Source organism: Nerophis lumbriciformis, linkage group LG01 (genome assembly GCF_033978685.3).
Source record: "Nerophis lumbriciformis linkage group LG01, RoL_Nlum_v2.1, whole genome shotgun sequence".
Classification (NCBI taxonomy): Eukaryota; Metazoa; Chordata; class Actinopteri; order Syngnathiformes; family Syngnathidae; genus Nerophis; species Nerophis lumbriciformis.
Window position 1 is genome coordinate 23,590,001 of NC_084548.2, and position 117,500 is coordinate 23,707,500.

At 40.6% G+C, this 117,500-nt stretch overlaps 7 protein-coding genes across 12 annotated transcripts in view; 3 read left to right on the top strand and 4 right to left on the bottom strand.

The window, feature by feature from the left end:
* The window catches only part of LOC133617607 (sodium/potassium-transporting ATPase subunit beta-233-like), an 18,069-nt gene extending 6,401 nt beyond the window's left edge, over positions 1-11,668 (bottom strand). Inside the window, exons 1-4 of the mRNA XM_061977689.1 lie at positions 11,465-11,668; positions 5,097-5,225; positions 4,599-4,754; positions 2,946-3,127 (exon numbers count right to left, since the gene is read on the bottom strand). Coding sequence (XP_061833673.1) covers positions 2,946-3,127; positions 4,599-4,754; positions 5,097-5,225; positions 11,465-11,555 — 558 coding nt within the window. The 5' untranslated portion in view covers positions 11,556-11,668. The remainder of the gene's footprint in view (positions 1-2,945; positions 3,128-4,598; positions 4,755-5,096; positions 5,226-11,464) is intronic.
* A 13,935-nt stretch (positions 11,669-25,603) lies between these two features.
* LOC133613206 (uncharacterized) lies at positions 25,604-28,862 on the bottom strand. The gene is made up of 2 exons (XM_061970605.1): positions 28,730-28,862; positions 25,604-26,748 (listed from the first exon to the last, which is right to left on the bottom strand). The coding sequence occupies exon 2, from the start codon at positions 26,526-26,528 to the stop codon at positions 25,794-25,796; it is 735 nt and encodes a 244-aa protein (XP_061826589.1). The 5' UTR covers positions 26,529-26,748; positions 28,730-28,862; the 3' UTR covers positions 25,604-25,793.
* A 23,355-nt stretch (positions 28,863-52,217) lies between these two features.
* Positions 52,218-62,892, top strand: LOC133617600 (DDRGK domain-containing protein 1-like). The gene is made up of 8 exons (XM_061977677.1): positions 52,218-52,438; positions 56,223-56,375; positions 57,277-57,413; positions 57,676-57,777; positions 57,865-57,987; positions 59,646-59,684; positions 59,759-59,864; positions 62,376-62,892. The coding sequence occupies exons 1-8, from the start codon at positions 52,351-52,353 to the stop codon at positions 62,534-62,536; spliced, it is 909 nt and encodes a 302-aa protein (XP_061833661.1). The 5' UTR covers positions 52,218-52,350; the 3' UTR covers positions 62,537-62,892.
* Positions 62,893-62,990: 98 nt separating this feature from the next.
* On the bottom strand, positions 62,991-82,843 carry cars2 (cysteinyl-tRNA synthetase 2, mitochondrial). 2 transcript variants are annotated; one of them, XM_061977515.2, is made up of 15 exons: positions 82,388-82,843; positions 82,247-82,297; positions 82,059-82,176; positions 74,275-74,346; positions 74,086-74,191; positions 73,919-73,999; positions 67,367-67,496; positions 67,156-67,289; positions 66,951-67,018; positions 64,111-64,177; positions 63,892-64,030; positions 63,690-63,813; positions 63,495-63,593; positions 63,194-63,397; positions 62,991-63,125 (listed from the first exon to the last, which is right to left on the bottom strand). In XM_061977515.2, the coding sequence occupies exons 1-15, from the start codon at positions 82,591-82,593 to the stop codon at positions 63,039-63,041; spliced, it is 1,686 nt and encodes a 561-aa protein (XP_061833499.1). In that variant the 5' UTR covers positions 82,594-82,843; the 3' UTR covers positions 62,991-63,038. The 2 variants fall into 2 exon arrangements, with proteins under 2 accessions (XP_061833499.1, XP_061833508.1); XM_061977524.2 differs by having other exon boundaries at positions 82,059-82,148; positions 82,388-82,466.
* Positions 68,881-105,059, top strand: atg3 (autophagy related 3). 2 transcript variants are annotated; one of them, XM_061977579.1, is made up of 12 exons: positions 83,157-83,368; positions 83,724-83,765; positions 83,859-83,908; positions 88,698-88,768; positions 92,488-92,595; positions 96,548-96,600; positions 96,686-96,767; positions 99,439-99,473; positions 99,544-99,696; positions 99,896-100,023; positions 103,655-103,723; positions 103,851-105,059. In XM_061977579.1, the coding sequence occupies exons 1-12, from the start codon at positions 83,297-83,299 to the stop codon at positions 103,930-103,932; spliced, it is 945 nt and encodes a 314-aa protein (XP_061833563.1). In that variant the 5' UTR covers positions 83,157-83,296; the 3' UTR covers positions 103,933-105,059. The 2 variants fall into 2 exon arrangements, with proteins under 2 accessions (XP_061833571.1, XP_061833563.1); XM_061977587.1 differs by lacking the exons at positions 83,157-83,368; positions 83,724-83,765; positions 83,859-83,908; positions 88,698-88,768 and adding an exon at positions 68,881-68,965.
* Positions 105,060-105,198: 139 nt separating this feature from the next.
* Positions 105,199-109,525, top strand: slc19a2 (solute carrier family 19 member 2). The gene is made up of 6 exons (XM_061977539.1): positions 105,199-105,473; positions 106,650-107,198; positions 107,278-107,524; positions 107,607-107,799; positions 108,169-108,310; positions 108,519-109,525. Exons 1-6 carry the CDS (start codon positions 105,351-105,353, stop codon positions 108,651-108,653), a joined length of 1,389 nt encoding a protein of 462 aa, XP_061833523.1. The 5' UTR covers positions 105,199-105,350; the 3' UTR covers positions 108,654-109,525.
* Positions 109,526-113,278: 3,753 nt separating this feature from the next.
* arl6ip6 (ADP-ribosylation factor-like 6 interacting protein 6) overlaps positions 113,279-117,500 on the bottom strand; it is a 9,541-nt gene continuing 5,319 nt past the window's right edge. For 2 of the 4 annotated variants that reach the window (XM_061977663.1, XM_061977647.1), the window contains exons 2-4: positions 114,880-114,933; positions 114,685-114,811; positions 113,279-114,618 (exon numbers count right to left, since the gene is read on the bottom strand). In XM_061977663.1, the coding sequence (XP_061833647.1) occupies positions 114,525-114,618; positions 114,685-114,811; positions 114,880-114,933 (275 nt within the window). In that variant the 3' untranslated portion in view covers positions 113,279-114,524. Of the gene's footprint in view, positions 114,619-114,684; positions 114,815-114,879; positions 114,934-117,500 lie in introns of all 4 variants that reach the window. The other 2 variants (XM_061977657.1, XM_061977639.1) reach the window with 1 other exon arrangement.

Genomic DNA, 117,500 nt, shown 5'->3' on the forward strand with positions numbered 1-117,500 from the left:
ATCCAGATCCAGTTTAAAAAAAAACTCCGGTCCGTGTTTTCCAACGCACCGATTTAAATAATACATTCCACTTTTCTGCTGCTCCGTAATTTCCGTTTCGCATTTTCCAGCACACCTTCAACACATCCACAGGTCTGTGAATTCTCACGCAGCTGCTTTTAGCTGCTGGCATTACACGACAGGCTCTTCTCACTCTTTCCTGTGTGTCCCTCTCACAGACAGCAAGCGCACCTTCTTACACACGTCACATACTGTCACGTCATACGTCACATACGTATACGTCCTCCCCGAGCAGAGAGGTAGCAGCATGGCTAACGTTAGCTGTGATGCTAGCGCAGCCGTGCGAGCAACGCTCCCTCTAAGGTGCTCGCCTGTGCAATTGCGCACTGTTTAAGCGTCCTCTGCGCATAGCAAATCTATGCCACGCACAAAATCAAATAAAAAAATAAGCGCATAACAATTTTCGACACACGGACACGACAGAGAAAACAGTTTTCGTCATCATTGTTCAAATATTGTGACGTCTGTCGAGACGCTTATCTCCATTCGGTGCCACACGTCCACACCATCAAAATGCCGAGGCAAAAATTTCCAGATCAACACCGTATGAAAAAATGTGTGATTCTTTTAGTTGTGATTTCCTTCTCTGCATGAAAGTTCAAAAGAAGCATATATTAATGCAGTATGAAGAAGAATGTTTTAATGTAGACATGCAAGCCTTGAAAGAAAATTTTGAACATCAAGACTACATTTCCTGCAAATGGGTGCATTTCTACCCTATATTTTAACTTTAGATTTATTCTCATATCAAACTCTTTTGGCTACATCCGGCGCCCCCCTCCACACCCTGGATTATAAATAATGTAAATAATTCAATGTGATTATCTTGTGTGATGACTGTATTATGATGATAGTATATATCTGTATCATGAATCAAGTTGAAAAACTTATTCGGGTGTTACCATTTAGTGGTCAATTGTACGGAATATGTACTTCACTGTGGAACCTACTAATAAAAGTCTCAATCAATCAATCAAAACACATAGAATCATCATACTGCTGTGATTATATGCATCAAGTGTTCATTCAAGGCTAAGGCAAAATATCGAGATATATATTGTGTATCGCCTTAAAATATCGCAATATTAAAAAAAGGCCATATCGCCCAGCCCTAGTTCAATGATGCCATTTCTGTTTGTCATGTATAATTTTGTCTATTTTGTGTTTATCCTTGAATAAACAGGTCAGTTTCTTGTTACCAACCATTGTGTAACTCCCCTAATTCAGATGGCTAGTTGTTATCAAGAGTACTAAAACCCTTTTCAACATGATTCTGACAACTAAGTAAGCTAAATAACTTTAAACTTTAATACATGCTCGGATAGGCCAGTATCGGTATCGGTCAGTATCGGTATCGGATCGGAAATGCAAAAACAATATCGGTATCGGATCGGAAGTGCAAAAACCTGGATCAGGACATCCCTAGTATGTATGTATGTATACATACTGTACATACATACATACATACATACCAGTGACGTGCGGTGAGGTTCATGGCTGGTGAGGCACTGACTTCATCACAGTCAGATTTACAAACATATGAACCCTAAAGAGTATCTTATTCACTATTTGATTGGCAGCAGTTAACGGGTTATGTTTAAAAGCTCATACCAGCAATCTTCCCTGCTTGGCACTCAGCATCAAGGGTTGGAATTGGGGGTTAAATCACCAAAAATGATTCCCGTGCGCGGCGCCGCTGCTGGCCACTGCTGGCCACTGCTGGCCACTGCTGGCCACTGCTCCCCTCACCTCCCAGGGGGTGATCAAGGGGATGGGTCAAATGCAGAGGACACATTTCACCACACCTAGTGTGTGTGACAATCATTGGTACTTTAACTTTACACATACAAACTGTAGCACACAAAAAAAGCACATTTAATAAAAAAAAAAAAACAACGTTATTATGGTCTTACCTTTACTTATAAATTAAGTCCATGCGCCGCTCCTTCTGACCAGAAGCATCGATAACTTTTTTATAGAAGTCTTATCTTTCTTCAGTTTTAAAAGTATCTCTGTCTCGATGGAGATCTTCCTTTAATTATTACTCCTGCTTCGATTGAAAGTCCAGTTTAGAAAACTGTTTTATTTTAGATACTGTCCTCCATGTTAAAAGTCCAGGCGAGAGGAATAAATAAACGATCGCTAACTGTTGCTGCTTGTTGTCACTTCTTCTGCAGCCAAGTGGTCGCAGAAATTATCTCTGGGGTCCCTAGCGCCCTCTACCACCATGAGGCAGGATTACTGCGAGCCTCAGCCAGTGCGTCTTTGCAGCCGTTTTATGATTGCTCAGCACAAGAAATACGTTACACACATACAGTTGTTGACAAAATACACATTATATAAAATAAAATACATTATATACCTCAGCTAACTAAACTATGGAAATGTATAATATAATTCATATAGCAATATGGTCTCACTGCACAGCAGGCCAGCAGTTAGCCGAGTCATTGCGCAATCCATGGTGAGGCTCAACTGGCTGCTAATCACCTCAAGTCTCTTCTCAGTATTTGAACGGCAAATGTGAAAATTCAGCGATTTTGAATAAAAATAATCTAAAACTGGTGAAGTTAAATGGAAAATAACTTTATAGTATAATCACTGGATACATATAACAATTAAATTTTTTTCTTCTTTCCATGATGGCACGTGAGGCCCTGCCTCACCTGCCTCCCCTGACAGCACGTCAATGATACATACATACATATAACAGCAATCAGTCCGCTAGTCTATTAAATTGCGATTATCAATAACAATTTTTTGATCATTTTAATTTAAAACAGCTAACTGTCTGGAGTTCTACGGCGGTTATCAGTAATACCATTTATCATTGCATCCTTTGTCAGTGCATGCATCATCTCAAAAACAAAAACATGATCGCTCACCCTTGGATAGAAGTTAACGATCCGATTGAGCTTCACAATCAGGCAAGGTTTGCCCTCCTTGAAGCCAAAGTATTCGTCCTTGCCGGAGCATTCCCCGAGGAGGTCCTTTGAGAAGCGGCACGCCCTTCTTACACCTGTGTCGCTCTCCAAGTCGCCTCGGTTCTTGAACGCTGCCGGCTCAGCTAAAGATGTGACAAGCATAGTCAACAAGGTCCTAGCCCAGGGCACAATAGAGCATATAGAGCAGGGGTCTCAAACTCTCAGCCCGCGGGCTAACTGCAGCCCAATAGACAATATTTTGTGGCCCCCACCTTAATATGAAAGTTTAGTGTTAGTGCGGCCCACAAGTTTTAAATGAATGGCACTGCACTGTGTTGTGTGTGAAGCTTAACGAACCTACCAATCACGGTGGGTCATATGGCTCTTGAGGGCAGGACATCGACCGGGCTTGATGCAAGCAGAGAAACATTTCTCAATGATTAAAAGTTACAGCAGCGTTGGAATGGAGTTTTCTCTTCCATGCGTGGCTGGCTGCCTCGTTTCTATTGGGCACACGCGGATATTTGTCCCAGTGCACTGCGTTCACAACACTTCCCAAAAATATGTTTTAGAATTTTCTGCCCAGCGGGATATTATACCTATATACATCTCTCTCTGACAAAATGAATCAAAATGATGTAGCCTAATATAGTCTGTAGTCACATAGTGACACCATTCCGTCGCCAATAACAGTCCTCGATAACCCGGATCAATTATAGGGTCTTATCGTTATTTGTGGGTCATTATTTTGTTTTTGGATTGCGTTATTTGCATTGTCTCACACGATGAACACTCCATATATAGTTCTATTTGATGTCATTTTTTGTTTTTGTTTCTAGGACTACGTTTACAACAACAACAGCAGCACCGTCTTATTTACGCTTCTTTTCCCAACAGCACAGTGGATAACACTCCGCGAGCAGTCGCTTTTTTGTACTAGCTATCACTGTACTTTGTACCAGCTAGAAATGCCATGGCGTTTATGTCATCATGAAAGACATGAATATCAAGCGCAAAAACAAAGGAAAAAGTATAAGAATGACGCACATTGTGGAAATGACGTTCTTTGTTCATCGAGGTGTACTCTGTGCGTCGGCTAAACACAGCAGTGACACTAAGTGGAATTAAAATATATTCCACAACCCCAAACATGTATTTATTTATTTTATTATAAATTATTTTAATTTATTTTGTGGTAAAAATAAAAATAAAGACATTTGAAAAGGTTGGAACTTTTTTTGTGAAATACCTGATGTGGCCCAACCTGCCCCAGACTCGGGCTAATTTGAGTTTGAGACCCCCGGTATAGAGGAACTTGGACAAATATAAACAAATTTGTTGACCCTTGCATTAACATTTCAACCTCCAAAAGTCCAGCGTCCATTGCACTTGGCACTTGTATTTTACGTAACAGGGATATTGTTTCTGAAAGGTTTAACTCCAGACAATAAATGTCCACTACAGAGAATGCTGGTTCTCAAAATAGTAATAATAGAGAAGGAAGAAGTCCTGCCCCCAGAGCCTTAGCTTTCTAGAAATGTGTCCCCTAGAACAATTTTGATGAATAGCCCTTTCCTAGCTTGGCATTTGTCTTATGTGCATGTGTGTACGTACTGCCGCAGTCTTCAAACTTCATCTGGTCGCTCTGGTTTTCGTCGTCATACTTAGCCAGGAAGTTCTTCAGGGCCGTGGTGTAAGAGAGGTAGGTTTCCAACTTTCCGGGGTTAAAGGTAACTTCGGATTTGTCAGATCGCGGAGTGTGCGAGAGACCTACACACACATGAAAATACACATTTATTAGCAAAAAATATTGTTATTCTTGTCATGAACAACTTGCAACTCTATGTACCTCCTTCTGACTTGTTTAATTTGTTAAGTGCTAAATCAGCTCTTTGGTGAGAGGGTGGCACACTAACTTTCCTCGGCCTACTTCATCTGTCATGCAACTATCTTTTTACACACTCCCACATAACATGACCTTGTTATTAATGACCTAACTGCACATCCATTACTCTGAGTGAAAAACATCTGATTCTGATCTGTTGTGATTCAGAGAAAACATGCAAAAGCTAGCGGTCCTGAACACATAGAATGCGGTTGCTCAGCACTTACCTGGAGGTGCGACCCGGTCTTGCCATGTGGGCTTGTAGTTGCTCAGTGTGAGTAACATGGCCTGGATAGTGCCAATGAAGATGCCAGCCAAGCAGCCATAGAAGACGATGTAGAAGAGCGTGATCTTGACTGCAGGAAGAGATGGGGCAGCGAGGTTAGACTTTTTGCAATTTCTTTCAAATTCTACAGCAGCTCATTTTGGCAGAAAACTAGTTTGGTCGGATTTAATTTTATTCTCTGCTGCAAGATGCAAGAAGTAATTAGAACTGTACATCATTGGTACCATTGCTGCAGAGATGTGCGGTCAGGGGTTATCATGATGAAAAATAAATGAATAATAAAAACATTAAATCCATATTAACATTTGTCCATTAAACTGTTCTAAATGCATTTGCTGTATGATTACAATATATATTTTTTTACATTTTATTAAAGAGGTCAGATGTTTTTTTTCCGACATTTAAAAGCCTTTCTTGTGGTCTACAGAATATGTAATGGTGTTTTTTTGGGGGTAAAAATATTCCATAGATTGTTATACACAACTGTTTTAACGCCGCTTTCTGACCGTCTCATAAGGATGCACCGTTTTGTGGGCGGTCTTATTTACATGCCTCCACTTTGACTTTTCTCTTGTCATCCATGTTGTAGTTTCTAGCGCTTCCATAGCGAGTCTATTGACAGATATGTCCGAACCATAGGTTACTTAAAAAGCAATAGCGGACGAAGCACTTGCATGTGCGAGCCAGTCTGACCCACAGCAAGTGGATAGAGAAAAAGAAGCTACAACGTCAGACTACAATAGCAGACTCACGCAAGGCACTTCGGAAAATGTTTACCATATACAGTAGAGAGATTTCCGCTGACGTCATAGCGGGAAAACCATCACAAATTGAACAAATTCCAAACGGCTCGTTTGGCAAAAGATCCTAAATACACAAAAACAGGTACTAATGGGTAAGAAAAGGTTTGGCAAAATAGGTCCCATTTAAGTAAAAATACTTAAATTTGCACATTTCCTGATCAACTGCACGGCAGAAACCTGATTTGAGGTTACATGGGTCTGCCGCCAATAGGCTTTCCTGTCTGCTTAGTCCACAAGCAAACTTAGCTGTTTAAGTGCCCTGTGCTTAGTTTTGAGTGCACATGAGGAATATTTCTCAGATTTAGTGCGCAAGCAAGCTAGAGTGCATGAGTACTTAGCTAAGGCTGAAGCTGAAGGTGTGGCTGACTGGCTGTTTGGTTTGTGAGCTGTCGCCAAGATAATGTTTGCATACATATTTTAACACTATTCCTTTCTACTAGGGTTGTACGGTATACCGGTACTAGCATAGTATCGCAGTACTAATGAATCAAAAACGGTTCTATACTCTGTTTGAAAAGTACCGGTTCCCAATTTTTTTTATTTTTTATTTTTTTAACGGACATGACGGTGCTCCGTCCCGTGATGACATTGCTGGGTTTACGATCAAGGAAGCGTGTTCGGCAGCGCACAATCACAGAGTACTTACAAGCAGATACAGTGTGTAGACAGAAAAGGGAGAATGGACGCATTTTGGCCTAAAAACTGACGATAAAGGTGAAGCTATAACACTGAAACTCCCTCAGGAAGGCGTGCTTTAAGACATGGCTAGCTAGCTAGCAGCGAACATCCATCTGCAGTCGGCAGTGTTGTAGTTACTTCTAAATCGCTAATCCTCGTCTCCATGGCGACAAATAAAGTCAGTTTCTTACAAGTATCATTCCTGCAGGACGAGGAATAGGTAAACATGCTTCACTACACACCATAGGAGGATACAACTGCTCACCGGCATCACCGCAAACAAAAGCTATCACGCCTGAATGTAAACAAATGCCATGGGTGGATCTACACCTGACATCCACTGTAATGATAAGTACAATAGCGTATCTAGTCGATACTACAATGATTACATCTATATTTTAATGTCACAAAATCTTTTTTCCTTTAAAAAAATTCATACTACGTTTATAAACTCAGTAAATATGTCCCTGGACACATGAGAACTTTAAATATGACCATTGTATGATCCTATAACTACTTGGTACCTAAATTTGTTTGTATCATCCAAAACTAATGTAAAGTATCCAAACAACAGAAGAATAAGTGATTATTACATTTTAACAGAATTGTAGATAGAACATGTTGAAACAAAAAATAAGCAGATATTAACAGTAAATGAATATAGGCTCCAGCACCCCCCCGCGACCCCAAAAGGAACACGTGGTAGAAAATGGATGGATGGATGGATTAATAACACATTTTTACAGCTTGTCCTTTATAATTTTGACAAAATAATAGAATGAGAAATTACACAATATGTTACTGCATACATCAGCAGACAAATTAGGAGCCGTTGTTTGCTTTTATTTAAGGCTAAAATTGTTCTTCGATTGCAATAACAAACATATGTTTGATGTACCATAAGATTTTTTTGTTCAAATAAAGCCAATAATGCCATTTTTTATGGTCGGTCCCCTTTATTTAGAAAAGTATTGAAAAACATTTTGGTACCGCTACCAAAATATTGATATCTGGACAACCCTACTTTCTACACCGTAGAATCGACAGACTGCGTAATGCATTTAATGTAAGTGGGACATAATTATTGCTAATCAGACCACAAATACAGAAAAAGCATACCAAGATGCGCTATAGTACTCTGAGTCGTACGTAGGGCTGCGCGATATACTAGTATTAAGTATAATACCGGTATACTTTTAAAAGTGTTATATATTTGAGACAATACCACTATCTTTGGATGTGCCTTTGTTACAGCTGCTCTTCTCTGCACCTGACGGGCGAAGCACAGGGCATCCTCTTTGGCTCCCTTCCCAAACTAAAAATACCACGGTATCAGTTTTGGTCAATATCATCCTGCCCTTGGCGTACGTGAGCTTGCAGATGCATATAGCTACTTTCTATTATCAGATGTGAAACCAACATTTTTTTATTTATTTAACAAGTCAGATGCAAATACATTTTTAATGCTCTGCTGAATGCTGGTTGTCAATATGGAGGATTGTTGATTGATCAAAAAAACTTTTCCAAACTTGGCACTCAAGACAAAACAGAAGGTGATCATATTTTTACAACAAACTAGGTTTTCCTGGAAAAGGATATACACATGTACAGTAGAAAAGGGTGTGACCCCATAATGTATTTAATTTCAACTTAAGTAAATAAATGGGACAAAGAAGTATTTAATAACATTTTTATGAAAGTGAATGATTCCCTTTTTCTTGTTAATCAGACCACAACCCGTATTTACATTGATTAGAGCAGTGTTTCTCAAATATAGGGCAGGGACGCATTTTGGGCTGAGAGCGCCTCCTAGAGGGCAGTCAAAAAAAAATCTGTTCCTCAGGTGTGTCACTGTTTTATTTATTTATTTATTTAATTTAGCCTTTTTTAACCAGGTAATGTAATTACTTGAGTACGGGCCGCAGCGGTACTCAGCTGTACTACACTTTTCCACCACTTTTGGCCTAAATGACAATATTAAACAGACAAAAGAAGTCTGGAGCTAAATTCATAGAGAAGTTTCTTGAGCGCAAAAATTATGACTTAAGTGTGGAAGATGTATTTTCATTTGCACTTTAGTTTTACTGGCATAAATGTGTTTTTTCATGTACGATGTATTTTTGTTATTTTTGTTTTGTGATGTGTAATGTCTATTGTTTAAATGTACGGCAGTGAAAATGAATTTCCCCACGGGGACCAATAAATCTATCTAATCTAAATCTGACAGTTTAGTTAAGAAACATATTCATTATTAATTTAGTTTATTTTAGCACAACATAATTGCATGTAAATGTATTTTTTGTCAGTTATTTGAGTCCCTTCTTGTGCAGTATATGTGATTATTATTTATTATTGTAATCAGCTTTACCTACGCTTAAGGTTTGTGTGTTAAATAAATAATCTTTGTGATTAACACATGCATATCACATATCATTTGACAAGGTTGTAAACTGTAAGTAGGTTAGATATAATTATTGAATATGGTGAAAATCAAGAGTAAGATTACTAATTAAGTGTTAATATTTGAGTGTGCCCCGGGTCTCTCTGTAGTAGAAAAGTTGAGCCCCGAGGTCAAAAAGGTTAAGAACCTCTGGATTAAAGTATATGAATTTAAATGATAAAAAAGCTACACAAAAAAAATACAGTCATCAATGCCTCACCTGCCATAAATACAAACTGACAAAATAAAAAATAGGGATTCAATTCTTCTTGGTACCTCATATCAACCCAGTCCAGCTCTTTAATTAGTCACGGTACTTGACATATTAAAGAGTCATATTCATGCTCTATGACACACCACACAGACCCCCGTTTCAACTCAGTGCAGAAGTGCAGACTTCAAAATGCAATTGGGATATCAGCCAAATAAAACCTGATTTCGGAGCAATGATATCCGCCATGATTGCGTCGTCGCGTATGTGGATCGCTTGTATGCGGTTTTGGTGCATACAAGCTATTCACCTTAAAAATAGTTGATCTTGCTTGAGTTGCTCTTCTATTTTCCCGGTACAAGCTCACATGTTTTTGTTTTAATGTAGTGCATTAATAAATGTACAAAAAAATGTTTTTTTTTTGTACATGTATTAAAAAAAAGTTTTTTTGAACATGTATTAATGCACTACATTAAAACAAAAACATGTGAGCTTGTACCGGGAAAATAGAAGAGCAAATCAAGCAATTTTTAAGGTGAATAATAAAAGATAAAACAAAAAACTCAAACAAGAGCATACTGTCCCATCCTGAACGCCATTGGTTTAATGCTGGCCAGGCTGAACACTCCTTTGAGGACAACTATGACAGTGGTGCCCACTGTTAGTGCAATTCAACTGTGAAATCTGAGTATTAAAACAGGTATTGTAATGCAAACCAGGAGGGGGCTATGATTCTAATTGACTCAAAGCATGTGGACACTGTAGTGCAGTAGGTAAACGTGCTGGGGAAAATATATATGTATATATAATTTATCGAGATGTAAAATGAACGAAATCTGGAGGTCACACTGCCGCTATAGAGAGCTACATGCACTGTGCAGTCATTAAAGCTGCAGGAAGCAATGTCAAAGAGGGCAAGGCAGTCAGACTCCATTAATAAATCACACATTACTCCTTAGATTACTGATCAAGCTTTCACAATGATAAGACTAAAACAACCTCAGATATTCATTTAAAAAATATGTATATATTACCATGCATGGCCATTTTCAGCATTACACCATTGTAGTAAAGTAGGATCTTATCATATTTACTTTCAAGTAGCAGTTCAGTTTGTTGGATAACATTAGTGCTCAAGTGTATCTATTGGTGCAGTGTGTACTATAGCAGTGGTCCCCAACCACTGTTCCAGGGCTTGGGACCAGTACCAGTCGGTGACGCATTTGCTACCGGACCGCAGAGAAACATTACATAATTTATAAACAACTGCCTTAACTTTCGCCTGTCCCACTAAACACACCAATAATCAATAAAACTCCTCATAGGAAGTTGCCATTTGTTATAACTTAATGAACATATAAAATATAAATGTGACAGATTGTGTCTGCATCTCATTGCAAAGAAACCAGCCCAGGGCTCCCACTAATTCAGTGTTATAGTGAGTTGTATTTTTCAAGCACTTATTTTTTGCAGTACCGGTATTTATTTGGCACAGGTGCAGCCGGTCCCTGGAAATAATGCCTACAATAAACCGGTACGTGGTGCAAAAAAAGGTTGGAGACCACTGCACTATATATAGTACATCCTCACAGGTAAGGTTTGGGAAAAATTTTATTTGTGTTTTCCCCTGGTGTGTGCCCGTCTTAAAAGGATGCATCAGCGTTTTCATACGACCACAGAAAGTCAAACATGAGCGACACAGATATATGGATACATATGTATGGATAAAGATATATCAAATGGATACAGATGTGTGCAAACGGATCTATGCGGCGCATGGTTTGTGACATTGGAGAGAAACTGCAAGGACATGCGCACTAGCGCCACGCAAGAAACGCTAGAAGGTCGAAGGCGGTTTATCAGCTGTATTGTGGAGAATACACTGACATATGATAAGAGGAACCCGACACGGATCGATAGTCCCCCTCCCCTCTCTAATTCCATGCATGGCCACGCCACCTTGACTCACCTTGGACTGTGATGCATTTTTAACCCGTACATAACCCGATACACGTAAAGTAACCGTAATATGGAGTTTTATTTGAACCAAAATGCCTACATAAAGGCGACGTGCTGGCAACGCCGCATGGTACGTGAACGCAGCACAGTCAAATCAAACAGGTGTCAAGAAGCACGAGGCGAACGGCGGGACGCGAGCACGCGCGTGCCATACTTACACCAACTGCCCCCGGTTCGACCGAGCAGCTCTCCTTTCTCCGAATCCCACAGAAACTTCTTCCAACCGCCGTCGTCGCTCTTTGGAGGCATTTCAACTTATTTTCCTGCTCAGCCGACACCTTTCGGTAGTTAATTCAACGGAACCCTTCCGTGTTGTTGACCAACTGGAGCAGTAGCGCAGGTACCCAGCGCGAATTGTTGAAAAGCGTCCCAATATAAACTATTTCCTCGAAGCTCCGCCCCCCTGAAAATTCCAAGGTTTACCTAGTCGAGAAGGCGGAGCAGCGTGCGCCAATCAGCATGCGCAGAAGCCGTGCGTAAAAGTGACGTCACAATTTCAAGACAACCCAAGTTTTGGTTAAAGAGGAACTGCACTTTTTGGGGGGAATTTTGCAGGTCATTCACAATCCTTACGTAAGACAAGAACACATGTTTTTTTTTCATGCATTCTAACTCATAAATAAACACTGGCAAATGTCAGCTAGCAATGGCGCCTAGGGCGCTCTAAAAACACCTCAATCAAGGTATACAACTTTATGGAAGTTTAGCTTATATACTGTATATATAAAACCTCAAAGGGGACTGCACTTTTTTGGGGGAATTTTGCCCATTGTTCCCAATCATTATGAAAAACATGAGGACGAATGGTTTTGTTTTAATGCTTTCTAAATATTAAATAAAGGTAAATAAAAGTCATCTTACAGCGGAGCCAATGGGAGGTTCTCTATTCTGCTCATAAAATCCAATAAATAACCATTCAAAAAGCACCAAAAATACACCATTTACATTTTGTGACTTGGATATTAACCATGAGGATTCTAGCGGGAACTCTCGTTCAACCCTTTTTCGATTACGCATGCACCTCTTGGTACCCTAGCAAACCGCAATAAAAGTACACCTCCAGGCAACTTCAACCCTAAACTAACACCCTCCCTGGATTGTAAATAATCAAATGTAAATAATCAAATGTAGATACTTTTTCTTATGCTTTCTGATCTCTCTCTCTCTCTCTCTCGCTATGTCCACTAATTGCTGTACATATCCTACCAAGTCAGACCTACACTGTTTCAATGTCCATTTCTCTGTTCTCAATTGTTGATGACTGAAGTGATGATAACAACCAAACCTAACCACTCCCGCCCCCTCCACATCCCACACCCCGGATTGTAAATAATGTAAATAATTCAATGTATATACTCTGATGATTATCTTGTGTGATGACTGTATTATGATGATAGTATATATCTAATAGTATATATCTGTATCATGAATCAATTTAAGTGGACCCCGACTTAAACAAGTTGAAAAACTTATTCGGGTGTTACCATTTGGTGGTCAATTGTACGGAATATGTACTTCACTGTGCAATCTACTAATAAAAGTTTCAATCAAACAATCAATCAACCACATATTAGTGATATTGTTATTATAAGCGTTAACGCAGACAGACTATTTATAGCGGTGACGTGGTCACTATCTGTGCCTATGTTTACATCATCGAGTGGTCTTCCCTGCTTCCCTGCACCTTGGAAGTTTATTGTAGATCATAAACCATGCCTCTCACCTGGAAAGTAGATGGCTGAGGATGTGATCCGACAAGTTGGGACACTTTCACAGCCATTTAAATGAGAATATATGAACATCGTAGCAGTCAGCATCCTAATGACAGAAGACCTTGTACAATAAGTGATGTTTTATTATGAAGTCTGCAGTGATGAAAAAAACCCCATCATGATGCGTTTTTAAAATGAATACTCTTAAAACGACCAAAATACGTAAATATTAAATGTTATTGTAAACGTGCCCGTCACTACATTACATATATACTTACTTCATGTCTATTAAACCTTTATGGAGGTGTTTGGATATTTTTTATGGGCTTTATATGCAGAATTGAGCAGTTCCCATAGGCTCCATTGTAAGCGGACTTTTGATTTATTTAATACTTAGAATGCAAAAAACACCCAAAAACAATAGGCAAAATTCCCCCAAAAATGCAGTTCTCCTTCACTGGAAGTGGTTGGATGTTTTTATAAAATGTTTAGCATCTTTAATCCAAAGGGCACAGACTGACATTGGTTATTGAGGTAATTTCTATTCTGAATAGGCTTTTGTTTAGGTTTAGTAGAAGCACCAGATTGGTAGGTTTACATAACAGTTGAGAGGGGACAGCAGTCTTCCTGAGGTGCTTTTTAAAAAATCTATAATAATGCAATTTCTGATGCCTAAACGCTATTGGATTCTGTGGATCTCCTTTAAGAACAAGAAATCAGAGAGACAGAGTGAGAGATAATTACTTCAACAACATTACCCCTATTTATGCGACAAGTTATTAACACACAGTTATTAACACCAAGGTTTATTGTTGTTCCCATTGGGTTAAGTTTTTTCTTGTCCTGATGTGGAATCACATGGAAAAAGATAAGACCTTCTGGAGGAAAGTTCTGTGGTCAGATGAAACGAAAATTGAGCTGTTTGGCCACAATATCCAGCAATATGTTTGTAGGAAAAAAGGTGAGGACTTTAATCCCAGGAACACCATTCATACCGTCAAGCATGGTGGTGGGAGTATTATGCTCTGGGCCTGTTTTGCTGCCAATAGAACTGGTGCTTTACGGAGAGTAAATGGGACAATGAAAAAGGAGTATTACCTCCAAATTCTTCAAGACAACCTAAAATCATCAGCCCGGAGGTTGGGTCTTGGGCGCAGTTGGGTGTTCCAACAGGACAATGACCACAAACACACGTCAAAAGTGGTAAAGGAATGGCTAAATCAGGCTAGAATTAAGGTTTTAGAATGGCCTTCCCAAAGTCCTGACTTAAACGTGTGGACAATGCTGAAGAAACAAGTCCATGTCAGAAAACCAACAAATTTAGCTGAACTGCACCAATTTTGTCAAGAGGAGTGGTCGAAAATTCAACCAGAAGCTTGCCAGAAGCTTGTGGATGGCTACCAAAAGTGCCTTATTGCAGTGAAACTTGCCATGGGACATGTAACCAAATATTAACATTGCTGTATGTATACTTTTGACCCAGCAGATTTGGTCACATTTTCAGTAGACCCATAATAAATTCATAAAAGAAACAAACTTCATGAAGGTTTTTTGTGACCAACAAGTATGTGTTCCAATCACTCTATCACAAAAAAATAAGAGTTGTAGAAATTATTGGAAACTCAAGACAGCCATGACATTATGCTCTTTACAACGGGACAGCGTGGCGCAGTTGGGAGAGTGGCCGTGCCAGCAACCTGAGGGTTACTGGTTCAATGCCCACCTTCTACCAACATCGTCACAATCCCTGTGTCCTTGAGCAAGACATTTCACCCTTGCTCCTGATGGGTCGTGGTTTGGGCCTTGCATGGCAGGTCCTGCCATCAGTGTGTGAATGTGGAAATAGTGTCAAAGCGCTTTGAGTACCTTGAAGGTAGAAAAGCGCTATACAAGTATAACCCATTTAACCCATACAAGTATGTAAACTTTTGACCACGACTGTACATATATATACAGTATATGGGAATAAGCGGTAGAAAATGGATGGATGGATATATCCATCCATTTTCTATTGTTTCTCCCTCTCGGGGTCGCGGCGGTGGTTGGAGCCTTTCCCAGCTGCATTTGGGTGGAAGCCGGGGTAAACCCTAGAAAAGTCGCCACCTCATCGCAATACATATATGTATATATATATATGTATATGTATATGTATATGTATATGTATATGTATATGTATATATACATATATATATATATATATATATATATATATATATATATATATATATATAATACATATATGTATGTATAGACGCTGTAAGTATAGTAAAATGTACTGTAGTAACAGGCATATTCATGATGACATGTAATATGTACGTCTTTTCTTATTTAATTTAAGCATACTTAGGTGTATTCTTTTTACAAACGAATCACAACCTTAGCTATTTCCTTCAACAACAACTACTACTGTCATGGGAGACTTCATGAGAGACAACAAACATAATAAAACACACACTTACTGTACAGTGTTTTCTCTCACTGGGATGGTGACTGATGGAATGTTTAATATATTCCCGTTTAGATGAAGAAATAATCCTAATCCTCACAAAGTGTTAAATAAGAAGATGGATTTGTCTTTTTGTGTCTTTCTCGCCATCTACAAGGCTAAATTGGCTGTCAAAGTTGACAAACTTCTCGGTTTATGGTCACAATCTTCTACTATCCAGGTGAGAGGCATGCTTTATAATCTGGAATTATTTTTCACCAGCTCACAGGTGATCCAGCAGCTCACCAGCTAATGATGTCAATACAGAGGTATAAACTAGTTACCTCTCTGTGATCAATGCCCCACTAAAAGTAGGTCCTTAACGTTAGTGCTTATAATAAAATATTGCTAATACTTGGTTAATATTCAGGTCAGGAAATGTAAAAATGTTATATTGTTGGAACTTTTTAGAGGGTTTTTAGTGGGTTTAGGTGCAATAGACGCAATGATATCATGGCTCCCTTTAGCTCAATTGTTGGCTGATTTATTTACTTTTATTTCCGAGTTAGAATGCTTAAAAAAGACTAATGTGTTATTGTGTCTCATAAGGATTGTGAATAACATGGAAAAATCGTCCAAAAAGGCAGTTAGATAACCAATCATATAGGATCATTGGATCACAAATGCCATAAGAAATCATCATGCAGTCACTAACACAGAGATATATATACAACTTTGTTTTAACATTACATTCTTGTGTGGTTAAAACACACTGATGTATGATGTGTGTGTGCCGGTTCACTCATGTGTGAAATGGCTCAGCAATGCTGAACCTTTTGTTTAAATGTAAACATGGATCCACAAGGAGGCCATGAGGGTTCTGACCCTTAAATATCACCTCAAGGACAAGAACACATGTTTTGTCTTTGCACACCACAAGCTCTGGGATAAATTTAAATAATGTCTCATTCTGAATAGACATTTATCATCATCTAGTAGCAGGTCAACAATGGGTACAAGGTACATTTTGAGGACATCACCTTGATTTTGGATGAGACTGAACTGGCTAAACTCAGAGGATAGAGCTCTGAAACTACAAACGTATAAATACCCGTACATTGAAAATGCCATTTAAAATAAGGCCCTAGTTTTTACGCCAATGTGTAGCTTTCATTTTCAGTCGCTATTTTAAAAGAGTTGCATGTGCAAACGGAAACTTTATGAACAATCTCGGCACACAAGACCGCAGGAAACACCAGAAATGATGTAATACACAATCCAAGCAAGTAGGTGGTTATGTCATTTCGTCACAAAATAAAGCACACATTGGTAGAGACTAAGGTGTAACTGTACGCCATAATCACTGTTCGGATTTTTATCTCGGCTATGTTTTGGTTCTGTTAGTTTTTGGTACAGTAAAGAAACAAAATGCAAAACAAAGCATTTACTGCTTTAATTAATTTTTTAAATGGAACATTAGACATACTGCCTTCTGCTGGCAGTTCATTCTCCATTATTTAAATTCTAAAATCAATAAATATATATTAAATAATATATACTGTAATAGTTTACAACAGGGGTGTCTAAACTTTTTCCACATAGGGCCGCATACGAAAAAATTTAAGTCTGCCCTGTGATGAGGTGGCGATTTGTCCAGGGTGTACCCTGCCTTCCGCCCGATTGAGATAGGCTCCAACACCCCCCGCGACCCCAAAAGGGATAAACGGTAGAAAATGGATGGATGAATGGAGGCCACTACAATACATTTTGTGCAAACAAGATGCTAAAAAATTTAGGTCATTATACGCTAAGCTATCTGAACAAAACACGGGCAGATTTATGTCATTGGTGTAATGATATAAATGAGTAAATTCATGTCTAATAATTAATTTTTTATGATTACATCCTTTTGGGATTATGCAGAAGGCCAATAAAAAAACAATGGTGCCATTGCCGCTCTTTGGACAGCCCTGATTTACAACCTGTCATTTTAGAAAAATGTAACAATGAAGACGAGTGTAACATAACTGTTTGAACAATTTTAATGATTACTTTATTTTTAGTAAGGTAACATTTTCAATGGACTGAAGTGTAGCATTAATTGTTGCAGTTGGAGCCCTGTTTCCTATTTCTACTGAACAATGGCGGCACACTGCTGTCTTATGATGACAGTGAATAAGACTCTTATCCACCTGTTTTTGTCTGAACGAGAGACTGTAACAATGTAAGAGGGTGTGACGAGTACACACTACACACGGAACGTGAGGCACACTTCCTGTCCCTCACCTAAAGTGTACCGTGTGGAAGATCAGTATGCCTCTGTGCCGAACTGAAGCTTCCGTTCAGAAAAATCATATTACAAATACATGTATCGTTATCGTTACTTGGAGACACTTCTTTGCGTGCATGTTACTAGAGTGAATATAAACAGTGACAGAATCGCCTCTGGACTGCCCTCCCTCATGTTTTGTTTGGCTCATCCAATACTGGTAAAAAGTAAGTAAGAAACTATTGATAATGTCATAAATCCAAACTCTGATGAGCACATGCAGGCAGTACTCTGTAGTTTACCATTGGAGTCTTCTCAAAGCACACATGCACAACTGGTTGAAAATTAGGCTATGCCCACACAAACACGGATATTTTAAAAACACATATTTTAATGTGCGTTCTGGCCTTTTCTCTACTACATGCATACATATGTTTTTATTAGAGATGTCCGATAATATCGGCAGGCCGATATTATTGGCCGATAAATGCTTTAAAATGTAATATAGGAAATTATCGGTATCGTTTTTTATTTTATTTTATTTTTTTATTGAATCAACATAAAAAACACAAGATACACTTACAATTAGTACACCAACCCAAAAAACCTCCCTCCCCAATTTACACTCATTCACACTCATTCACACAAAATGGTTGTTTCTTTCTGTTATTAATATTCTGGTTCCTACATTATATATCAATATATATCAATACAGTCTGCAAGGGATACAGTCCGTAAGCACACATGATTGTGCGTGCTGCTGGTCCACTAATAGTACTAACTTTCAACAGTTAATTTGACTCATTTTCATTAATTACTAGTTTCTATGTAACTGTTTTTATATTGTTTTACTTTCTTTTTTATTTAAGAAAAATCTTTTTAATTTATTAATCTTATTTTATCTTATTTTATTTTTTAAAAAGGACCTTATCTTCACCATACCTGGTTGTCCAAATTAGGCATAATGTGTTAATACCACGACTGTATATATCGGTATCGGTTGATATCGGTATCGGTTGATATCGGTATCGGTAATTAAGAGTTGGACAATATCGGAATATCGGATATCGGCAAAGAGCCATTATCGGACATCCCTAGTTTTTACCATTAGAAAACTTCAGTCAGGGTGTGGATTTTCAAAAACTTTGGCTTTAATGTTTGTGTCTGTTTTTGAGAAACAGTTATTTTGTAATCAGACAGACAAAATGCAACAAAATGTTTTCACCCGAAAAGGTTATGAAAACACAAACAAAAATATGATCAACACAGTAACAGGGCCTTACACATTTGGTGGCTAGACACAGAAGAAACTTAACTGTATAATAAGGCCAAAAGTATCCTAATTTATCATTTCCACAACAATCCGGTGTACTTGTGCAAGCTAAATCCAGAATTCATGGGCACCTGCAATGATGACCCCACAACTACCTGCTTTTGCCAGCTTGTGTACATAATAAACATGTATTTTGTGATGTGTGTATGCAAGCAAGGTGAAAGTGACTTTTCTCTCCTGTGAAGGCCTCAACGTCTCATATTACACAAATTATTCATAGTTGCACTTCATCTGTGGTGAAAATGCAATTTTAAATACTTTTATTAAAAGATAAAGATGCAGTGAATGAACCCTAAATCCTACTAACTTGGTGGGGGAGTGCAGTAAAACCTGCATGGTTTGTCAGCAAAGATGTGGGAGTTAGGCCACACTTCCACAGGTATTTTAAGAAAGACTGTCACCACCTGAAAACAAAAAACAGGCTTTAAATGCAAAACAACGGAGTGTATTTAAAGAGTAATTCCTAACTATGGGCCATTTCAGACAATCGGAAGCCTAAAGAAAATCCTTTCCAGAAAAGGTATGATCAAAAAACCATGTGGGTCATTCAACTGTTGATTGTCAAACTTTAGACCATACATGTGTCTTCTTAAACAATGGGACATTGCGGGCACTGCCGGTTCTGGGAGCTGAAGGGAGAGCTGGAGAGACTGAAGGCCCAAGGGACAGATCACCAGCAACTAAGGACTCTAGTCAATCTTAGGGACTTCATTGAAGTACAAAGTAGGCCATGTCAATATGTCTTGCAAGTATGAAAACACTGATTTGTTGGAAGTCTTGCACTCCCCTAACATCATTGACCAGTTCCTCCTTAATATGGGCTGGTTATTTGAGCTGGTATCTTGTTTTTCTTACATTTCCAAATTATTGTTCCAAGTGGTCTCTTTTTCACCAAGATTCTTGCTAGTGGTCTTGTAGGCTAGCCCATTCCAGTCATATGCAGGCAATCATGTCCATTATGTCTTTTGACAGCTCTTTGTTATAACCCATTCTGATGAAGAGATAACAAATTAACTTTATTAACGTTTTTTTTTCAATATATTTTTTGAACATTCTCTCTCTCTCTGTTAGAGAGACATATAACTAACATTTAATTTTAATTTATTTTTGTTGTTTATGGCACAGGGGTGACCAGTCAAGTTGTTCCTATGCCTTTTGGATGGTTGTTCACTTGAGCAAAATGTGTGCTTGTGATTTTTTGACATGTAGTAGTAAACACAGTTGTTGGGAAGTTGCAGTCTGTTCGGATGACCATCAAATGTGTCATCAAGCGATGCAAAACAGACGTTTGCAAGTGGTGCTGTGGAAAGTTACTGTGATCTGCACCTGTCAGAATCAGAATCAGAAATACGTTATTATCAGAAATACTTTATTAATCCCTGAGGGGAAATTAAAATGTCAGAGATTGTCTGGAAGAAGGAGGTGGACTAAGAAGTTATTTGCTGAAATAAAAGTATGTGGTGTAGGTTTACCTCTTTAGCCCATAAAAACCCAGAACCATTTCTGCTTATCAAAACATGATGGAGGATATTCGACAGGGAAGGTAGTACACACAGAACACATCCAAGATTTTTTTTTGTAAATTTTTTTTTTTGTAAAATACCACTAATTATTTGTTAAAGATGTGTAATGGTACATATACAGTATGTTACATCCATCCATTCATTTACTTCCATTTATTTTGGTCAAAGTCGCCGAGAAACCCGTAGGAACCTCACTTCAGCTGCTTGTATCTACAATTTTGCTCTTTCAGTCACCAACCAAAGCTTGTGACCATTAGTGTGGGTAGGTGTGGTCTATAACACATGCCAAAGACTCCACGAAAGTGTAACGAGACGACTGCAGTTTGCAATGGCCTCTGGCATGGGCGGCTGCTGTTTCATGGGCTTCACAAAATACATGTTTATTCATACTTGCCAACCTTGAGACCTCCGAATTCGGGAGATTGGGTACACAGTACACAGTAATGAAAACACAGTTGTTCTACTAACTGTACTGTACTTGCTGCTTACTTAGAAAAAAAAATAACACTTACCTTTCACTATTTGAGTAGCCTTTGTTCTGCCATTTGAGTACTGGCGAGCGATCTCTGAATCTGGGAACATGTCCTTCACAGATTTGTTGAAAACATCCGCAAATGAGAACGGTATGTTGCTTGCAAGGAGGCCCATAATACTGCATTGCCGCTGCCTTGTGCTTCTCTGACCATTCATGAGTGACTATATCCATTCGGTCACCGTGTTATGGGTTATAGATAAACCTATGGATAACGGAGACCTATATAATAGTCTCCTTTTTAGGTGAGAGGACGCTAAAGGCAGTGCCTTAAAGGCACGCCCCCAATATTGTTTGTCCAGCTGGAAATTTTGGACATTACTACTTGCCGTAGTTTTGAAGCAATGCATGATGGGAATCCGGATGTTGTGTGTCAGTGTATTAACGTGCCGGCTGGTATAAACACACGCTGAGAAATAGCTCCGTGCCTGCCTACTTTATGGGTTATAGATAAACCTATGGATAACGGAGACATATATAATAGTCTCCTTTTCAAGTGAGAGACGACGCTAAAGGCAGTGCCTTTAAGGCACGCCCCCAATATAGTTGTCCGGCTGGAAATCGGGAGAAATTCGGGAGAAGCACTGAAATTCGGGAGTCTCCCGGGAAATTCGGGAAGGTTGGCAAGTATGTGTTTATTATGTACATAAGCTGTTTTTTGCTCTTCTGCTATTGCGGCTGTGAAAGTGCTTGACCTTATATGCAGCGGGACCTACTTTTTAAATTTTAACATGTCAGACAATCACCGTCATTTATTCGTGACAGACAAAATTGTAATCGTACTTAAAATTGTATTAATTTTGCAACCCTAGTTGTAAGGCTCCCTGCTGGTGAGGCACGACTCCTTTTGAGTTTTTTTTAAAACTTACATTGTTTGTATTTTAATACAGGTATCTCATTGGAAAATATCAAAAAATAGTAAGAATAAAAAACTTGACATTATTTTTTGGTTTTCAAATCATTCTTAGTCCAATATCTTTTTTAAATATAAAACTGAAAACCATTTATGGTCTTACCTTTATCTCAGTTTCATTGTAGTTTCACTTTGCCTCTCTGTAGAAGGATAGGAGTGATAAGCCAATGCCAGCTCATAGTGGGCCAGAGGATTGTGCGGCACTGTGACAATTTTTTAAAGTTTTTTGTCCGATTAGCAAAAATAATGATGTCACACTTACATTAAATACATTTAAGGGGCTGTGGAAAATCATGGTGTATAATAAATGTTTCTACAAACATTATATTGGTGACATGCTGACAAACAGAACCAGGAATGGGCCATTCAACCCGGTTGTGGATGGGGCGTGGTCCACGCATTTTCTGCAGGAAGGGCAGGTGCAGGAGCCGGCTATGAAGCAGATGACGGGTGAGTGGATACCTCAGCTGGAACGAGTTATCTAATCACCTGTCTCTTTATTAGCAGCGTTGGAGACCATGAGGGGAAGATCGGGGAGCCGAAAGGCTGACGCAGCAGGCATGCAGAGAAAGAGAGAGGAAGAAAAACAAAAAATAAAACGACTTTTCAAACCTGGAATCCGGGCTTTGGCCGTGGTCTGTCGGTCCCAAACGAACCCAACTACGCAGAATTGTTACATTTGGCACCCAATTTAGTAGGACCGAAAAAGGATGTCAGCCCCAACCCCCCTGGAGGCGCTTGGACGAGTCCTGACAGAAGTGTCAGCAGCGACCCAGCAGCGGAGGGAAACGGGCCGCCAGCAGACCCAAATTCTGCAGGTGCTGGTGAGCAGGACAGGAGGGGCTTCAAGAGCGGGGACAACCGCCTCCATGCGGCGCATGGCGGAGGCCGAAGATCCTCAAGCATTGCTTGATGTCTTTGAGGCCCCGGCAGCAGAGTGGGGCGTGAAGCTGCTGCCGCTCCTGGCGGGGGAGGCGCAGCGGGCGGCGCTTAGTCTCCCGGCGTCCGCCTGGGTGCACTTCCCCAGCCTTCGCCGCGCAATATTGGACCGGTTCGGCAGCCACTCCGAGGACCACCGACGCCGATTCCGAGCCCTGCGGCTAGGACCCGAAGACCGCCCGTTCGCACTGGCGCAACAACTCCGAGACGTGGCAACCAACCACAAGAGGCGGATAGTAAAATGTTTGAGCTGATCCTGCTCGAACAATTTTTGGACTCCATCCCGACAAGAACCGCCGCGTGGGTCTGCTACCACCGTCCGCGGGACCTGATGGCCGCAGTGACCCTGGCCGAGGACCATCTGGCGTCCACCAGGAGGCGAACCCAAGACCGGCCGAAAGACCCACCCCAGCACCAAGACCGGCCGAAAGGCCCACCCCAGCACCACGAAGACGGCTCGCGCAACCGGAGGAGGCACCCCTGGAGCCAAAACCCCACCCGGCCTGAGACTGGCGGTGGAGGCATGTGGAGGGGGCGTGGTCCACGCGTCTCCTCCGGGAAAGGCATGTGCAGGAGCCGGCTATGAAGCAGATGACAGGTGAGTGGATACCTCAGCTGGAACGAGTTATCTAATCACCTGTCTCTATTAGCAGCGTTGGAGACCATGAGGGGAAGATCGGGGAGCCGAAAGGCTGACGCAGCAGGCGTGCAGAGAAGGAGAGAGGAAGAAAAACAAAAAATAAAATGACTTTTCAAACCCGGAATTCGGGCTTTGGCCGTGGTCTGTCGGTCCCAAACGAACCCAACTACGCAGAACTGTTACACCGGTTTATCAAGCATTGCGCGTACGGAGGCCAGACTTGACGAGAGCAACCGTTTATTTGACCAGGACATAACCAAATTATCAACTCATACTAAATGCTTTTATAACACAGTCCAAAAGACAAAAATATTATACATATATTTTTTTCATGAAAGGATACTGATTCACTGACCGCATTTCACTCACTGGGATAGTCACATGACCCACCCCAAAATGTTTTGTATACAATTAATGAGTGAAAGTAAAAGGCGTGTTTCTTCAACGAACAAGAACATATTTTTGTATTCTAATAAAATAGGTATGTATAAAAGTGTATCATGTATTATTACAAATTAGGATGACTTTTGTTTTATGATATAGTATGATTTAGCTGTACACTCTAATTAGTGCTTCTATAGCGAGTTGCCATGCAACTACTTCCTTTGAGTCATGACAAAGTTAAATAGTGACACCATGCAGGGTCCAATAGGTTAATTAGTAATTAACTGAGAACTGATAGTTCTGACCTCCATTTCTCTTCATATTGTATTTAAATGTTGCGCTAATTAGCAATAAGTCCCAAATTGGTACAATACCAAACTTGACGTGTACACGTCAAGTGGCAATTTAGTTTTAACACAGATTTAGCATTCACAAATGTTGGTTGTTCTTCTGTCACAAGCCAAGGCCACCACATTATGCTAGAGGTCAATTATTGACAGGATCATTATGGTAAGTTTAAATGTCCCCTCTCAAAGAAACTTGGTTAATGTGTAGACTTTAAAACAATGTTTGGCTACGTGTAACTTCTTCGACCAAACAAAAAGTGTCAAAAGTGTAAAACAAACATGAATAGCAATAGAGCTTCCAGTTTTTTGATTGATAAAAGAAGAAAAAAAATGATAGCATTGATTCAAAGGTGAAAGGTCAAAGCTGCAACTTCCTGTTTGCTAATATTACTACGAAAATTGCAGCATGTTGAGATTTTGTAATCAACATTTATTGCAATGCTAATGCCTTAGACCAAAGATGGAGTGATTTCCTATGAATTAAAAAAAGTGTGGGGAAAATGAAGTGTTATATTTTTTCTACTCTTGTGCTTTCGCCGATAGGTAAGGGTGCAAAGTGTGACCCAAGTGTTGCAGGTCGATTTTTATTGGCCCATTTGACATTGGCAGATTGAAAAATTATACAAAATATCACACTAAAAATAATTACTAGAACATAACTAGAATTACTATCTAGTTCAGCTGGGGGTTTGACACCAACTTGGTGGCTTTTAGGCTTTGTCTTTTCAACTATATTAACAGAGAATGAGAACAATGATAACAGCTAGCATGCTAGGAACCTGCGTAAATACATTGTGATAACATGGGAACAGGTACAGATTGTTTTAATATTAATTAATGTTTATTTATATAGCCGTTAATCACAAATGCCTTGAAGGACTTCACAAACCATAACAACATTTTCGGATCTAATCCCATCTTTGGGCAAGAAAAAAACTCAACCCATGAGAACAAAGAAAAGCCTTGGGAGGGACCGCAGATGTGGGGACCCGCTCAGGTGACCGGTGCAAAGGATGCTGATTGGGTACGGTTAATGATGTGAGAATCGAGTCCATAGTGAGGTCAGCGGGGGGATCTTCTTGCATGTAGGCAAGTCAGAGCGCCGAGACATCACCGACTAATGCATAGACTTAGACTTAGACTTCCTTTTTATTGTCTTTCAAATTTGAACTTTACAGTACAGATAAGAACGAAATATCGTTACATAAGCTCATGGTAGTGCAGGATAAAAAAGCAATACGGTGCATATATAAATAAATAAATATATATAAATAATATATAAATAATATATAAATATATATATAAAATAAATAAATATATATAAATATGTATAAATAAATAAATAGATTACTGTACAGATAATATATTGCACTTTTTCACATGCGTCCACATTTATGGATGTATGTTATAGTGTATTTTTTATTCCAGCGAGTTAATCCATTTTTGGGGGGAGTTGAGGGGATAATTTAATTATGATGCGTTCAGGAGTCTTACGACTTGAGGTAATAAGCTGTTACAGAACCTGGAGGTTCTACTTCGGAGGCTGCGGAACTTCTTTCTAGAGTCCAACAGTGAAAACAGTCCTTGGTGGGGGTGGGAGGAGTCTTTGCAGATTTTCTGAGCCCTGGTCAGGCAGCGGCTTTTTGCGATCTCCTGGATAGGAGGAAGAGGAGTCCTGATGATCTTTTCCGCCGTCCTCACCACTCTCTGGAGGGACTTCCCGTCTGAGGCATTGCAGGCTCCAGTCCAGACAGAGATGCTGTTGGTCAGCAGGCTCTCTATAGTGCCTCTATAGAATGTGGTGAGAATGGGGGGAGGGAGCTGTGCTCTTTTCATCCGACGCAAAAAGTGCATGCGCTGCTGAGCTCTTTTTACAAGAGCTCCGGTGTGTAGGGACCAGGTTATATTGTCAGTTATCTGCACCCCCAGGAACTTGGTGCTGCTTACTATCTTTACCGCTGTGCCGTTGATGAAGAGTGGAGCGTGGCTGGACTTGTGCTTCCTGAAGTCAACGATAATCTCCTTGGTCTTGTTGACATTCAGGACCAGTTTGTTGGTTCTGCACCAGTCAACCAGATGTTTCACCTCCTCCCTGTAGTCCATGTCATTGTTGTCACGGATGAGACCCACTACTGTCGTGTCGTCCGCATACTTCACAATGTGGTTGGTAGTGGACCTGGCGCAGCAGTCATGAGTCATAGGCATAGAGTAGTGGTCCACACCTGGTCCCAACTTCAACTTCCAATGTCAGAGTCCAATCCATAGGGAGGTCAGCAGGGGGATCCTCTTGTATGTAGACATGCTGGCAGTGCAGAAACTACACCAACTGATGCATAGAGGAGTGGTCCACCCCTGGTCCCGACTTGGAACAGCGAGCGTCTCCTCCGCGGAAACTGATCCGTGGTCACCTGATAAACTCTCCACGCTGGAGAGGGGGGAAGAGCAGAAAAGAGAGGCAGAAGATCAACTGGTCTTAAAAAAGAGCTCTCTTTAAAGGCTAGGGTGTATAAAAGAGTTTGAAGATGGGACTTAAATGCTTCGACTGAGGTAGCATCTCTAACTGTTATTGGTAGGGCATTCCAGAGTACTGGAGCCCAAATACAAAAACGCTTTATAGCCCAGACTTTTTTGGGGCTTTGGAATCACTATTAAGCCGGCGTTCTTAGAACACAGATTTATGGCCCGGGACATTTGATACAATACAATCAGCAAGATAGGATGGAGCTAGACCAGAGGCCACATTGGCTTTTGAAATTTGACAGACGGGCTGGGCAAGCACATGATGCATTTCAAAGCATATCATATCTGTTGGAACTAAGAGTAGGCTTCTCAAACATGGGCTATTTTAATCATAATACATCTATTTTCATCCATATTACGTAAGAACATCAAAGAAACATACAAATGGTATTAAAGGGTTAACACTTCTTTTTTAGGGGCAGCAGTGTTGTTGATCACCCTTTTTTGCTGGTGCGTTGAAATCTAGTATCAGTTTTGTTGTGGCAATTCTCAAAACAGATCTTTGCTCAATTCTGTTTTAATATTTTGCGGGCCAGATTAAAGGGACCAACGGGCCGTAGTTTGCCCACCCCCTGAGCTAGACTATTTAGTATTTTATACGTAAGTAGTAAAACCATTAAGTCACATCTTAAGTGCACAGGATGCCAGTCCAGGTGAGCCAGTATAGGCGTAATATGATCAAACGTTCTTGTCCCTGTCAAAAGTCTAGCAGCCCTATTTTGTATCAACTGTAATTGTCTAATGCTGGACATTTGGAGACCCAAAAATAATATGTTACAGTAATTGAGACGAGACGTAACGAACGCATGAATAATGATCTCAGTGTCGCTGGTGGACAAAATGAGACAGATTTGAGCGATATTACGAAAATGAAAGAAGGCTGTTTTTAGTAACAATCTTAATGTGTGACTCAAATGAGAGAGTTGGGTCGAAGATAATATTGAGATTATTTACCGAGTCGCTTTGTATAATTGTTTGGTTGTCAAATGTTTTAAGGTGGTATTATTAAATAAGTGCTGATGTCTAGCAGGGCTGATAACCAACGATTACATTTTTGTAGCGTTAAGATGCAAAACGTTGATGGACATCCATTGTTTATTTTATTAAGACACGCCTCCAGGTGACTACAATCTGGCGTGTTGGTCAGCTTAAGGGGCATGTAAAGTTGGGTGTCATCAACATAACAGTGAAAGCTAACACTGTATTTACGTATGATGTCGGCAACATATAGATGCTGAAGAGTGCAGGGACAAGAACCGAACCCTATGGAACTCCGCACGTTTCCTTAACATACTCCAAGGTCACCTTGTTATGAGAGATGCACTGCATCCCTTCAGTAAGAAAAGGCTAAGTCTGACATACCAATACTTGTTTTGATACATTCTAATAAAAAGCAGCACTGAGATCAAGAAGCAACAACATATTGTAGGTCCCCTACATCCTTTAGCTTGCCTCTGTAAAAAAAGTTTGGACCACCATTGTATAATTGTAGCAAAAGTGAGACACGATCGATACTGAATGCTAAATAAACAAAAGTTAATTAAACTATAGCAAAGATTAGTGACAAGCTAGGAAGCCTATTAACATATGGTATAAAGGAAACTCAACTTTAAGTGATTATTTTATAAATAACCAGGTTCAACATATGGAAATTATGTTTCATGCTTTTCGGTCTTTGTCCAATGAAAGAAAATGAAATGTTGCTGTGGTAATCATAATAGCAAGCAGCGTAACAAACACCTCCTTCATTAAACATTCATAGTTCCTCTCTGGTTGGAGGTACTTGCGTTTCAGAGCTCTTTCAGTCCTGACTGGTTGCCTTACTGATGGTGAAATTGACGCTCTTGTGAAACGTTTGGTTACAAATTAATCCACATGTCACTCACATTTAGCTGCCAGCTACACCAGTCCAAAGTTTAGTCCTCAATCCTTCCAATATTTCATGTGATGGTTAATATTTGAGCAAGACAGATGAGCTCAATTCGCTGATACAGACTGTGGCACTTTAAAAAAGACACATTGTCTGTGACAACTGTTGCAAAACTTAGAAGCAAAGAGGAAACAACCTCCTGTAGGAAACGGTTCAGCATTTTTGGGAAACCGCTTGGCAGATCTCATACAACTGTGCTCTTTTTTTTTTGTGGTTCAGAGCAACAAGCACATAAAATGACTGGAGTATGCATGTCCGAAGTGCGACCTTTTAGCACCTCGATTTTTTTACTTGCCCGTGCAAATATCCTGTACAAAAAAATCAAACATGAAAATGATTACTACCACATTGAGAAAAAGTAAAAATATGGAATGTTTGAACAACGCTGGTGGCAGGGGCACATTTATTTCCAAACGTATAGGGGGGCACTCCTGGGTGAGTTTTGGGAGTAACCTGAATATATATATTTTCCTATTTGAAAACTTTTTGTGCATGTTAAAGCCCTCAAAAATGCAAGGAAGCAGATGGAATAATTAGAAAAACAGCCAGTAGTAATGCATTGCTCTGGCCCAAAAATATATTTACGACTCATATCCAATATTCCCTCTAAGGTGCGCACCTGTGCAATTACGCAATGCTCAAGCGTCCTCTGCGCACGGAAAATCTATGCCACGCACAAAATAAAATAAAAAAATAAGCGCATAACAATTTTCGACACGACACGGACACAACAGAGAAAACCGTTTTCGTCATCATTGTTCAAATATTGTAACGTCTGTCGAGACGCTTTCCAGGTCGTTACACTATGATTTACCAATCAAATGTGTGCTTATTCTAGTGTCATTTTTTAGGAATCTTAATTTATAAATATTAATCATGAAATGCTGTTAGTATATTAAATAAATACTAATAAAAATATATTTTTTACAGACAGGAAGTTGCAGGAATGTACACATGATACCCTGCTTACATCTCATTGTGCAACATGTGAATATTTTAATGGGAACTAAATGCAATGTCTGAAAGGGGTACAAATTATTTCCAAAGCAGGACCTCCACCCAGACAAACAATACAAGTACACAGTTCATGAAAAACAATATTTTTTGTTATTGTCATTGTAAGTGGGCCTAAACATTTATATTAGAAAATAACCTCATGGAAATGACTGCTGTCATTTGATTATAATAATAAGAGAATGTTGTCTGTCTATCTGTGTTGGCCCTGGAATGAGGTGGGGACTTGTCCAGGGTGTACCCCGCCTTCCGCCCGAATGCAGCTGAGATAGGCTCCAGCACCCCCCGCGACCCCAAAAGTGACAAGCGGTAGAAAATGGATGGATGGATGGAGATTTAACTTGTTATTTAGTCAGGTTTGGGACAGGTGTGCTGCTGGTGTAGCCACAGTGTGCACGTCTGATGTCGCTCACATGGTCTCCACTGAATGCTCAGGGAGTTTTTGCGTTTGCTCAAAAATTAGAGGGACTATTGCTCATATCATATCGATCAAGTGAATACAGGCGCCATTATTGCAGTTACTGATACTGATGCTTTTTATTTGAAAATGTTCTAACTCATTAGTATTTATAATTTTTATCACAGATTGTTTTCACCATACTATTCAATTTTCCACTTTAAAAAAAAATTAGGTCAGTAAAACATTTTTTTCTTCTTCAATACTTCACGTAACTTAATCCATGGATTTCCAAACATTTTCCGCCGAGGGCCACACAAAAATAAAAATAATAATTCAACAATTCTAATTAATGAAGCCACTTTGAAATTGTGCATACTAATGTATGTTGACTTAATTTTATGTTACACAGTCTTTAAGGACAATTACCAGTAATGACATCTCAGATCTCAGGACTGTCACACTATTATGCTAGATCCACTCGATGTCTATTGCACCGGTCGCCCAGGGGTTGGGGGGTATCGGATAATTTCACTCATGGATGATCGGTATCAGAATCGGGAGCATAAAACTCTGATCAGAACATCCCTTGTGTATATTGTGTGGGGTCCCCACATCTGCGGTCCCCTCCAAGGTTTCTCATTGTCATCCCATTGAGTTGAGTTTTTTCTTAGCCTGATGTGGGATCTGAGCCGAGGATGTCGTTGTGGCTTGTGCAGCCCTTTGAGACACTCGTGATTTAGGGCTATATAAGTCAACTTTGATTGATTGATTGATTGATCTTCTACTTTAGCGGTCGATAATTCTGTTAGAATAGCCATGACAGCTCATATGTTGTGGTTTTGCAATGGTCTAAAGTCAAAGCAATTTGAGGTTTTATTTATTACATTATTATAGACACTGTTTTTTTTTAAGACAATGTAATAATATAATAAGCTTTTTTTCCCAACTTTATAGTTGCAGTATTGTTGTTGTAAATGGAATGTGACTTCTTCCTTCTCACAATTTTAAGAATCTAAGTCTATTAGTTCAGCATTTTTAGCTTCTCTCACCATGACATAGACAAATGCACAGTTTGTATTTGCCAAAATGACTTACAAGTCCATTGCAATTCATGTCTGCAGAGAAAGTTCTCATTGCTTTTAACCTACCCTGGGATTAAGAAGTTTGTCAGAAAAAGACATTTCCAAAATAAATACGATTTTTCTATGCCTCTACAAAGGTGTACGTGGATAACAATTGTGATCGTGTTTTTTCTAAAATTGGTTTAATTGCGCTTATAGCTGCGAGTCTTCCAGCTATGTGGATGCATGACATGTGTATAGTGATTCACATGGTGACATTCATATAGCAATACAGTATACAGTTACCATTGCAACGCAAATGCTACCATGGTGCCCCCCCCACACTGGGGTCTAAAACGGTTCAAAATAAAGCTTGTTTTGCACCTGTCACTACTCAAGGGGGACCACTTGAGCAAAAAGTCAGGTGCCTTCGAAAACACTTTTTCTGACTGTCTCTTGAACCTTTACATATCTATCCATTTTCGATACCTCTTATCCTCCCCCGGAGCCTATCCCAGCTGACTTTGGGGAAGAGGCAAGGTACACCAGCCAATTGCAGGGCACATATAGACACACAACCATTCACACTCACATTCATACCTATGGATGATATAAGGTATCCAATTAACCTAACTTGTATATTTTCGTGGGAAATGTAATACAAATTATTACATTTGAATATGTTACTAAAGTAAAAGTGCTTAAAAGAATTGTTGATTTCTTAGATCATTTAATTGAAAGTTGTTCCAAAAGTCTTCCTGCATGGATAAGTGTGACCACATACAAGCACCTATGGCTAGGTAGAACAACAAGCAATGCCCTTGAAGCATGCACCCTGTCACCACAGCAATATAAAGCGCACAACCATTAACAGACTGTTTGATGTGGGAACACTGTGCTGTAAATCACAGGCCTGGGAAGGGGGGGGGGGGGGGTTTCTGTATACTTGCAACTCACTTAAAGAACATTTGGCTGAACTGCTGCCTTAACCAAATCTCAGAAAGAAGAACCGAGGTCAAGCGGTTAAATTAAAACGGCTACATGGATAATGAAGCGCTTGCGGGCAGTGACGTCGTGCCCTGACGTTTACCTGTTCATTTGTCCTTTATACAGGGTGGTGGTCATCTTTTACCTATTATAGTGTTGCCAACTCCCTGAAAAATAACTCAGTGACACCGTGTTGATTGTTTTCACGCCCATGTGGTAAAAAACTAAAAATGTTTGCCTTTTTTTAAATGTGTGTGAATAGATGTTTATTAGAGATGCGCGGATAGGCAATTATTTCATCCGCAACCGCATCAGAAAGTCGTCAACCATCCGCAATCCACCCGATCTAACATTTGATCAGAACCGCATCCGCCCGCCATCCGCCCGCACCCGCCCGTTGTTATATATCTAATATAGACGATGCAAGGCATTAGTGAGGTTATAAAGCTTTTGCCTGTTAAAGAAAGGAGACTGATCCAATGCAGCACAGACATTCGCGTGCCACGCTGTCACGACCCAGACGCACACCAGTGCGCAATCATATGGGAGCCGCGCTGAGCGCACCTCCAAGCGCGTCTCGCTGCCGGCGACGGCCGGGTATATGGGCCCGACGCTCCAGCGCCATCCATTTTCAGGGCTAGTTGATTCGGCAGGTGGGTTGTTACACACTCCTTAGCGGGATCCAACTTCCATGGCCACCGTCCTAGCTGCTGTCTATATCAACCAGGGTGAGCCCCACCCCTTTCGTGAGCGCACTGCGCGCGGAGTGACCCCTGTTACGCGCCCCCGGCAACAGGGGTGGCGGGCAGGTAAGCTGCGCGGGCGGAGCGCGCGGAGTGACCCCTGTTACGAGCCCCCGGCCACGGGGGTGGCGGGCAGGTAAGCTGCTTACCTGCTGCGCGTGACGCCGGCCGCGGCGAAGGCGGACGAGGCGGGGTGTCGGTGCGGTGGGCGCGGTGGTGACCCTGGACGTGTGTCGGGCCCTTCTCGCGGATCGCCTCAGCTACGGCTCCCGGTGGGGCCCTCTCGGGGGAAGGGGCCTCGGTCCCGGACCCCGGCGAGGCGTCCCTTCTCCGCTCCGTAAAAGTGTCCATCTCTTTTCTTTTTTTTCCTTCTGTTGTGGCATATGCTGCAGGTGCCTGCTCATTTTTCGTATGTGGGTAACAACATTTAACTATGTATATATATTTCCGAATTGGTTTAACTGCCACCCGCCTGAATCTATTTAAAATCTAATTTTTTAAAATAATTTGAACCACCCGACCCGACCCGACCCGCGGATAAAATCTAATTTTTTTTAATTTCATCCGCCCGATCCACGGATAATCCGCGGACTCCGCGGTTGTGCCCGCATCTCTAATGTTTATACTATTTGATTTATTTATACTATTTATACTATTCTCCTCTGCCTATTTTAATTTCTTACTAGTGACATAACCCTGGAAATGTCTGGTGATAATATTGTTGTGATCCGCTGCCCGGATCATATTTTTCATTTACGTTTTCAAGATACTTGTTTGTGGTTAGTTTTGGACTCCTTGAGTACCTGTTTTGTACACCTGAGTTTGTTGTCATGGCTGCTTATTATTTTCACCTGCCGCGTTTGTTCCCTACACGCACCTGTTTGTCATCACTGACATTATTATTTAAGTCTGTCCTCCCTGTCATTCGTTCTGGCTTCGTAGTTTGTTTTCATGCAACAGTTGACGACTTTTTGTTCTGGCTCTGTACCTGTTAGCTTCCACGCTAAACTCCTTTTTTTACCTTCTAGCTCCCATGCTAGCTCTTTTAGTTTTTGCCTTATGTGCTATGAGCACCCTTTTCTTTATTCCAGTATAAGTTATTTATTAAATAAATACTTTCTTACCTGCACGCTGTGTCTGACGCCCGTCTGCATTCCTGAGAGAACGAACCCCGCATCACAATGCGCCCCGGTCGTCACAGTACGAAGCCAGCAAAAAGTTCTTTCGCTACGGGCTTGACGGAGGTAGATGAAGGTGCGTGGATGGTCCTCCGAGCGATGGAAGCAGAGACGCTCCGCTGTTCTCCAGATGAGGAGATGATATGGGGACCTGGAGGTGTTCTGGTCCCGATCGACTCCATCTGGCCCGGGGAGGTCTGCTCTCAGCCCGCTCGCACGCGTCAGCGAAGGCGGAAGTCGCACAAGACGGCTTCAGCTCGCGACAGAGACGCGCGACCCCCGCAATTCTTCCCTCCGGAACACAGCCAACCAGCCCAGGATTCCCCTCCGCCGATGTTTGGTAATCCCATCACTCACTTTGCCAAACAGTTCACTGATTGGGCTGTCAGTCAGCTGGAGACCCGCGCGGATGACGTCATCCCGTCCACTGGTGATGACGTCATAGACGAAGACATTTTTTTAAATTCAATCAATTCTTTCTGTCAGCCGCCTCCAAATGACTTTAATTCAACAATTAAATACTATCAGGACATTTTTGTTAATTATAAGTCTAGTCAGTACCAGTCACATTCTGGTTTTCAAGCTCCGCCCCCAATTACTTTGGCCCCACCCCCTAGGGCTCAAACTCCGCCCACTCCTCTGTTTTCTCCCTCCTGGTCATCCCGACAGTCCCATATTGGGGAGATGAATAGACAATTTGGACATTTAAAAGGGGAGGAGCCTACCCCCCTCCTCACCTCCTCCTTCCCACCCCTAAAGACTGTTCCAGACTGCACAAGACGCGTCTGGGATCCGCTTCTTGAGGGGGGGGCTAGTACTGGGTGCTTTGCTAGTGGGCGGGCACAGCAGCACCCAGCCAAGCCCAAACCTCCATGCCGACCTCCGCCACCAGATCTTCGGCGTGCTAAGCCACAACCTCCTGCTCCAAGGCTGGTTCCCACACCAGCGCCGACTCAAAGGCTGGTTCCCACACCAGCGCCGGCTCCAAGGCTGGTTCCCACACCAGCGCCGGCTCCAAGGCTGGTTCCCACACCAGCGCCGGCTCCAAGGCTGGTTCCCACACCAGCGCCGGCTCCAAGGCTAGTTCCCACACCAGCGCCGGCTCCAAGGCTTGTTCCCACACCAGCGCCGGCTCCAAGACTGGTTCCCACACCAGCGCCGGCTCCAAGGCTGGTTCCCGCACCAGCGCCGGCTCCAAGGCTGGTTTCCGCACCAGCACCGACTCCAAGTCTGGTTTCCGCACCAGCACCGACTCCAAGTCTGGTTTCCGTACCAGCACCTGTTTCCACGGCAACGACAACGACAGCCCGGACGCCCGCCACTCTGACGCCACCATCAACCCTGGTGGTCCTGCAAACACCATCCTCTCCACCTCCTGCTCCATCGCTGCAAAGCACACGAAACCCCGCAGTGACCGACCAAGTAAAAAGGGCATTGCACCAACAGGCCAAACAACTTGGACAACAGGAGGAACAGTTTGGCGTTCTTGGGGCTTGCGTCAATGCCATGGCGGAACGCCAAGACGCCCGCCTTGATGTTTTGGAGAGACAGCTGGGCAGTATACTCTCCGCGCTGCAGGTGATGATTCCACCTACGGCCGACGCAGCAGTCCAGCTGAGACATTCACCACCCGCAGATACTCCGTTACCTGCTCCGCCCACGCCGACAGACGAGCCGCCTGCTCCGCCTCTGGCTCCGCCCATGCCGACAGACGAGCCGCCTGCTCCGCCTCTGGCTCCGCCCACGCTGACAGACGAGCCGCCTGCTCCGCCTCTGGCTCCGCCCACGCCGACAGACGAGCCGCCTGCTCCGCCTCTGGCTCCGCCCACGCCGACAGACGAGCCGCCTGCTCCGCCTCTGGCTCCACCCACGCCGACGGCGCCTCCTACTTCCATGGCGACGGCGCCTCCTGCTTCCATGGCGACGGCGCCTCCTGCTTCCATGGCGACGGCGCCTCCTGCTTCCATGGCGACGGCGCCTCCTGCTTCCATGGCGACGGCGCCTCCTGCTTCCACGGCGACGGCGCCTCCTGCTTCCACGGCGACGGCGCCTCCTGCTTCCACGGCGACGGCGCCTCCTGCTTCCACGGCGACGGCGCCTCCTGCTTCCACGGCGACGGCGCCTCCTGTTTCCACGGCGATGGCGCCTCCTGTTTCCACGGTGACGACAACGCCTCCTGTTTCCACGGCGACGACGACGCCTCCTGTTTCCACGGCGACGACGACGCCTCCTGTTTCCACGGCGACGACGACGCCTCCTGTTTCCACGGCGACGACGACGCTTCCTGTTTCCACGGCGACGACGACGCATCCTCCTGCTTCCACGGCGACATCTGCTCTCTCGCCCTCATCGTCGTATCAGCGACCTCAAGTGGTCTGGCTGCGCAAGTGGCGCTCTCGGAGGTATGTGTATGGACGCAAACAGCAGCGACACCCGAGACGTAGTCGCAGAACTCTCCGGCTGCTGAACTTCTGGCGCCACTCACGCCCACCTTCTCGGCAGCCACAAATGTGGCCTTTCCGTGGTCGCCCGCCTCGCCTCCGGCAGCGGCGTTCCATTCGCCGCCGCCACCTGACTCGTCCCCGGTGGATTCGGGGACATGTGACCTGGCGACCCTCCGCCAAATCCTCCCTCCACCCTCCCTGGACTCTTGAACTTTGTTATAGTTGGGGGGGTTTTAGCTTTTCAAGGGCACATCTGGAATCTGTCCCTTAAGGGGGGGGGTACTGTTGTGATCCGCTGCCCGGATCATATTTTTCATTTACGTTTTCAAGATACTTGTTTGTGGTTAGTTTTGGACTCCTTGAGTACCTGTTTTGTACACCTGAGTTTGTTGCCATGGCTGCTTATTATTTTCACCTGCCGCGTTTGTTCCCTATACGCACCTGTTTGTCATCACTGACATTATTATTTAAGTCTGTCCTCCCTGTCATTCGTTCTGGCTTCGTAGTTTGTTTTCATGCAACAGTTGACGAGTTTTTGTTCTGGCTCTGTACCTGTTAGCTTCCACGCTAAACTCCTTTTTTTACCTTCTAGCTCCCATGCTAGCTCTTTTAGTTTTTGCCTTATGTGCTATGAGCACCCTTTTCTTTATTCCAGTATAAGTTATTTATTAAATAAATACTTTCTTACCTGCACGCTGTGTCTGACGCCCGTCTGCATTCCTGAGAGAACGAACCCCGCATCACAATGCGCCCCGGTCGTCACAAATATTGCTGTCATGTAATTTAAAGGGCCCTGTCATTCATTATTGACATTTCATAAACTCTTTTTGATTGTTTCATTCTACTTTTCATGGGACAATTTGTCTGTCATTACCTGTCATTTAAATTTTGACTAAGCGTAATTTTTTTCCTGTGTTAAGTATTTATTTCATTTTCAGCACTCCTTCATTTCTTTTTTGCCACTTATTCTTGTGAGCGCTTATTGTACACACCTGCCCCCGATTAGAGACCGGGAGACTCACCTGCCTCTGATCACTAATCAGAAGGGTTTATATGCCAGCCTTACTTCTCAGTGGAGGTTGGATCATTTGCGTTGTTAGATTGTTTGCTTCCATACTCCGTAGCTTTCTCTATGCTTCATGTGCACTACCCTGTTGAATTATTTTTGCTTTTTGTTTGCAGTCACTGGTTGCAGTATTTTTTGTTTATTAAACACTCCTTTACCTGCCTACCGTCTCCTGTCTCTGCTTCTTGGGGTCACAACGATAGTACCGCCACCATGCGGGTACGTGACAGAATGATCCAGCCGACAAGCAACCCTGCAACGACAATTTACACGGAGATGGCTAAATGCGAGACACTGTTTTTTCAGGAGAGGTAGGATGAAAGTCACTGCAACAGCCCAGATGAATTAGAGCATATGGTGTTGGGCCTCGAAGGATGACTAGTGCCGATGGCCCAGTGCTCCGGCGACACCGTCATCCCCTGCTTTTTAGGCTTTTTACTGCAGCGGCTTCCCCACAAGGACCTCCACAGTGCCTGATTCAGTTGTGGACATTATCCCCTCCCCTGCCGCCTCAGTTTGGGATTGGTAATCTCATTTCCCACCTTTCCACAGTTTTCACGTCGTCGCTGCCAGCCAGTGCAGCCCAGGCTTATTTAAGTATTCTGACACAGAGGTCCCAACAGTGGTCCTAGCAGCACAGGCGCGCTTTAGTGCTGAGCGGAGGAGTGCTTAGGCAGCTGGCGCTTCTGCGCAAGGATCCAATCAGTCACATGGCAAAACCACCTGAACAGATGATCTGTCTTTTGCCTAAGCAGCCAGGCAGCTTCTGCTAGTACCACCACCCCGACTTTCCAAAGTCCAGCTGCTGCCTCTACCTTCACAAGGCTCCTCCTCCAAGACTCGTTCCTGCTCCAAGCCCAATCAAGGGTCTGGCGCGACCCGTTCCTGCACCACGCCAGCATTTGGCTCCAACACCCTTTTGTTCCACGCCAGTTCAAAGCCTTGTTGCCACCTGCCAACGCTTGGTAGGGACTGCACAAGTTGGAGCGACAACCCTCCACTAAGCCTTCCTCTGCCCATCCCTAGCTTCTGCAGCGACTCCAGTTGACGGTGCCAGTCAACATCTACCTCTGGCCAGAGAGGGTGTCTAGAATCCACCTCTTGGGTGGGGCGCTACTGCGATTGGCTGTGCGATTAGGGATACACAGCTTCTTCCATTACTCATGGTTCCCTTTCTTGCCAGGCGGAACTATAGTTGCCGTGCCTCCTGTCCTTTGCGGCGAAAGCGCAGTGTGGCGACTCTCTGCCACTTCCTCTCTCCACCCTCCCTTGAATTTGGAAATTTTTTCTTTTATTTTGGAGACCCCTTAAAACGTCTGTAATCTGTTTTGTTGAGGGGGCCTACTGTCATGACTTTGTATATTTTTTTCCCGTGTGTTTAGTGTTTATTTCCGTTTTAGCACTCCTTCCTTCCTTTTTTCCCCCTATTGCTGTGGGTGCTAATTGTACACAATTGCCTTTGATTGTGATTAGGAATCCCACCTGCCTCTGAGCACTAATCTGTATTGTTTACATGCCAGCCTCACTTCTCAGTCGAGGCTGGATCGTTTGCGTTGTTGGTTTGTTTGCTTCCATGCTGCATAGCTTTCCCTATGCTTTCTGCGCTATCCTGTTGAATTATTTTGGGATTTTGTGTGCACTCCCTAGCTGCACGAGTTTTTGTTTATTAAATACTGTTTTACCTGCACGCCGTTTCCTGTCTCCGCATCTTGAGGTTACAACTATTGCCGATACAAACCTCACCAGTAAGAAGGGCAACACTTTACATTTTTTTAAGAACGGCAACACTTTAAATGTCTTAAAAGGGTCCTGTACAACGTTGTCCTTGACGAGAACTCATAAAGTCCCTGAGTGATGTATAGCAAACATTGTGTGAGTGATGTTTTTGTGACAGTCATGTGACTTCCAGGATATGGTTTCCTTAATATGGTAGTGTGTCAGGTAAGCTTGCTCATTTCAAATGCTTTTTTGTCATTAAGCTCATTTTAAAGAAATGTACCCATTAATATGGTGCCGAAAGTCATAATCCAACTCGTATTATATGCAACGGACACCAGCTAAATTATTTGTGAGATGGAAAGTTAAGTAAACCTTACGCTTCAATCGCCACGTTGGTCAGTAGGTTGATATCCCGGGCTTTTAGCCAACTGGCTAGTGCGCTAGACTCTGATTCAGCATGTGTTTTGTGGTCTCATGTGGCGGGCTGGATCGCACGGGACGACCGCTGTTACATAGGTTTCTTGTATTAATCAACATAAAACAAGCAAAAAAAACCAAAAAAACTAAACAGCGGCCCTACAATTGCTATGGAAAGCCTGAAGTGATTTGTGTTATTGTTATATGTGACAATATAAAATATGGCAATAATAAATGTCTGCCTAAATTATTTTGAATTAAATATACAGTATGTCCTTTAATTCAATTCAAAGTACGTTTGTGGTAGTAAGCACAAAAATATGCCAAGATTAGGTCAAATGTCAAAGGAATACGTTCACCATTAACACACAGTATATTTTTCGCCAATGTAGTGGACTTTGTGTTTTGCATATAACAGGGATATTTTTTCCCGAAATGTGTGACTCTGACGAATAAAAATGACCAAAAATTAAGGAGTATATGTAACATCGCATGTCTTTGACATTAGCCCTTGAGCATACCAAACTATTTTTGGCTAAAACGCCTGAAGATGCCATATACAAAGTACATTTAAAACTGTCCTTGAACCCTTTTGAGCAGAGGGATGGCTTAAGGCTTGTGTGTGATTAAATGCTACTTATACTGAGGAGTAAGAGTTTGAATAGACTGAAAATAATTGTTTTTAAGTCTGCCCATATTTTTTTTGTGTGAAAATATGCCTTCAAAAAGTCCTTACCTAATACATTTTTAAATTCGATACTGCAAAAATATAGACTTTTGCACAGGTTTTTCTAAAATTGGGATAAGGTGTCCAACTTGCAGTTACATTTCAATTGTTGTGTTTACTGAGAGAGGTGACGGCTCAGACACCAGGGGGCAGTATATACAATAATTTATTATATATAATAAATATATATAATAATAAACATTTACAACTAAACTATAGAAATAGAGTGTGTGACTAAAATACAAGAGTGTGTGTGTAGTGTAAGACTATGTGTGTAGAAATCTGAAGTGTGTTACCAAGTGTTGATGAGAAAAGGCAGACAAGTCCAAAGAGGGCAAGGCAAAAGGGGTCCAAGTTCAGCGAGGGGTCCGTGGGGCAGAGAGAGACGTCAGAGTCCAGGGGCGAGTGAGGAGTCGGGAAACGAAGAAGGCAGTCCAAAACACCGGGGAAACAACGGGAGATCTCGAGGAGGGAAGACTCGGGAAGGCACTGCGGAAGAGCAACAGACGTCAGAATCACGGAGGGAAAAACAACACAGTAAGAGCGCATAAGGCTTACGGTACACCATGAGAAAAACTAAGTTCCCGCGCCGATCCTAGGGTCCACTGGTCTTTTAACCAGCTCGCCCTCATCAGTTTCAGGTGTGATGATTGCCGGTGATTGATTGCAGCTGGTGGCTGCTGCAGGACGCGGCGCGTCCCTGGATGTGCACACCCGTGGGCGTGTGCCGAGGTGCGCACAGACGGATGAGCGGCGTTGGCAGGAGCCTGAGCCGTAACAGTACCCCCCCTCCTTATGGACAGATTCCAGATGTCCAACATACTCACGAAACAAGGGAGGGTGGAGGGGAGAACTGGTGGTGGGTCGCCGGCCCCAGTGTCCCCGAATCCACCGAGGACGAGTCTGATGGCGGCGGCGAGAAGAACGCCGCTGAAGCCGGCGAGGCGGGCGACCAAGGGACGGCCACCATCTTGGCCGTCGGGAAGGCGGACATGATTGGCGCCATGGTGCGTCTCGCCGGAAACGAGGATATGACATCGGCGGCGGCGTGGAGGAAGACGTCATCGGCGAGGCAGGAGTGGAGGAAGACGTCATCGGCGAGGCAGGCGTGGAAGCGGCAGACGTCATCGGCGCCGTGGAAGCGGCAGACGTCAAAGGCGTGGAAGCAGCGGACGTCAAAGCCGGAGACGAGGAGGGCAGCTGAGGAGCTGGCCGAGGTGCTGAAGTCGGCGGAGCAGGCCGAGGTGCTGGAGTCGGCGGAGCAGGCCGAGGTGCTGGAGTCGGCGGAGCAGGCCGAGGTGCTGGAGTCGGCGGAGCAGGCCGAGGCGGAGCAGGCCGAGGTGCTGGAGTCGGCGGAGCAGGCCGAGGTGCTGGAGTCGGCGGAGCAGGCCGAGGTGCTGGAGTCGGCGGAGCAGGCCGAGCTGCTGGAGTCGGCGGAGCAGGCCGAGCTGCTGGAGTCGGCGGAGCAGGCCGAGCTGCTGGAGTCGGCGGAGCAGGCCGAGCTGCTGGAGTCGGCGGAGCAGGCCGAGGTGCTGGAGTCGAGGCCAGCCTGGGAGCTGGTGGAGACGTGGGGGCCAGCCTGGGAGCTGGTGGAGACGTGGGGGCCAGCCTGGGGACTGGTGCTAGCTCGGACGCTAGCCGAGGGGCAGGTGCTAGCTCGGACGCTAGCCGAGGGGCAGGTGCTAGCTCGGACGCTAGCCGAGGGGCAGGTGCTAGCTCGGACGCTAGCCGAGGGGCAGGTGCTAGCTCGGACGCTAGCCGAGGGGCAGGTGCTAGCTCGGACGCTAGCCGAGGGGCAGGTGCTAGCTCGGACGCTAGCCGAGGGACAGGTGCTAGCTCGGACGCTAGCCGAGGGACAGGTGCTAGCTCGGACGCTAGCCGAGGGACAGGTGCTAGCTCGGACGCTAGCCGAGGGACAGGTGCTAGCTCGGACGCTAGCCGAGGGACAGGTGCTAGCTCGGACGCTAGCCGAGGGACAGGTGCTAGCTCGGACGCTAGCCGAGGGACAGGTGCTAGCTCGGACGCTAGCCGAGGGACAGGTGCTAGCTCGGACGCTAGCCGAGGGACAGGTGCTAGCTCGGACGCTAGCTCGGGGACAGGTGCTAGCTCGGACGCTAGCTCGGGGACAAGTGCTAGCTCGGACGCTAGCTCGGGGACAAGTGCTGGTAGCGTGGTTGGTGGGTGCGGCCAGGCAAACTGAAAGATCGATGGTAGCGGTCTTGCTGGCCGCAGCTGTGCTACCTCACCAGCACGGCTGTCGGTACCATTCCCCCCCTCCAAAGGCGGATTCCAGACGCTTCCTGCTGACTGAGTCTCTAAGGGTGGGAGGAGGGTGTCCAGGCGACGAGAAAATTCCTCCTTGCTTATCTCGCTACTGAACATGCCTTTCCAAGACTGCTCGGCAGGACAAGACAAATCCTCTGGTTTGAAGCGAAAAAAAGAAAAAGACATGGTGAATGGGGCAAGAGGCAGAAAAAAAAAAAAAAAAATTCACAGGGGCGGAACTAAAGTCACTGGGGAGGGGCTAAGGAACTGTGCCGTCAGGTCCTTTAATAATTTTGGCGGGAACTTACTGTTGTGTTTACTGAGAGAGGTGTCTGAGCCGTCACCTCTCTCAGTAAACACAACATCAATCCTGGAATGAAGAATATCAATCCAATGTCAGCCAAATATACTTTCTGAATGATGCACAGCACAGCCCGCTTTTGTTGTGAAAACAATCGCCAGCATATTGTTGGAAGAGGTTAATTAGTATTATTTAATGAATTAGTTAATGAGTAAAATGTTTAAATATTTTCTGTGATCCACCTGTTCTGTGGCATAGCCGCCATCATGTTTATATCAAGCGGAATTCGGTATTGGTTTTTATGGGTTAAGAAAGGAGTATCCTTTTTTTCCTTCATTAAACAAATTTTGTGCATAGTCCTTGTAGTACAGTTATACAGCACTAAATATCACAGTTACTAGAATCATGGCTAATATTTGTAGGGTTTTTCCCCTGCAGAATTTCAACATGATACCACGACTTGTAAAGCAATCCGTGGAATGTAAAAAAAAAAAAAGATGGCTTAATCTTTCTGTGCAGTAGGAATAATTTCCAAAAGAGGAGCACTACTGTACGCCACTTGCTGTACTGCCTCTGTGTCCTTTTATGGCTGTACTTCCTGCTGACATCTCCATGTCCTTGTCGTCATTGCTACACCTGCAACTGCCTTCTGACAGTCAAGGACCTCTGTGACCTCTGCAGCAGACACCAGTCATGTGACCATGTGACCCCAGTCTATAATGCAGTTCCTTCTCTGCAGTTACACCCTCTCCCTTTTTGGAAGAGCTGCAATAAACTCCGCCTCCTCCTCCTCCTCACTGTAGATCACCTGAGTGGTGAACCAGGAAATAGAGACTGCGGCAAGTGTAACGTCCTTCAAGAGATCTCCTTCAACTTAACTCACTCTCAAAGATATTTTTTAGCATTCTTGTTTGACTGCTGCACCACTTACAGTATAAATACAATTTTGCCATATTTATTTTTTAAGGTCATGCTAATCACACACAGGCATGTGCACACGCACGTGCACACACACACACACACACCCACACACACGCATACACACACACACACACACACACACACACACACACACACTCACACACACACGCTCGCGCACACGCACGCACAGACACACACACACATGCTCTTTGCAAACATGAAATGTGTTATCAGTATAAACATAATAGAAAACCGGATGGTTATGCAGAGAAGGGAAGAGAGAGTATCATATTACATTGTGTTTTTTCTCCAAAAGGAGGCTGTGTCCTCAAGCTGTCATTAGTGATGGAAAAGTACCGTCACACCCAATAGAGTTCAAAGTGCGGCCTGGGGGCCATGTTTGGTCCGCAGCTTGTTATTTTTTTTACAAGCCCTTACCATTATGTAAAAAAATAAATACATTCATTATTAATAGGGGGGTAACAATACATATGTTTGTAATTGGCTTTTTTGGTACACAGAACCTTACAGGGGCATACAGATTTCTTGCAAAGTACACATTGAGTGAAGGAGAGAAAGTGTGCCTAGCGTGAAGTGTCAACTGTGGAAAAAAAATGAACCATCCATCCATCCCAGGTCGGGTCGCGGGGGCAGCAGCCTAACCAGAGAAGCCCAGACTTCCCTCTCCCCAGCCACTTCGTCCAGCTCCTCCCGGGGGACCCCGAAGCGTTCCCAGGCTAGCCGAGAGACATAGTCTTCCCAACGTGTCCTGGGTCTTCCCCTTGGCCTCCTGCCGGTCGGACGTGCCCTAAACACCTACCTAGGGAGGCGTTCGGGTGACATCCTGAGCAGATGCCCGAACCACCTCATTTGACTCCTCTCGATGTGGAGGAGCAGCGGCTTTACTCTGAGCTCCTCCCGGGTGACAGAGCTTCTCACCCTATCTCTAAGGGAGAGACCCACCACCTGGCGGAGGAAACTCATTTTGGCCGCTTGTACACGTGATCTTGTCCTTTCGGTCATAACTCAAAGCTCATGACCATAGGTGAGGATGGGAACGTAGATCGACCGGTAAATTGAGAGCTTTGCCTTCCAGCTCAGCTCCTTCTTCACCACAACGGATCGATACAGCGTCCGCATTACTGAAGACGCCGCACCAATCCGCCTGTCAATCTCATGATCCACTCTTCCCCCACTCGTGAGCAAGACTCCTCGGTACTTGAACTCCTCCACTTGGGGCTGGCACTCCACCCTTTTCCGGGCGAGAACCATGGACTCTGACTTAGAGGTGCTGATTCTCATCCCAGCTTCCCACTTCACACTCGGCTGCGAACCGATCCAGTGAGAGCTGAAGATCCTGGCCAGTTGAAGCCATCAGGACCACATCATCTGCAAAAAGCAGAGACCTAATTTTGCAGCCACCAAACCGGATCCCCTCAACGCCCTGACTGCGCCTCGAAATTCTGTCCACAAAAGTTATGGACAGAATCGGTTACAAAAGGCAGCCTTGGCGCAGTCCAACTCTCACTGAAAACGGGTCCGTCTTACTGCCGGCAATGCGGACCAAGCTCTGACACTGATCATACAGGGAGCGGACCGCCACAATCAGGCAGTCCGATACCCCATACTCTCTGAGCACTCTCCACAGGACTTCCCGGGGGACACGGTCGAATGCCTTCTCCAAGTCCACAAAGCACATGTAAACTGGTTGGGCAAACTCCCATGCACCCTCAAGGACCCTGCCGAGAGTTTAGAGCTGGTGTACCGTTCCACGACCAGGACGAAAACCACACTGTTCCTCCTGGATCCGAGGTTCGACTATCCGGCGTAGCCTCCTCTCCAGTTAAGTTAAAAGTTAAAGTACCAATGATTGTCACACACACTAAAGGTTAGAGTGTCCACCCTGAGATCGGTTGGTTGTGAGTTCAAACCCCGGCCGAGTCATACCAAAGACCATAACAATGGGACTCATTACCTCCCTGCTTGGCACTCAGCATCAAGGGTTGGAATTGGGGGATTAAATCACCAAAAATTATTCTCGGGCGCGGCCACTGCTGCTGCCCACTGCGCCCCTCACCTCCCAGGGGGTGATCAAGGGTGATGGGTCAAATGCAGAGAATAATTTCGCCACACCTAGTGTACACCTGAATAGACCTTACCGGAAAGGCTGATGAGTGTGGTCCCACGATAGTTGGAACACACCCTCCGGTTCCCCTTCTTAAAGAGAGGAACCACCACTCCGGTCTGCCAATCTAGAAGTACCTCCCCCGATGTCCACGCGATGTTGCAGAGTCTTGTCAACCAAGACAGCCCCACAGCATCCAGAGCCTTAAGGAACTCCGGGAGGATCTCATTCACCCCCGGGGCCTTGCCACCGAGGAGCTTTTTAACTACCTTGGCAACTTCAGCCCCAGAAATAGGAGAGCCCACCACAGATTCCCCAGGCACTCCTTCCTCATAGGAAGATGTGGGTTGGTGGGATTGAGGAGGTCTTCGAAGTATTCCCTCCACCGATCCACAACATCCGCAGTCGAGGTCAGCAGCACACCATCCTCACCATACACGGTGTTGACAGTGCACTGCTTCCTCCCCCTGAGGCGGTGGATGGTGGACCAGAATCGCTTCAAAGCCATCCGGAAGTCGTTTTCCATGGCCTTCCCAAACTCCTCCCATGTCCGAGTTTTTGCCTCCGCGACCCCTGAAGCCCCACTTCACTTGGCCTGCCTCTGGAGTCCCATGAGCCAAAAGGACCCGATAGGACTCTTTCTTCAGCTTGACGGCATCCCTCACTGCTGGTGTCTACCAGCGGGTTCTAGGATTACCGCCACGACAGGCACCAACCACCTTGCGGCCACAGCTCCAATCAGCCGCCTCGACAATAGAGGAATGGAACATAGTCCACTCGGACTCAATATCCAGTGCGTCCCTCGTGACATGTTCAAAGTTCTTCCGGAGGTGGGAATTGAAACTCTCTCTGACAGGAGACTCTGCTATCTACCAATCACCAAGTGGTTATTGGTAGAAAGCTCTGCCCCTCTCTTCACCCGAGTGTCCAAAACATGAGGTCGCAAATCCGACGACACAACTACAAAGTCAATCATTGAACTGCGGCTGAGGGTGTCCTGGTGCCAAGTGCACATATGGACACCCTTATGTTTGAACATTGTATTTGTTATGGACAATCCGTGACAATCACAAAAGTCCAATAACAAAGCACCACTTGGGTTCAGATCCGGGCGGCCATTCTTCCCAATCACGCCTCTCCAGGTTTCACTGTCGTTGCCAACATGAGCGTTGAAGTCCCCCGGCAGAACAAGGGAATCACCCGGGGGAGCACTCTCCAGTACTCCCTCAAGGGAATCCAAAAAGAGTGGGTACTCTGAGCTGCTGTTTGGTGCGTAAGCACAAACAACAGTCAGGACCCATCCCCCCACCCGAAGGCGTAGGGAAGCTACCCTCTCGTCTACTGGGTTAAAGTCCAACGTGCAGGCTTTGAGTCTGGGGGCAACAAGAATTGCCACCCCAGCCCATCGCCTCTCATTGCTTGCAACGCCAGAGTGGAAAAGAGTCCAGCCCCTCTCAAGAGAAGTGGTTCCAGAGCCCTTGCTGTGCATCGAAGTGAGCCTGACTATATCTAGCCGGAACTTCTCCACCTTGCGCACCAGCTCAGGCTCCTTCCCTCCCAGAGAGGTGACGTTCCACGTCCCAAGAGCTAGCTTATGTAGCCGAGGATTGGACCGCCAAGTGCCCTGCTTTCGGCTTCCGCCCAGCTCACACTGCACCCGACCTCTATGACCCCTCCCATGAGTGGTGAGCCCATTGGAGGGGGGACCCACGTTGCCTCTTCGGGCTGAGCCTGGCCGGGCCCCATGGTGACAGGCCCGGCCACCAGGCGCTCGCCATCGTGCCCCACCTCCGGGCCTGGCTCCAGAGGGGAACCCCAGTGACCCGCGCCTGGGCGAGGGAAATCTAGGTCCTCGTGTGATGGGACACAAGTAGGGGATTTTATTTTTTATGTTTCATTGCCCTGCATGTCTTATAGTGTTTTATTGCTGTGGATTTTAATTGCATGTTTTTACATTTTAGAATGTGATTGTATTTTTAATTGCATGTTTTTACATTCTAGAATTTGATTGTATTTTTAATTGCATGTTTTTACTCCTTGTGGACGTTGCTGGCATTTTAAGACTTGCCCCTTTTAGCTTGTTGCCCCTGACAACCAAAGTGCCCAATCAAACGGCACCTGAGATCAGACGCACCTGTGGAGCATTAGGACTGCACCCATTTAAAAGAGAACAGGCAGGATCGACGAGGGAAGGAAGAGCGACCGAAGGAAGAGCGTCGGAGGGAAGCGCGTCGGAGGGAAGCGCGACGGAAGGAGGAGGAAGCGACCGGAGAGTATCGACAGGCTTTGCCAAGAGCGTCCGAGTGGACGCCCGCAGGCTGGGAAGGAATCCAGGACTACACAGCAGACCCCGCAAGCTACCGGAGTGAACCCCAAGAAGCCCACAACACGCAGGGGCAGAGGAAACTCTGCCTCCGAAGTAAGTGTCGTGGATTGTGGATATGTGGGGGTGACCAAACTGCCTTTGGCTGTGGGCTTGCGGGCTCGTGCGTTGTACGCTGGCTGTGTGGTCCTGTGGGCAGGAGTGATCGGGACCCAGAGACCTGCGGTGACTCCCGGGAGCGACCAAGAGGCGGAGCGAGACGGGACGGGTACGGCCACGTAGGTCCCGCGAGTGATTGGTGACTGACGAGGAGAATGGGCGTACCCAATACTTTGACGCGGAACTACAGCAGGGGCAGGGGAAACCCTGCCATGCGTGTAAATGTGGCGTCAGCCCGGAGAGCGTCTCCGTAGTTTTAGAAGATTTTATCCCTGTGGCCTGCCTCCGTTTTAATTCTGTGTGCAGGAGGACGCCATGGAAGTGGGTGGAGCCAGGACGCTGACCCACTACGCCTGTGGCGGCTGTACCCTCACCGTAATATTGGTTACCAATTGGTATTTTTAGTATTGACAACTGGACTGTTTTAATCTATATTGTAATAAATTGTAAATCAGCATCATTATTTTTCCTTATTTTGGGACGGTTGCTCTTACTGCATTGGGTTCTTAATATTTATATTGGTTTTTAACAAAATGTTATTGGATTTTGATATCCCACCACTCGGGTCCATCACACTCGAGTTGTACTTTTCATAAAGGTCTTTGAGCTGCTCTTTGTCTGATCCCTCACCTAGGACCTGTTTGTCTTGGGAGACCCTACCAGGGGGCATAGAATCTCCCGGACATCATAGCTCCTAGGATCATTGGGACACACAAACTCCTCTACCACGATAAGGTGGCAGCTCATAAAGGAGAAAAAAATAATAAAAAATTAACCAATTAGGAGTAAAAAACAGGACAGACTATTGCCAGTGCAGTGACATGACACAAGAAAAAGAAAGTGTTCAAAACTGAATGTGGATCAATTAATAATTTAATTCAAATAAATACAAATAATTAATAAAAGATTAAATGTTTTTGGTTTGGTGTGGTGACAAGTTTTCAACTCCAGTTTGTGTCAGGAAGTAGTGGTGACGAACCCCAAGATGCAGAGATGGCAGGCTTGGTGCAGGAAAACATGATTTTACTGTTCAAAAAATGCAAGGAAAACATGAACCAGAAACCACGAAACAGGCAAACTTGTGCCAATCAGGTACAGGTGAGGGAAACAAGTGCTCAGGAAGACATGCAGGAAAAGGAACCAAATTAAGAGCGCTGACAGGAAATAAAACAAACAAGAAAAAAACAAAACATAACCAAACTGTCAGTGAGAATCCTGACAGTATGCTTGTTAATGCTGTTGTTGATGATTGTCGATGACTTTATTCCATGGGGTTGAATCATTCTTTATTTGTGTGTTGTGCCTTTCGATGTTCTTGTAGAATGTATAATGAGTTCATTTAAAACATATCTATGGTTTTATTCATTTATTTTACCCTAGTCTGGTCTGATGATTATTACTATGGCTGCACAATAAAAATTGGGTCTTATAAAAACATTGTGTTAAAAACATGCGAACTTATATGTGGCTGTTAGATGCTTTCAACGTCAGTTTAGGATTGTGTTTGGTTGATGGTTATACATAGTAAAGTGAGCTCCCTTGCCAAGTCCTTGTGTTTGTTTCCAAAACAAGTTTATGTATATGCAGAAAAACATTGGAGCGATGACAGTGGCGATAATATGTCTGCTACAGAGTGAATGTCCCATTATATCACATGTACAGCTTTGGGGTCGACAACCAGAAACGTTGAAAGAGCCATATTGAACCAAAAATACAAAAAACAAATCTGTCAGGAGCCGCAAAAAATGAAAAGCTATATATAAGTCTTATAATGAAGGCAACACATGACGCAAGTGTCTACATTAGTTATAATAGCCTACTATCAAAATGACTATATGTCGCAGGCTGAAGCAAATCTTTGTTGACAGTAATGTTGAAATTTTATATTTATTCCACACATTTTTACAACATTAGAAACCATTAGTAAATCAGAGGCTACTCAGAAGGTGACATAACGCCTGGAAATTATTGGCTTTTAATGACCAAAGGTATAGATGTGTGTGTCCAAGTTAAAGGAAAGGGCTGTCTTCTTTCAATAGATTTATTGCAATCTTTGGCAAGCTAGGTAATGTATGCTGTGGTCTGGAACAACATGGCACACAAACAACTATCAGAAATGCAGCCAATATTATATACAGATAATGTGTCATGAGACATGCAAAACTAAATGATATACGAAGAGAATAAAAGTAAAGGATATTAAATGAGCTCAAATATACTTAGAAATGAGGCATAATGATGCAATATGTACATACAGCTAACCTAATTAGCATGTTAGCATTGATTAGCTTGCAGTCATGCACTGACCAAATATGCCTGATTAACACTCCAACAAGTCAATAACATCAACAAAAGGCACCTCTGTGCATTCACGCACAGCATGAAACTTTTGGTGGACAAAATGAGACAAAGAAGGAGTGGAAAATTTTACATGTAAACAAACTGTTGCTTCACGGTCCACACTATGGTGAGTTCAAGAACCGCTGAAATTAGTGGGACAAAACGATGTTCACCAAATACTCTCATCAGTGAAGCATACACACCAACATATTAAACAGCGGGCTTTCTAACAATTGGGATGGTTTGTGTCATGTTTGTCCTCAAACAAAAAGATATACTAAAACAAAAACATTATTTTACCCCCAACTTTTTCCATTTTCAAGCCTTTTTTTTTAAATGCTCCAGGTAGCCACTAGGGCGGCACTAAAAAGCCGCATGCGGCTGGAGAGCCGCGGGTTGCTTACCCCCAGGTTAGTGTCTGGATGAAGATGCAGAATACTTTTTTGCAGTTTGAATCTGGCTAATATATTATGTCATTATAAAAATATTTATATCAGGGCTGTCAAAAATAACAAGTTATCTCTTGTGATTAATCACAAACAATTACTGCAATCCATGTATATACGCAGATTTATCACACAATCACACACAAACACACACAACCCATATATGCAATGTTCCTGTATGATATTTTGACATTCAAGTGGTATGTGTCCAAATAGTTATTTTTCAAGTTAATCAAAATTATGCAAGCAAGTAAAAATCTGTGATTAATCATAATTCATCCCAATTCGAAAGTGTGATTAATCTTATTGCAAAATGTATCAAAAATATATAAAATCTTTAATTCAATTAGAAAATATACTAACATATAATTAAAAAAAAAAAAAAAGCTAAACTAATGTAAATACTATCTAAAGCAATGAGAGGCCATAAATATTTCAGAAGCTAAATAAAACAATATAGATTACATTGTGACTTTTCCATAAAAACGTCTTCTTGCAGTATTTTTCATATTATGATGTATAAAATTGAAAGGATAGGCAAGTTGAGCTAACTGCTTTATATTAATGAATCTTGTGTTTTCTATTCTAAAATGTCTTCAATGTTAACTCTTACTAGACAGGCGAGAACATTTTGGACGGAATAATAATTAATTTGGCTCTCTTAAAAAGGAAATAAACAAATGTTCTTCTGCGGAATAATATGAGTGCGGTAAATACAATTTAAAAAAAGACATCGATAAAAAAGGAAAATTGTATGTTTTTACTCCAAATCGATAGGGGTGGTATTGAGCTTTAAGGTGCTAAATAATAGTAGGCGAGGGAAAAAACGAAGAATAGTTGTGTCGGCTGTCAACCTAAAAGCTAAAAAGAAACGACACGAATGTAAACACGCGTGATACAAAAGTATAATCTGAAAATTATTTAAAGGGTGTGAAACCGCCATGGATGTAGCACTGTATTTGATAGCTGCTTCTATTCTCGCCGTGCTGATATTTTTCGCTGTGAAGTTGCGGAAAAAGACGGAGGAAGGTAAGCTAACCTACCAGACCGTTAGCATAACATAACTTGCGAAAGAACCGTGCACGGTATGAAATCTCTTGTGTACATAGTTATTCTTGGAGGTCATTTGAAATATATATAATAATACACTTGTGTACACAGCCATGCTTAAAAGTCATTTTCTGTCAACTCTTTATGCAAGACGTACGTAGTTTAGCGAAAGTGTTTTAGGCTACGTCAGCAAACCCCAGGTGTAGTGTCAAATATGGAAACTTGAGTTTGCCATTAGTCAGAGGGCGTGGTGTGAAAGAATAAATGCATTACAATAGCATGGAATTTGTCTTAACATCCATAAAGGGCAATTTTAATAACATGATATTATAGTGAGTGCAGCTGATGTCATAATGTTTGGGGGTGGGCAAGTCAATCCTATATAGAAAGTATACTATTTACAAACTAAAATTCACTTCAGGTAATAATGAGTCTTGGGAGACAGGAGGTTTTAGGTGTCAAAATAATAATAATAATATGGAGGAAAGCCAATTCTAGATTTGTTTTTGTTGAGCTTTGCTGCACTATAAATGCGTGGTGTAAAAACTTAACCCATGACGTTTTTGCAAAAAGTGAAGAAAAAACAGATAAGCAAAAACATCAATGTTTCGGACTAAAAATTAACTTATTTTTGTCACTTGTTTTTTGACATTTTATTTTAAATTTTATTTTAAATTCCACAAACAAGACATTTAAAAGATGGGGTAGGGGACCCAAAGCAGCACTCGCTGCTCGATGAGAAGAGCGATCTGTGCTTTCTTGTCAGTCTCCAAAAGTATCCACAAAATTTGTTGCTCGTCGCTTTAAAAAAAAAAGAAAAAGAAAAAAAAAAAGAGTATCTTTATATTTTCTTTTCAGAAAAGCGACTAGAATTCTGGTTATTTGTTAAATAGGGCATGTGATCTTGCAATGCATTTTGGGCTGTGTTAGCCATTTTTGGCAAACGTTTTAGTTTACAATGCTGAGTTGGACACAGTGCTGTGCGAAAGCGAGTAACTAACCAATAAGAAATGGACTGTCCTGGTGCAGAATATCAAACAAGCAAAAAGAATAACCGGTTTGCTACCTCAATGTAGACGGGTGTACTTATCTGATTCTGATTGATTTGACTGAGAGGAAAGAAGTGGGGCAGCTTGTTGCAGAGAGGACACTCTTATTATTTCTATACCATGAATCCCGAGGTGTGTTATCATTAGAGGTGGGGGAAATAATCGATTTTAGATACATCGCAATTCGGACATGGACAATTATAAAATCGATTAGTAAAATATTATGGCTATGAATCTTTGGGCACCACACAATTTGAATCGATTTAATTATTGGGGGTAATGATTCGAATCAGAATTGAGTATCCGTTTCTGATTAGAAACAAGATGCTGGAATAAGTTTGTTGTGCTGCCTGCCTTTTTTAAAGAAACTTTGCAGCGTGCAATCACTAGTTCCACGCCCGTTGCCGCAAATCTGAAGCACTGACAACACTTTTTTTTTGTTGGAACAAACGTCTCCATCTCGTTAGCATTAGCATTTGTTTGCCATGTTTTGCTACGCTTGGGATGAAACTCCACTAAGGAAGTAAGGAGCTACAGAGCTACGGAAGTTCATTGAGGCAAAAAGTTTGCCAGAGCAAGAGGAGAAAAACATAGATTTTTACAATTTTTTTAATTGTCTGCAACAAGAAACTCAAATTTATCGATAAAATTAATATATCGCCCAGGCCTACCATGAACACACCAACATGTACAAACAGAAATGGCATCATTGAACTAGGGCTGGGTGATATGGCCTTTTTTTAATATTGCGATATTTTAAGGCCATATTGCAATACACGATATATATCTCAATATTTTGCCTTAGCCTTGAATGAACACTTGATGCATATAATCACAGCAGTATGATGATTCTATGTGTCTACATTAAAACATTCTTCTTCATACTGCATTAATATATGCTACTTTTAAACTTTCATGCAGAGAAGGAAATCACAACTAAAAAAATCACTATTTTTTTCATACGGTGTTGATGTGGAAATGTTTGCCTCGGCATTTTGATGGTGTGGACGCGTGGCACCGAATGGAAATAAGCATCTCGACAGACGTTACAATATTTGAACAATGATGACGAAAACTGTTTTCTCTGTCGTGTCCGTGTGTCGAAAATTGTTATGCGCTTATTTTTTTATTTGATTTTGTGCGTGGCATAGATTTGCCGTGCGCAGAGGACGCTTGAGCAGTGCGCAATTGCACATGCGCGCACCTTAGAGGGAGCGTTGCTCGCACGGCTGCGCTAGCATCACAGCTAACGTTAGCCATGCTGCTACCTCTCTGCTCGGGGAGGACGTATACGTATGTGACGTATGACGTGACAGTATGTGACGTGTGTAAGAAGGTGCGCTTGCTGACTGTGAAAAGGAGACACAGGAAAGAGTGAGAAGAGCCTGTCGTGTAATGCCAGCAGCTAAAAGCAACTGCGTGAGAATCCACAGACCTGTGGATGTGTTGAAGGTGTGCTGGAAAATGCGGAACGGGAATTAGGGAGCAGCAGAAAAGTGGAATGTATTATTTAAATCGGTGCGTTGGAAAACACAGACCGGAGTTTTTTTTTAAAACTGGATCTGGATCGGCATTTTCCCATGCCTTGCCGATACGCATATTTTGGCAAATATCAGCGGCCGATCCGATCCAAACATCGGATCGGGACATCCCCAGCAGAGGTACCTGAGTCAGACTGATACTTGAATAAGTCATCATTATCATAACCGTATTTGATGAGGATACCAGTTTTTCCAGTGCAATCGTGTTAACTGTGATCCTTCTTCATTGGCATATTTACAGAGTACACTTATCTTATACAATATTTTAAAGTTAAGCAGAATGGAGCAGAAAGTGATGTTTGTTCATCTCACGGTTGCTATCCGGACTATTCGGCATCTTTATCTCACTGATTCAAGGTCATTGGCTTTGCTTCCACGATGGAAATAAGAAAAATCGCATCACAGGCTTTTTTTTTTTTCTAAAGCGATCGTTTGAAATACTTAAGCAGTTAATAATGCAGCCTGTTTGCACAAGGTTCTAAACTTGTAAAGAAAAGAACGAAAAACTATGGCAGTGTTGTGCATGCAGCTGGCGTAAACACACTTCAGATACATGCATATCCCCCAATGTATTATGTTCTGGATGCTTGAATTTCCCCTATCCCTTTATTCGAGCCCTATATAGCGACAAAGTTGCTAAGTTGGCAACACTGATCTAGGGATGTAACAATAAACGCTAATAATGATAAACCGCTGTAAAACTCCCAATACTCAGTAATATTGTTTTAAATTAAAATGATTGTAAGCCCGCAGGGATGTAACAATATCAATATCTCATGGTGCAATATTGTCCTCATATTAAAGCCATTGTACAGCATAATTGCGGTATTGTCAAAAATAAAATAAAAAAGACTTGACAATTTCATAGTGTGTAAAATGGAAGTGGCAGGGAATGGAACCCAGGACCTTATTGTGAGGCACAAGCCCTAACCCCTCTTCCACAATGCTGCCCCTTATTACATACATAAATTTCACCACATCTAGTGTATGTGTGACTATCAGTGGTACTTTAACTTTTAACTTAATGCTGGAGTCTGAGACGGTGCAACGCAGCAATAAAAACATTGTTAATTTTAATTACCAGTCAACAACACTACAATATTCCACAATAAAAAGGGTTTACGAAACGAGGTACGCTTCTTTGTTAGCGTTATGTTTCAATTCTCTACACAGATGACAGAGAGAATGAGTTGGCTGTGGTCAGAGCTGCAGGCGTACGCCATCGGGCAATTGCGGAGGAGCGAGGCGCTGGAATGCCGCGTCGGAGGAGAAACCTTGCAGCTGTGATGGCCAACAGAAGACCACAGGGAGGTGCAGAAGAGCTTGGTAAACAGACACTGTTGCTCATTCATACTCTTATTCTTAAAATTATTGTGATTATTCTTTTGTCAACCTACAATGCATGATTTTGCGGCAGACTTTCAAAAAGTTGTGATGTTTTGCTCCCATCTGGACGGAGGTTTTTAGTCCCAAGAGGCAAAACAAAACGGTACAGATGTAGTTTTGTCCCAGCTGCCATCACAGAACTAAATAAGCTGTAGTATCTATTTTTGCCTATATTTATTTTAGTGCCATTTATTATTTTAATTATTATTTTATTATGGTGTTTTATTCTGGCTTGTCCCAAATATTATCTGATTGAAATTGTATATGTTTTATCCTTTTTATGGGGAACTTTGAGTACATATAGTATTTTGTGATCTTGGCAATGTTTGTGATGCTTATTATGTGGTAGTTCTTTGTATTGCATATCTAAGATGTTACTTTCTCTGTATGTTTAAATTGATGTCCTGATCTTGCTGGCTGCAAAACAAGTTTACCTTTGGGTACTAATAAAGTAACCTAACCTAACCTAACCTAACCTAACCTAACCTATGACATGCCGTGGCCGAAGCATTGTAGGATATTAAGCTGGGAGGTCACACTGAAGAGCACACCGCGTTCTTGTTAGCCGCTTGGCTTGATTAGCAGTCAAGCATGCTGCTGTCCCCCAGCTTTATTCAATGAGTATGTTGCATGTGCTTCATTACTGGTACCAAAAAATACTAGTTTTCATCCATATTACTTACAGAATAATCAAGGAAAATATTGGAAAATACTTTAAACATTTGTGCAATGTTGGAGATGAGCACTAATATTTAGGCAGTTTTCCTTTGTCAATGCTCTACTTTTTGCATAATCCTGCAACGTTTTTAAACAAACCTTTTAAAATTTGTGGTGATATCAGAAGAGGAGCAAGAGAATCAGCAGCCTGAGGAAGAGGAAGATGAGACAGGACAACAGACCTTTCAGCCAACAGCAAAAATTGGAGCCAAAAAGCAAAAGAAGCTGGAAGAGAAACAGGCCAGGAAAGCCCAGAGAGAGGTAAGCACCAAGAATATACAGTAGTAATAATTGGACAAAAACTGGAACCATGGTCTTCTGTTGCTGTCTTTTGGTGTAGTTTGGGTGTTGCAAATTAACCTTATCTTATGTGTTCTGACCATTATCCCAGTTGTAAAATAATGTAAGCGGGTCCTAAATTAGGGGAACTTTATTTTCCAGTGTTTCTCTACCAACTCTTGTACATTTCCTCAAGGTTTAATCATCAAAAACGTGTCTTATTCAAAAATAATTTTACTTTCAGGCAGAGGTGGAGGAGCGTGAAGAAAGGAAGAGGACGCAGGAGCTCAGAGAGCAGGAAAGACGCCAGGAACAGGAGAAAGAGAGACTGCTGGAAGAGAAACAGGTCTCAGTTCATTATTTTAGATGTTCTTTTCCTCACCGATCCGTGCAAGGGAGGAAATGACGTAACAACTCATTGATGTTCAATCAGGAGGAAGAAGAGCGGCGGATCAAAGAGGAGCAGGAGAGGCGGGAGGAGGAGGAGTACCTCAAGCTCAAAGCCTCTTTTGTGGTAGAAGATCAGGGTGAGGAGGAAGAACTCACTGAAGACCAGGTCAGGTCAATTGGGATATGGCATCTCACTCAATCTGTGTATCATTTCTTCATTCCTTTTTAAACAAAATACCTATTTTTATCGATATTTGTTTCCAGATCCAAAAAAAGAAATAAATGGAAGATTTTTTTTTTGCACAATTGGAAAATGGAGACGAAACAGATAATGTGTATGCAAAAAAATAAATTAATATGCGTATATTAACTTATTTTTTTGCAAATCCATTTAATATACCAAATAAGTAGTATGGAAGTAGTTTTATGTAAACTTGGGCTTTCAGGTAAAAAACATACAAGAAAACAGGAGGACTGAGGGGGTCTAAATCAAATTAAAGTTATGAGATGTTTTTGTTTTAACTTAGCCAAACATTTACGTTGTAGTATAAGCACTACTACAAAACCTAATAATAACCCAATTAGTTGCTAAACTTTTCATGAGCATGTTCAAGTAAGGGGCGGGCTTAGCAGCAAATGACCCATCACAAACATTGATTTACTGTTTACGGCACTCAGGAAGAACAATATTATAAGATGTGTATTTAATAAGGAAATAGCAAACCATAAAGTCTTGTTCCACACAGAGGTTTCCTTGAAATTCCACACGAACACGGATTTTAAAAATACATATTTTCTTCTGCGTTTTGGCTTTTGGACCATATGCAAACATATACTTTTTTTTTTCTTAAGAAAGACCCATAAGTGAGGGGCGACACATAAAAGGGGTCTGAGAATAATTTCAGTTGTATACATAGGAACAAAAGAACAAATACTGGCTATCTGAAATAAAATTAAAAAAATTCTAGAAAATTGAAAGTATTGTCTGTTCTTTATATGGGCACTGTAAGTGTACTGTTTCACTGTGTGCCATTGTAAACATTGCACCCAAGAAAATGGCAGGGATAAGACAAGCCCTCCAAAAATATTTTACAAATTTGCTCATGACATTTCGGTTTTGCCTGCGATGAGGTGGCGACTTGCCCAGGGTGTACCCTGCCTTCCGCCCGATTGTAGCTGAGATAGGCTCCAGCACCCCCCGCGACCCCAAAGGGAATAAGCGGTAGAAAATGGATGGATAGAATTTTGGTTTTGCCAGATTTTTATCTAATCCCCGCTTTTCTACTACTACTCTTACCGATCCCCACACACATGAACTGTGACATCATTTTCAGAGACAACTGATCGGTCAGTTACTGTGGTGACTTATTCTGCTAAAAAGTTAACCTGTTTTGTACCGCTTTTCTTACATTGTCAGTGTTTGGCTAGGTTAACCCAGACAACCAAGAAGTGGTAACTTTAACTTGATTTGTTGTACAGAACCTATGATACAGACAGACCCCCTGGGTCCTCCTCCTACACTTGTTTATCTGAAAGCCCAAGTATGTGTTAAACTACTTACAGGTAAACTTGGTATATCAAATGGATTGGCAAAAAAAAATTAGTAGGCCCCATAACCGTTTGTCCATTTTCCAGTTGTGTACAACATTGGAAAACGATTATTTATTTATTTCGTTTTGGGTCTGCAAACAAATATTGAAAAAAATATTTTTTTAGGTTTACTTTCATTTAAGAAAAAAATGAACAAATGATACACAATGCTCTTAACATCTCTTATATTTTTTCAAATAATTACAACACAATATTTGTGGTTTTATCTTCCAGTCACGCAACCTACTTCAAGAATTCATACATTACATCAAGGTGATTACCCAATCCAGCTTTTGCAAAAAAATAAGATATACTGTGCTTTCAATCACACTTCCTGTGTCTACCAGACTTCTAAAGTTGTTCTACTAGAAGACTTGGCCTCTCATTTTGGGATGAGAACACAGGATGCTATTGATCGATTGCAGGACCTGCTAGCAGAAGGCTCACTCACAGGTTTGTCACAATCAAGCATTAGAATAACAAGTTATTAAACCCCTTTGCAAGAAGCCAATCATGGGTCATTACGTATTATTTGTTTGTCATCTGCTTACAATTAAATATATATATATATACAATAAAAAATGGTCACATTGTGTGTGCATTCCTTAAAATTATATTTTGTTGAGGTGCATCTCAATGAAGATATTTTAATATTTATATTTTTATTTATTTCGGTAGTTCAATTTAAAATGTGAAACCTTTGTATAGATTCACTACAGAGTTAAATATTTTAAGAATGCATTTCGTAATAATTTTGACGAGTATAGTTTGTTTATAGCTAATAAAACAAAGTTAAGTAGGTAATTTTTTTTTTTAATCGAAAATTTTTAATACTGTAAAAATTACTCAAAAAATATAATGCAAAATCTCCTGAGCCTTATAGTCTTAACCTTTATACAGGTCCTACGTACGATTTCCATTCCTATGACGTCAAGTTTTAGTGTAAGTTGGAAAGTTTACCAATTTTGTACCGAAATTAAAACGTATGTGATTTACACTGCACACAAAAGCACAGACATATAAAGTACAGTAATACAACAATTTAATACAATAATTAAATTGAACCGTAATAAAAAACAGAGGTCAATTCCGTTTATCTCTGTTTTCGTCCATCACAATATTAGGGACATTGCAAAGGAGGGGAGACTCAATAATGAAAACTATGTTGCTTTGTTGTCACTGTCCATTTCATAGGAGCAGATATTTTTTCATGTTCAAGGATCACATCTTTATCCTCCTTGATGATCACAATGTTTTGACCAGGCATGCAGCCATGGTGATCTTTTGGGGCGGTATAGCTCGGTTGGTACAGCGGCCGTGCCAGCAACTTGAGGGTTGCAGGTTCGATCCCCGCTTCCGCCATTCTAGTCACTGCCGTTGTGTCCTTGGGCAAGACACTTTACCCACCTGCTCCCAGTGCCACCCACACTGGTTTAAATGTAACTTAGATATTGGGTTTCACTATGTAAAGCGCTTTGAGTCACTTGAGAAAAAGCGCTATATAAATATAATTCACTTCACTTCACTTCACTTCATCTTTTCTGAGCATTTAATTAGTAATTCATGATTTAATGATTGACTTGTTTTTGACATACTATTATCTGACGTTTAGTTCTTGCTTGGGAGATATAGTGAAGGGAAAAAAGTAGGGCTGTCAAAGTTGATGCGATAACTATAATTTCCTTTGACGGCACGCATTTTTAAAAGAGCGAATAACGTGCACGTGTCCTGTTTGATCCTCGATCCATTCCATAGCTTTGGAAAAATGTTTGCGTTCAGTTACTGTTGCAGGGAAAAAATAGCTTGCAGAAATGGAGAAAGACAAGGATACATGATGGAAAGCCCAGGTCCAAAGCCATGGCAAGTCGTTTTCCCAACAAGGGTTAGGGTTTACAGTTTACTGCATTGATAACATAAATTGTAGATTGTTACTGTTACTGGTTCAGTAAAATGGTATAAAAGCTCAGCAGAAGGAAGACGTTAGGGAGGAAGTCAACTTTGTCGGAGACTCACGTTGTCAAAACAATTCAAGACACCTTCTCAAACCAATCACACACTTCGGGCTTCAAAATAATAACGCTACGCGTCACATCCGGTCTAACTCCACAAACAATCTTACATTAGAATTCTGCTTTGTCAAAGATGTTTTGTCATGTAATATGTGTTGAGTCTACCTAAATTAATGCTAGTACATCAATTGAGGAATATTGGGGGGGGGGGGGGGGGGGTTCTGACAGGCTGAAATATTGTGTACTGTATATTCTATGACATGTTCTGGTTGATAGTCCTCAATTACAGAATGTTTAGCAGGCTGAATACTACACGTTATTAATAAAAAAATAATAAATAAAGGTTAAGACATTGTCATGCAGCGGTATGAATACCATTAACTTGTACAACATGTGATATATATGTACAGAATAATGTACAGAATATCATAAGCATTTATTCAGGTAGCAATATCAAATATTACATTATCACACATATTTGACAATCAACTATGATTGTAACAATCCACATTTTGTGTTAATGATGCGTAAAAACTGGTATCTAAACATGGAAGTATAGCTCCTCCCCTCTGAATGCAAGTGCTCCTACAGCAGTAAATACAAATTCTGTATTCCTACAAAATACATAATCTGGCAAGACACCAACACACTGCAGGTAATTTTTTTAAATATTGATGAGAAATCAATTTTGGGTTAACGGAATAAAATGTGATTGTCAAATATTTTAATTGTTTGAAAGCCCTAGAGAAAAGAGAACTATAAATAACAAAAGGGGCATTGTCCGTCAGTGTAGCTACACACCACTACACATTTTCCACAGTGTGGATGTGCAGCTATCTGTTTTTTGTACAATATTCATTTATGGGAGTGTGTTGTACCCACAAAACGTAACACAAGGCCCGCCCTTATGTACAGTGTAAAAAAAAAATAATTATAGTCTCTCTGTTTTTTCCAGGGGTAATTGATGACCGAGGGAAGTTCATTTTCATTACTCCAGCAGAACTGGACTCTGTGGCTCAGTTCATCAAACAAAGAGGAAGAGTTTCTATCACAGAGCTGGCCCAGGCCAGTAACTCTTTGATCAATCTGACTCCAGTGATCGGCAACACAACCTGATGCAGGACTTCACCTGCTGCTGAACTTATATCAATTGATCTACTATAATCACAAATACAGGTTCCATCACGGTCATCAATCACTATCCAACATTGGTTCTGCATTTTGTAAGCTCCACAGTGGTCTTACCCAAACATAGCAATATGTTCCTGTGTCTGCACAATGTACATGTACTATCATGGACCTATTAGCCCAACCTCAAATCATGCAACTCAACCCGTTCAGTTACTCAAGACTTAATGCAATGCACCTAGGCCTTTGTTACAAATACTGAAGCCAGTTCAGCCTTTGTTTTTGAGAAACTTCCAGAATACACTTTTTTTGGTAAGTTGAAATAAATGAGTTATCTACTTTTATGTTTTTCTTTTTAGATGTTTTGTTTTACTATGTTCTTTGGATAAAGGTGTGTTTAAGCAAATATGTACCCTATTTTGCTCAGTAAAGACACAAAATGTCTTAATATCAGAATATTTTATTTTTTAATGACATTAGTTGAGTCAATTCAGGCCACATTTTCGGTGGGTGTCTGGATTTCATTCTGTGACTCTTTTTCCTTAGTTAGTTCCCATGTGGAGGTGGCCCCTCGATCCTGAAAGCACAAGAACAGCCCATCAGTGTACAATCCCTGTGGTGCATCTACTGTACCTGGTACCTCACCTTTATAAGCACGCCAAAAGGTGCCAGGTTATTCCTTAAATCGTCACTGGCTTTAAGAAGCGGAATTCTGTCTGGATAAAGTTCTGCCTTCTTGGAAGTAGCTGTTTGACGGGCAAGAGCAAATGCTCTGACTTCACTTCTGAATTGAGTCAGCTGATCGACAACAGCGTGGAGGCTTCCAGCGTGGGTCATCGCCTCGGCCTCCTGCACGGTAAATATAACTGAAATATAGACTAGCCCTATCAACACTACAGAAGTGTTTTCGTCCTATACTCATGGTAGATTTCTTGTGTGTGCTGACCTTGGCGTTTGACGGTTCAATCCCAAACACGTCAAAGATATCTCTGATGTAGGCTGCAGTGGCTCCAAACACCGCTGGACTTCTAACTGCCCCAGCCGACTTAGAAAAAACAGTCAATATATCAAATGAACTGCTGTGATGTCAATGTATGGCCACAACTTAAGCATATGTAAGAAATAGTATTAGAGCTGTTACAGAGCAAACAGGCTGTAGCTGGCAGTTTGCGTGGTGAACCAAATCCATGATGGCACTAATGGCTTGAGGGGTGTCAAAGTCATCAGCCAGAGCTGTTGTCACACGAGCTTTTGTCTGATCCAACCTGATGTGAAAAATGATATGACAGCAATGATGTCATGGAATCATAGCAAATTATAAAGGAATGGAAAAAAACAACCACCTCTCCCAAAGTACGGCATCTTGCACCGGCAAACACTGCAGTTGGCCCTTCATGTAGGCCTGAGCCTCATTGCAGAAGGTGGAGACTGTTGCCAATGAGACTCGAGCCTCCGACATGCTGTTCTCGTTGTAATCAATAGCTATGAAGATATTACAGAGGAGCCACTTAACACCAGCTGCAGCAAAAAGCATGTGCAACGTGTGTACAGGTGTAACAAACCTGATCTGTATTTGGTCAAGAGGCAGAACATCCGGAACTCATTGGCCGAGTGTGATTGCAGAAAGTCCTGTGAAATGAAAAAGCATTAACAAACCCACGGAAATGACGGGAAATGAAATGCAGTGGGTTAAAAATGCTTGATCACCTGCTGATTTTGTACATGAGATTAAAAAGTGGCCGTTTAAAAACTTGAGGGTTCCTTATTTGAATTCAACTTTCGCCATCCTGGGAACAGCCGTTGTGTCCTTGGGCAAGACATTTCACCCACCTGGCTCCCAGTGCCACTCACAATAGTGTATGAATGTTTAGTGGTGGTCGGAGGGGCCGTAGACGCAAATTTGCAGCCACGCTTCGTCAGTCTATCCCAGGGCAACTGGCTACAAATGTAGCTTACCACCATAAATTGTGAATGTAGAGTGAATGAATGACGGGTTTGCAGTTCTCTCTGGAAAGCGCTTAGAGTGTGTTTAAAAGGCGCCATATAAAATGTAATTACTGCAATCCCTGAACAGCATGCCAGCATTCTGATTCACATAGACCAGGTCATGAAACACAAATTGTGGTAGTTCTGTCCTTTTAGGAAAGCACTCCTCATCTAAAGTTAAAGTTAAAGTACCACTAATAGTCACACACACACACTAGGTGTGGTGAAATTACCCTCTGCATTTGACCCATCCCCTTGTTACACCCCCTGGGAAGTAAGGGGAGCAGTGAGCAGGACTACTTTTGGTGATTTAACCCCTAAGTCCAACCCTTGATGCTGAGTGCCAAGCAGGGTGGTAATAGGTCCCATTTTTATAGTCTTTGGTATGACTCGGCCGGGGTTAGAACTCACGACATACCGATCTCAGGGCGGACACTCTAACCACAAGGCCACTGAGCACCTAAACTCATTAGGTGGATAAGACCCTGTCACATAAACAGTATCTTCCATTCAAACCTCTTCACCACCACAAGCAAGACCAAAGACAAGATGTTTGACCTGTACAAGACTAGAACAAACATCTTAACCATCAACAAGAAGCTTGGTGAGATAGACCACTAAGAGCGCAATAATTTGGAAATATAAGAAAACCAATCTAGCACCCTTGCTCAGGAGCTCAATGCAAGACTTCACCTTGTGGGGTAAGGATTATAAGGAGAAAGGTGAGGGACCAGCCCAAAATTTCAAGGGAGGAACTAATTATGTCTGGGAAGCTGAGCGCACAGTCAGCAACAAAAATGCTTAGTGACACACTTTGCAGTGAAGGATTGAGATCCTGCAGTGCCGGCAAGACCCCTGCTCAAAAAGACATGTACAGGCCCATTTGAGGTTTAAAAACACCTGAATGACTCACACAATGGGAGAAAGTGATGCGGTCAGGCAACACCAAAGAATCCAATGTCAGCAATCCGATTACAGGTGGGGTAAATAATAGATTTTTAGATACATCGCAATTCAGACAGACGATTAAAAAACGATTAGTAAACATCAATAATCAATTTATTTATTGTAAATAAAGTAATGCAGACAGTTATAAAATTTGCCCTGACTGCAGCAAGCCACCTCACCAAGAGATCCGACCTGCTCCTTTTTTTTCAGCACGTCTGTTCCAGTTTTGCACACATTTTCATTAATTTAATAAATGTGGGAATTAATTTAACTGTTTCTTATTACACATGCACTGTTTTTTTAACGTTGCAAGTGATAAACGCTTTTTTAGTGAAATGAAAAGAAATGTAAAACTGCATCAATATACATAAATTAAAGATGCATCAATGATTGATTTTTAATCGAATTGTAGCTCCTGAATCATAATCAAATCATTAGGTGCCCAAATATTCCCATCTCTAATTTCTACTGTCAAACATGAAGGGGAAACATTCTGCTTTGGGGATATTCCATCCATCCATCCATCCATTTTCTACCACTTGTCCCTCTCGGGGTCGCGGGGGTGCTGGAGCTTATCCCAGCTGCACTCGGGCGGAAGGCGGGGTACACTCTAAACAAGTCTCCACCTCATCGGAGGGCCAACACACTTTTTAAGGGGGTCAATTTTCAAGATCTGCAGGAAATCAAATACGTATTCTTCCTCCACTGCATGCAAATTGTGAGATGGTGAATTGTGTGAATGCTGAGCCAAAAATGTTGAGAAAGGAATGAACCAAGTTGTGGTTAAGGTTGCCAACTCCTAAAAAATAAATAGGATTCACCTTGTTGGGAGCTTAATGATCTTCACGGGTGTGATGAATATTGTGTGCTTATTGAATTTTTTCGTGTGAAAATTTCTATACTTGCGTAATATAAAATTCTGGAGTAATATAAATAAGTAGTAAACAAATTGTCCAATTATTTATTTTTAGTAAAACAATACAACCCCCCAGAATAAATAGTCTTTTTCCCGTTAAGGATCACCACAGCGAGACAATCGCATAAACATTTAGCTCAATATTTACACCGGCCTCACTCCATGATGCAACCATGGCTACAAAGGGCAGTATCATCACACCACCAGGAATTAACAAAACAATTGGCGATGTCTGCTATTTCATTTTATTACTGGTGACAGAGCAGAAAAGGGCTGGGAAAAAAATCTGCTGTAAAATTTCACATTAGCCGCCCACTTTGCCCAGTCATTAATTCATTCCAAACTATATTTGATCCTCACTCTAAAACGGGACAAAGTGTGTCTCTTTTAGGCTCAATATCGGATGCATACTTTGGTTTCTAAATACAAAATTATTATGTTTTTCAATAGAGGATTGGCAACCCTAGTTGTGAAGTACAGTACCAACCATTTCTGCAGTACACAATCCAATTTTTCTTTGGAATTTGGACATGATATCATAATGCAAGTTACCTTGATTGTGATGTAATTCTTCAGAGATTTTGACATTTTCGTTGCATCGCCTTTGAGATGTAAATGTCCTAAACAGAGTAAAATGTATGACTGAAGATCAGATTTGTTTTACAATGGAAGTAAACTGTGTCACAAAAACTACAAACACAAAGAAAAAGCATGGATCCCAAACCACAGACTGACTGCGGTGTGCTGCATGATTTACCTGAGTGCAAAAAGTAATTGGACCACTGGTCACACTGATGATAGGCTTCACTCTGTGCCACCTCATTTTCATGGTGAGGAAAAGCCAGGTCCACACCACCTGAGTGGATATCCAGCTGACTCCCAAACACTGAGCTGAAACCACCCCAGAGGCAACAGGAGGTGTCACAGAGGCAACAAAACACAGCACTGAACAAACTGGGAGTGCAAACCTTGCTATGGTAGAACATTCAATATGCCACCCTGGTCTTCCTGGGCCCCATGGAGATTCCCAGTATGGTTGGTGTGGTTTGGCTCGCTTCCACAAAGCAAAATCCCGCACGTCTTTTTTACTGGAGCTGCCTGGAAAACCATGCAAGTGATGTTTACCTAATATCAAATTATTAAGATAATCTGCATGTGCATGATAACTATGCACAATTGCACAATCACATCTGAACCAATGCAAGAGCTGAATCGAAACATCTGGAGCATGAGTGTTCTGCACACTGCATACTACCGCAGTGAGTCAGCCTCAGACATTGTTGTTGGTCATTTGTAGCAGATACAGTATGCAAATGTTCAATAGAAAAAAAACCACACCAAATGTTAAATGCAGGTTAAAGGGGAACATGACGACGGATATACATATATTTTTAATGCATTCTATCTAACTCATAAAAAAACGTTAATCGAATGGGAGGCCCTCGATTCCGCCCAAAAACCCAATAAAAAAACATCACCAAAAAACCGCCAACAATACTCCACTTACATTTCGGGACTTGAATATTAACCAAGTTTTAGTGATATTGATATAAGGGCTAACACAGACAAACTATTTAGAGCAGCGCCGTGATCACTAGATCGTGTGCCTATGTTGACATCACCGGCTGATGAGCTGCTTCCTCGCCTCAGTGCTGGCTGAAAGTTTATTCTAGATCATAAACAATGCTTCTCACCTTGATAGTAGAAGGATGATGACGTAATCAGATGAGTTGGTACACTTAGAAAACCAATTAACAAAAAGATGCTTTGTTCCACCCCCTTTATCTATCAGTCGGCATCCTAATGACAGCAGACATTGCACAGTAAGTGATGTTTAATTATGTTTGTTGGCTCTCATGAAATGTGCAGTGAGTAGTAATCAGTGATGTTGAAGAAAGAAGCAAAAGCCGTGATACGTTTTTTAAATTAATGCGCCGCGTATGCTTAAAATGGGCGAAATACGTAAATATTACATCTTATCATAGCTGTGCTTGTTACTACATTACATATATAGCTACAGCATGTATATAAAACCTTAATGTAGGTGTTTTGATGTTTTTTAAGGGCTTTGTAGGCGGAATGGAGCAACTCCTATAAGCTCAATTTAAAGCGGACTTTTGATCACATTTATTAACTCTTTGGAATGCATAAAAAAAGAAAAACATACATGTTCTTGTCTTACATAATGATTGGGAATGATAGGCTTAAGTCCAAAAACAGTTTCCCTTTAATCGTAAACAATTCAATATACTGCATTCTACACAATTACAATATAAGTGTCACCGCCTGCTGCCACCTTGTGGTTTGTCTGCTCAGTTTTCCTTTGTTGGTGCAGCAGACCTGGCTCTTACTTTTTTGTCTTCCTCAGAGTTCCTGTGTTTCCCTGTGGGCGGGGTTGTGAGACTTGCACAGCTGTGTCCAATCTCACCAGCACTACATAAGCAGCACCTTGTCAGCTGGATGGCACTCGGCAATTCCACTTCTCGACTCTACTTGTATGAAGACTCCTATGCTCCTTGAATTTATGCTACTTACCTTCTTGGCTATTTCCAGTGCCATCCAGCTTGGTATGTACTATGTTATAGTGATGGGTTGATGAGGCGCCATGAAGCGTTTCGACACATTACAAAACTGTATTGATACTGTGTCGATACTGTGTCACTAAATACTGACATCTGCTGGACATTAAAAATCTCTACAGGCAACCTATGGACCGACTCAACTGACACTGATTTTATGCCCTAGTACAGGGGTCACCAACCTTTTTGAAACCAAAAACTACTTCTTGGGTACTGATTAATGCGAAGGGCTACCAGTTTGATACACACTTAAATAACTAAATATATTGTCATTTGTAAGTTACACGTAAGTGTGATTTAAACAAGAATAGCTAAATAAATACATGTGTATATATATAAAAAAATTGGGTATTTCTGTCTGTCATTCCGTCGTACATTTTTTTTTCCTTTTACGGAAGGTTTTTTGTAGGGAATAAATGATGAAAAAAAACACTTAATTGAACGGTTTAAAAGAGGAGAAAACACGAAAAAATTTAAAATAAAATTTTGAAACATAGTTTATCTTCAATTTCGACTCTTTAAAATTCAAAATTCAACCGACAAAAAGAAAAGAAAAACTGGCTTATTTGAATCTTTTTGAAAAAATTAAAAAAAGAATTTATGGAACATCATTAGTAATTTTTCCTGATTAAGATCAATTTTAGAAATTTGATGACATGTTTTAAATTGGTTAAAATCCAATCTGCACTTTGTTAGAATATTTAACAAATTGGACCAAGCTATATTTCTAACAAAGACAAATCAGTATTTCTTCTAGATTTTCCAGAACAAAAATTTTAAAAGAAATTCAAAATACTTTGAAATAAGATTTAAATTTGATTCTACAGATTTTCTAGATTTGCCAGAATAATTTTTTTGAATTTTAATCATAGTCAGTTTGAAGAAATATTTCACAAATATTCTTCGTCGAAAAAACAGAAGCTAAAATATTTATTATTCTTTACAATAAAAAAATACTTGAACATTGATTTAAAATGTCAGGAAAGAAGAGGAAGAAATTTAAAAGGTAAAAAGGTAATTTGTTTAAAAATCCTAAAATCATTTTTAAGGTTGTAAAAGACACACTCACAGGGCACAGAGGAGGCGTCAGTGCGACACAGTTCGCGTATCGGTCACGTGACCAAAACAGCTCATGATCGGTCACGTGACTTTCTAAAAGCGGTACGCGCACCTACACAGGGTTTTGCTCTATGAGCTCGACGCATGCGCCGATGCATCTGTGTTGCCGGACCCATCACTACTATGTTAGTTTGCACGTCTTGCAACTCCGACCCAAGTTTAGTTTTGTATATGAGCTTTTGTTCTTTTTATCACAGTGCTCTTTTTGTGTTCTCTTTTTAGCACCGTCGCTTTTTGTTATCTCCTATTTTTGGATCATTGTTGTGAGTGCTTTTTCGTTAAGTAAAGAACTGTTTTACTCACAATCCATCTGCATCCTTGGGTTCCTCTAGTAATGGGTTGATGAGGCGTCATGAAGCGTTTCGACACATTGCAAAACTGTATTGATACTGTGTCGATACTGTGTCACTAAATACTGACATCTGCTGGACATTAAAAATCCCTACAGGCAACCTATGGACCAACTCAACTGACACTGATTTTATGACCTAGGTCATAAAATCAGTGTCAGTTGAGTCGGTCCATTGGTTTATATTATTGTATATACTATATACAATAATATAAACCAATTGTCATTGTATTTCATTTAGGATTATTTCATAACTTAATTTAAATAAAAATATATTTTTTTATCTTTTTTAGATACATTCAATAAATAATGTGAACATGTATCATAACATGGAAATCTAAGAGAACTTGTTGTGAATGAGGATGCTTGTGGACTGGGAAATTATTATTATTATTTTTTTACACATTTATTTAAAATAAAAACAGTTTTTCCAACGTATTCAATTTTAGACGCTTTCTCTTCTTAGTTATTATTTCTCCGGCTGTAGAAAAGACCCGCTCACAGGGCACAGAGGAGGCGTCAGTGCGACACAGTTCGCGTATCGGTCACGTGACCAAAACAGTTCATGATCGGTCACGTGACTTTCTAAAAGCGGTACGCGCACCGACACAGGGTTTTGCTCTATGAGCTCGACGCATGCGCCGATGCATCGGTGTTGCCGGACCCATCACTGTTCCTCTGTTCTATAATTAATCGAACTGTGACAATAAGGATGTGTAGGCTATCAGCTGTACATTTACTAAACTTAGGCTCTGTCTGATTTTGTGCACTTTTGTAATTTAACTTTGCGTTTCGCGTGTACACTGAGAATATACACCAAAATGGTGAGAGCGCAGTATTGGACACATACCACCTTTAATATTTAGCCACATAGTGGTAAGGGAGTGACTAACTTGAAATAATTGCGATGGAAAGTAGTGAAGTGGGTAAATATTGCAGTTGTCACTTCCATTTTCTTTGCTTCTTGCATTGAACAAAGAGAGCACGGTTTACCAAGTCAAATTCCTTATGTGTTAAACTTACTTGGTCAAAAAATTGAATTCTGATTCTGATAAAGTGCACAATAGTAATTGATTTGGGACAGCCCTATACTGTAAGAATCCATGCCAAGTATACAATATGGTTAGTGAAGTGTAGACAGTAGTATTCTATTTGAGACACAGCGTTTCACCGTTCTAATATACAGGTAAAAGTCAGTAAATTAGAATATTTTGAAAAACTTGATTTATTTCAGTAATTGCATTCAAAAGGTGTAACTTGTACATTATATTTATTCATTGCACACAGACTGATGCATTCAAATGTTTATTTCATTTAATTTTGATGATTTGAAGTGGCAACAAATGAAAATCCAAAATTCCGTGTGTCACAAAATTAGAATATTACTTAAGGCTAATACAAAAAAGGGATTTTTAGAAATGTTGGCCAACTGAAAAGTATGAAAATGAAAAATATGAGCATGTACAATACTCAATACTTGGTTGGAGCTCCTTTTGCCTCAATTACTGCGTTAATGCGGCGTGGCATGGAGTCGATGAGTTTCTGGCACTGCTCAGGTGTTATGAGAGCTCAGGTTGCTCTGATAGTGGCCTTCAACTCTTCTGCGTTTTTGGGTCTGGCATTCTGCATCTTCCTTTTCACAATACCCCACAGATTTTCTATGGGGCTAAGGTCAGGGGAGTTGGCGGGCCAATTTAGAACAGAAATACCATGGTCCGTAAACCAGGCACGGGTAGAATTTGCGCTGTGTGCAGGCGCCAAGTCAAAGTTAAAGTTAAAGTTAAAGTACCAATGATTGTCACACACACACTAGGTGTGGCGAAATTATTCTCTGCATTTGACCCATCACCCTTGATCACCCCCTGGGAGGTGAGGGGAGTAGTGGGCAGCAGCACCGGGGACCGACACCAGCAGATGACATGGCACCCCAAACCATCACCCAACCATGCAAATTTTGCATTTCCTTTGGAAATCGAGGTCCCAGAGTCTGGAGGAAGACAGGAGAGGCACAGGATCCACGTTGCCTGAAGTCTAGTGTAAAGTTTCCACCATCAGTGATGGTTTGGGGTGCCATGTCATCTGCTGGTGTCGGTCCACTCTGTTTCCTGAGATCCAGGGTCAACGCAGCCGTCTACCAGCAAGTTTTAGAGCACTTCATGCTTCCTGCTGCTGACCTGCTCTATGGAGATGGAGATTTCAAGTTCCAACAGGACTTGGTGCCTGCACACAGCGCAAATTCTACCCGTGCCTGGTTTACGGACCATGGTATTTCTGTTCTAAATTGGCCCGCCAACTCCCCTGACCTTAGCCCCAAAGAAAATCTGTGGGGTATTGTGAAAAGGAAGATGCAGAATGCCAGACCCAAAAACGCAGAAGAGTTGAAGGCCACTATCAGAGCAACCTGGGCTCTCATAACACCTGAGCAGTGCCAGAAACTCATCGACTCCATGCCACGCCGCATTAACGCAGTAATTGAGGCAAAAGGAGCTCCAACCAAGTATTGAGTATTGTACATGCTCATATTTTTCATTTTCATACTTTTCAGTTGGCCAACATTTCTAAAAATCCCTTTTTTGTATTAGCCTTAAGTAATATTCTAATTTTGTGACACACGGAATTTTGGATTTTCATTTGTTGCCACTTCAAATCATCAAAATTAAATGAAATAAACATTTGAATGCATCAGTCTGTGTGCAATGAATAAATATAATGTACAAGTTACACCTTTTGAATGCAATTACTGAAATAAATCAAGTTTTTCAAAATATTCTAATTTACTGGCTTTTACCTGTATGTTAAGCTTTATTCCAGTAGAGCACAGTAGTACCTCTGCTTTGGTCCAACCCACTTTTCGTGTGTTGCCGTTTTCGCCGAAAATCTTTTTTCCCCCCAAATTTTCCCCTTGGTTTTCATATACTGTATTAGTTGTTGTACGGCCAAACATTACACGTAACAAACTCGTCCCTTTGCCCGCAGAATCAAGTGTCAAAACAAAGCATCGCACGTAATGTTGACTCAGTCTCTGTACTATTTTATTGAGTAAAATAGCAAAATAAGCCCATGTGGAGCCAAATAATTACTTGTGAGTGCCATCACTGTTAAAGAAGGTGAGACTCACCATTAAATTCAAGAAAAACGTGTAAAAGTACGATTGCATCTGTGTGGGTCTCCTCTCCCACCATCGTCAATTCTTTAATAAAGATTAAACTAATGTTAAATGTTTATTAATTTAATTCGTAATTAATATTTGTTTTGTGCATGCAACATCAGTTATTTTCTAAAAATTTTTTATTTTTGGGTGTTTGGGAAAGATTCCTTGAATTTACAACATTTCATATGAAAAAATTTGCTTCAGTTTTTGTACAATACGGTTTTCGTCTGACCTTTTGAAATGGATGACCATGGTACTACTGCATATCTTTTCTAACAAGCTTTGAAAAATAGGTAATTTGAATAAACTTCCCCACACTTACCAACCCCTTCCTGAGAATCCACTGCTCCTCCAAACTTTCCGTAGCGTCGCCCAATGGACTGGATATCAAAGTACACGTCGCCTACAGTCAAACAGACAACCGATGTTTACGAGGGGGACTCCAAATTATGCAAAAGCAGCAGTTAGGAGGACATTCTTAATATTCACCTTCTTTTGTGGCATAAGCTTTTCCGTGCTCGATAATCCTCTGGATGAACGCCACAATTTGCGGTACATTCTCAGTGACTCTTAAATACGCTGCAGGAGGAATCACCTCCAAAATAACAAGATACATTTAGAACCATGTTTATAGGGAGAAATATTTTTTGGACAGTTATGAATTTGCTTGACACACACCTTCAAAGAGATCATATCCTTCTTAAATTCCTCTTCATACATTCTGGCTATGATAGTGGGAGAGATTTTCTCCTAGAAACACATTTTGGGAATATTAAATGACATTAAATGACAACAAAAAAAAGACAACAGTGCTCACCGATATAGGCAGTGTCTCAAATGCAATATTTCCTGTCTGCATATTTCAATAGGTACTGTATTTCACAATATTTGCACATTTTATTCAATATTTTTTAACAGGACAACCCTGAAGAAAGGACACTGCACGAAATTCAGACACACTAAAAAGACTAAGGGCCTGATTTACTAAAGGGTTGTGTACTAAATCACATGCAAACCTGACCTACTAAGCGTGCGCAAAGTGGAATGAGTCTGTTAAGTGAGCAGAATAAGGTGTGCAATCAATTTTGCGCTTCTGTCTTTATTAATATGCAAAATATATGCTGATCACCAAAACGGCCACAATACTGGGAGAAGAAAATGCAAATATACAACACATGCAATATGATTTATCAACACTTAGCACCATTTTGCGTTTTATTTAGCACATTTGAATAGGACGCGCACACGGCTGTGAGACAGGAGCGCTCGCGCTGCAAAGACACATTATGAATTGAGAATCCTCTGTCCTACGTGTATGCTTCAACATATTCGGACGGTCAGAAATAATCGTCTAGTAAGCAACATCCTTTTATAAGATTATGTAGCTTCTGGATGACTTAAGGGGCTGATTAAAACAAATTCAATTGATGCGTTTTGGTGTCATTAAATTTTTTTTTTTTAATGATGTTCGTATTTTTACGTAGACTATATATTATTAACAAACATATCTCTTATATGATAAAAACTTCTTGAAGTATGTATTTTGCGTCTTCAGCGCAGTAGTTCAGCCTCTCTCCCATGCATCTTCAGCAGTAAATAAAATAAATAAATTGGTGTCAATGTGGATGCACTGCACGACTGCTTCTAAAATACCCATAAAAAGTGGTAAAAATAATTTGCTTGTTTGAAAACATAGCAAAACACCACAGGTGATAACATGAATGTGCAGTAAACAATAGTGTCTCAGTGTTGATGCCCTGTAAGTTAGTCTTCTTCTTTTTGTTTTATGGCAGCGCACTCAATGTAAAGGTGCATTACCGCCACCTCCTGTATTGGAAGTTGAACCAGTGTTCCATCTCTTCTCCTTCCCTCACATACATGCATACATACCTTCCCATACTAAATTATATTCCATAAACCTGTCTCTTCTGGAAATGTCATTAAATTATTTCTTATAATGAATGATTGCATGTTTCACAGACGCATTACAGTTGTCACATAATCCTGTTGGGTGTTTGTTGATAAGGTGCAATGTCTTATTCAGTCTGGTGTGTCCCAATTTAATGTGTGGTATAATTCCTTCCTCTTTTGTGCTCCCCCCTTACAGTTATTCCCACTCCACTGTTCTGTATAGCATATAAGTGTCTTCCTGTTGTACTCAAGTCCCAGTCTAATTGCTACTCTTTCAAAAGATTTCCTTTAATTAATGATTTTGCCTCTGTCTTACTAAGTGGTACTTCTCTGTGTTCTAGCGTTAGTGTCTGCTGTGCCAGCTGATCTGCCAATTAATTACCCATTATGTCTGTGTGAGCTGGAACACTTAGGAACCTAACACTGGTATTCACCCTCTTAAACCTACAACAATATTTCATACATGTCATTATTTATATATTGTCTGCTTTGCAACCTAAAATTTTTAATCAAGTTTAACCCTGACATTGAGTCAGAACAGACCACCACCTATTTCAGCTGTGACTCTTCTACCCACTGTAGTGCTGCTGTGATTATCAATTGCTCAACTGTAAAACCTGCCAAAATGGTTTGTTGTTCTTTCTTTAACTGCAATCTGGAGCCTTGGTAATACAGGCCCCGAATTTTAACTTTTTAAGATCAAGGCAAGTGTTGCCTTGAAGGAGGGCTCATATTTTAGGGCACCAAGGCAAACATTATTTTCTTTCGAGGCACGGGCTCCAAAGCATGCATGCATGCATGCATGCTTTGGATATATATATATATATATATATATATATATATATATATATATATACTGTGTGTGCATATATACAAACCCTGTTTCCATATGAGTTGGGAAATTTTGTTAGATGTAAATATAAACGGAATACAATGATTTGCAAATCATTTTCAACCCATATTCAGTTGAATATGCTACAAAGACAACATATTTGATGTTCAAACTGATAAACTTTTTTTTTTGTTGCAAATAATCATTAACTTTACAATTTGATGCCAGCAACACATGACAAAGAAGTTGGGAAAGGTGGCAATAAATATTGATAAAGTTGAGGAATTTTCATCAAACACTTATTTGAAACATCCCACAGGTGTGCAGGCTAATTGGGAACAGGTGGGTGCCATGATTAGGTATAAAAACAGCTTCCCAAAAAATGCTCAGTCTTTCACAAGAAAGGATGGGCGGGGTACACCCCTTTGTCCACAACTGCGTGAGCAAATAGTCAAACAGTTTAAGAACAACGTTTCTCAAAGTGCAATTGCAAGAAATTTAGGGATTTCAACATCTACGGTCCATAATATCATCAAAAGGTTCAGAGAATCTGGAGAAATCACTCCACGTAAGCGGCATGGCCGGAAACCAACATGGAATGACCGTGACCTTCGATCCCTCAGACGGCACTGTATCAAAAACCGACATAAATCTCTAAAGGATATCACCACATGGGCTCAGGAACACTTCAGAAAACCACTGTCACTAAATACAGTTTGTCGCTACATCTGTAAGTGCAAGTTAAAGCTCTACTATGCAAAGCGAAAGCTATTTATCAACAACATCCATAAATGCCGCCGGCTTCTCTGGGACAGAAATCATCTAAGATGGACTCAGGCAAAGTGGAAAAGTGTTCTGTGGTCTGACGAGTCCACATTTCAAATTGTTTTTGGAAATATTTGACATTGTGTCATCCGGACCAAAGGGGAAGCGAACCACCCAGACTGTTATCGATGTGATGGTATGGGAGTGGGTGCATTAGTGCCCAAGGCATTGGTAACTTACACATCTGTGAAGGCACCATTAATGCTGAAAGGTACATACAGGTTTTGGAACAACATATGCTGCCATCTAAGCGCCGTCTTTTTCATGGACGCCCCTGCTTATTTCAGCAAGACAATGCCAAGCCACATTCAGCACGTGTTACAACAGCGTGGCTTCGTAAAAAAAGAGTGCGGGTACTTTCCTTGTTCGTCTGCAGTCCAGACCTGTCTCCCATCGAAAATGTGTGGCGCATTATGAAGCGTAATGTACGACAGCGGAGACCCCGGACTGTTGAACGACTGAAGCTCTACATAAAACAAGAATGGGAAATAATTCCACTTTCAAAGCTTCAACAATTAGTTTCCTCAGTTCCCAATCGTTTATTGAGTGTTGTTAAAAGAAAAGGTGATGTAACACAGTGGTGAACATGCCCTTTTCCAACTACTTTGGCACGTGTTGCAGCCATAAAATTGTAAGTTAATTATTATTTGCAAAAAAAAAAAAAAGTATGAGTTTGAACATCAAATATCTTGTCTTTCTAGCGCATTCAATTGAATATGGGTTGAAAAGGATTTGCAAATCATTGTATTCCGTTTATATTTACATCTAACACAATTTCCCAACTCATATGGAAACGGAGTTTGTATATACTGTATGTATATATATATATATATATATATAGTATATAATATATATATATATATATATATATTTATATATAGTGTATATATATATATTATAATGTGTGTGTGTGTGTACACACACACACAGTGTATATATATTTAACCACGGGAACTGCCACGACCGCCCTCGTCAGTTGCAGTCATGCCCCAAAAAATTTACCAACATCCGCAGCAAGAACATGCCGTGACCACCCTTGACATTTTACTTGTTAATGGACGAGTGATGTAACAGTAAACGGTAAAATGATAATTTGTGATAAAATTCCAGATGGTTAGTAACACTGTCTAATTTTTTAATTACCGAAAAACTGTCATTTACTAATACATTTTAGGCAACACAAAGTTGCATGCGCACTAGCGTCGTTTGGCTTGATAACCATGGCGGACTATTGACACAGACTTTGCTCCGGAGATTTCCCCTCGGAGTAAACGGAGCGAAGCGCTTGGTTTAACGTAATTTCCCCTCGCTTCCCGGCGTGCGTTTAAGAGCGCACTGCTGTGTTTAGATGGAGACAGGTGTGGACAATATTGGAGACAGACACACTTGTCCCCACACTAAAAGTATACAGCAAAGGAGAAAACTATTTGATGTTGCTTTTATTTTCTCAATACAGCATTCATCAGCTGCTGTGATTTGAGAGTTAATGACATGAGGAAACATGCAGCAGGCGATGTGTCAAGAACAATGACACAACTTGTTTATAAAGTCTTTAGTTTGTTTACTGGGATGCTCACTCATCCTTTATTTAAATGCAAACTGTATCAATGTTCAAATAACATCAATACTAGCTAAAATGTTTTGTCATCTCATGGAATTGAATGCAGGCTGTGAAGATTGTGTATTCGATGTGAGAGGTGTCACTCCTCCTCATTTTTGTTGGCCAAACTGTTGTACTGAGAGGAGGCGTTGAAGAACTTAGCTTGTTTATTTGACTTTATCTTTATTAGCCAAACTGCTTTGTGTTTTATTTTGATATCAAAAAGTAAACACCAGGTTTTTTTTACATTACTTGTTTGTTTTTCTCATGTCACAAAGGTATTACTTCAAAAACCATTCAAGTGGCATAGCATTTTGTTAATGTATTATTGTGCATAGTTAATTCCTATACGACATATTTCTGCTCTAACTCTTAAAGAATCTGTCTCGATACAGCATCTACATGAACATAACCTAAATAAATAATTAAAAAAAACTCTCTCTATCAAAATGTAAAAATAAAGGTAAAGGCATTATGTAATGACAAAAAGCTGACAAGTTGATATTATTAAAGAATTTTAAAAAAACTAATATTTGTCTTAGATATATGGATAACGTTTATCTATAGTCTTTTTATTAGACATTACAAATGACCCCAACACTGCTTTACCTAACAATCAGTAATCATGATTTCAATATTAATAACAATAATCTTAATTATTACTTTGGCCATAATTAGCAGCCTCTCATACATGAACACTATTTTCATCTATATGGACAAAAAGGGCAGTTACATCTTATGGCCATTTTTCAACATTCTTCGTTTACTACGAGGGGAAATCTCAGGAGCAAATGCCGTGTAGTTAGTCCGCCATGATTATCAAGCCAAACGACGCTAGTGCGCATGACTTCGTATTGCCTAAAATGCATTAATAAATGACAGGTTTTCGGTAAATAAAAAAGATTGACGGTATTACTAACCGTCTGGAATTTAATCGCGAATTATCATTATACAGTTTACCGTTACATCCCTGGTCCATTAACAAGTAAAAAGTCAAGGGCGGTCACGGCATGTTCTTGCTGTAGATGCTGGTCAATTTTTTAGGGCATTACGGCAAGTGAAGAGGGTGGTTGCGGCACTTGCCACGGTTAAATTCAAGCCCTAGTAATACAAAAGCAAAGTCTGTATTTCCTGTGATTTTATCTTTCGATCTGTTCGTAAATATTGGAGTACACAATATAATAATATTATTATATCCATCGAAGTCACAGAGAACAACCATGGAGGAGTAACTACACGCTAAATCCTCTTTTATATAAGGCTGTCTGCGCTACTTCAGTTGCTCACGCAATGTTAGATTGCACGTAGCACGCCCACTAATAGTACACGCCAGTGACGTGCAGTCAGGGGAGGCGGGGCCTCACGTGCCATCATGGAAAGAAAAAAAATGTAAAAATAAAAAAAATTAAATTAAATTGTTATATGTATCCAGTGATTATACTATGAAGATATTTTCCATTTAACTTCACCAGTTTTAGATTATTTTTATTCAAAATCGCTGAATTTTCACATTTGCCGTTCAAATACTGAGAAGAGACTTGTGATCAGCAGCCAGTTGAGCCTCATCATGGATTGCGCAATGACTCGGCTAACTGCTGGCCTGCTGTGCAGTGAGACCGTATTGCTATATGAATTATATTGTACATTTCCATAGTTTAGTTAGCTGAGGTATATAATGTACAGTGTATTTTGTCAACAACTGTATGTGTGTAACGTATTTCTTGTGCTGAGCAATCATAAAACGGCTGCGAAGACGCACTGGCTGAGGCTCGCAGTAATCCCGCCTCATGGTGGTAGAGGGTGATAGTGATCCCATTATCCCAGGGATAATTTTTGCGACTACTCGGCTGCAGAATAAGTGACAACAAGCAGCAACAGTTAGCGATCGTTTATTTTTTCCTCTCGCCTGGACTTTTAACTTGGAGGATTACATATCTAAAATAAAACAGTTTTTGTTATGCCCGTTTGATTGTGGACTATTACTGACACCTTGTGGCGATGGGAAAATGCTGCGCGTCATCAGTTTGGGCACTTCCGGTTTACGATGTTAGTTCAGTTCATGAGACAATAAGAAGTAGACAAGTTGTGTTACCTCTTACAAGCCTTGGAAAAGATAAGTCTGTAAGTAAACGGTTTAACTTGATTATGTGGTTCAATATGAAGGTGGAAAGTGGCTAAATTTGATAGTAAGATGTGTATTGAAAAACGATTTTTGTGCACTAATTTAATGGATGTTTGAGGACTTAAAATGGCTGCCGATCGTGTATTTCCACCATAGAAATAGCTTCAACACTCAGCAGTGTTTGTTTGATGGTGGTGCTGTGTATTTGTGTGGAGCTGATGTTTACATATTGTGTATTGCATTTCAGTGTGTTGATTGAATCATATAGCTTATACATTGTCATTGTGTTTATTTCAGTTTTACAAAAAAAACAAAAAAAAAGTCCAGTGCAAGACAAAGCAAGATCAACAACAATAAAGAGCCTAAATGGATTCATCTGCTTTGGAACTTTATTAGAACGTCCTGGATTGGTTGTTAGCTGTCTGCCAAGCTGTATAACCTCAACACATATAGTGAGGGCAGAACAGTTTTCTAAACTGGACTTTCAATCGAAGCAGGAGGTAATAATTAAAGGAAGATCTCCATCGAGACAGAGAGACTTTTAAAACTGAAGAAAGATAAGGAAGACTTCTATAAACAAGTTATCGATGCTTTTGTTCAGAAGGAGCGGCGCATGGACTTCATTTATAAGTAAAGGTAAGACCATAATAAAATTTTTTTTTAATTAAATGTGCTTTTTTGTGTGCTACAGTTTGTATGTGTAAAGTTAAAGTTAAGTTAAAGTACCAATGATTGTCACACACACTAGGTATGGTGAAATGTGTCCTCTGCATTTGACCCATACCCTTGATCACCCCCCTGGGAGGTGAGGGGAGCAGTGGGCAGCAGCGGCGCCGCGCCCGGGAATAATTTTTGGTGATTTAACCCCCAATTCCAACCCTTGATGCGGAGTGTCAAGCAGGGAAGAATGCTGGTATGAGCTCTTAAACATAACCCGTTAACTGCTGCCAATCAAATGGTGAATAAGATACTCTTTAGGGTTCATATGTTTGTAAATCTGACTGTGATGAAGTCAGTGCCTCACCAGCCATCAACCTCACCGCACGTCACTGGTACACGCTATTTTATAGATTGAATACGCTGTTTAATGTGTGGTGTTTGGATCTTAATAAATAAGGCCCTTAGTATAAATACAACTGAGTCATTGTCATTAAAGCAAACAGGTGCCTTACCTCCCATCCTCTTGTGATGATTTTGTCATCGATATCTGTGATGACCATGGCATGGATGACCGTGATGCCAAACACCTTGGACAAAATCCTCTGCAGCACATCAAACCTGACGTATGAACTTGGAGAAATGGTTATGAAAGCTCAAGCCTGGGAAATGCATTATGTAAGTATCCGTGTCTAATATTTACCATGCATGACCCAGGTGCGCGTGGTCATACACGGTGGGTCCACAGCTGTACCTGGCGTGGAAGAACAAGTACGCATTGCGTGAGTTTAGCACGTGTAAATAATGTCTACATCATATGCATCAATTAAGTATCGTTTAATACCAAGTGGCTACTCCCTCCCGAGCCAGAATCAGAGGCTCTTTTCGTTTGGTGAGGCTGTTGAACGTCTTTAACCCAGTGTCAAATCCCGTGGGCAGGACCCACGTCTTGTCACATGCACCTCTGCTGCAGGATCCATGGAATCTGCTGATTATCTGGAGTCCGTCAATTCGCCATGAAAACGACTTGACTACTGTGCTTCTCCACATGCTGTGACCTAGAAAACTAGCAAGCACACGCTGTATGACGCTAAACGTGCATCCTTAGGACGAGGCTGGGATCGGGAAGGATATTCATTTCTTCGCAAACAATAAAAGGACAGAAAAAAACATTTAAATACAAATATATATGAACAGTGTTTTAGGAATACAAGTGACGACCGACGGAAATCTCTCTATCGCTCTACCCGGAAGCTGCGTTGCCAGACGTACGATTGGTACTAACATTTCACCCTTTGCTCGATGAATACATTTAAAAACATCCCACATGTTATATGAACAATCGACCCCATAACATTTGGATTTAAACAGGCACAAACAGGATACACCCTACACTGTGCCTGACGTTGAGCTTTGCCTCACATACCTCTTTACAGCCAGGTGAGCGTATTGTTTTGGCAGAGTTTTTCCTAAATTGCTGTTTATTTAAGGATAAAACTGCATAATGTGTGTCACTGTACACATTCTTTAGCGATATTTTACCGTAGCAGGTGATATTGAGCAAAGTTAAATTGGTATGTACGTCTAGTACAATAATTTGTCATTTCCCAGCTGGCAACGCTGCCCGGAAGTGCTTGGACCTGTCATGTGATTCGCTAATGTTGCTACACCCTCTGGTGAGAAAGCAATGTCCAAATAGACCAATTCTCACCGAATGCTTTTAGACAGACGTCCCTTTATTTGAGTCCGCAAGATGCAGAACGTCATTAACACAGTAAAAGGCACGGCTCTCGGAGTGGCCGAGTTTCTCACACCAGTTCTCAAGGTAAACTTCTTTCTACTTCACAAGCTAGCACGCTAACACGGGCTGCTCGTTTGCATGCAGAGACTGGAAGCAGCAATGCACATATGGTCGACATTCATTTCAGTCTGATTGAACTCCTGTTGAAAATTAATGTTGGGAATGTTTTGACATTCATGAGTTACATGTGGATAAAGCGCGCCATACTCTTAACAATGCCCACACCAAGTACGTGGGAAGTTAGCGTTTCAGAATTTTTGAAAGCTGTGCTTTATCTCAGTTGACCCACTTCAATACTTACACTCCCTATTTTGAGTGCATATGAAGGTGATGTATATACCAAAGTAACTTTTGATTGTTTTGACAATACATTTCACAGGAGTCAAAATTTAAAGAAACTGGAGTCATCACACCAGAAGAGGTGACATTGTTAAAATCCATTTAATCTGCCATCCGCTAAACTAACACTTAAAAACATTATCACACCATGTCTTGACATTTATTTGTGTGTTAGTTTGTAGCTGCAGGAGATCACTTGGTCCATCACTGTCCCACATGGAAATGGTAAGTGCAATTATGTGCTAAAACGAAACACCTGCTTACATGTGTTATCAAGTTACAATGGTACTTCGGTTTTCGTACTCCCCACTTTTCGTGTGATTCGGTTTTCAACGAAGATTTTCGTCAGCATTTTGCTAGATTTTCGTATCCATCTAGGTTATCGTACCACCAAACAATGGGTTATAAAGGGATGGAAGTTTTCAGGAAATTTCCATGGGAAGTTAAATTGTAGGATTTTGTAAAGAAATAAACCCTTGTTTATAGCTGTTAATTGGTTCCGGGAAACGTTCCCTCTAAGGTGCGCGCCTGCGCAATTGCGCACTGCTCAAGCGTCCTCTGCGCACAGCAAATATATGCCGCGCACCAAATCAAACCCATCTAAATTCTAAACAAAATAAACACATTTATTCTGCGTAATTTTGCAATGCAACTCTGAGTGACAGTGACAACAAGCGGCCCTAACGGTGTTTGTCAACACCGTTCAATTGAACACCGTTCAATTATTGTAACGTCTATCGAGATGCTTTGAGGACAGGAATTATATCGATCACTTTATTGAGCAAAACTGTTTATATTCGGCCATAACCACACCAAAAACATGAGTAAAAAACTTCTATCTCGAAAAACTAGTCATTTTCTGCCGTACAAACCAGGCCAAAACCAACTTGTCATCTGTCACCAACTAAACCACTGGTGCGTTTATGCCACACAAAAAGTCGGACAACTCAAACACCACACAATGTTACACTATGACTCCTCAGTCATATGTGTGCTTATTCTACTGTCATTTATTATTAATGTTAATTTATTTATATTAATAATGGAATGCTGTTACTAGAGAAAGTTACAAGAATGCACACTTCATCCTATGCTTACATTTCATTGTGCAACATGAGGATGTTTAAGGGCAACTAAATGTGATCTCTGAAAGGGGTACAAATGATTTCCAAAGCAGGACCCCCACCCAGACATATTGTACAATACTAATCCATAGCTTATGAAAAACAAGATTTATTTTATTTTCATTACAAGTGGGCCAAATCACTAATATTACTAAATAATCTCATGAAAATGACTCCTGTCATTTGAGTGTTATTATAAAAGATTGGTTTGAGACAGGTGTGCTGCTCGTATTGCCACGTGTGATGTTGCTCACATGTGCTCCACTGAATGCTCAGGTAGTTTTTGTGTTTGCTCACACACATGAACAATTAGAGGCAACATTGGTAGATTTATTTCATAGAAGTAGGATGAATTATATTATTATAAGTAAATAGAACATATTCATTTATATTTTAAATCAAATATTTTAATAGTTAGTAGCGCTGGTTATTAGGAAGGTCTTCCCGATATGATATGTATTACGATACTTGATTCAAGATACAATATGATGATATATTGCGATATTCTACATAGTTAACTGATAATTTTAAGTAGCATCAAATAATACAAGTTTTATATATGTACTATAGATTAGGGCTGGGCGATATATCGAGTTTGTAAGATATATCGATACATTTAAAAAAAAGATATGAATTAAGAAAATATCGTAATACCGATATATTTTTATTTCCCGTTAAAATGACCAAACACCCCTTATTTGTTGTGTTCCTTGTTCTCTCCCGCTTCCCACACACTGGGCTACTAAACCCCTCCCCTTCCTCCTTCCAAGACGTGCTTGCACGTAAAAGAACATCCATGATTGGTTGGTTGTTTACTTTGATGAGTCACGATTGGTTGACATTAGTGCAAAACATTAGGGACAGGCCAATCAGAGGCAGCATAGGGCGGGTCATGGAACCAGGAAGGGAAATCACAACAGACATCCCAAATGATGACGAGAGAGTTGTAGAAGAGAAGAGGGTATATTCAAGCGGGGATTAATATATTTAAAAAACTAGTAGAAGATGGCAGAGGGATTTTCTTCTTTACATTTTTCTTTTAGCGATGTAGACGACGTCCAGGAAACCCACAATGCGTCGACTTGGCCACATTTGGACAAATGTATGCGTCTGGATAAAACATTCATTTGAGTTGTTTACCATATAAGCCCAAATCAAAACTGTTCTCGAGTTGCCAAGAGTTGCACAAGAAATGCTGCCAAAAAATGTATGCCGAAGTGAGGAAGATTATAGTCGCACTATTAAAGTTAAGTTAAAGTACCAATGATTGTCACACACACACTAGGTGTGGTGAAATTTGTCCTCTGCATTTGACCCATCCCCTTGTTCACCCCCTGGGAGGTGAGGGGAGCAGTGGGCAGCAGCGGTGGCCGCGCCCAGGAATCATTTTTGGTGTTTTAACCCCCAATTCAAACCCTTGATGCTGAGTGCCAAGCAGGGAGGTAACGGGTCCCATTTTTATAGTCTTTGGTATGACTCAACCGGGGTTTGAACTCACAACCTACCTATCACAGGGCGGACACTCTAACCACTAGGCCACTGAGTAGGTCACTAGGCCACGGAGTAAAGTAATTTATTTGGCGCTGACTAGAACCGTACGTGTGTGACAGTCCATTACATCGTCGACTGGGAATTAAAAAGTGCCTCCCGGCAAGTTTATTTTTAATCTGAGTTTGATACATTTTGTATTATTTGCAGAGCTATGTTATTTATTTTACGTGGAAATAATATTTTTCAATTTTATTTATGTTATGTAATTCTGTGCTACTTAAACAGTTTATTTTCTGTGCTATTAATACCCATCTTGACTAGCTGGGTTAATAAAAGTGCCACTAACTGTTTACAGTACAGTTGTCATTTGCTTCAATTTCAGTGAATCTCGCTCAAAAATGAATATCTTTATATGTATACATTCACCGGAAACTATATCGAGATGTGTATATTGAATATCAAGTTTAAGTAAAAATATATAGAGATATACTTTTTCGTCCATATCGCCCAGCCCTACATGACAGTAATAATTAATTGGACAAACTGAGTCACAAACAATGAAAGTCAAAAGTTCCATTTATCGTAATTATGCAGAAAGCGATCAAGTTTCTTGTCACTTATATGTAATTAAAAAAAAAAGAAAAGCCCTCTACTTCTCAACTGTCGACTTTTTGTACTGCCTTGTTGCCACTAACCCCACCAGTCAAGGTCGCGTTACAGCAACATTTTGGGGAACAAAAGTGTGAGAGTTGTCCTTGAGTTATAAGTGGCCCAAAGCACGACCTAAAAACATTTATAATGTATTTTTTTAATTCAATAAGTATAAAAAGTATTGCCATTTCGATATTTGACTAGAGCATGAAAAAGAATGTGATTTAAAAAAAATCTGCGATAAGAGTGGAGCCGCACAGATCAATGCACGCTGTTGCAAGGGGCGACTGTAATTATAATTGGAAACTTGATTTATTTGATTAACAATGCCGTTGTGTCCTTGGGCAAGACACTTTACCCACCTGCTCCCAGTGCCACCCACACTGGTTTAAATGTAACTTAGATATTGGGTTTCACAATGTAAAGCGCTTTGAGTCACTTGAGAAAAAGCGCTATATAAATGTAATTCACTTCACAATGGGGATTGCTTACCAGGATTACATTTTGATATGAATACAATATACAAAGCAGCAGACACAGCAGTGTACACGCATTATGACAAAAAACACTATTCCCCAGCTTAACTTCCCATAATTTATTTTTTAAACAAATGCTTCTGTTTTTGTATGATTCGGTTTTCTTTGGACCTTTTTGAACGGAAATCGAGGTACCATTGTATTAAATCTTGTGAGCTCACTATATCAGTTGACTGTGATAAAGCCTAACACGTCATTGATATATTTGGTGGGTGTGACTCAGAAATGTGCATTCCACTGTTATGTCAACATTGTTAAATTTCACATAATGGTGCAATGCTCTGCTGGAGAAACCTCAGGAACCATGCAGCCTGATCACTTTATTTTCTACAGCACATTTAAGCACATAGCTTTTATAAAGTTATATTTACTATTGCTACACAGACAGCAAATAATTTAAGTGGTTTAGATTAAGGCTAAATCCCAATTATTATAACCCTTATTCCTTCCCCTTTGCCCTACCCCTTAAAACTGAGGGGCAAGATGAAGTAGTAAAAAACAATATTCTCTAGAAAATAGACGCCACTCGTTTTTTGCTACTTGATCACTTCAAGCTGTTTGGTGTCTGTGACGAAGGCAGTACACATACTAGAAATCATCAATTAATCAATCAAAGTTTATTTATATAGCCCTAGATCACAAGTGTCTCAAAGGGCTGCACAAGCCACAACAACATCTTCGGCTCAGATCCCACATCAGGGCAAGAAAAAATCTCAACCCAATGGGATACAATGTGAAACCTTGGAGAGGACCGCAGATGTGGGGACCCCCCACAATATACACAAGGGATGTTCTGATCAAAATTTTATGCTCCCGATTCCGATCATCCATGAGTGAAATTGTCCGATACCGATTACATGTACTGCGGTACATTTTTCCATTCATTCATAGGGAGTGCTATTGCACTTCAGCAATAACAACACAATATTTAAACTAGTTCCTTATGCTCTTTTATATACAATTGTTTGAGCACATTTGGGTTTGGACCACACATGGTTTTGGGGGCTATACACCCCTTGGCACATACAAGAGAATTGAGACACCACATGCTTGACGTGAACATGCAAGGCCGATAGCCAAGGGCTAAGATAAGAGGTAAGGAGGAGAATCGAGATTCAGCCTTAATGTAATTGATTAGTTTGGTCACAGTACAAGTACAACGAAATAACCTTATGCAGTATATGAAACTAATGATACAAAATGTTCCCGCAGGGCCAGTGGGGAAGAAGTTAAAGTAAAGCCGTATTTGCCCCCAGACAAACAGTTTCTCCTGACACGCAATGGTAAGACCAGTGTTTTCTCAAAATTTTGCAGGTCACTGACCCAATTAAAAGAACTTTAGTAGACGACTATTCTGTATCCAAAACACTGTACCTCCGGAACAGGTATATATATCAAAAGTTATATCACAAGTTAGTGTTTCATCCTCCATCCCAACGTTTATGTGCAAAAAGCACCAGCAATTCGTGAAAATCAGCAAAATAGCTACCACCCACTTTAAACATCAGATTAAGCCATCATAACTTAACCTTACTTAACATAACCTTTCACATTTATACCCATACAGTACTAATTCCTGGTACAAGGGAACGGATACAGTACTCTACGGCAGTGGTCCCCAACCTTTTTGAAGCTGCGGACCGGTCAAGGTTTTTTTTTATTTTTTTGTTTGTTTTTTTTGTTTTGTTTTGTTTTTGTCATAAAGAAATACAATCCTGTGTGCTTACGGACTGGATACCTGCAGACTGTATTGCTCTATATTGATATATAATGTAGGAACCAGAAATATTAATAACAGAAAGAAACAACCCTTTTGTGCGAATGAGTGTGAATGGGGGAGGGAGGGAGGTTTTTTGGGTTGGTGCACTAATTGTAAGTGTATCTTGTATTTTTTATGTTGATTTAATACAATAAAAAATAAAACATTTATTTGTATTTTTTAATTTTTTTTATTTCTTGTGGGGCCTGGTACTAATCGATCCACGGACCGGTACCTGGCCGCGGCCCGGTGGTTGGGGACCACTGCTCTACGGTTCCAATTTTTGGTACTTTTGTGTGTGTTCATGTTGTATTAAATGTTAATTTGTTTAATAACAAATGTTTTTTTTATTTACTACTAAACTCATATTGTTAACTGATGTTTAGTTGGTATATCGTTTACTTACAACTCTTAAGTCTAATGCATTCATTTCAGTTTGTCCTCATTGTGTTGCCGTAGTCAAGAAGTAGTGTTTGACATTAATTTGAATTTGTCAGTCTTCTCTTTTATTAAGCCCTACAAAGCAGTATTCTGTAGTATTGTAACGTGCATCTTAGTCGTACTTTTGATAGCCAAATTTGGAGGTGTGATGTAAAATCGGTGATGTACTAAGTAGCATGTTAATGGCATATGCAATTGCATTGAGCTAATGCGTTTTGAAAAGTGGGGCCTTATTTTGAGTGTTTTCTATCAGGCATGCTTGCTTTGTTGGCATGAACAGTTGCAACATTAGTGAGTGGCAGTCCTACGAATATGCCTGTTTGCTCGGCAATTGCTTGCGCCGGTGCCGAGTCTGCTTCAGGGCAGGACTTCATTTGCAGTGTTGGGTTAGTTACTGAAAACCAGTAAATAGTTACAGTTACTAGTTACTTTATTTCAAAAGTAACTCAGTTACTAACTCAGTTACTTTCACCAAAAAGTAATGCGTTACTGTGAAAAGTAACTATTTAGTTACTTCTTCTACTTTTTGTTTTTAAAGCTCCCGTTAATGCCCTTTTAGCCTTCATTTCAGTACTGTTATTGCACTGGAGAATAATACAATCTGTTGATCAACTTGACATGCATTTGCATCACTGAACTCTGCTAAGCAATGTGGTCTACATACAACACACAAAGACAAAGATATGTTTCAAAGGGCCAATTTATTTCAGGCCAGAACAAATTGACAAAACTATTTTAAATAGCTGCAACATAACATACATAAGTAACAAACAGCATAATAACACTAACACTAACTAACCACGTTGAACCCAGATTCCGAACTAACAAAGGTCTTAACTCATTCTCTTTCTATGCCACATCAATATGGAATGCACTCCCAACAGGTGTAAAATAAAGGGCATCTCTATCCTCCTTCAAAACCACACTAAAAGAACACCTCCAGGCAACTACAACCCTAAACTAACACCCTCCCTTCCACATAATACCTCTTCGGATTGTAAATAATCAAATGTACCGGTAGACATTTTTTCTTATACTATCTGATCTCTCTCTCTGTGTCCACTACTTGCTGTACATATCCTACCAAGTCAGTTCTACACTGTTTCAATGTCCATTTCTCTGATGATGCAATTGTTGATGCTGATTGTTGATGACAGAAGTGTTGATACCAACCAAAGCTACCCCCCCGTCCTCTATATCCCACACCCCGGATTGTAAATAATTCAATGTATATACCCTGATGATTATCTTGTGTGATGACTGTATTATGATGTTAGTATATATTTGATAGTATATATCTGTATCATGAATCAGTGGACCCCGATTTAAACAAGTTGAAAAACTTATTGGGGTGTTACCATTTAGTGGTCAATTGTACGGAATATGTACTGTACTGTGCAATCTACTAATAAAAGTTTCAATCAATCAATCAATCAACAACAGAGCTGTAAACCTGGCTTCACCTAAGGAAGGCACACGTGACATACACAGAGCCTAACCAGGCAGATTTGAATTGTTGTTTTGGGCAGGAGACGGGATCTTTGATCCAAGACACAACTTACATTTAACTAAAATGTTCTTTTCTTTGTGCTCGACAAAAGAAAAGAAGTGAGAATATCTCATACTTGCCTCTCCCCGGGACAACCATTCTCCCAAATTTCTCCCGATTTCCAGCCGGACTTAAGGCACACTCCTCCAGGTCCGTGCGGACCTGAGTGAGGACAGCCTGTCGTCACGTCCGCTTGGCCAACCAAAAAGTAACCACAGAACACTATACCGTATAGTCGTATAGTGTTCTGTGGTTACTTTTTTGTTGGCCAACGGTTTACGTTGTATTGCGCACCCCCCTCCCCTCCCCTTCCCACACCCAAGACACACACACACACACACACACACACAGAGCACAGAGGAAGAATCAGAAGCATGTCAGTGCTTCGCTGCAATAAAACACGATCAGATTCTCAGTTTCTAGCCGATACTACATAAAAAATAACGTAAAATAATGCAGTAACACATCATGTAGTAACGGTAACTGAGTTACTGAATATAAAAAATAACGCGTTAGATTACTAGTTACCGCCGAAACTAACGGCGTTACTTTGTAACGCGTTAGTCCCAACACTGTTCATTTGTAACAAAAATATTGGAACATTGTACCGTTTGATTTCAGTGAATTGGTTCGGCATTACCGAAAAAATTTGATCAATACCTATAAAAGTACCAAATTCGGAACCAAACACCCATCTGTATTCATAGTCCCTCCCCAAAGCCTTAAAACTAATAAAAAAAACATTTGAAAGCATATTTAAAATCAAAGTAAGCATCTGCAAAGACGTTACATGTTAGGGTTGAACACTTTAGGAAAAATATTTATTTTTCTCAAAATTGTTTGACTATATTTAAAAAGTTTTAAAGTCTTTATTTGATACTGTTGGGAATATTTTAAAATCATTTAAGTCTTGATACGGATAATCATTGTATCCCAAAACCACACAAAACATTACAAAGTTGATTTTTCTGCCTGCTCGCTCACTTGTCACATGACTGCAGCCTTTGTGGCTATTAAACCGCTTTTTGTCACATCGTGATTATGCAAATACAATTAATTGTTCAGCTCTAGTACATGCATAGAAAATACAGTCATAATGAAATGAAATATCATTAAACCCCGCATGGGTTGTTTCCAGTAAGGCGAAGCAGAATATTAACAGTTTTTCTGACAGCACCTCTTCAGCCCCATCATTTTTTGATAAATGCTTTTAAGCATTCTGATTGTTTGCACTTCTCTCTGTGGTTTTACAGTTCCATGTTATAAGCGCTGTAAACAGATGGAATACTCTGATGAGTTGGAGGCCATTATCGAGGAAGATGACGGAGACGGGGGCTGGGTGGACACTTACCACCATGCAGGTCTGATATTGCTCATCTGTTGACTTACTTTTCAATCTGCAGCTATATTAAAACAGCTGAGGATAAATTATCAAACAGATTTCCAAATCTGACGACGATGAGCATGCACTAATCCTTCATGCCGCAGTTGACGTCTCGGTTTTGTGTTTTTAGGTTCAATTTAAGTTAAGTTAAATCTGACAGGTGGGGCATGTTGCTCTACTGTGTTGTTTTTATCATTAGTGTTAGAATCATTTAGCTCCTATGTTATGTTACGGGTATGTTAACTGTCATAAGGTGTATGTGAATGAAATTGTTTTAAAAAGCGGGACTACGTTGGTGTCTGAACACTAATAGTTGTGCAATGCGCTTGAAAGTCTCATTTGTGAACAGCGGCGTTCATTATTGTGTCGAGTGTGTTGTATGACTAAATAAGTGTAATGATCAATGTTCCGTCTAAGGTGCGCATCTGCGCAATTGCGCACTGCTCACGCGTCCTTTGCGCACAGCAAATTAATGCCGCGCAGAAAATCAAAAATCCCATCTGAACTTTAAACAAAATAAACACATTACAATGTATACTGTATGATTTTGCAATGCAACTCTATGAGTGACAAGTGACAACAAGAGTGGCCCCAATAAGTAAAACAATCTTTGTCAACACAGTTCAATTATTGTCTGTCGAGACACTACGGACAGGAATTCCATCAATCACTTTATTGATCAAAACTGTTTGTAACCACACCAAAAACATGAGTAAAAAAAAACTTTTATCTATAAAAACTGGTAATTTTCTGCCATACAAACCAGGCTTAAACCATCTTTGTCATCCGTCGTTTCAACAGAAGCCGCTCGCTCTGTCTCACCTGCACCAACACACGCACTCATGGCACTTAGCCAATGCTGCGTTTATGGCCACACAAAAAGTCTGACAACCCCAACACCAAACAATGTGTAAATGCTAGGTTGTAACACACTGACTCCTTAATCAGATGTGTGCTTATTTTACTGCCATTTATTAAGAATGTTTATCTAAGGATATTATTCATGAAATATTGTCACTAGATTTCATAAATGCTAATAAAAATATGTATTTTACAGACAGAAAGTTACAGGAACTAAATGTAATCTCTGAAAGGGGTAACATTTATTTTAAAGGCAGGACCCACAGCCAGACATACAATACTCGCACATAGGTCAAGAAAAATATGTTTTTTTGTTATTTTCATTGTAAGGGGGCAAAATCACTTATATCAGAAAATTATTTTAATAAAACATTTAAATTGTTATGATGTCAGGTTTGGGACAGGTGTGACGCTGGTGTAGCCACAGTGTGCACGTCTGATGTTGCTCACATGTGCTCCACTGAATGCTCAGGGAGTTTGTGCGTTTGCTCAAAAACATTAAAAATTAGAGGGAACATTGGTAATAATAATGTTGTGCTTGAAGAGTGTTTAATAATTATTTCATTTCTGTTAGATGAGAGATGATCTTCTTGCTGTGACTACTGTAATTAGTAGGGCTGTTTTTGATTTAAGATTTTCATAATTAAACCACAGTTTGTGATGTCTTTGGCGCAGCGCCAAGAAGACATTAATCTTGACTAAATGAAAGAATTAAAAGTTGTAATTTTAGTCGTCGTTTTAGTGTAGAATCTGCTGAAGGATCATTACCTTTGCAAGAGCAGCACTAATCCTGCAGGGCGGCGCTTGCCAGCACGCGCCATGTCTAAATTCCCGCAAGTATCACCGGGGCTGATAGCGAGATTTTAGACGGCCAGAAGCGCGCGATGGCAAGGTGTGTGACAGCAGCGTGTCCTGACGAGCCTTAATCACCTCAGCCATGTGGAAACATCTTCCCAACACTATTAGTAAAATGTTATTGAGTGCAAACGAATAGATTTTTTAATAAAAGATGTTACTTATGTTGTTGGTACGGATTGGAAGATGGAATTTACCTACAAGTTTAATGACAAAAAAGGTTGTTTTTTTTATATTTCAATCTTTTTGAATGCACTTTTTTATTATCTGAGGAGTTGAATTGCAACAACTGGGACTAACTTGATTTAAGATGTTTACCCTCTCGGTCTCAAAGTCCTAGTGCAGTTTCTCAAATTCAACTTCTCAGAAATATGGACTGAAAACCTCGACAGAAGCTTTTTCTTCAAATGTTTGAGTTTGTGGATAAAACTTGTTGTTCCTGAAATGATCTCTAAACTTGTTTTGTACTGGCACACAGTGTTTTTTTGCACTAGGGGTGTCCCATTCTGACATTGATATCTCCAATATAATCTCCTATACAAGCATTCCTGTTGTGCATTTATTGTGCTAAGCTCGACAGCCAGTTCACAGCCAAAGGTCTTTTCTTGAATTTTCCCACTTCAATTTAAAGACCATTTCAGTTATTTTTCTGTAAATAACTCAATTGTTTAAAGGGAACTGCAGTTTTTTGGTATTTTGCCTATTGTTCACAATCATCATGAGAGACACGATGATGTATGTTTTTTTAAAATTCTAAATATTAAATAAATGTGATCAAAAGTCCGCTTACAATGGAGCTAATGGGAGCCGCTGTATTAAGGTTTTATACACATGATGTAAGTATACATGTAATAGAGGACCCTCCATTTGCTCTGCCACAAGTGGACTTTTATTTATATCAAGTTAGAATGCATTAAAAAAATCAGTCCGTCGTCAAGTCTTTCATAATTATTGTGAACGATAGGCAAAATTACAAAAAAAAGTGCAGTTCCCCTTTAAGCCTTTTCTAATATTGAACACTACAAAATAATAAAGTAGAATTACGTACTATTATTCGTGCTCACATTACATCGGATCGGATTAATATCGATATTGGCCGATACTCAAGGCTTCAATATCCATATTGTAGAGTGAAACAGTTATATGAGGACACCCTTATTTTGCACTACTTAAAATTCAAACTGCAATTTAATGTATTTTCATTTAATCTAAAATATTTGAGGGGGTACATGGCTTCAGGTCAAATATGTAAACGTGACTGGAAAAAGTTTGGGAACCACTAATGTAGCTGCTTAACACAGAAGTTCATTTATTATACAGTGGCGTGAGACCTCTTTGTCTTAATCAATTTGGCTGACTGCTTAGATATTACTATTATCGACACAACCCAAATCGAAACTGATTTGCTTTCACATTTACTTGTGAAACTGTCCAGAGATTTAGGAAAAATGGGCAATAACTAATACCATATTTTTTTAACCTTTTTTTAATTGTAATTTCATCTACCACTATTTGTTCATGTTTTTGATTTCATTAATCTCTTTTCTTATACTGTATGTAATACTCTTATTTAATATATCTCTTGTACTTATGACTGGACTACAAATGCTGTAAAGCTTTTGTAAATCTGCTAATCTTTCTTCTTCAATGTCTAACTAACAAGGTTAAAAAAAATGTAATGGGTGCATTTGGTCAGTGCATTTGTTAGAAGGTATCATACTGCCAATTGTGTTGTTGTTTTTTGCTTACGTTGCACTGAACAGGAAGTACCTATGCGCACTTGTTAATGCTGTATAACTAGACAGTCGTATGTTGCTGTTGTCGTTTTACTTTGCTAAGCGATTATGATCAAATTGACATAACGGCGTCTGCTACACATGTCGACATAAGTGGACCAATTTTTCATAGAAGTTAGCTCCTATTTTGCTCTCAAATTTCATGTCGACCAATGCGATTGGCCACGTATGTCAACATTTCTTTAAGTGTGCAGCTTTTAGTGACAAGAACAACACATTGGACTGGGGTTTGATGCTTAAGCACGTTCCACTTTAGCTATGTTCTTGTTTGACAATCGCTATAATTGGTTACAGCATTTTAACTCATTTGCCAATCTAAAGAAAGACTAAGGACTTAATACCTTTTGAACTCTGGCTTTATGTTTGGAATAGTCTTTGTTAGAATTAGTTTATAACTTTACTGTTTATTGTTTCTAGGAGTGATAGGTGTCGTGGACGCTGTTCAGGAAATTTCCCTGGACAATAATAAGGTATTTAAAAGTTTTTCTGTTTTTGTTTTGTTTGGTATTTAACATGAAATGCTAGCTATGTTTCAGTATATTGACTTGATTTCAGGACAATAATATGAATACCGGATCTGCAGCAGGAGGTGATGATGATGAAGATGATGAAGATGGAGAGGCAGCCGATATGGAAGGTAATACGGGTGAAAGCGTATGTGCATTTGTAATCGTACTTTTCGGTACACAGGCATACCTATTTAGCACAAAGTACACATTGAGAAAGGGTTTGGAAGTGTGCCCTGCGTCACGCATCTAGCCAATAAACAATATACAATACTACCTCAATTGTCATCAGTAATTATTTCCAAAAGGTTTAAAGCAGGGGTCTCAAACTCAATTTACCTGGATGTCGCTGGAAACAGAGTCTAGGTGGGACCGAGCTGCATCAAGTATTCCACAAGAAAAGCTTTGTTGAAAAAATTCCAATCTTCTCAAATGTTTTTATATTTATTTTTTAACACAAGATGAAAACTACATGAACAAATTAAGAATTGATTAGAAAATAAGTAAATATATGTTTGGGAATGTGGAATATAGTTTGATTCCACTTGGTGCCACTTTTGTGGTTAGCCAATGCACAGAGAATGTCTTGATGCACGGAGAACTTAATTTCCTGAATGTGCGTCATTTCCCCTTTTTCTTGTTCAGCAGCTTGGTGGCGACTAATAGGCTGGTAGTAGTCTCCTTTTGTTTTTGCGTTCATTGTAGTCTTTCATGATGACATGAACACCATGGCATTTGGTACCGGGATTGCGAGTGCAAAAAGGCGACTGCTCTTGGAATGTTATCCACTGTGCTGTTACTCGAAAAAGAAGGGGAAATGACACTGTTGTTGTTGTAAATGTAGTAATATATGTAGTGTTCATTGCACGAGGCAATGCAAATACAATGCAAATAGCGCGATGCAAATCCAGACTAATGGCCTACAAATGGTTTGACCTTTATAATTGTTCCAGGTTATTGGGGACTGTTATTGCCGACAGACACTGTGCGCCTTCCTGCCCAGCCTGGCAACCCGTGTTTGCCTGCTCATCGTGTTTTGTGATTAAGTGCCTGAGCATTTTGTTGCAGTGCCTTTTTGTTCTATTGGCACCATAGTTTTTGTTTTTCGAGTCATTGAACAGTGTGGACAATTAAGGACTTGTCGCACTCACCGCTCTTGTCCTCTGTGGTTTTTGGGATCCACCACAGTAAGCCACGACGTACGTATAATGTCCAGCTGGGTAGCAACTTGAAAAACTTTTTTTTGGAAGTTTTGTGAACGCAGCGCGCTGGGACGGATGTTTGCGTGTGCCCAATAGAAACGAGGCAGCCAGCCAGGCACGGAAGAGAAAACTCCATGGCAACGGTGCTGTAACTTTCACTCATCTAGAAATGTTTCTCTGCTTGCATCAAGCCCGGTCGATGTCCCGCCCCTCCGAGAGCCTTATACCACACCGTGATTGGTCGGTTTGTTGAGCGCCACACACACAACACTGTAAAGTGCAATTCATATCAAACTTGTGGACCGCACTAACATTAGTCTTCTATATTAAGGTGGGTGTAGCAAAATATTGTCTCGGGGGCTGCAATTGTCTCACGAGCTGCAAGTTTGAGACCCCTGGTTCAAAGTGAAGAGAATTATATTTATACAGCTTTTTCTCTACTGACTCAAAGCGCTTTACATTGAGAAGAAACTCATTATCTACATTTATGCTATATTTATACCAGTGTGGGTGGCACTAGGAGCAAGGTGGGTGAAGTGTCTTCCCCAAAGACACTACAGCAGTGACGAGGATGACTGAAGCTGGATTCGAACCAGAAATTCTCAAGTTTCTGGCCGGCCGCTCTACCACCTTAGCCACGTCAGCCAAACCAAAAGCAATCCAGATTTTACGAAAACAATTAAAATATTGCAAGTCCAATTATTCACACATTTTATACAGAACAAAATATGTATATGCAGAAAATAATGCAAACTAAATATAAATGACAAATACTACTTACACCTACTGAGGGAGGAGGGTAGAGTAGAGCTATACGGACACCAATGTACTTTGCTACAAGTTATTTTAATGGATTTAATTGTTTTCTAACCTTCTTTATCAGAGTATTGGCACTGACAACTGTCTTTGGCCACTGGCTTATTTTGTACTCATACTCTATAACAAAAAACAGATACTGAGTTACCAACATGTGGGACACAATTCCAGGGAATGATACCCGGGCAAACAAACTCGTTTGTATACCAGTATACGAAAACTGGGGAAAAAAGTTTGGCAACATTTTTTACCCGAAAACCAAATCATTCAAAAAGTGGGGCATTCAAAAACCGAGCTACCACTGTCCAGTACAGCCCAGTGTTTGGCTAGTGGGAGTCATGGCTAGCAATAGTGCCAATGAGAATCCAGACCCACTTCAGTCATTAGACTCTTGTTTTTGAACATTGTGCCAACCCGTGAAATACATAGCGTCAAAGATTTAGTGGATAAGACAAGACAGTCGCCATTGTTCAGTAGAGCTGGAACAGTGCTGCACTTCGGGCAATATGGAATGTTCCTTCTCTAAAAATGTGATTTATTGGAGATGGCAGTTTACAGTTTTTATGTTTCATTCAAAAAAATGAAAGTTTTTTTTACCCAAAGCCAAGTAATATATTATGTTTTGCAACTAAAATCGAACCGAACCGCGACTTTGAAACCAAGATATGTGCCGAACCGTGGTTTTGGTATACTGTTACTCCCCTAAGTGGTGCATACATTTAAATGAAGTTCTTTTATCAAGTCTCATAGCTGCACTGTCTTTGCGCTTGTGTTGTCCTTGCAGAATATGAAGAAAGTGGCTTACTGGAAACTGATGAGGTAATCTTGCTTGTTTCACTTTGTGTGAGAGGTTAGTCGTCGAGGTGCCCTCACTGTGTCTTCTCTCCAGGCAACCTTGGACACCAGTAAATTGTTGGAAGCCAAAGCGAAAGTTGAGCCTGGAAGTGAAGATGCTATACTTCAAACGAGAACATATGACCTTTACATTACATATGATAAATACTACCAGACCCCTCGACTCTGGCTCTTTGGATATGGTGAAGTATGTAACTGTCTGCTATGAGCACTGTAGATTATTGCATCGTTGTTCACATTCAATCCTAGCTCTTTCACTTATTTTATATTTGTTAACTTATTTCTCACCCATGTTAAGGTGTGCTGGAGCAAAGTATTGGCGTCATTGTCTTGAGCGTTGACATAATGTATTTCTTCTTTGATCAAGTTGTTGTGGTATCTTTCAGGACAGGCAGCCTCTGTCTGTGGAACAAATGTATGAGGACATCAGCCAGGATCATGTGAAGAAGACCGTCACCATTGAGAACCATCCACACCTTCCCCCGCCAGCCATGTGCTCGGTTCACCCCTGCAGGTCAGTAGAATTGTGGAACAAAAATAAACAGGAGTGATACCTGTTTATGTACACTGCTCATAGCAGACAGTCACATACTTCACCAAATACAAAGAGCCAGAGTAGAGGGGTCTGGTAGTATGTATCAATTCTATATGGTTAGTAATACAGTCATTTATTACTTAATTTTACTCAACACTGCTTACTTCCTGAAAACTGGAGTGCCACAGCACATGCCCATTAGCGCCGTTAGGCTCAAGAAAACGTGGCAGCGACTACAGACTTTGCTTTAAAAATATTCCCTTCAAGTAAATGGCGTATAATTAATTAATACCTATACGATCGCTTCGTTGCACTTAATTTCAATCGCTTTTACTTCCGTAGAGTCTCGGTGTGCGTTTTAAGAGCGCAATGCAGTTGGAGGAGAAAAAATATTTGATGTTGCGGTTTCATATCGAAAGTGCAACTTGCGGCCGTCCGTCAGCTGCTCGGACAGAGTTACCATGCAGCAGGCGATGTGTCGGGAACGTTGCCACAACTTGTTTATAAAGTCTTAAGTTTGTTGACTGGGATGGTCACTCATTCTTTACTTTAACTACTAACATTGTTAGTGTTCCAATAACATCAATACTAGCTAAAAAGTTGTCATCTCATTGAACTGAACGCAGGCTGAGTTGTCGTTGAGGCACAAAGATGGTGTATTACAGGTATATGTGAAAGGTATCACTCTTGTTTATTTTTCTTGGCTAAACTGTTGCACTAAAGTACATGATTGTTGAAGAACAAAGCTTGTTTATTTAACTTTATCTTCGTTAGCCAAACTATTTTATGGTTTATTTTGATATCAAAAAGTAAGCACCATGTTTTTGACATTACTTGGTTTTTTTTCATTCCACAATGTAATTACTTTAATAATCATTCATGTAACACAGCAATTTGTTAATGTTTTATGGTGTATAATTAATACCTATATGACACATTTCTGCTCAAATTCTCAATTGATCTGTCCAGATACAGCATGTACATGTACACTCATTAGTACATATAAATGTATGTGCATAACTGAAAGAATACCTCTCTCTATGAAAATGTTAAAATAGAAATAAAGGCATCATGTAATAAAAAAGCTGACATGCTGATACTAATAATGAACAGAAACACAAATATTTGTCTTTAAATATATAGATAACGTTTATTTTTATTAGATATTACAAATTGCATGATGGCGTTCACACCCCAACACTGTTTTACAAAACATAATGAATAATCCTTAAAAATCGTGATTTCAATACTGATACAAATACTCTTAATTATTCTTCCCATAATCATGCAATCCCATGTCTAAGACTGGACTTCAAATCTGAACACTATTTTTATCTATCTGGACAAAAATAGCAGTTACGTCTTATGTCCATAAGATGCAATCTTGCCAAATTTTCACAATCATTTTTATTTATGTATAGTATTTTTATTTTTTTGCCATATTACTTTGTTTATAATGCTTGTGTTGCTTTCATATGTACATTCAACTTTTTACTTGAGGTACGTACTGTATATACATTTTGAATGTGTTTGTGTTGTTTTTTTGTTTTAAAAAAAAAAAAAAACTTTGTTAAAAGATTTCAGTATAAGTAGTTTTTAAATACGTTTTGAGCACATTTAAAATTATCGCGATAATAGTGATAATTTTGGTCACAATAACCGTGATAAGAAATTTTCATACCATGACATCCCTAAGTACCCAAAGTTAACTTGATACATTTGGGGGGTTTTGCTACATTTAGTAAGCATTTAGAGTCCAAGGTAGGATTTAGCCATCTCATGTCTCGGTACAGTTTTTTTTCTCATTTTGACACAGTATATTTACTTACACATGTGTCTGACATCACACTAAAACTTATCAAGTTTAAATTGTGAAAATAAAAAGATGAAATCAGCCCTTTTTATAATGTAAATAAAACATTTAATTCAAAAGTGTCAGTTTGAAGTGCAAGCCACTGCTTTTTACTCACGGCCACGGCTACCAAGCATCCTCCTCTACCATCTTTCAGGTGTCAATCCCTTCGTTCCAGTACTCCACAGGCCAAGATTAATGCACTCAAAAAAGTGGAAAATTTAAATAATAAAGTGGCTCTGAAGCAATAATTGCTCCGGCTGATCCAGTTGGCGTCACTCTATCGCCCTCTTTTTGCATGTCACAAGCTTGAATACACACCCACCCAAAATGCGAATTAATTTTAATTATATTAGCACTGTCAAAGTTAACGCGATAACGAGTTAACTATAAATGTGTTTAACTGGGAATTAACGCACGCGTGTCCTTTTTGACCCTAAGGCCGTAGCAGGGGAAACTTGGCTGCAGTTCACTTGGCTGCAGTTCATTTGTTACTGATGAGCTACAAGCGAGCAGAAATGGGCAAAAAAAAGGATACATTATGGAAGTATCAGGTTCAAAACCATAGCAAGTTGTTCTCCTGACAAGAAAGGACTATTTTTCGCTATGAGAAGAAACGACATCCCTGCAGCAAATGCCTGCTGCGTGTAGTCTCGAGATGGGTGGTGCTTCACTTCCGTGTTTACATTACAGCTAAGGTGCAGTGATAACATAAAATATATATTGTCACTGTGACTGGTTTAGGAAGTAAAGTAGCATAAAAGCTCAACAGAAATTAAAGACTGTAGGCAGGCAGTCGAAAGTAGACTTTTTTTATTGCAAACAGTCCATCCGACATCAAAACAGGTCAAGACTTTTTCTTAAACCAATCACACACTTTTCCGGCTTCAAAATAAACACACTATGCTATGCATCCGATTGAAGGAAATCAACAAATTACAATCATGCTTTGTCAAATATGTTTTGTAAAGTTATTCTGTGATATTTGCACCTAAAGAAATAGTACCGTACATCAGTTGAGGAATACTGGGGGAGGGATTTTGGTGTGTGCGTGCGCGTGTGTGCGTGTGTGTGTGCGTTTCTGGCAAAATTGTGAATCACAATTTTTATGTGTAAAATTAAGATAATGATTATCTGGCACAATTGTATGTTTATTGAAAATTTATGACCTTTGAGAAAACATTAACATTCAAATTGAAATTTAGGTAGAGTGAGCAGAAGGAACTTATCTTATTTCTATTTTTGTTGTTGAGCAGAACGAAAAAAGAAAAACAAATGCCGTTATCTTCTACGCTATCTCGTCTACGTAAATTTTGTTGGGTATATTGTTGCATTGTACACGCCCCTCTTTTAATACAATGGTAATAAAAGTGAATCTTTTAACATCTTTGTTTACGCCAAATTAGATATAGTACCAATAAGAGTACAGGTAAATATCGGCATCCATAATGAATATCGATGTTAGTCAGTATTAATAAAATCCTAACAATATACATCCTTTCGGAGGAGGGTCTCCCTCCAGGCACTTTTGTCTTGGCATTATCGCTAGCCATGACTCCCACTTACTAAAGGCTGGGCTGCAATGTATTTAATTGCCAAGTCGATGCATATCATGTGACACACTTCCCGCTCCTCACTGTATAATTACTATGTGCAACATGTTATACGCCTCTGTGCTGAAATGAAAGTTCCTGATTTTCAAAGAAATGTATTTAATAACTTTTTCAAAATCATCACAATGGTGTATCCTTTTCCCAGACATGCTGAAGTGATGAAAAAGATCATTGAGACAGTGGCTGAAGGAGGTGGTGAGCTCGGAGTGCATATGTATCCTTTTCAGTTGTTGTTGCACAAAAAGATCAATTGAGGTTTTTTAAAATCTTTTCATCTTTAGACATGATCTGTGTTCCACTAGCAAACAATGCATTTATTTCCCTTTACTGTGGTTTTCTAGGTACCTTCTCATTTTCCTGAAGTTTGTCCAGGCTGTCATTCCAACAATAGAATATGACTACACGAGACACTTCACCATGTAGTAACATGGACTATGGAAAATCACTTCTTCTGCCTCTATGATTACATGCGATCTGCTTGATCTGTTGACCTTGGAATGTTTGTGTGGCTCTGGAACACGTTGCACTGGTGCTGGACACTGAGAAACAAATGGCTAACCTAAATTTGTTTTTAGGGCAGTACGACATCAGGCTTTAATGAAAGTACTTTGTCAGTGGCGAAAGATTAATCGTATGCATTCAGTGCTCCCTTTGAAATGTGATATATTTTGCATGTATGTAAACCACTACCAGAACAGTGTAAAAACTATTTTAGCAGTTACTCTCCCATCATCCATGCATTGTCCATTCTAATTATTGCGGTCACGATGAGCCTGTCCTAGCTGAGTCAGGGCGTGAGGTGGGGGACACCTGAGCCTTGACATGAGTTGATTGCAGAGCACATGTAGAAAAACAACCTTTTTACACTCAACCCTAATCAAAATTTAAAGTCTCCAGTTAGCCGAACCAGTGTTTTGGGGTGTGGGGAGACACTGGAGTACGATAACATGCAAACTCCACACAGATATTACATCAGAGATTCGAATCTAGGCTAACCACCAATAACAGACCACCTATCCATCCTAACTCTAGTAGCTTAAATACTACATCCAAGGCCACATTCCAGATATATATACCTCAGATTTAATGCTACTTTCAACAAAGCAAAAGCTAACAGCAAATATTTGGCACTTAAATTACTAAAGGCTCAACTGTATTTTTCCTCTGTCCTGTCTTTAAGTTTTTATTAGGACACTTTATTAGGCTTAACCAAACAAAATTAGCACCCAGGACTGAAACCCTGGCAAAAGAAACCAAGAGTTAGTTTAAAGAAATGCCGGACGCAGGTCTACTATCGCTTCAAAGCTTTGACTGTTGCACAGCTTTGTACAGTCTGTGCTTCACTCGGACTGAGTTTCCATGCTAATGCAATTAGTTTAGCTTTATTATTGTAAAGCAACTATATTTTTGTTCTAATACGCTGAGTATGTTTATGATTCTAAAGCAGTTACCTGAAATATGGTTTGGTGCATATGACTTGTGTGGTTAACGTGGCAACAGAGAATACATTTGTGGTGTACACTATTTTATAAAATAATGAACAATACATACATGTGCCTCTATTTTGTGCTCATGGTGTTGTCTCTTGGTTTGATTGAAGTATTTAATGTGTTACCTGTACATTTTTAGTTGCTTGATCACTTGTAACATTAACATTTTTAGTTGACATAATAAAATCCCCAATATTAACAGCAAAGTCATGTACTGTATTTTGACCATCAGGTGGCAGTAGTAGACTGGAAAGTAGTAAAAGACTACCAAACGAAGAAATGACGCTCGTGTCATGAGACTCAGCAGTGGGATAAATGAATGCGGAGGTCATGTAACGTCCAGTGTCCACTATGTGTATGTTGTACCCCACTTTGTGGCTTTGTCTCTATGGCTTCTTTTGCAACCTGCGGCCGTCGGAGCCTTTCCTCACTGCCTACTTGATGGGGCCAGAGAAGAACCTGACTGAAGCGCAGGTGAGTTAGCTTCCGCAGCGAACTAAAACCAATACATTTTGCACTACAGCTACTATTAGATAATTGGAACTTTTTGTTATGAGTACTTTATTCAGGTATCTCCCCTCATATGTATGTGCTATTGATTCTGTTATGTTGAACATTAAGAGAGCAATGATGTAATATTTCAACGTTGCGAAGTACCACTTTCCTTCCGCCATCAAACTTTAGGGAAGACAAATACATTCAGCGATACATGAAATCAGTTGGTCTCAAACTTTTTTCAATTAAGGACCCTTTATGGAATATTTATTCCGGCCAAGTACCCACTAACCAAAGAAAAGCGTAATATTATAATTTATTTATCGAGGATAGTCGTAGCATCGTGCCTGATTTATTACTGACCAAAATGGTTAGCCTAGTGGAAATTAAAATACAGTACGTAAAAAATATGTACAAAAAAATCCCAGTTATGTAAAAAAACTTTGTGCCCATAAAATAATTTACTTTCATACGCTCTGTTGGAATTCCATTGTTTTCAAATGTAAATACAAATTAACTTATGATGTATTTGTATTATCTCCGTTAAAATAAAATAAACATAGAACGTTTGTACTGCTCTTTTCTTTGTCAGGGAATCACATAACTTATTCTTTCACTGTGTTTAAGCACCTCCTATTTGAGAATAAGTGCATTATTTATTTTGTAGGACGATATTAAGTGCTTTGAATACAAATTCCAAAAGGTTTTGTGACCTAATTTGTAATGTAAGCCATTCATACTGTGCCTGGACTTAACAGTCATGCTGCTTCAGGGAGTCTTTAACGTAGAAATGGGAACACATTTTTTCAGCGATACCTCGGTTTTCGTACGCCCCACTTTTGTAGGAGTCATTGTTTTGTGTGTCAGGAAGGGCGTCCAGTGTACAAACAAATCACTAATGCAATAACTCACTTTGGTGACCACTGAGGAAAAGCAGGGAATCACGTATTAAAATGTAAAGTATACTCAATAACACTTTTCTTCTTGACATGATCACTGCAAGGACAATAGCGTTGGATCATTGAGGTCTGTAACACCCCCCCCCCCTCTCTGAAATGATCTGTTCAGTGTATCCAAGTGATTGCTTTTTGGCTAGGCCGTGTGTATCGATGTCTGTTTAGATATTTATTAATTGAAGTGTGTTTAATTCGGCAGGTCGTCAGTGAGATCTACCCAATATGGACATACTCTTATCTTGCTTTGCTGTTCCCCATCTTCCTGGTCACGGACTATCTCTGTTATAAGCCTGTGTTACTGTTGCAGGCAACTAGCTATGTAGTAACCTATGTGATGCTGCTCAAGGCTGATGGCCTTCTGGCCATGCAGCTGCTGGAATTTTTCTTTGGACTTGCTACAGCCTCAGAGATTGCTTACTACTCCTACATCTACAGTGTGGTGGAGCCTGCCCACTATCAGAAGGTGACGGCCTACTGCCGCAGCGTCACTCTATTTGGCTCGGCTGCTGGCTCGCTGACCGGCCAGCTCCTCCTGTCTTTGGCCGAAGTACAGCTGGTGCACCTCATCTACGCCACGCTGGCATCCGTTGCCATAGCCTTTGTTGCCCCTTGGTTTTTGCCCATGCCCAAACGGAGCCTGTTTTTCCACAATAATCCTGAGGCGCAAAGTAGCGTCACGGGTGCTCTGATTAGGAATGGTGACAAGTCTGAGAGCGAGATGCCTCTACACCACAAGGGAATCTCCAAGGTGAGTCTTAGACTGCTCAGCATCTATCACAAAAGTTGATTAGTCCAGGTCAACTTTTTATCCGATGTTTCTCAAATAGGTGTCCCTGTCTTCCGAGAAGACACATAGAGGCCATGGTCTCTGGGAGGTCTTAAAGATGTTGTTGACTGACTTCCTGCACTGTTACAGACGAGGTCCCCTATTAGCGTGGTCGGTCTGGTGGGCACTGGTCACCTGTGGATACTTTCAAGTGGTCAACTATGCACAAGCACTGTGGGAGAATATCCGCCCATCTCATGAATATGTCATATACAACGGCTACGTGGAAACAATGTCTACTCTCCTAGGTAAGTTTCTTGTCCTGCCGCCTTCCTGCCAATGTTTGAAACTGTTTGCGCTGACTGGTTGTCGGCTGGCAACTGTCTTCAGGGGCTGTTGCTGCTCTGCTGGTGGGTCATCTGCCTGTGAGCTGGACTGTGTGGGGAGAACTAGCTATGTGTCTCCTCTCTCTGCTCATGGCAGCATGTTTGCTCATCATGGACATGCTGCCAAGCATCTGGCTGTGTTACGGCTCCTACATCCTTTTTAGAGCCACCTATATGCTGCTAATCACTGCTGCCACGTAAGTACCAAGGGGGGTGGCACTTGTACAGTTATGTTCAGAAGTATTCCAGAAATCAGACCATTTTGCCCTTACAAACTACCACAATGGATTTGTAATCAATTAATGTGATACAACTCTACTGGCCTGAAACAAAGACGTCTGAGCTTCCTACTGCTGCTCTGTGACTTGGATGCGGATAGACTGGAAGGATGGATGGATTACTTGACTATTGACTTTTTTACAGATATACTTCTTATGAACATTTGATCTGTGTGAAAGTAATTATGAAACAATATCATGGAGCTTCAGTACATTACCTTTTCTAAATGTAAACTTTTTGTACAACACGGCAGTATCATTCTTTCCTCTCTGATTTGCTCTGGACAGGTATCAAATAGCTGCAAGTCTTGACATGCAGCGATATGCCCTGGTGTTTGGTGTCAACACTTTCCTGGCGTTGTTGCTGCAGACCTCACTCACTCTGCTGGTGGTTGACTCGGCCGGCCTCGGTCTTGACATCTTTACCCAGGTAACAAAAACAGAATTGCACTGCTATTAGATTACGTGATTAGGTACACTTGTACAATGTAATGAGTTTTCATCTTTATCAAGATATTGCTCAGTTTTGGTTGACGCTTGAAATAGCAGACTTTTTGGTAATGATTACATTGCGTAAAGATGTACTTCTAGTATGCCTAAAATGTGGTTGATTAACAGCCTTTGTTTTCCTACACCAGTTCTTCATCTACAGTGGCTATTTTGCTGTGATCTCCGCTATCCTCCTCTTGGCCTGGCTCTATAAATTGGCCAGGAGGAGGAAATCTGATGGAGATGTCCTGTCACAAAGTCCAGCAGACTTGGACAGCCTATGAAATAATGTCATGACAGATTGACTATTTTTGTCACGGCACTATTGCCTTATCTGTTACCTTGTTGGAAAATGTTGACTTCTGACTAGGTAAGTGAACGAGAACTTGAAGCTTCATTGTTCATGCTCGTGAATTCTGGGAAAAATCGATTTATTCCCACTTGAGTAGTCTGAGTGTCCTTAGAAAGAGACCATACAAGTATATTTTATGCTACTACTACTATTAAGTGCCATTGAACCCTCTGGTGTGTAAATATATTTTGATATCTGTGTTATTTGTCAGGACTGCTGACAGTAAAAAGTGTGTATTCAAAAAACAAAACAAAAAAAAAACCTTAATCCTATGTTTTTGGTATACATCCTGTAATGTTGGTTTTTATTCTGAACATGTATAAAAAGGTAACATCAAAGTAGATTACATTTTTTACAGGTACACAATTGAAGTTGTCTTAAAGATTAGGGAGAAGTAGATTTTGTTTAAGCCTACCTTTTCTCTGTGTTGCAGCACTACTGATCATTTGTTTACTTCCTGTGTTCACTGTGTTTACTTATTTATAGTAAAAGAAAAATGAGCTATTATGTAATTTATTTATATATGTATATATAAAGGATGACAGACACATAGTTTGTTAAAGAATTACAAGTTGACTGAAGGTTCGACCTCTGAAGCTCCCATATGAACAATCTCGTCTTCCTGAATACAGCATCAAGCATTTTAGTTTTGGCCATCAGGTGGCTCAACCACACAACTCTTGTCACTGTTATGAGTTTACTTCTGCCACTCAAATCTCAACACAGTTCTGTCAAAAAAAAAAAAAGATCATCTGTTTCATTATGAAGAAAACTATGATTAATAAAAATAAAACAATTTTTTTATGTGCGTTTTGTACGAATACATTCGAGCACTTGAAAACAGCACTTTCTTTCCCTTTTCTAAGCATCAGTATGTAGATTTATAATACCAGCAGCAAATAAAGCCACTTAAGCCTAATACATATTTGATATAGTGAAAGCTGCTGACTGCGCAGTTAGTATCTGCTTGTGACAACACAATGCTTGACACAGTTCCACTCATTATTTGACACACTCTTTGATAGGCTTTAATGTCCCATTCACATCGGGGCCTTTAAATGTATTTATTTCAGTTCTGTTTCCTAGATTACATTTATATTCACTGTTTTTTAAAAACAAAAATAGTGCATCTTTTTTTGGTAACATACACAGTGTCAGAATTGTACATACAAGTTAAAATATTTTCATGCAATATAGCTAGATTTTTACCATGTGGTGCTGAAGGTTCCAAGAAGTGTTCTCTTGAGCAGCCGACCACTATTAACTACTTGTTAATGATCATAATTACAGCTGGTTTTCTCTTTAGCAGCTTAATGGCCATTCTACCGAATCGGTGCCATTTTGCTTGTTACATTTTTTTTACTATCCATCCATCCATCTTCTTCAGCTTATCTGGGGTCTGGTTGCGGGGGAAGCCTCCAAAGCAGAGAAGCTCAGACTCCCCTCTACCGAGCTACTTTGTCCGGCTCCTCCCGCGGGTTTCCAAGGCATTCTCAGGCCAGCTGGGAAATAGTCTCTCCATTGTGCCCTTGGTCCTGGTCATTCGTGCCCTAAACACTTCCTCAGGGAGGCGTTCGTGGGGCATCCAAACCAGATGCCCGAGCTACCTCATCTGGCTCCTCTTGATGTGGAGGAACAACGACTTTACCCCAAGCCCCTCCTAAATGACTAAGCTTCTCACCCTATGGAGGAATCTAATTTCTACTGCCTGTATCCTTGATCATGTCCTTTCAGTCACAACTCAAAGCTTGTGACCATAGGTGAGGATAGCAATGTAAATTGACTAGTAAATTAAGAGCTCTGCCTTTTGTCTTAGCTCCTTCACCACAACGAACAGATGCAGGGTCCGCATCACAGCCAGAGTCGTACTGATCTGCCTGTTGATCGCACAAGACCCTGAGGTAATAGAACTCAACTTTGGGCAGGATCTTATCCGTAAATCGGAAATGACACTCCACCCTCCACTCCAATCAGAGGTGCTGATTCTTATCCCAGTCGCTTCACACTCACCTGCGAACAGATCACGGCCAGATGAAGCCAGCAGGACCACATCTGTAAAAAGCAGAGACCTAATCCTGCAGCCACCAAACTGGATCCCCTCAACGCCCTGACTGCACCAAGAAATACTGTCTCTATGAAAGTTATAAACAGAATCGGTGACAAAGGGCATTCCTGGCAGAGTCCAACCCTCACTGGAAACGGGTCCTACTTGCAGACCAAGCTCTGACACCGATCATACAGGGAGCGGACCGCCAGACGGTCCAATGCCCCATATTCTTGGAGCACTCTCCACAGGACTTCCCGAGGGACACGGTTGAATGCCATTTCCAAGTCCAAAACAACACGTAGACTGGTTGGGCAAACTGCCATGCAACTTCAAGGACCCTGCCGAGAGTATAGAGCCTGTCCAGGACTAAAACCACACTGCTCCTCATTAATCCAAGGTTTGACTCTCCGGCATTTCTTCCTCAGTACACTTAATTAGACCTTACCAGAGGGGTTGAGGCTTTTTCCAACTTTAAATCTGATAATAAGGCAGCATGGTGGAACAGGCGTTAGTGCATGTGCCTCACAATACGAAGGTCCTGAGTAGTCCTGGGTTCAATCCCGGGCTCGGGATATTTCTGTGTGGAGTTTGCATGTTCTCCCCGTGACTGCGTGGGTTCCCTTCGGGTACTCCAGCTTCCTCCCACCGCTAAAAACATGCACCTGGGGATAGGTTGATTGGCAACACTAAATTGGCCCTCGTGTGTGAATGTGAGTGTGAATGTTGTCTAGCTGAGATAGGCTCCAGCACCCCCCGCGACCCCAAAAGTGAAAAGCGGTAGAAAATGGATGGATGGATAAATCTGATATGAAACTACTTAAAATATATATTAATGTTGTCTATCTGTGTTGACCCTGCGATGAGGTAGTAACTTGTCCAGGGTGTACCCCGCCTTCCGCCCAAATGCAGCTGAGATAGGCTCCAGCACCTCCTGCGACCCAAAAAGAGACAAGCGGTAGAAAATGGGCTCATATATCAAAAGTGCAATGTTCTCAAAACGGAAGACGACATATTAAAGTAGGAGAGTGGGCTTTTAGCACAGAATTAGCAAATATATGAAATACAGTCAGATAGCATACAGACACCAATCACCTTACAGCATTTAAACAACAAATGTTATAAGAAATAAACTAATACCATCAAATAGTTAAGATGACAAGACTGCTGAAATTGCAACCCTCCTAGTTATAGAGGAAATATTGAATTTAATTTACTTTTGGCCTTCCCTCTGAAAAATTTAACTTTTTGTGAATCTTTTGATTTGTTGAATATTCCAAATTATTCAGAGGCTAATTCAATAATAGGGTAACAGCACTGAATAAAACCCAGAAACAAAACTCAAGTACATTTTCTAAATAGATTTGTTTTGTTTAAAGAAAATGTTTTTGTAACAAAAAGTAAAGATATTCTGAAGGATTTAATTGATCATATTTCATGACATTTAATCTTAGGAAGTGGTGACTGCAACAAATGCTGTTTTACAGTGTTCAAGGTAGTTAAATGAAACTTTGAAACATGTATGCAATCACATCTATAAGCAAAGGCACTTTGCTTAATATATATTTTTTTAAACTTTAGTTATTTTAATCATCCATTGTTTACATTTTGTTTCTTGGGGACAGAAATGGCATAGATTTGGTGGAAAGGCCGATAAGAGGATCAGTTTCCCAAGCACTCATTGGATACACAAATACTTAGAACAATGGGTAAAGTCCAAGCAACTTACAATAATTATAGATTCACACAAGTTGGGAAAGTATTTTCAAGCCATTTCTGAAAACCCACAGATTTCAAGTTCTTAATTCAAGCATTTGCACTGAATTTGAGATTATTTGGATGTTTGACATCTTTGCAATGGTCTGAAAGAGACCCATACTGTCATTCTCAGACTCAATAAAATGTTTGACACGATTGGATGTTCCAAGGAGATAATGATCCCAAACACACAAACTAGTTTTGGAATGGACAAAGGAGGTAAATATAGTCTTCTGGAATGGCCCTGAACTCAAAACCATTTAACTGTTGTGGACTCGCCTTAAAAGGTGAGTCAAGAGCACAACCAATTTAAAAAAACAAAACCTGCCAATTCTTTCAGAAAGGTTAGTCAAATATTCTGCCAGAAGCAAAAGTGTCTGGTCAAGGCAATACTTGCTGGAGTATACTCTATGTACTGTATTATTTTAACCTCCATGTATAATTCTGACCCTGTGTAAATCCAATGAATGTGTTAGACACCCACAACTCTGAACACCAAACACTTGTTACATTTAGAAAACAATGTGAAATACATATAAATGATGGATGGAATGAATACATTTTGGTGGTGACGACAGCCAAGAGCAGAAAGGGGAGAGGTACTTTTTATTTCTTGGTACAAGTTATTTCTTGAATAAATTGGTGTTTTTCACCTTCTTTATTAAAGTGTTGACACAACTGTCTTTGACCCCAAAGTGGGATATTTTGCAGTCGTTCACAGTTGGGGAAAAAAAAAAAGAAGCACAGATACTGAGTCACCAATGTGAGATTCTTTATTACAAGCAATGTACGATAACCAATTTAGACGGAATACAAAAACTGTGGCAAACTTGTGGCCAAAAAACAGAATCCCACGAAAAGTTGGGCGTACAATAACTGACGTGCCACTGTACTTTTAAAGAATCATTCCACACAAGAAAAACTGTTCGACTGAATCACGAAGGGCATTTACTCTCATGACTGAATGTGAATTTATGACCTTAAACGTTTTCATCATTGACTGCATGAACACATTCAATGTTTTTAGGTGCCTGAATTAACGAGTAATTTCTTCCTAGACGTGAATAAAAAATTATATTTCAAAAGCACATGTTACTGTACTTGACATTTGGGGTCCCCAAACTACTGCCCGCGGGCTGCATCCAGCCCACGGGACGTCCCAAGTTAAAAACTTTAAAAAAAAAAATCTGTCCTGTCCAGTCGCTTAGGCAACTCATTGTGTGTGGGTGTGTCTCTCTCTTTCTTTTATTTATATATATATATATTTATTATAATATATATTATATATATATATATATTTATTATAATATATATTATCTATCTATCTATCCATACATCCATTTTCTACCGCTTGTCCCTTTTGGGGTTGCTGGAGCCTATATGTATATATATATATATCCCTGCGATGAGGTGGCGACTTGTCCAGGGTGTACCCCGCCTTCCACCCGAATGCAGCTAAGATAGGCTCCAGCAACCCCAAAAGGGACAAGCGGTAGAAAATGGATAGATAGATAATATATATTATTATATATATATAATGTATATATATATATATATATATATATAAATAATATAATATATATATATATTATATATATATATACAAATATATATATATATATATTATATATATTTATATTTATCTTTTATATATAATATATGTATATATATTACTGTATATATATAATTATATGTATATATATTCAAATCAACGTCAAAAAGCAACAACGTTATGTTTGAGCTGCTCAACGTCAGGACCTAATTCAACTAGTTCTCAATGTTGATATTGTGTGTTTAAAGGTGATATGTATTATTTTGAATTATGGAGTCAAGCTGCAAAAAAAACTATTTGGACAGTGTATTTTATCATTTTACATATACTGTAAATGGGGGGGAGAACAATAATAATGGTATAAATTAGAAATGGTATTCTAAAAACTTAGTTTCACAGGCACCCCTATAGTTCACAGTATATGAGCACATAAACACCATCAGATATTGTCAGGTCAGGCTCCAGATGACTGTCAGTGTTGCCATGGCTCCGTTAAGGAAAGCGACACCATAATCAAAGTGCAAACTTTGATCCACAGTGTCTCTGGGGAAAAAAACAATGATTCAGCAAACATTGAACATTAGAAGTACAACTACTAACTACTTTTACCTGTACAAAAGCGAGCCTGTTAGTGGCACCATGCCTGGTTTGTAGGCATTTAGGTATGCCAGGGTCCATGAGAAGAAACAGCACATAATTCCAGCTAATACTGACAGAACCAGGATACTACGAAAACCTACTTTTCAAACAAAACTCAATTACTCAAGATTCTGTCATTGTAGCCACTTGTAAAAAAATACTCACCCAACATTCGTACCTCTGTCCCATCTTCTTCCATCACTGTTTCTGCTTGCAGCTCTGAAACAGCCCAAAATTAATTGGAAGCAAAGTAAAAGTTATTTTATATTTATATATCTATATTTACATAAGCTGTAAAAAATAGCTTATGTTGAAAGTGTAATTATGTTTATAGATTATATGCTATCTGTTGTTGTATTCCCTAATTTTTAGTGACCTGAACATAAGCTGGACTGTACATACATTTTTTTTGTTTTTGTTTTGAAAATGTAATTTTGTTTATAGATTATATGCAATCTGTTGTGTTCCAAAATTTTCTTTTTTTTTTTCTCTCAGTGTACATGAATGAAGGTGTGTGTTGCTGGACCCGACTTGGACATTGTCTGGACTGGACCTGGTTTAAAAAAAACAAAAAACCTATAAACGAAGCTAATTTCATTTACAACCAGGTCTGGTGAAGATAAGGTCCTTTCTTTCCTTTTTTTATTTTTTTAAATTTAAAAATTTTTTTTTTTATAGATAAGATAAATAAATATTTTCTTGGATAAAAGGGAAAGTAAACAATATAAAAATAATTACATAGGGGAGAAGAAAGAAAAAAAAAAAAAGTAATTAAATGAAAATGTTAGTGGACCAGCAGCACAAACAATCAAGTGTGCTTCAGGGACTGTGTCCCTTGCAGAAGTGTTGTCCATGTTGTGGGAACCAGAGTATTGATGGCAGAAAGAAACAACCCCTTTTGTGTGAGTGGGGGTGTGTGAGTGTGAATGGGGGAGGGAGTTTTTTTTTTGGGGGTTGATGCACTAGTTGAAAGTGTATCGTGTGTTTTTTTCTATGTTGATTTAATAAAATATTTAAAAAAATGGATGTATATATATATACACACACACACACATCTATTTATATATATATCTATATATATACGCACACACATATACAGTATATATATTAGGGCTGCAACAACTAATCGATTATACAAATAGTTGCCGATTAATTTAGTCATCGATTCGTTGGATCTATGCTATGCGCAGAGGCTTTTTTTTTTTTTTAATAAACCTTTATAAACTGCAACATTTACAAACAGCTGAGAAACAATAATCAAAATAACTATGGTGCCAGTATGCTGTTTTTTTTCAATAAAATACTGGATAAGATAGAAATGTAGTTTGTCTCTTTTATCCGATTATTAATCGATTAATCAAAGTAATAATCGACAGATTAATCAATTATCAAATTAATCGTTAGTAGCAGCCCTAATATATATATATATATATATATATATATACATACACGCAGGTATATACATATATATATATACACACATATTTATGTGTATATATTGTATATGTATGTTTATATATATATATATATATATATTATGTGTGTACACATACATACACACAAACATATATATATATATATATATATATATATATATATATATATATATTATGCATACTTAAACACACATACACGTGTGTGTGTGTGTGTGTGTATATATATATATACACACACACAGGTAAAAGCCAGTAAATTAGAATATTTTGAAAAACTTGATTTATTTCAGTAATTGCATTCAAAAGGTGTAACTTGTACATTATATTTATTCATTGCACACAGACTGATGCATTCAAATGTTTATTTCATTTAATTTTGATGATTTGAAGTGGCAACAAATGAAAATCCAAAATTCCGTGTGTCACAAAATTAGAATATTACTTAAGGCTAATACAAAAAAGGGATTTTTAGAAATGTTGGCCAACTGAAAAGTATGAAAATGAAAAATATGAGCATGTACAATACTCAATACTTGGTTGGAGCTCCTTTTGCCTCAATTACTGCGTTAATGCGGCGTGGCATGGAGTCGATGAGTTTCTGGCACTGCTCAGGTGTTATGAGAGCCCAGGTTGCTCTGATAGTGGCCTTCAACTCTTCTGCGTTTTTGGGTCTGGCATTCTGCATCTTCCTTTTCACAATACCCCACAGATTTTCTATGGGGCTAAGGTCAGGGGAGTTGGCGGGCCAATTTAGAACAGAAATACCATGGTCCGTAAACCAGGCACGGGTAGATTTTGCGCTGTGTGCAGGCGCCAAGTCCTGTTGGAACTTGAAATCTCCATCTCCATAGAGCAGGTCAGCAGCAGGAAGCATGAAGTGCTCTAAAACTTGCTGGTAGACGGCTGCGTTGACCCTGGATCTCAGGAAACAGAGTGGACCGACACCAGCAGATGACATGGCACCCCAAACCATCACTGATGGTGGAAACTTTACACTAGACTTCAGGCAACGTGGATCCTGTGCCTATCCTGTCTTCCTCCAGACTCTGGGACCTCGATTTCCAAAGGAAATGCAAAATTTGCATGGTTGGGTGATGGTTTGGGGTGCCATGTCATCTGCTGGTGTCGGTCCACTCTGTTTCCTGAGATCCAGGGTCAACGCAGCCGTCTACCAGCAAGTTTTAGAGCACTTCATGCTTCCTGCTGCTGACCTGCTCTATGGAGATGGAGATTTCAAGTTCCAACAGGACTTGGCGCCTGCACACAGCGCAAAATCTACCCGTGCCTGGTTTACGGACCACGGTATTTCTGTTCTAAATTGGCCCGCCAACTTCCCTGACCTTAGCCCCA

Excerpts from the sequence above, each read along its gene's own strand:
- cars2 (XM_061977515.2), bottom strand. The coding sequence starts at position 82,593 with ATGTGGAGAAGCACAGTAGTCAAGTCGTTTTCATGGCGAATTGACGGA. Across the intron at positions 82,298-82,387 it reads CGGGAGGGAGTAGCCACTTG|GTACAGCTGTGGACCCACCG; the intron begins GTATTAAACGAT and ends CTTCCACGCCAG. Across the intron at positions 74,347-82,058 it reads TCATCACAAGAGGATGGGAG|GAGAAAATCTCTCCCACTAT; the intron begins GTAAGGCACCTG and ends ATGTGTTTCTAG.
- LOC133613206 (XM_061970605.1), bottom strand. The coding sequence starts at position 26,528 with ATGCCTATGACTCATGACTGCTGCGCCAGGTCCACTACCAACCACATT.
- atg3 (XM_061977579.1), top strand. The coding sequence starts at position 83,297 with ATGCAGAACGTCATTAACACAGTAAAAGGCACGGCTCTCGGAGTGGCC. Across the intron at positions 88,769-92,487 it reads GTTTCTCCTGACACGCAATG|TTCCATGTTATAAGCGCTGT; the intron begins GTAAGACCAGTG and ends GTGGTTTTACAG. Across the intron at positions 96,768-99,438 it reads AGAGGCAGCCGATATGGAAG|AATATGAAGAAAGTGGCTTA; the intron begins GTAATACGGGTG and ends TTGTCCTTGCAG.
- LOC133617600 (XM_061977677.1), top strand. The coding sequence starts at position 52,351 with ATGGATGTAGCACTGTATTTGATAGCTGCTTCTATTCTCGCCGTGCTG. Across the intron at positions 52,439-56,222 it reads GCGGAAAAAGACGGAGGAAG|ATGACAGAGAGAATGAGTTG; the intron begins GTAAGCTAACCT and ends TTCTCTACACAG. Across the intron at positions 57,414-57,675 it reads CCAGGAAAGCCCAGAGAGAG|GCAGAGGTGGAGGAGCGTGA; the intron begins GTAAGCACCAAG and ends TTTTACTTTCAG.
- slc19a2 (XM_061977539.1), top strand. The coding sequence starts at position 105,351 with ATGTGTATGTTGTACCCCACTTTGTGGCTTTGTCTCTATGGCTTCTTT. Across the intron at positions 105,474-106,649 it reads AGAACCTGACTGAAGCGCAG|GTCGTCAGTGAGATCTACCC; the intron begins GTGAGTTAGCTT and ends TTAATTCGGCAG. Across the intron at positions 108,311-108,518 it reads GTCTTGACATCTTTACCCAG|TTCTTCATCTACAGTGGCTA; the intron begins GTAACAAAAACA and ends TTCCTACACCAG.